General features: G+C 51.3%; 2 protein-coding genes across 10 annotated transcripts in view; one reads left to right on the top strand and one right to left on the bottom strand.

The window, feature by feature from the left end:
• Mecr (mitochondrial trans-2-enoyl-CoA reductase) overlaps positions 1–28,301 on the bottom strand; it is a 28,459-nt gene extending 158 nt beyond the window's left edge. Inside the window, exons 1-10 of one of the 3 annotated variants that reach the window (XM_006975568.4) lie at positions 28,078–28,301; positions 14,965–15,062; positions 14,057–14,188; positions 11,476–11,619; positions 8,031–8,133; positions 6,944–7,046; positions 5,839–5,912; positions 2,796–2,856; positions 2,582–2,654; positions 1–175 (exon numbers count right to left, since the gene is read on the bottom strand). The exon at positions 1–175 is cut by the window's left edge and continues 158 nt beyond it. In XM_006975568.4, coding sequence (XP_006975630.1) covers positions 18–175; positions 2,582–2,654; positions 2,796–2,856; positions 5,839–5,912; positions 6,944–7,046; positions 8,031–8,133; positions 11,476–11,619; positions 14,057–14,188; positions 14,965–15,062; positions 28,078–28,253 — 1,122 coding nt within the window. In that variant the 5' untranslated portion in view covers positions 28,254–28,301 and the 3' untranslated portion in view covers positions 1–17. Of the gene's footprint in view, positions 176–2,581; positions 2,655–2,795; positions 2,857–5,838; positions 5,913–6,943; positions 7,047–8,030; positions 8,134–11,475; positions 11,620–14,056; positions 14,189–14,964; positions 15,063–27,885 lie in introns of all 3 variants that reach the window. The other 2 variants (XM_006975569.4, XM_042271977.2) reach the window with 2 other exon arrangements.
• A 5,521-nt stretch (positions 28,302–33,822) lies between these two features.
• Positions 33,823–110,063, top strand: Ptpru (protein tyrosine phosphatase receptor type U). Of its 7 annotated transcripts, none has more exons than XM_015994444.3 (32): positions 33,823–34,020; positions 49,582–49,713; positions 52,601–52,872; positions 53,341–53,422; positions 53,527–53,642; positions 53,912–54,086; positions 54,539–54,832; positions 65,846–66,154; positions 70,060–70,169; positions 70,430–70,631; positions 70,929–71,031; positions 72,352–72,625; positions 73,236–73,272; positions 74,055–74,193; positions 77,070–77,099; positions 78,400–78,557; positions 89,877–90,067; positions 90,847–90,922; positions 91,380–91,456; positions 92,953–92,970; positions 98,139–98,175; positions 98,819–98,907; positions 99,005–99,121; positions 99,772–99,926; positions 101,147–101,282; positions 101,719–101,868; positions 103,981–104,154; positions 105,690–105,830; positions 106,875–107,000; positions 107,127–107,284; positions 108,682–108,817; positions 109,000–110,063. In XM_015994444.3, exons 1-32 carry the CDS (start codon positions 33,948–33,950, stop codon positions 109,060–109,062), a joined length of 4,350 nt encoding a protein of 1,449 aa, XP_015849930.2. In that variant the 5' UTR covers positions 33,823–33,947; the 3' UTR covers positions 109,063–110,063. The 7 variants fall into 7 exon arrangements, with proteins under 7 accessions (XP_015849930.2, XP_015849929.2, XP_015849931.2 ...); XM_015994443.3 differs by having other exon boundaries at positions 98,819–98,916; XM_015994445.3 differs by lacking the exon at positions 77,070–77,099 and having other exon boundaries at positions 98,819–98,916.
• The last annotated feature ends 30,663 nt before the right edge of the window (positions 110,064–140,726 follow it).

The raw sequence follows: 140,726 nt of genomic DNA, 5'->3' as shown, positions 1-140,726 counted from the left end.
CTGGTCCTCTGGGATAATCACATGGTGAGAATCTGCTTGGAAGACACAAAGGGCTTCATGGAGGCTTCCAAGGCCTTCTGGTAGTCTTGCAGTGGAACCTCAGAACAGGTCGGGGCCGTGAGCTGGCCTTGGTGGATGAGGTTACAGAGAGTGAGAATCAGCTCCTTGAACTCATCTGCCGGAGGTGGAGAAAAGTCAGACAAGACACAACAGGTGGGTTTCAGTGAGATGGCCCTGAGCCAATGAAGCCTCAGAGCCCTGGCTTGTCCCACCACCGTCTGCCGTTGTGAGGACCAACATGAGACAGGAAAACAGGAAGAGAGGGCCTAGGAACTGTAGGGTGGGCTTGACTGCCCTTCAGAGACGGCTGAGGTGGCTCAGGTCCACAGGACAGGACAGGTGAAGCTGTTCCTGAATGGTGGGCAGGGCAGCAGGACTGAACTGGGGAAGCCAGAGAGGCCAGAACGGCAGTGTACCAGGCACTGCTTGATGGCAACAGGCCAGATGAGGAGCAGCCCCCCAGACAGCCCTGGGCCTCCACTGGACTCCTCAGCTGAGGCAACCGCTATCCCTTCCTGCGCCTGCCTCCTACTGAGGGCCAGACACAGTGCGGGAAGCAAAGTGAAAGCTTTGGCTGAGAAGTGCTTTTCATAGACAGAAATGAACTCAGTCTTCAAATCTAATCCTACTTCTGATTAAAACACTACTCTGGGGGTCATCGTCGTGTCTCACGCATTTAATCCCAGCTCTTGGGAGGCAGAGGCAGGTGGAGCTCTGAGTTCCAGGCTAGCCTGGTCTACATAGTGAGTTCCAGGATAGCTAGAGCTACATAGACCTCGTCTTGAAAAAACAAAACAGAACAAAACAAAAACCACTATGTTGGCTTCCCAATTATCAAGGCAGGAGAATGAACTTTAAAAAAAGCTTAAGCCTTGTGGTGGCGCACGCTGGTAGGATTTGCTGAAGGAGGCAGAGGCAGGAGGATCACGAGTTCAAGGCCAGTCTGGGCTACATATTAAAAAAAAAAAAAAAAAGCTTAAGCCTTTCCTTATCTGGTCAAAACCTGCCTTCCAACTTCTCAGTCCAAAACAAGACCTAATAATGCTCCAGGTGTCAGAACCTGCCCTGTGTGGTGTGTTCTCCCTCTTCTTAAATTTTACATTGGGAGCTGGGTGGTGGTGGTGGTGGTGGTGGTGGTGGTGGTGGTGGTGGTGGTGGTGGTGGTGGTGGTGGTGGTGGTGGTGGTGGTGACGCACACCTTTAATCCCAGTGCTCGGGAGACAGAGGCAGGAGGATCTCTGTGAGTTTGAGGTCTACAGAGTAAGTTCCAGGACAGCCAAGGCTACACAGAGAAGCCCTGTATCCAAAAACAAAAAACAAACAAACAAAAAGGTTGACATTGGGTGTAGTGTTACGTACTTCTGAGTGTGTGTGTGTGTCGGTAAGACATACCAGATATTGAGGTGTCTTCCCCAATAACGTTCCTTATTAACAGACAAGGTCTCACTGTGTAGTCCTGACTGGTCTGGAACTCTCTATGTAGACCATGGAGATCTGCCCACATCGGCCTGTCAAGTGCTGGGATTAAAGTTGTGCACTATCATTCCCAGGACACTTTTATTTTTGGAGACAGTCTCTGACTGAACCTCAAGCTCTTTTAGCTAGACTGCCTGGCCAATGAGCTCCAGGGATCCACTTGTCTCCACCTCTTTCACCCCTCCCTGTAATCCTGGGGTACAGGCTTTTGACATGGATGCTGGGAATCTGAACTCAGGTTCTAAACTTGCTTGGCAAGCACTTTGCCAACTCAGTTAGCTCCCAGCCCTTCCACTCACTCTCGATGAGCTTTTGCGCACACCATTTTTCTACTCAAAACACCTATGCATGCCACCACTCCCCCGCTTGGGTCAACTCCATGTCCCTCTTCATTCTCAGCCTTGGCTGAGAATCTGGGGAGCTAGGCCTAGCAGTCAGAGGGCCCATCTGCTCACCCTGGCAGCCCCATTCCTGGGATGGGATAGCTTAGGGTAATTGACTTCGTGGCTATGAACCTCAGTTTTCTCCTCTGTCAAATGGCTCAAAAGAGTTTATACCCACAATGCTTAAACAAAGGCAGAGAGAGATTCATTGACTTACCCAGTTAGGCCAGGACGACCTAGATCTGGTGATGCTGGAAGTACCATGTGAATGGTTTGTTTGATTGATTGATTTTGTTCTTCCTTCCTTTTTTGAAACCGCATCTATCTGTGTAGCCAAGGATGGCCCTGACCTCACAACCCTCCCACCCAAGCCCCGAGAACTGGGATTACATGAGTATTCCATTGCACCCAGCCACCTCTCTTTACTTGGCAGTCTTCCCCAGCACCCCAACCAGCTCCTCAGAACAAGGGCTGTCCATCTTTCTGGACTCTGGCCAGTCTAGAAGTGATTTGCTGACTGTGACTGAGGTAAACACTGTCCTTTATCCTGATGTGAGGCTGGAGACTCAGTCACTCTGCAGGGTTTAGAGGAGCTGGTCACTTTGTAGCCATACTAGGCTCTACTGTCCTGTGACCCTTGGTATTAGGCTATCGCCACTCACCTGGACTGTGGTTCTTCTTCCACTGGGACAACCAGAAGCCCCGAAGTTTGAGGTCCTTAAAAATGAGCAGGCTCTGTGGACACAGGGGGGTTTGCTGGGGCACCGAGAGCTAGAACTTAAAGCATTGCTTCGGGTGTAGATCCCGTGAGTTTCGACAGCTGCAGCACAAGGAAAGAGGCATCCCAGCCCTGGTCTGCAGGTATCCCCAGCTTACCACAGAGGCTGTTACAGGCTGCTTGGCCATTCCCCCATAGGTCACCATGGTTCCTCCAGGCCTGCAGAGTCCAGAGAGAAGAGTGGGTGTAGGCAGAGACAGAACCTACCATAAAGGAACCTGCAAGGCATTTATAGGAAACAACTCTGGTCTCAGAATCCCTGGGGAGGTTAAAAAAAAATACGGCTTCCCAGTTTAAATTTCTGACTTAAAGAATTAGGAGGCAGGGACTTATATTAAAAATAACACACATGTTGGGCATGGTGACACAGGCCTTTAATCCCAGCCCCCAAGAGGCAGAAGCAGACTAATCTGTGAATTTGAGACAAGCCTGGTCCACACACCAAGTTCCAGGCCTTCCAGGGTTCCAGTGAGACTGTCATAAACAAAGCAAGCAAGCAAACATAACTAGGTACAGAGGTACAAGCCAAAAGTCTCAGCAGTTGGGAGGCAGAAGCAGGAGGATTAAATTAACTTCAAGGCCAGCTTTAGCTACAAAGACACACCCTGTCTCAAAACCAAATACAGGGACACACATATTCTCATGCTCCCGACAATCAAGATGAGGATCCAGGGCTGGGAAACACTTCTTCACCCCACCCAGGGGGGCTGTGGTTCTGTGCTGCCGCTGAATCATCTAGACAAAAGAGGTCAAGGCCAGGTTCAGTCTGGGCTCCACTTGCTACAGAAGTGTGATCTTGAGTGTTGTAACGAAGAGGGTTCAGGCCTTGTCTCTTCATCTGTAAATGCTCACCCTAGAGAGCTGTGCCACGTGGCTCTCCAGCGGAGGAGTGACGTGGACAGTGAAGGGACAATGATGAGTGGCCCCTCTGGAAGAGGCTTTGTTGGAACCTGCAGTCTGACCGCCATCTCAACAGTTAAACAGGCGTGACACAAATGCAGTCTTTTGTTTTTGAGGCAGGGTCAGGCAGCCCAAGCTGCTATCTAACTTGTAATCCTCCTGCCTCAGCTGAGATTCCAGGCAGGTGCCAGTACGCCCAGGTCTAATGGAATTTCTTACAATGAGTAGGTGAGGGATCACACGCTAGACTGAACCTCTGCTGCCTTCCCTGCTCCTTGAATCTTTTACGAGCTGGTTGACCAGATGACCCCAGGCACATTTTGGAGCATCCGAGGAAAACTGGCAAGGACATAATGGAAATAAGTGCTGTATCCACCTACCCACCTGTCAGTCACAGTGCTGGGGTGGTGCCTCAGTCTTCACAGGTTAAGCACATGCTCTAAGCCATCCTCAGGCTCCTAACTTGTTCTCTCTGTGCTGCTGTCTCCCTCTGTGTATGTGTAAGTGTGTTTGACTGTGTCTACGTAGCCTATGGTACGTTGCCTCAAACTTGGCACATAGCTCAGTCTGGCTTTGAACTCATGGCAGTTCTTTTCCTTAGTCTCCCAGGTGCTAAGATTACAGGGGTACCCCACAAGCCTGGCTTAACTTGGCCTTAAAGTTCTCCTCAAATGGTTCTCATTCAAGAAAGAAGCTTCTAGGACAGCGGTTCTCAACTGGGTCATGACCCATTTGGGTCTTTCACAGGGGTCACCTAAGACCATCAGAAAACAGATAGTTGCATTATAATTCATAATTAGCAAAATGACAGTTATGAAGTAGCAATGAGATAACTTTATGGTTGGGGTCACCACAACATGAGGAACTATATTAAAGGGTCCCGGCGTTAGGAAGGTTGAGAAGCCCTGGTCTAGGGGAAGCAAGCTCTCTCCTGTTCCAAGCACAGCTCTAAGCATGTTATCTGCACTGTCTCCACGAATTATCAGAGTAACATCAGGGGACACCGGTGTCTGTTCTGTAGGAGAGAGCCGAAGCCCATCTTTCTACATCACCTCAGTGTCTCACACTAGCCGCAGAGGCAGGCCCTATCTCTTGCTCCTGTTAGAGATGAGGAGACTGAGGCTTGGTCTCTTTTATGGTTTGCCTAACTTTTCACAGGTTCACAACTAGTAAGTAGCAGAACTGGAGTTTGAATGCGGTCCTTCTAATGTTAGTGTCCGTACTTGTGACTACTGCTTCCTTTGACAATCACATGGAGGATGCAGTCAGCCTCACAAGACTGCTCACGGGCTGAACAGTGGTGTCCTGTAGTTATGAAAACTTGGGCTCAAGCCTTGCTCTCTTGCCAACTACACCTTGAATGAGATGATCACCTTCTCTGGGCTTCCTTTCTTAAAGTACAGAATGGAAATGGTGGCCAGGGACACAGCCCCTTGATGGAACACGTGCTTAGCATGCCTGAGGCCCTGGTTCAACCTCCAGCACCAAAAGGAAAGCCAAACAGGAATTTGGAATAGCAGCGCCTGCCTAGGGCTGCAGGACAGCGCAAGTCACCGCAGAGGCTGACTCTCTGCCCAGCCGTGTGGCTCCCCTTCCCAGGCTATGCCCTGTCACCTCCACAGCTGGTAGGTCACAGTGGAGGGCCCAGCTCCAGCTGGGAAGTGTTTCCCAGGTGTCCTCCAGATGGAGATGAGACCACAGTGAATGGAGCTTCTCCCAGTGGGTGGAGCTGACGGAGTGCCCACCTCTCCTTTCCCCTCACTACTTTATATGCTTTCAAAGTGTTTTATAGTAGGTGTAATGCTTCCTTCACATTCATTCTAGTTTTAAAGACAATAAGGCCATTTCAAAGAGTGACTGTTTTTGAGACATGATTTCTCTGTGTAGCCCCGGCTATCCTGGAACTGGCTCTGTAGACCAGGCTGGCCTCAAACACAGACATCCACCTGCCTCTGCCTCCTGTATTGTGCTGCCTCCCGAGTGCTGGGACTAAAGGTGTGCACCACCGCCTGGTAAGACTGAGTCACTTTTTAAGAGGCTTCTAGGTGATGACTCCTGCGTCCTGTGGTGGGGGAAGCTGGCCAGGCTTCTCATCCACAGAGGACGAGGAGGCTCGGGAGTGCAGGCCAGAGAGAGCAAAATGTCCTGCTGTGCTGCTCCTCAGCGTCCTGCTGCTCTGGCCTTGGGTCACACTCCCACCAGACAGCCCTCCCGACAGAGACCCGTGGCTGAGGGACTTACGCTAGGTGCCGCAGCAGCTCTGTGGAACTCTTCCCACCAACACAGTTGAGAGCCAGGCGGGGCAGGGGCAGGTCCTAGAAAGTAAGGAGCCTTCAGTGAGGACGCAACCTGCTGCACGTGGGGTCTGAAGGTGTTCCAAGCAGCAAATGCTGTGCCGGGGAGAGAGGGAAGGAAATGGGGTGTGGATGACTTTTAGACATGTTATCTGTTGGGAAGGGTTTTAGAAGCTTCATCCTGTTGCCCATCCCAGGACTCTGGGAGGTACTGACAAGGAGCATCTCTGTTCAGTGTCAAGGAACAGAGAAGTCTACCCGTGATGTACGACCTCCACTTCAGCAGTGTGTTCTCCAGGGCAAACGTTCTCAACAGCAGCTACTTGGTCCTTCCACGTGGCTTAGTGCAAAAGGACTCAGGCCGGGCCCGCTCGCTTACTGGGTCTGCTGGGGTGGATACCCCGGAAAGGTATGGACTTTGAGTTCAAAGCAACGGGGACCAGCCTCACCACTTGGTGATGATATGGTTCTCCTCATTTATGCAGAATCTACCTTTTCTGGAGATGGCCAAGTAAATGTGAGGCGGAGGCTCAGGAACTTTCTCTCCATGCCTTCACCCAGCTCTGGCTCACGGCTGCCATGGGGCTGATGGAGCACCCCACACATGTTTACAACCCCAGCTTTCCTAAAGTCTGTCTGTTCCTTCCCAGTGTCTGGGCACCTACAGCTGAGAGCAGGGCAGTTTTGTCCTTTCCAGAAGAGAAGGTGGTTTTCAGAGCACAGCAAGGAGCCCGCCCCAGACTTCCCAATTACAGGGGATGGCATGGGGCACAGGGGCAGTGTTCTTTAGCTGGGGACCTTGTTTTTATCTTTAAATTTTTAAAGACATTTTCTTTTGTGCGTGTGGATGTGAATGTTTTACCTGCATGCTTGTCTGTGTGCCATGTGTGTGCCTGGTGCCCGTGGAGATCAGAAGAAGACAAGGGGCATCTGATCCCTTGGAACTAGAGTTATAGATGGTTGTGAGCTAGCATGTGGGTGCTGGGACTCGAACCCGGATTCGAACAGTGCTCTTAACTGCTCAAGCACCTCCCCAGCCCTTGGCTGGGTACCTTGAAGATGGTTTTTGTCTCGGGCAACCTTAGCTCCTCCTCTGTGAGGACATAGTCAGCTCCCAGATTCTTCAGTCTGTCAGTTAGCTTCTGGATATCCGGTCTGGAAACCAAACACAGTTGGGGGGGCCTTGGTCACACTGGATTACTTCCCTCCCTCAAGCTCCGGGGGCCCTTCTGCCTCAGCCTCGAGAACACGTGTTTTTGTTTTGAGACCTGGGACTGAGGTTAAGCCAGACCTCAAGCAGGGCCAGCCACATAATTTACTCAGGCTCCCTCAGCTCTTACCTCGTTTCCCCACTGGCCCTCCACCTCGCACAGAGCCAGGCTGGGAGGAAATCTGAAAACCCTGTCGGTGCTCACATGCTAGAACGGCCTGTGCCCAGGCCGGAGCCGCTCTACTTCCTAGTGCTAGCCCGACACCACTGTCTCCCCTCCTGTTCTCCAAGGCACTTCAGGGCATCGTGCAAACGCGCACTCCAGTGCAGAGTGGCCCGGGACTCTGGCCCAGGCACACAGAATCTCTTTAGCATTAGCGCCGCAGAGCCAGGGGCTGAAGTAAGTACCAGTAGTCAGAATGGACTCCACAAGTGACTCGGCCACACTGGAGCACAGGGGAGTGTAAAGGGACCCGAGGGGACAATGGAGAGTAGGGAGGTCTGTTACGGACTTGCTGTGTCTTCCTGAGCAAGCGGCTTTCTCGGAAGCTTCAGCTCCCTCATCTGTGAAAGAGATCACAAGCCTGCCCCACCTCCTTCACGGCTCTGTTTAGTGCACAGATCCAAGTGGATGGGGACCATGGGCCAGAGCGTTCACAGAACAGTACACCTCAAGACCTTCCCAAACGGGAACTGTGGTTTTGGAAGTCAGGGCTATCCTAAGCCAACTCTTCACCACTCTTGACTGTTGGGTAGGGACCAGCTCTACCTCCTCCTGACGTCTGCCTCAGACTTTCTCAAGGGCTTCTCTGCCCCGTGAATACACGTGCTTCCCTGCAGCAGACACTCCGCTTACGCAAGCGCGCCATCTGGTGGAAATGTGGGGACTCACGGGGCCGTGAGGTGGAAAGGCCCACTTTCCCACACACCTGTCTCGGACCACATTGATGGTCTTTAGGCCGAGGGCTGAGGCGATCTGGATGACGGCTTGTCCTACTCCACTGTTGGACGCATTCTGGATGACAGAATCCCCTGTGGAAGAGATCCAGGTCAAGCCCTGCCAACTGGAACAGGTGGAGGGCTCTCAGCCTGGGACCCTAGGGCAGATCTAGGACTGGGCAGTGTTGAGGGCTCTCAGCCTGGGACCCTAGGGCAGATCTAGGACTGGGCAGTGTTGAGGGCTCTCAGCCTGGGACCCTAGGGCAGATCTAGGACTGGGCAGTGGAGCCTCCTCAGACCTTGAACTATCACTTCCTGTTATCTCCACACTTCCCACATTCCACCACACCCAAAATGCTTCTCAAGACTTGGCCACTCTGTCCATGTTTCAGACCCTGCTGCGTGACTGACTTTGATCATCTTCCCAGGGATTTTGTTTTGCTTTTTGGTTGTTGTTTTTTTTTCTCTGTGTAGCCCTGGCTGTGCTGGAGCTCACTCTGTAGCCCAGGCTGGCCTTGAACTCAGAGGCCCACCTGCCTCTGCCTCCCAAGTGCTGGGATTAAAGGTGTGTGCCCCCACCGCCTGGCCTCTTCCTAATTTTTGTCCTGTTCTCTGCTTGGGCCATTTATTTTTAAGTTGCATTTCTTTGCATGTGCATGCACATGCGCATGTGTAGGTCGGAGGACAGCTTGCAGGTGCACAGGTGGTTTTCTACATGTTGGTTCAGGGGGCAAACTCAAGTTGTCAGTCTCAGTGGCAAGCATCTTTGCTGCGTCACCTCACGGGCCCATGCTGAGGTCATGTCTCTGGTTTGCAATGGTTTTCTGGTTCTTTTTAAGTTCAGCTCGACTGTGGCTTCCTTCATGAAGCCCTCCCGGCTTCCTTCTAGTATGCTCCTAAAGGATTTTTTGGTATCTCGTCAATGCTGGGGCTGTAACTGTGTTCTATATACAGCTGTACCTAGGTCCATATCTATCAATCACCTGCAGTCCTGGGGGGGGCCTATACCTTATTTCCCTCTGTATTATTTAGTAAAGGTGCACTTGAAATGGATGAGAGCCATCTTAGAGAAATGGGAAGCTCCAGGGCCCTACAGAATATTTGCTTTTGCTTTGTGTTGCTAGGGATGGAATCTATGGCCTTGAGCATGCCGGGCAAGTACTCTACCACTGAGCTGTACCCTCACTGTACAGAATGACTGTGGTCAAAGCCCAGGCTTAGTTTTGCAGTTCACCAGTGGGAGAGGCAGTGTGGTGCCCTAGGGAAGTACGGGCTCTGTAACACAATGGAGTTGGGTGTGCATCCTGCTTCAAGGAATGAATGTAACTTTAATGACTGTAACTAAACGAGACAGGCCATATCATGTCCTCTTCAAACTTCAGTTTGTCTTCCCTAGAAAACAGGAGGCCTGAGAGCGCCTATCAGAGCATCTGTGATTGAAGCCAAATGAGCAGGAAGATGCTCTGCCGACTGGGAGACGCTATCTGGCTTTGAGAGTCAGCAAGAGTCAGTGTAGAATGGCTACAGCTAGTGGCAGCCGCCTGGGTCGAGGGGTGCATCCTCAAGCAGCTGTGCAGGCTGCCGGCGGCGCTGATTTGTTTCAGTCGGAGCTGAGGGGCACGGGAGCAGAGAACAAAGGCAGCGAAGGCGAGTGCTGGGCGGCCAAGCTCTGCTCTCCGTCATCTGCGGTCATTTATGCCCATGTTCTAGTCACCAGTGTGGCATTTAGTCTTACTGTGGGTCAGGTCATGAATTTGTTTGGCTTCATCAGCCCTGAGGCAGCAAAATGGAGATGTGGGCTGCAGGCACTTACAGTGGGTGGCATCAGAATGCCTGGCTCTGTCCAGCACAGGGCTGCCCTAATCAGGGGTGACCTCGGCCACGGCATGAGCTAAGGCACCCAGTGTCGGCTTTACTAGGACTCTAAAGGCTCTCATCACACCTGGCTTTCTCCACTAAAGACCCCACCCCCACCCCAATCATATCTAATAGCCCAACAGCTCTTGGCCTCAGTTTCCTTCCTGGTATGAGAGACGAAGGGTAGGTGATTTCCGCAGCCCTGCTGGGCTCACAGCTATGCAGTACGCAGAGACAGAGATCCCTTACCCAGTGGGGAAGGACACAGTTGAGTGGCAGAGTGGTTGCATGGCATGTTCCAGGCCCCAGATTCTAGTCTAGGACTGGAAACAACCCCCCCCCCCCCCCGAAAGCAACAAAACCAAACTGGCCCGTCTTCTGTCTTCTGGGGGTTAATCCTGCGGTGTGTCTTATGAGGATCCATAGGGGACTACGGGATCACGGCAGTAACCGGCCGTGACTGGCCTGCCTCTGTCCTGTCCAACTGTCCCATTTCCCGTAATCCTGCTTCTCGGGACGACTTCCCAGATCAGCTGTCTGCCCCAGCCCCTGCCTGGTTTCTGCTTTCAGAGGAACTCAGTGACAATTCTGGCTGTTTACTGGCTGAGTGACTTCAGATAACAGCTCACCTCTCCGATCATCATTCCCTCAGTGATAAAGGAAGACTAAACATCACACTATAGTGACCCACGAGTCTCTGGAACCCTTTACTCTCTGTCTTATGGGTGAGCAGTGATGTGAGTGGTGAGCTCATACAGCTGGTGGAGGGGACGCCTGGGTTCGGACGCTGGTTGTCTGCCTGGGGTGGAGGGGATGCCTGGGTTCGGACCCTGGTTGTCTGCCTGGGGTGGAGGGGACGCCTGGGTTCAGACCCTGGTTGTCTGCCTGGTGGAGGGGGCGCCTGGGTTCTCGGACCCTGGTTGTCTGCCTGGGGTGGAGGGGACGCCTGGGTTCAGACCCTGGTTGTCTGCCTGCGGTGGAGGGGACACCTGGGGTCAGACCCTGGTTGTCTGCCTGGGGTGGAGGGGACACCTGGGGTCAGACCCTGGTTGTCTGCCTGGGGTGGAGGGGACGCCTGGGTTCGGACGCTGGTTGTCTGCCTGGGGCTCGAGTTCCTAGTCCCTTCACAGGAAGCCTTAGCTCTGCTCTGCAGCTGAGATGCACCCCACAGGGTGGTGCCTGCAGAGGCGCTCATGCGCGTGGAAGTGCTAGGAAGTGCTGAGCAGAATGAGGAACACCAAGTTCAGCACTTTACTGAAAACAGTCACACTGTCTGCCTCCCTTGGCTTTGTGTCCCCAAAGCCTACCACAGCTCAACACATTTTTGCTGGGTGACAGCATTCCAGCCCCAGCTCTGTGACCAGCACTTCTCACAGTGTGTCCTCTGAGTGTTTTCTAGGAACCCATCGAACGTCTTTTTACTTAAAGCAGTAAGACTTGGTCAGGTTAGAGCTTGTCACTGCCCCTAGGGTCTCTCCCTCCGCCACGTGGGCCAGCGAGTTCCCCGGTCCTTTGGGCCAGGATTTAGGTTGCATCCCAGTGGGGAGACCCGGGCTTGCTTCAACTTGTAGGTCATACCTGGCTGTAGCTGTTCGAAGTCCAGCAGCATCCTGTAGGCTGTGCAGGGGTTGACACTGAGGGTGGCAGCACTCTGGAGTGGGATGTCCTTAGGGATGCCGATCAGCTCTTCCTCACTGAACACGGCCTCAGTCCGCCAGGTTCCTGTAGCAGGATGAGGCAGGACTGTGAGGGAGGAGCCCTTGCACACACCGCCCAGGCCACCCTCCGGGGTACAAGGGCATTGAGGGTAGAATATTCTGAGTAACATGAAAAGCTGCTGGTGTTCGAGTGGAAGTTACCTGCACAGCGATGTAAAATAATAAAGCAAGTTTAAGTTAGGCTTCGTAAGTCACAGCCCAAAGAGACCTGATAGAGGGTGTGGGAGACACGGGAGACCAGACTCCACTGGGCTCTCCTCCCTTTGTGTTCAGGTCTGAGCAAATCTCGCTTCCCAAGCTTCAGCTCGGCTGGGGGATGGTCTGTATGTCAAATTGCTCTGATTGGTCAATAAATAAAACACTGATTGGCCAGTGGCTAGGCAGGAAGTATAGGCGGGACTAACAGAGAGGAGAAAAGAAAGAACAGGATGGCGGAAGGAGTCACTGCCAGTCGCCACCATGACAAGTATCATGTGAAGATGCCGGTAAGCCACGAGCCACGTGGCAAGGTGTAGATTTATGGAAATGGATTAATTTAAGCTATAAGAACAGTTAGCAAGAAGCCTGCCATGGCCATACAGTTTGTAAACAATATAAGTCTCTGTGTTTACTTGGTTGGGGCTGAACGGCTGTGGGACTGGCGGGTGACAAAGATTTGTCCTGACTGTGGGCCAGGCAGGAAAACTCTAGCTACACAGCTCCTCATACGCTGGTCTGGGTAGATATTGTCTGCCATCCTACTGGGTAAGGCCTTAGGGAATTGGGGGAAGTAAACTGAAAAAAAAAAGGTCAACCCAAGATTCAAACACTAAATTTCCATATGTAATCCTCAAATGCATGTCATTACTTTGAAAAATGAACAAACAAAGCAGATTGGGGCCTCCAGCTGGTTCCAAAACTGAAGGGTAAATAATGATAGTGAGTGTAGTTAGGTGTCCATTCCTGGCCAAAAGTTAGAGGAGGGGGAAGCTCAGTGGTAAACCTGAGGTAGTCAATTCAGTTAGCTATCTGCTCTCTCCAACACCTCACAGACCAGCCTTTCACCGCCAACAGAGACAAGGGCTAGAGAGATGGCTCCTTGGCTGAAAGCACTGGCTGTTCTTCAAGATGACCTGGGTTCAATTCCCAGCACACACCGGATGGCTCACAACTCCAGTTCCAGGAATCAGATGCCCTCTTCTGGCCTCCAAGGGCATTGCATGCTTTTGGCACACATAAAATACCCACACATATTAAATAAAACTTTAAAAAAATATTTTAAAAGGCATGGTGTGGTGGCACACACCTTTAATCTCAGCACTTGGGAGCTAGAGGCAGGTGGATTCAATCTGAAGCTAGCTTGGTCTACTCTGTCTCAGAAAAAAAAAAAGCCAACAGAAACAAAATGTGGGTTAATTATTTCTTCAGCTTGCCCGAGAAAACAGAGCTGTTTTCACGCCCCAAGCTCATGTCATCCTGGGCAGAACGCACTTCTCCCATGGACCTTACTAAAGGGCTTGGCACCCAAAGCCGATTGGTGCCGATTCTGTTTTCTCTGGTGTGCTGTGCCCACTCTCCTCTACCTCCACTTTACTAAAGCTCGCTTGTCCTTTCCTCCGGTCTCTATTTCATTCTCTGGGGGAGGTGTCCCTAACCTTAGGCCACCTCACCCGACTCGGGGAACACGACCCTCTTGTGGCTCCCCTGAAGATCCTTTAGGATAATGGCCGTGCCTTGAAAACGTAAGGACTGAAAAGCAGAACACTCTAATGGCACTTTCCTGTACATAAATGAAATGCCATCCTCCGCTTGGCTCTTCAGGGCCTTCCCCACTGTGGCCCCGCTCCACCTCTGGATCCGCCTTCTCATTATGTAACCTCTCCCACAGGCAAGTCCTTGGCTGGGGCTACACTGGATTTTCCATTTCCCAAACTCACTCTGATGTCTGCTGAGTTTACTTCTTCCACAGGAAATGCCTTTCGGCTCATCTCTGCTCAACAACTTCTTCCACCCCTAACCTGTTCTAACAGCCTTTCTTCCACAGTCTTGCTTGAATTTTCCTCACACACATGCACGCAGAGCAGCCTTCTGCTTCCCGTTGCCTTGGGGTACTCCCTTTATTGAGGTACTGCCTTCCGGTCACTTTAGTCAGATCTGAGCCTTCTGGAAGGCAGGGCCAGCCATATCTGTAATCTACATCACACCTTACAGCACAGACTCAAGGATGTAAGGAGTCAGATACTCACAGCTCCAACCAACATGGAGCCAAGGAGACGTGCACACAGGTATGTCTCTCCAGAGCACAGCAGACAGGAGTCTGCTCCCCTGGCTCAACTCCATGCTCCTGGAGGCAGGCCTATGAACTTAACGATGGATCCTGCACTGCCTAGTTACACCGAGCCAGTGGGTGTGCGTCTCCAGAGAAGAGGAATCCGGATGATCTGACACCTGGGGACACTCACCTAAGCCAGGATTGGCTGGGATCACCCAGTCTCCCGGCTTCAGTCCAGATACACTGCTGCCCACCGCCACCACCTGTCCAACGCCTTCGTTCCCTCCAACAGCAGGCAGCTTGGGAAGGAGGCCATAGTTCCCTGGGAGAGAAGAATCCAGAGGGTAAATGTGGTTTGAACAAAAGCGTCACCCACAGACTCATATATTTGGACACTTGGTCCTGGGCTGGTGGCACCACTGTGGGGAGGTCTGGTTTTGCCGAGGAAGTACGTCACCGAGGGTGGGGTCAATCTTCAAAGCCATGTGCCAAACCTAGTGCTTGCTTTATGTTTTGGGTTCAAGATGTGAGTCCTCAGCTGCCTGTTCCCGCCACCGTGCCTGCTGCCTGTGCCCTGCTGTTACAGACTCTCACCCTCCAGAACCGTATGCCCAAACAAACTTGCTTCTGTAAGGTGCCTGCCTCGGTTATGGTGTTTTATCATGGTAATACAGTCACGCTGCCAGGTTAGGCTGAGACTCTGGGGGGCCGAGACTCTGGGGTCAGTCACATCCGAGCCCACCAGGGCCCTGCACTCGCCAGCTGTGCACCTAGCCACGCTCTGGCCTTCTGCTTCCTTGTCTTTGCAGGGAGCGAATACTCTCTAGGTACACAGTTATCACAAGGGTAAGCTCAAGTAAGAAAGGAATCCAGAATGTCACAGGCTCTTCAGAGGGGTGGGTCTACCACAACGGCAAGCCTCCCAACTCACAGAGCCTCATGCTCAGAGGTTAGCCAGAGAGAGCCGATACTGTGTGCAGACAGCTCCTGTAAAGGACAGCCACTGCTAATCCTGAGACTTTCAAACCCTACCTGAGGAGCAGTGGAAAGGAGGCAGCTGCTGAGTCAATTAACATAAGCTCCAGAGACCAAGGTTACCTTGGATCATATTTATGTCAGCTGGATTGATAGGGGCTGCCAGCATCCTCACGTGGACGTCAGATCCTTCCACGGCAGTGAGCTCCAGGTTCTTCAGTCTAAGCACAAAGCCACAGAAAAACATTGTCAAACATTGTCACCAGCCAAGACTAAGTGTCTGCTGTTCAAACTGCCTCCCCAAAGTAGGTCGGCAACACATCGCAATTGCCATGTGTGCCCAGGAATCTGGTTCTGATGGAAAAGAGGTGCTTCGAGGATCAGCACAGAGTGTGGGCCCACATTACCTGCAGTGGATCATTCTTGGTGGCCTCTTAGCGCCACTGCTCAGATGGGGACAGAAACATTAATGAGCCTCTGCTGGCCTGGTCTTAGGTTCCCCTGAGCCTGCTTGGTTCCAAGAATCATGCAGCGCACTCGCTGTTAATACAGCCACTGCTGAGGCGTGAACCAGCATCACCTGGTGAGGTACCCCAAGTTGTTCTTCCGAACAGGCACATCTGGGAAACTCTGGGTCAGACCTGTCCTCTACCCATGTGTTGTTTTGTTGGCTCCAACACACATAGGCAGAGGTGACATTTCCTTTAGTGCAGAAAGTGAGGCGATGGAGAGAGCATCCCTGTATCTGTGAAGTCTCTGCTGCCGTGACTCACACCCCAGGGAGATGGCCCTTCTGGGCTGGGATCCTAGAAAGGATGCTGGGGTGGAGACCATGGTGTCAAGCTCTGCCACAAGGTGACTGGGCACCACAAGCAAATTTCTTATCTGTGCTAGGCTTTGTGATGAAGGTTTGAAATATATATATATATATATATATATATATATATATATATATATATATCCCCTCTCACAGCTTTCAAGGTTTTCTGCTCAAGCATGAGGACCTGATTTCAGCTCTCACAGAAGAGGCAGGCACGGTAGCCTTGGAGGCAAAGCAGAGAAAGGCAGACCCTGGGGCTGCTCGCCATCAGTTGTTAGTCTAGTGAAAATGTGAGCGCCAAGTTCAGTGAGGGGCCTCGTCTCAAAGATGAAGAAACAACCGAGGAAGACGCCCCAATGTCAACCACTGGCTTCTACACATGCCTGCCTGGGTTAGCTCACCCACACACATGGAGACCCCATACACACCAGAGGGCTTGGAGGGAGCTTTTGTTATAAAGTTTTCTGGATGGGTATTCCAGCACTTGGGAGGCTGAGGCAAGAGAAGGTGAGTTCAAGGCCAGCATGGACTACATAGTGAGACCTTGTCTCAAAAAAAATTAAAGTGGTTTTTATTCTAAAATTTTGTTCTGTTTCTCTATGTAGCCCTGGCTGTCCTGGAACTCACTCTGTATATCTGCCCACCTCTGCCTCCCAAGTGCTGGGGTTAAAGGCATGCACCACTACCACCTGGCCTTATTCTAAAATTTTTAATGTGTATGTATGTGCAGCACATGTGTGCCTGCCCATGGAGCCAGAAGAGGGTGCTGGTTCCCCTCAAACTAGTTACAGACTTGCAAGTCACCCTGTGGTCTTCGGCAAGAGCAAGCAGCGCTCCGCCTGCTGAGTCAGATCGCCGGCCCCAAGCTGAATGTTCCTTATTGTTTTCTTCTTAAAACTGTGTGTATGTTTGTCTGCGCACCTCCGCACAGGTGACTGCAGAAGCCCGAGGTGTTAGACCCCCTGGAGCTCGAGTTACAGACAGGTGCACGCTGCTGGACGCAAACCCGGGTCCTGTGAGAGTGCAGTCTGTACTCTCAGCTGCAGAGCCATCACCAAGGTGCAGAGGCCACGAGGAGTGCTCCCTGGCTTGCTCAGCTTTCTTTTTTAAATCCTATTTAAGATTTATTATTATTTTTTAATGTGCATTGGGCATCTCTCCTGCCCGTGTGTCTGTGTGAGGGCAATCAGATCCCCTAGAACTGGAGTTACAGACAGCTGTGAGCGCCATGTGGGTGCTGGGAACAGAACCCAGGTCCTTTGGAAGAGCAGCCAGTGCTCTTAACCACTGAGCCATCTCTCCAGCCCATCAGCTTGCTTTCTTATAGCACCCAGAACCACCTGCCCATGGGTGGCACCACCCATAATGTGCTGGGCCCTCCCACATCGATCACTAATTAAGAAAATGTCCTACAGGCCTGCCTGTCTATAGCTTGAGCTTCTGGAAGCAATTTCTCAACTGAGGTTATGGTCTCTTAGACGACTATAATATGTGTCAACTTGACCCATAACTAGCCAGTACAGCTGACTAGACAGCACTGATCACTGCATTATACCAGTGGATCCCCGTGACTTTCCAATGGCTGCCAACACCTTTGCTTTCCCGAAACTTAATGCTTCAGGCAATACTTCTCGGCCCAAACAGGCAGACAAAGGCTAATTTTCCTCAGTTTTACTTAGTAGAATCGTATATAACTGCCAGTCAGAGGCTCCCAGCATGGTGCCCCACTTACCCCTTCTCTCTCTCTCTCTCTCTCTCTCTCTCTCTCTCTCTCTCTCTCTCTCTCTCTCTCACACACACACACACACACACACACACACCCCAAGCTGAAGTAATCCACCCACTTCCTACAGAAATCTTATTTTCTTAATTAGATCCGGCATGATTTTGGGCTAAAAGTATGATTTTTCAAGTAAAGTTTTATACTAATAGTAACAACAGAGGCAGGTTCTCCTGAGCTCTTTCTTCTCTCTACCAGGCTCTGTGCTGACAGGTTTAAGATGTAACGCTTCTGTGAGGAATGGATAAACAGTCCATGTCCAGTAGGAGCACAGCTTCTTGAGATTATGAAGTGTAAAGTGACTAGTTTAAGCTGACACTGATGTACACAGCTGTACACCAACACCCAAAACTGAGTTTGGTGATCCTGACAACCTACAAGAACCTCTGAGAATCTGGGGAACACAAGCAAGCTACAAACCCCTGGATTGTTATGATCCCATAAAGGAAAACCAGGTCTCACCATGATTAAGAACCATCTGGGGATGGCGGCACATACCTTTAATCCTAGCATTTGGGAGACATAGCCAGGAGGATCTCTGAGTTCAAGGCCAGCCTGGTATACAGAGTGAGTTCCACGACAGCCAGGACTGTTACACAGAGAAACCCTGTCTTGAAAACCACAACAAAAAGAATCAGCTAAGAAACTAAACTAATAAACTTTCCACAGAAAATGGTTAACTAGGAAGAATGGGAGACCAGGGATAGGGACAGAAGAAAAGGCTTTGAAAAAGGAAGGTAGGACCAAGGAGTGTGTGTGTGTGTGTAGCTGGAGGAGGGAGGGGTCCTCCCTACAATAACAACTGCTACTTACAGAGTGCTCACCAGCAGCAGGCTCCCTGCCAAGTGCATTAGAGGCCGGCTTCCACCCTAGTCAATAGCCTGCAGACTATTGTTCTGCCTTTATGGCCAGGAACAAAGGCACAGGAGAGGTAAATAACTTGCTCAGGGCTGCTGACAGTGGTCGATGGTTGATCTGATCTGAACCTGGCAGGCAGATGTTAACAGAAGCCACCTGGTAAGCGCTGGACTGCAAGCCAAGCAGCAGGGAGTGAAATGAGCCCTGGCCTGACCTGGCCCTTGAGAGGCTGACTCTGCTGCTCCAGTCTGAGGGGAAGGAAAGGAGGCAGTGCCACAGCCTCCCCTAGACCTCTCAGGGAGGCCATCTGTGGTGTTTCTCTGGGACTGTGTACTAGGTCTGCATCCCAAAGAAAATGCCAGCCCTGAGCAAGTCGGTTTTTGGACTAGCTGCCGATTTGTGTTATCCTCTGCTTCTCCTGCTTTCTGACAGACAATCAGACCTTTCCTGTAAGAAGACAAAGCTCAGGAGCTCGGGCTGCCCAGCCACAGCTTTTCTCTTTTTCTGCACACTCCTCCTTCAGCCAAGAATTCCATTTCCACAGCTTCTCTGTGAAATAAAAATTCAACTCAGCCTTCAAGACCCAGCTCAAATTTTACCTCCCCTAAAATGTCTGCTGACCCTCTTCCTGGAACTGGCAGTGGTCACTTTCTCAGCTCTCTGTTCCACAGCAGAGCTGACCACGCCACTTCAGATCATCTTATGGGAGGTTAATGTGTCTTAGCTTATGAAGTCTTCCCATGAGTGGTTTTTAATCGATCAAGACATAGGTTCTGATCTCTTCTGGAGTTCTTGGGGTCTGATGTCCTCCAGAGTTCAGAATCATGAGTTATCTGCACCCCCAGGGGCTGGGCAGCCCCTTGTGGCCAGATGCTCCTACAGCAAGAGGTGTGGGTATTCACACCAGATGAATAGACAGTGGCAAGCTGGTCTCCCTCCAAATGGTCAGTTTTCAGAGCTTCCTGCAACCGTGGAAAGGAGTTTGGGTCTGGATCCTTCAGACCTGAAGCCCAGAACCCTTTTTACTTATCACATGGAGGGAGGAAAGGAGAGGAGAGGAGAGAAGAGAAGAGAAGAGAAGAGAAGAGAAGAGAAGAGAAGAGAAGAGAAGAGAAGAGAAGAGAAGAGGGGGGAGAGGGAGGGAGGGAGGGAGGGGGAGAGAGAGAGAGAGAGAGAGAGAGAGAGAGAGAGAGAGAGAGAGAGAGAAAGGGAGGGAGGAAGGGGGAGAGAGAGAGAGAGAGAGGTTTCTACCTGGTGATTAACAGGTATCATGGACCAAACTGCCATCTCCAGTGAGAGAATATGGCATAAAAGTGCCAGTCACCTGGGCTGGAGAGATGGCTCAGCAGTTATGAGCATTGGATGTTCTTCTAGAGGACCCAGGTTCAATTCCCAGCACCCACATGGCAGCTGACAACTGTCTGTAACTCCAGATCCAGGGGGATCTGATACCCTCATGCCAATGCACATAAATATAATAATTTTTAAAAAAAGAGTGCCAGCCACTTAGGAAGTCAAGGGAAGGAAAAGCCTGTGATGATTCCCAGACTGAGTTTGGATTCCTGGCTAGGCAAATGGAGAGGAAGGGTGAGGGAGCTCACAGTGGGCACAAAGGTGTGGTATTTGAAGTCTGACGCAGGCAACTTGCAGGATGGACAGCAGATGTTGCTCTGGCTAGACATAAAGAGCTGCCAGCCCAGTGTGTGTGGAGGAGTCTGTGGATTAAAACTGAACTCTGGCCACCAGGCTGGACAACAAAAGGACAGCCGAGTCTTCCAAGCTCATCACTCCGCATCTACAGGTTGCTTGGTCTTCCCAATGCTTATGCTTCCGGCATCATCATGCTGATTTAAAAAAGGGAGAAAGCTGAGAAACTAAGTTAACTGGCTTTAAAAAAGAAAAAAAGAAAAAGAAAAAGAAACAAAGTAGCAAGTCTGTTCTTAAGCCAGACTCCAAACTCAGGCTGAGCGCTGCCTACATCTGGTCTCATGTTGGAGGGATTCTCCTAGGAGCCATTAGCCTTCCCTGGGATTCAGTGCATCTCAGAAACACTGCCTGCCAATCCCCTAAGAGTCCGCATGTTGGCACCATAAAGGCTCTGAGAGGTCCTGCGGTAGAGGAGCCCAGGTGACTTGGTCCAGCTACCCTGCCTGGAGCACGACTTTCACAGACCAGCCCACCTCCAGAGAGCAGGCAGGGCATTGGCTACAAACTGTTCCCCGGTCCATTTGGCTCCTGGGAAGTCCAGCTGAGATTCACAGAGGAGGGCAGAACGGTGGGGAGGGGCAGGCCGAGCAGAAATTAGAGTCTGGGAAGTGGAAACTGCACACACCAGTGGGTGGTGGTGGAGGCAGGCCTGATACTTGCTACCCGCCTGGGGTGAGCCGTGTTGGTCCAGCTGCATCTCATCAGGGAGACCAGCCCCAGCCTGCCCCCACGGAATGCCATCAATACCACAGACACGGCTGGTCCTGCAGACAGCTCTAACAGCGTCGTCAAGGATACCGCTGCTGAGACAAGAAGGGATAGAGGGCTGGGCCCGAATTCCAGGAGCTGGCCCTCCAGTGCAATGATAGCAATTCCTGTCCTGTTTCTGGCTTTTTAAGGGCACCAAAGGGAACGATGGCTGTGTTGCAGACCTCAAATGAGGAGGCACCCAAACACAACCTGGCTAAACTGCAAGTCACTGCCCCAGTACCGTTCATATCTTTCCCCTGTGAGTCTGACGATGGCGCCAGGCAACTCCGAGGGCTGCCACTGTCTCAACTGACAGATCCCAGGCTGGATAAGGTCACAATGGCTCCTTTGAGGCCGAGGCTGTACACCTGTGATACCATATGAAGTCCAAGGGAAACAAAAGCAGGCGGAAGAAAGAGCCTTTTGAGACAGGGGAAAGAGCGCAGTCCCCTGGGGCTGGCTCAGTTCTGTCTGCGGGGTAAGGTAGACACCAGCCAGCAGCGCTGAACACTCCTTCCTGCCTTCCATGTTTAATTAGCCACCGTTTGTCCTTATCTTTCATCTTTCACTCCATCACTGCAAATAATTTCAGGCAGACCCGACCGAGAGAGTATGTCACTAGCCAGCGACTTCCCCATTGCTCAGCACGTGAGCCAGGAATGTGTACCCTCATACAGCGCCGGGCAAAGGGAACTAACACCTCATGTGGCTTTCCTCGGGTCTGTATGTGGTCCTCATGATCAACACACTGCCTTCTGTGACTCGGTGAAGTGCCCGGGGTGCTGGGGTTTTACTAATTAACAAGCAGGACACGTCCCAAGTGGGAAGGAGATGGTTCCTCAGCTCCTGGCTTGTGACCCCTAGCAGGGACTATGAGTGGCCTCAGCTGGTGGAGATCTAAAGGAGTCCTGGACTCTTAGGGACCAGAGCTCTCTATCACTCGTCAGCCTTGTTGGGCCTCTTCTGGCTTTCCCGCCTCAAGGTGATCCTGCCCACCTTCCACTTGGGACTCATCTTTTGGTCCGCCTAAGCACAATTTCCACCACTCAGACCTTCTTTGTGTGTGTAGGTCTCACTATACTGCCCAGCCTAACCTTTAACTCCTGGGCTCAAGCAAGTCTCCTGCCTCCGCATCCCAAGTAGCTGGAGCATGTAGTCCAGAGGCTGCTTGATTTCCATAGAATGTCAGAGGATGACTAGAAAAATGAAGCTAGTCCTCAGCTTCAATGGCTGCAGTGCTGTGCCGAGAGGGATCTGCTATAGTTCAGCCCCTAAACATTTCTGTGTTAAAGGTTTGGTGGCCAGGGCATTGTGGGTAAGAGATGGAACCCAGGGGTAGGTCTTCGGGTCATTGGGGTACCTAGTCTTTTCCTCTCTGGCTCATGCGAAGGTGCATGGTTTTGGTGCATGCCCCATCTAGAAACAAGGCACGACTCGTAGACTCCAATCTCCAAATGTAGTCTCAGCATTTTCTAAGCAGTCTCATGCATGTGTAGTGACAGAAAGCTACTTAACACGAGGTCTCATCCTGCCTCGGTGGGAAAGAGTGTTGTTTGGGGAGAATGGGCTCAAAGGCCTGTAGACTGAGGTACACACAAGAGGGCGCTGTGAACACTGTTAGTGACCCAGGAGCTGGGGGAGAGTATGGACGTCACCACTGCTGACTTGGCCACGTGATTTCTACACTTTAACGATCAGTGGCAGAGGAAGGATCCGAAGGTGGACCACTGCTCTTGTACTGATGCTGCCTGTGGTCCCAACAAAACCTCTCCAGCTAGTGTGATTTTGTCATCTTTTCGTCTGCTTCTAAAACGAGGGCCCCTCCGAACCCACCCTGAGTGGGGAAGGCCAGGGAGCATTTGATGGGACAGATAGGAATGTGACTTGGAGCTGCAGAGTGACAGCATCTCTCAGAGCCTCAGGACGGAGGGAAAACTTCTAACCGGTTGTGGGATTCAATGTGCCTGCCACATTTCACCTCTGAGGCAACTAGGAGGAAACCAGGACAGTGGGGCATGGCGTGAACTCCACAGTGTAGTGAGTGTGAATCCCACGACCTCAGCTTAATCTCCTCTGGGTCAGTTACTACACAGATCTCTCCCAGGCAGCATTAGGTATCCAGGCCCTCAGAGCTTCTGTGCCTGAAGCTTCTTGCTTAGGAAATTCCTCTCATATGGCATTACCCCATCTCCCATGGGGCTTAGACTTCTTGCTAGTCTGACTCCCCAAGGGCAAGAGAAAGGGATTAGGCACCCCTCTTCTGGGTACTTATACATTCTGAACATATCATAGCACCTGCCCCACTGGGCTATAGTGGCCCGACTCCTGGACTAGCCTGGGCTTTCCTGGGGAGCAAAGGTATAAATCACTGGTCTCGATGAACAATACTATGTCCGCTTCCTTCATCTTTGACTATGAAAAAGTCCTCAATAGAGCACCAAACCAAAATGTCAATAAAAAAAAATACTATAATTCCAGTTTAAAAACCAAGTTACATGGCCGGGCGGTGGTGGCGCACGCCTTTAATCCCAGCACTCGGGAGGCAGAGCCAGGTGGATCTCTGTGAGTTCGAGGCCAGCCTGGACTACCAAGTGAGTCCCAGGAAAGGCGCAAAGCTACACAGAGAAACCCTGTCTCGAAAAACCAAAAAAAAAAAAAAAAAAAACCAAGTTACAGCTGGGCAGTTGTGGCGCATGCCTTTAATCCCAGCACTCCAGAGGCAGAGGCAGGTGGATCTCTGTGAGTTCAAGGCCAGCCTGGTCTACAAAGCAAGTTCCAGGAAAGGCGCAAAACTACACAGAGAAACCCTGTCTCGAAAAAAACCCCAATAACAAAACAAAGCAAAACAAACAAACCAAGTTACCTGCAGAGTTTTAGTTTTAAACACTGACATCAAGTGTAGAAAGAACTCAGAATAAAAAGCCCCCTATAATGAGAATGTAGTACCAACATAACCCGGGCCCCTTATATTCCATCTGTCCTAAATCAGAAAGGGCATCATAACCAAAGGTGTCCCAGCGTGGGGTCATCCTGCAGCTGGCAGGTGAGAAGCCACTTAGGGTGCTGGGGGTTTCTTTTGGTGTTTTGAGACTGCATCTCATGTTGTCCAGGCTAGTTTCAAACTACGTAGCCAAGAATGGCTTCAAACTCTTGGTGCTCCTGCCTCTACTTCGAGTGCTGAGGTTACAGGTGTGGGCAATCACACAAGCTAGATGCAGGAACAGGAGAGAAGAGGGCAAAGACTGGTACCTGCCTCATCCCGGGGCAGAACAGAAAACTCGGCCACTGAATGACCTATAATTTCACTTCCTCTTCTAAACTATCATAATCCTAATTTTACACTCCATCTCATCCTGAAAAGTCCTTCCAGATGAATGTAACTGCTTCGTTCAGCCTTTGTCTCCATTGGGGACTCCCATCCCCATGAAGCACTTTTTTTGTTGTTGTTTATTTTTTGTTTTTTTGAGATGGGATTTCTCTGTGTAGCTTTGGTGCCTGTCCTGGATCTCGCTCTGTAGATCAGGCTGGCTTCGAACTCACAGAGATCTGCCTGCCTCTGCCTCCGGAGTGCTGGGATTAAAGGTGTACGCCACTGCCACCCGGCTTCATGAAGTTCTTTTAAGCAGGAACATTCTCGTTGTCTTTTGGGCATGAGCCTTTTGATCTTCTTGAGACTCAGTTTCCTTATCTGTTAAAGTGGGAAGAGTGAACCAAACTGGATGATGTTGATTTGTGATGCCTAGGACTGAACTCTGGGCCTTGTGCATGCGAGGCAACGACAGTATGCTGAGCTACAGTATGGGTCAGTCCCATTTGAATACCACAGTCTATGCAGAAAACTCAACTTGACGATTGTTACTTCATGGGTATACAATAAATGAGTTATTTCCACATCAGCAAAAATCTGAGGGGACACTCCCTAGAGTTGGGGAGGGGGAGGATAGCAGAGGAGGAAAGAAAAGGACACCACGGTTTCCAGAACCTCTGTGGTATAGAATGGTTATGGCCACCTCTGAAATTTCCAGACTACTGTAAAATTCTGCATTCTGACTTCATACCTTTTTCTAGTGTCTCCCCAGCTCTGAGAGCACTGGCCCACAATACAAAACACACCTGTTTGGGAACTCTTGTTTGGATTTTGGGTAGTTTCATGACCCTACTAGTCACCTGATTCAGAGATGCCCAGTCACTGGGATGTGAAAAGAACACTTGATTCTTCCATGGCTGTGGTCACATAAACCGCACACAGGACTACAAAGGGAATTTTGGTCACGGGCCTCAGCCTCCACACAAGGCTGCCTGAATCTGGGTCAGAAGGGAATGTCATTCCAGACCAGGGACAATTCCTACTGCCTGGCCATCTATCCACAGACATTGCTTCTCAACACTGGCTGGACAGCAGTCACCTGAAGGCCTGTGAAACTTACAAAAACAGACACCCCACTCCTACTAAGCACTTCAGAGGGGAGTCCAAAAATCATTTCCAAATGTAGCACAGGTGACTGACTGAGCTGTGAAGCCAAGGCTGAAGAGAATGCCGGGTACAAGTGTCGTGTCTGAGCTTAGGGGACAGGACAGAAGACAAAAGCAGCTGTCTTTTTTTTTTCCTGGTGGCATCTGCCGACAGACAGGTCTGTTCCAGCTCCCCTGGCTCTCGAACAGGAAACCGATCAGGAGGCCACAGCACGCAGCTGTTTAACCACCCAGGCCTTCCTCATCACCTTGGGAGAACTCAATAAAAGGTGCCCTTCTTAATGAAATGAGCTTCGGAGCTAACATGACAGGAGCAGCTGTTTCGTAGCAGGTTTGTGAGAGAGAGACACAGAGACAAATGATAAGCCTTGGGAGCGCTCCTTTTGGGTCCATTTCTGAAATGGAGTTCTGCTCAGAAAGGCTTTATCAGCTCACCGAAGCAAAAATCTTCAGGGAAATGTCTTCCCTGACATGGTTCATTGCCTCGGAGCAAAATGTAGCTTGGAGGCTGGTGTGATGGCTCAGCTGGCAGAGGCGCAAGTCACAAATATGATGACCTGGGTTCAATCACCAGATCCCCAAAGATGGCAGAAGAGAACTGACTCCCGAGAGCTGTTCTCTGATCTGCGCGCGCGCGCGCGCGCGCGCGCACACGCACACACACACACACACACACACACACACACACACACACACAAGCTTCTGAAATCAAATATAAGATGTTTGATCTTGGACAAGTTAGTCAACCTCAGCCCTCTCATAATTTTTGCATCTGGATTACCAACAGACGACCGACACACGCCTTGTCAGTCTAAGGAACGGTGAAGGCTGCCTGGGGCAGGGCGAAAGTGAAAGTACCAAGTGGGAACCAGGGGCCTTGGAGGCAGCTCTTTGCCCCAACTTGGCTGAGCTGTGTGTTTGGCAAGTTCACTTGGTTCTCTGGGCCACGTCACAAACACTGCACACAGGGCTAACCGGCTAAGAATGAGCTAATGCCCTCCACCAAAGAGCACCTGCAGACTCCCTGCGGTGCGTTTCTAACTCCTCCATTCACAGCAAACATACAATTGTCATGGTTTAAGTGCAGGCTAGGTGCTTTGGCAGGCAGAGAGGAGCTTTAGATAAACTCAGGGTCACGTACTCATCTGACCACACCCACCTCTAGAGCAATTTAAAAGAACATCAACCAGTAATTCCAACTCCTTGAGAAGCTGAGGCAAGAGGGCCACAAGTTCCAGGCCAGCCTGGGCAATTCGGGGACACCTTGTCTGAGGAGGGAGAGAAAGGAAGAGAAGCAGGAGTCGTGGAGAACACCCTTGTAATCCCAGCCCTTGGGAGTTAGAGGCCAGCCTCTCTTTTAAAATAATGGGGTGGGATCAGGCTTGGAGTTGCATACCTTTAACCCCAGCATTTGGGAGGCAGAGACAGGTTAGCCAGGGTTACAAAGATCGATCCTGTCTCAAAAAATAAACAAATCAACAACAAAAGGAGTGCACCTCCAGCCCCCCCCCCAAAAAAAAATTAGAAGCAGGCACCTTTGGTTCCAGTGCTGGGGGGTGGGGGTGGGCAGAGGAAGGAGGATCAGTATACATTTCCGGTCAGCCAAGTCTACTTGGCAAGTTCCAGGCTAGCCAGGAGTATACAGGGAAACTTTAAGAAGGGAAGAGAAAATAATAGGACACATGTTGGTAAACCCCAAATTTTTGTCATTTATTTATTTATTTATTTATTTATTTATTTGAGGCAGGGTTTCAGTATGTAGTCCAGACTGGCCTCAAATTCACAATCCTCCTGCCTCAGCAAGTGCTGGGTTACAGGTACACCATTATGTGCAGTCTCTAAATTTTTTTTTTTTTTTGCAGTCTCTAAATTGTATTTGGTTTTTTAAAATGTTTATGTATTTTACTCTCTGCATGTGTTTTGAGACCAAGGCTTGTTATGTAGCCCATGCTGGTCTCAAACTCACAACCCTCTCCCCTCAGCATGCTGGGATTATAAAAACAACGCTTTTTTGTTTGTTTTAAGACAGTGTCTCTCTATATATCCCTGGCTGTCCTGGACTCACTCTGTAGACCAGGCTGGCCTTGAACTCAAGAGATCCGCCTGCCTCTGCCTCTGGAGTGCTGGGATTCAAGGTGGGGCCACCAAGCCGAGTTTAAACAACTCTTAACTAGGCCAAGACGCATACATGGTGTAGCGGAAGGAAACTCACAGGAGAAAGGGGCCAGCGGTGAATTCAAGCCCCTGTTCCAATCACTAATTAGCTGTATCACTTCGGACACGTCCCTCCACCTCTGTGAAATGGAAACAGTAACCTACTACCTATTTAACTGAGAACTGAAGATCCAAATAGATGTAAACTATTCTGATAGCTTCCCCTGAAAAATGTAAACAAAGGAGTAGAACTTAGGTGGGCTGTCAGACCATATTTTCAAATTCCAATTCTCACTGGCTGGGTGACTTTGGGCAAGTAGGTTTAACTTTCTTATGCCTCAGTTTTCTCATCTGCCAAATGGGAACACATCCAAAAACTACCCTCCTCCCCGACGAACGGTGCCTTGACAAGCAATCGAAAGCATCCACTTAAGACAAAGGAGTGCCTGCCATCATCCTCGATCAATAATCGGTCGATCAACTTCGCCCTTCACTCTTGCACCTGTGCTTCGCGGGTCTCCCGCCGCCGGGAAGCACCAGAGTCGAGTTAGCAAGCGCGCCTTGGGCTTCGGCGTCTGTCGGACGGCGGCGTCCGCTTCCTCGGACCCTGTCCTCCTCTCCTCGCCGTCCGCCGCCCGCCTAAACACCCTCCAGGGACCCCAGCTCCTTGCCCGGCGTCGGCGCCGACTCTTACTGGATGACCTTGGCCGGATCCCCGTGGCTGCCATAGATCAGCGCCCGCACCTTGGACGGCTCCGAGGAAGCGGAGTAGGAGGAGGCGGTGTGGCCGCGGCGGCGCCAAGTCTCCAGGAGACCCGCATGCAGAGGCGCCGGGGCTCGCGCCCCTGTCAGCCGCCCGCACACCAACATGCCACCTCCAGCGCGGGCAGAAGCCGGCGCGCCGGGTCACGTCATCCGCCCGCGACCGCAAGCCTGCGCCCCGCCCCGCCCGCGGCCACGCCCCCGCCCTTTAAAGGAGGCGCCCCGCCCCTCTCCTCTCCTTTCCTCCTTTGTAGTGTTCAGCTCCCGCCAGCCGTGGGGGACTCGATTAGGGTGGCATAGGAAAAGCAGGGACCTGGAGAAGAAGTTGTAGAGTCAACCAAAGCAGCCTTCCCAACGAACAGAGTCTCGGACTGACCTAAAGCTGCGAATACTGCTTGTAGTGTGTTGTTTCTTTTGGGGGAAGTCATTTACATTCTGGCCTCAGTTTCCCCTTCCCACCCTCTATTGAACTATCACCGTGCTAGGCTCTTTAAGGTATCATTTTTTTTCATCTCCAATTCCCCAGAACAACACCGGACTTAATCATCATCATCACCATCACCACCATCACTATCATCATAATCATCATCGTTATTTTATTTATTTCTTTATTTCCTTATTTATTTATTTATTTATTTGAGATAGGATTTTTCTGTGTAGCCCTGGCTGTCCTGGAACTCTCCCTGTGAACCAGGCTGGCCTCGAACTCAGAGATCGGTCTGTCTCTGCCTCGTGAGTGCTAGGATTAAAGCTGACATGGAAGCGGGAATACCAGGCTCAAATCCTAGCCCTGCTCTTTCCTAGCTTTAGCAAGTGAGCACAATTCCGAGCTTGTTTCTCATCAGTGCCATGCAAATTATACACCTCATTTCAGATGGTTGTGAGGATTGGATGAAATGTTAGAAGAATGTTATGGTGGACAGGATTACACACTGTAAAAACGTCAAGTTGTTCAGATATGAGAGGAATCGTAAGGAGGAAGGCATCTTTTAAAATGCTCATATCATAGAGATTGAGTAGGAAAATGGAAATTCTTTCTAAAAGGGTATAGACCTGTAAAGATGCAGGGTCTTATTTTTGGTGGAGGGAGGACATAAGCATAAATAAACCTCCAGTTGAACCTTATTGTGCATGCGCGTGCACTATTGCGGTTTGAAGAAAAGGAGCACTCTGTGATAGAGGCAGGCTGGGCCTTTTGAGGGAGGTGCTATTGGAGCCAGCCCTTTGACTCCAAATCTGGGTGCGTGGAAGTCAGATGAGGTTGTTGTGGAACATTACTTTATGTGTTACATTTGTTTGTGCTGCATTTGTTTAACTATGTAAAGATGTGTTGCATGTGTTTCACCTTGCCTGCCTAAGGCACCTGATTGGTCTAAGAAAGAGCCAAACAGCCAATAGCTAGGCAGAGAAAAGATAGGCGGGGCTGGCAGGCAGAGAAAATAAGTAAGAGGCAGAATCTCAGATTCGGCTGAGGAGAGAAAAGAAAAGGAGAAGAGACTGAGGGAGAGAAAGACACAACTGGGACCAGGAGCTAGGTATGTTCTTAGACACTGGAGGAGGCAGGAAAGCAGACATACAGAGAGAAAGAAACATAAAAAAGCCCTGAGGCAAAAATGTAGATAAAGAGAAACAGGTTACATTAAGTTAAAAGAGCTAGCCAGAAATGAACCTAAGCTAGGCTGAGCATTCATAACTAATATTAAGTCTCCATGTCATGATTTGGGAGCTGGTTGGTGGCCTAAAAGAAAGCCTATTTTAGGCCTCCTGAGGTAGAATCTTGGGACAGGTACATGACCCAAAAGTGTATGTCTTTACAAGATTCCCAGAGTATGGTGATGAGGTAACCCAGAAGAGAAGTGTTAGAGAGTCAGGGCTTTGAAGGACAAAAATGACTGACCCAAAGCCTGCCATGGAATAAAAGCCTTTCCTCTGAGGAAGAGAGCCCAACAAAGGATGGAGATCAAGGCTTTGGGAAGTGGATTCAAGCAAATCTAGCTTTGAGTCCCGGACGTTTGATTTGGCTTCTCTGTGTCTCTGTTTCCCTCATGGTTAAAACTAAGGGACAGAACTAGGGGTGTAGCTCAGTGGTAGAGCACACACTTAGCATGGGTGAGGCCCTGGGTTTGATCTCTAACAAGGCAAAGAAACAACAACAACAACAAATTGAGAGGCCAATAGTCTCAAGGTTGTCTTGAAGATCGAAGGAGATAATGTCCCTCGAAGCACCTAGCAAATTGCCTGGCACATGGGAACATTCAAAAACTATTACAGGGTTATGTTTTGCAGATAAAGTGAGAACTATCACATATAAAGCACTAAGGCTTGGCTCAAGTACTTGCTCAATAACTGTCTGCACTTTATTAGGGAAAGCTCATGTCTCCCGGTGGGAGAATAGCCTGGTCCCACAGTTACGTCTGTGCACGTGTGCACACACGTGAACACAACACCCATTCCTGCTTACCCGTTTTCACAGTGACAGGTAGGTGTACTTCTGCCAGGAAGTTCATAAGCTTTCTCTGCCGTAGGACCCTCTAAGTGACGTTGAGCTGTTTTTATTACCCCGCCCCACCCCCAGTCCCCGGTCAGCCAACTAGAGAAGCCTGGAGAATCAGAAGCAAGTCTTCCTCCTTGAGGCTGGGCTTTATCTCCCTGGACATCCTTATAAACCTTCACTTTTGGTCTAGGCCCTCTGGGTTCACCCAGGGACACAGTTTGAGAACCCCTTATGAAGGGGTTCAAGCCTGTGCCCATAACTTTGCATTCAAGACAATATGTGCTTTGAGGCCCACCTATCATTCCTGCTTTATGTTCTTCTCTTAGATTGTACAAAGCCTGTGACCCGACTCCACAGGACCCCCATTTTGCCAGCTCTTCCTTGTCTTATACTTTTATTCAGGTTGCAACTGCCTGCCATGAATTTTCCTGTCTAAACTGCCAGGAGAATTCCAGGTTCAGATATTGTTTTATTTAGTTAACCCCAATGCCTTTGTCTTTTCTCTGGGCTAATGCTATGGCCTTTAGGATACTATCTCATAGTTACTTATATGCCCACTTCCCCCTCCACTAAGAGCAGGGCCTTGTTTGGTTCATCTCCATGACACAAGCACTCAACAGGTGACCTAGCACAGGATAGGCGTCATAAATATTCCATGAGTTGTAGGTAATTGAATTTCTTCTTGACCTGGCACAGACTGTGGTACCCTATCCTTCTCCTTAGATTTGGGGCAGTCACTCTAAGCCAGGGTCTTTCTTCATCTCTCAAGGATTTTTGAAGTTTGTGGCCCTTTTTTAAAGCAAAGGGGAATGTTCTCTTCATCTGCCCACCTGTTGCTAGCTCTGGCACTCTCTATTCACCATAGTTACTGATGCTGTTCCCTGACCAAGGAGCAAGTCTATCAAATTGGAGTTTGAGTCCTGACACCTTCATGGACTGACTGTGTGACCTTGGGCAAACACCTTGTGCTTTCTGAGTCTTAGTTTCCATACCTCAAAACTGGAGATTACAAAAAAAAAAAAAAAAAAAAAAAGAAAAGTTCTATTCCCCCTGCAGTCTGGTTGCCTGATCCCTCTTCTGTTTCAGCATGTATTTCTATCTTGCTTTCACTTTTCCCCTCCTGCCTCTGTCTCTCCATGACTCTCCATTTAATGCTCTGGTCCTCGCCAGCTTTGGGTCTTTGTCCCCTCCCCTGTCTCAGCCTGGAGTCCAGCAGCAGTTACAAGAGAGGAGTCCAGGAGCCCAAGAACACTCAGTTCTTCCCTTTCTAGCCTCAGGGCAGAGTCTCAGTGTGCCAGCTACAGTGTGAGCCAGCTGGGGGAAGAGGCAGGGAACAGGGAGGGTTTACACTCGTCAGGATGTGTACTTAAATACACCCATTCAGTGTCCCTGTCTTCAGTTGTTGGGGAAATAAAAATAATAAGAAATCAGAACTCAAGACTCTTCCACGTTTCACATCAGTGGTTTATCATTTTCCTAGGGTTTAACCTATAACTTCTTCCTTCTTCCCCTTCCTGTATGGTCTGCAGGCCCTGGCAACTTCTCCAGCTGCACCTGCCTCTGCCCCACCATTCCATTCCAGCCTCCCTAATCTCCGTCGACCCCCAGCCTGTCTTTGCCCAGGCTAGCTCCTCTGGCTGAAGTGTTCCTTCCCATTGGTCTGCTTGAGGTCTCAGATCCTGTGACATCAAGCCACTTCCTCAGCAAAGGCCCCTTGGATCAGGTTATCTAAAGCAGGACCCCCTTCCCCAGTGTCCCTTGCTGTAGAGCTCCATTTCCTCGAGGGTGCCTGTCTCAGATTGCAGTTACATCTATTTATATTTGCTGCACCACCCCCTGCTGGAACAGAAGTTTCATGAAGTCTTCATGAAAGCAAGGACCATGTCTAGAACCATTTGTCAGTTACCCACCCATTCATTGTTTATTGAGCATGCCAGATACCAGGCCCTGAGGGACAGGCTTCTCAAGATGGTGATAAATACCAAATCCATCAAATAGCAGGTGGTCTGTTTAGAACTGTAGCAACCCTCTTCCCCCACTGTTAGTTCACTTACCATCACCCCCACAACTCTCCTTCCTCTCTTCCTGATTCCTCCCTGAATGTAAGCTTCATGAGGGGGGAGGGCTTTTTAAAAATTTATGTTTTAATTTTAAATTATATGTGTGCCTATGTGCATGAGAGTGCAGTGCCCTACAAGGCCAAAAGTGATCAGATACCCTGGAGCTGCAGTTACAGGCAGCTGAACAACTGGACAAGGTGCTGGGAATCCATCTTGGGTCCTCTGCAAGAGCAGAATGTGCTCCTAACCACTGAACCATCTCTCCAGCTCCCAGATTTTTTTTTTTTTGGTCTGTTTTTTATATCTCCTCCATGACCTAGAACAATCATTGAACCAATGACTCTGTATCTGTTCAGTATTTGAGAAAGAATGGGTTTCCAGATGTGAGGCTGTCTCTTACACTGTTCAAGCCAGACAACTTTGATTCTGATCTTGGTGTTGCCTCATACTGATGCATAATCATGGAAAAGCCACTCTCTATAATCTCAATTTTCTCAACTGTGTAGCGGGATTACGGTGGTCTGTGTCTCCTAGGGCAATGGTGAAGATTAACAGAGTCCCAGCGGGAGAGGCACTTACATGGTGCCTGGTCTTACCTAGCCACTGACAACTAGCTTGCTGGTAGTTGTGTTGGGCAGAGTTCCAAATTTATTTACCCCGAGTAGCCAGAGGCTATTGAAGGAGACACGGGAGTTAATGGGAGAGGTGAATTTCGTGTTAGTGAAAGTAAAAGCCAGAATTCTAAAGGCCCAACAACGTTTTTTGGTAGGTTGAGGAGTGCTCTGTCACTGGAGGGAGATGGGAATGTGTATTCGGAAGGGCCAAGGTAGAAAGAAGTTAAACAATGGAGGGGACAGAGGAGCCAAGTGTCCCTGGATCACAGTCCCAGCCGAGGGCACCAAATGTGCTGTCTGAGAATGCTCATGTGAATTCTGGCACCGGCCGATGGGTCTTCTCGACGGGGTGCAGGAGTGGGGGAAGGGCGCGCCGGGGCCAGCGGGCCCAGGGACCCCGGCCGCAGCGCGCGCCACCGCCAGCAGGGGACGCCTCGAGACCGCGGAACTCGTGCCCGGGGGCCTGACGTCAGCGCCCCGCTCGCTCGGGCTCCCGCTCTGGACTCGGCGCCAGTCCCGCTCCGCGCGGCGCTGCTCCGCTACGGCTCCCGCTCGCCTTGGGCTCAGGCTCGGCTCCGGTGGCGTCGCCTTCCTAGCAGCGGGTCCCTAGGACCCAGGCGGCGGCGCCCCAGCCATGGCCCGTGCTCAGGCTCTGGTCCTGGCGCTCACCTTCCAGTTCTGCGCGCCGGAGACCGAGACTCCCGCAGGTAAGCGCGCGGGGTCCCTCCGAGCTCATCCCGCGAGCACCAGGGGCCGGGGATGGCTCGTCGCGCGTGTCGGAGTGCGGGATGCTCGGTCGTATGCTCCGAAGGTCTGTGACCGCGGTGTCCGTAGTTTGTGTGCAAGCTGAGGTTGCTTGTATACCGCGGCTGCGAGTGTGCTGGCGTGCGTGTTGCCTGCGTGGGGCACCGGGTGTGCTCTAGCTCGTGTCTGCCGGTGTCTGTCGGTGCTGCCAAGTGGGTTGTATATTTGAGTTTCCGTAGCTTGGCTGGAGTTGCGTCTGACACTGTGTTGCATTTGTTGGCTTTTTTGTATTCCCCAGGCGGGAGTGCTGTTGCTGGTGCGTTCGAGAACCCGCGTGTTTGTTTTATGCGTGTGCTGCAAGGGTTCTGTGGATCTTGCTCGATTGTGGGCCCCGGGAGTGCGTGTGTGGTGTGTGTATGTGTGCAGGCGTGGGAACGGATCTGAACCTGTGTGTCTGTGCGCTGTGTCCACGAGTGTCCCTGTGGGAGCGTTTGGGGTGTGCGGTGCTGTGTGGGTCCGGAGAATGCGTGTGGGGGAGCTTGTCTGGAGTAGATGTGAGTGTGTCGGTGCCCGTTGGCTGCGTGGCTAGGAATACTGCGAGCGTGGGGCGCTCCTGGGCCGTGGTCGAGTGTGGCCGGGAGCCGAGGGTGTGTGTGCATGTGTGAGTGTGTGTATGATCGCGCGCGCGCGCGTGCGTGGCGCACCCGGCCGGAACAAGTTGTCGCGGCAGCGTCCCTCGGAGGCTGGGGCGGCCCTGCGGCTGGCCAGGGAAGGAGGGGGTAGAGACGCGGCCGTGGCCTCCGACTCCGACATTTCGGGCCGTTTGTTGTTTCGCAAGTTCCGCGCGGCGCTGGCTGGCTGCTGATCCGAGGCGGCGCCAGGGCCGCGGGGCGCCCGGGTGGGGAGGACCGCGGGGCGCACCCGGGTGCGGGCGGGGCTGCGGCGTCGGGGCCCCCTCAGGGCCTGGCTGGAGGCCGCGGGACGGCCTCCCCATCGTGGCTCGCCAGAGGCGCCGGGAACGCCGCGGTCCCCGGGGACGCTGCCTACGTCTGCTTTGCAACTTTGTGCGGCCTCCCGGCCAGCCGGGTCCGCGCGTGCGGACGTGTGTGTGAATGTGTGCGTGGGGCTCCCGCTTGACCTGAGGTGTGATCGCACACTTGTGTGTGCTTTGGAGTCTGGCGTCCTTTGGAGGGTGTGTGTGTGTGTGTGGGCGCGCGCTCGTGTGTGTGTGTGTGTGTGTGTGTGTGTGTGTGTGTGTTTGTGTGCGCGCACGCGTGTGTGTGTGCTTTCGCCTGTCTGAATGTGTATGTCCAGCGCCCGTGTCTGTGCGTTCGCGAGCGCATCGCATCGTGTGCTGTGTGGAAGGTGTGTCGGTGTGCTTGTGTATGTGCGTGGCCCACAGTCCTTTCCTGAGGCCTGGACCCCAGGCCCCGGCCCCTCCAGCGGGCGTGCTTCTTCCAGGGCTTTCTCTTGCCATGGCTCCAGCCACCCGGCGTGGGGTAGCGGGGAGCCGCCTCGGGTGGAAGCAGGGCGGTCACTTGCGTTGCCGCCTCGGGCGGGGGGTCGGGGGGGACGACGACAGACTCCAGGCCGCCTGCCCCAGACAGCTGGCCTCCGGGGATCTAGATCACAGCCCCGCCCCCCACTCCGGGGGAGGGGTAGCTCCCCGAAGCTGTCCTGGCCTTGCCCTGCAGCTCTGGGACCTTGCTACTCAGCTTCAGTTTTGACCTCCTGGTACCTGAGAGGGGGATCCAGGCAACCTGCCTCTTAGACCATCCTCAAACCTTCTAACCTTCCCCCATTCTGAGATCTCCCACCCCACCCGCATCACCTTGATTTGAGAACACACCTGGGTCTCAATTGCCATGACAGTGGACTGTCAGGATTAAGGTTTGGGAGACCTACTGCAGGTTATTCTCATTCCTGTGCCTCAGTTTCCCCATCCGCTTCGTGGTGTTAATAATGATCGCATGTGATACTTGGTAGAATGTAAAGTCCTCTAGTTGGGAAGACCCGAAGATGGGTTGGAGGGGTGTGGCAAAGCCCGGGAGGCTAATTTGAAGTCAAGGGAACATGGGTTCAAATTTTGCCTCTGCTATTTGCTGTGTGTATGTGACCTTGGGTAAGTCACTTTACTTCTGAAGCTCCTGGCACCTTTGAAGCTTTTACTATTATAGAATGATCCAGAAGCCTGGGGAAGAAGGAGGGTGGCAGCCCCCTGTCTGCAGTCTAGACAGTGAATCTAGTCCCCTGCCTACCTCCCTAGTCACCAGGTGGGGGTCTGTGTAGAGTGTCTCAGCTGTGCGAACCTGGCCCAGTAATTTTTCCTGTGGCACTCTGGCTCAATATGTCTTTTTGGTCACTGGAGTTGTGGACGGCAGGAATGAGGGAGAAGTCTCCAGAGGGCTTGTCAGGACAGCCCAGATTTCTCTCTGGGGCTGAAAGGGGGGCTAGGCAGGAAGCCAGGAGGGTGGCCTGGATCCTACGCCACACCTCCGGGCTGCCTCCTGCCTGTATCTGGTGGCAGGGGAGGTCCATGGCCGTGCCCTGTTTTCTGGAGGCATGCTCTTATCTTCCATGCTGTCCCCAGCTGGGTGTGGAGGGTGGCCTCCTCACCCGGCTAGGTCAACCAGAGTGGCAGGAGGTGCTTGGGGGCTTCCCTTTGTGTCCTGAACTGTCCCATCCTATGCCTCTGCCACTTCTCCCTTCTCTCCCTCCTCAGCCATCTTCCGCCCGCAGGGAGGCTGCAGCCTCTTCCTTCCACTGTGCCAGAGTTCTTCCTAAAATGCACGGTTTACACCTCTCCTCAGATCCTCCTCAAAGCTCCTCCGTAGTTCCAGAGTTAAGTCTTTCCCTTGGCTCCGTCAGTGCTCTGGCCCCTGCCTACCTGGCCCACCCCATCTTGTGTTCTGGATAGCCTTATTTACCAGTAGTCCCTAAGTGCCCACCGGCCACCGTCTCGTCTCTGCACCTTGTACAAACCCTCCTTTCTCGCCAGGACTCTCTGATTGCACACCTTCCAATGTGAGTCTCCAGTTTGTCTCTCTGCTGAGGTATCACTTCCCCCTTGAAAGCCTTCCTTGGTTTTCCTCTGTTCTAGCCTAGGAAAGAGGAGGTAGGAGTTGATTGGGTTTTTATATGATATTGGAATTACCATCTCTTAGTCCTGTCACCCTTACGAGACCAGGAATTCTGTAAGGAAAGTCACTGTGGAGCTGAATACTTGGTGCCAGGCACGAGGCCTCAGCCTCCTCGTCTGAATAAATGGATGTGATATCCAAGAGTGTGAATGAAGCTGGGGGATATGGTTCAGTCCTGTAATCCAAGTACTGGGGACGCTGAGGCAGGAGGATGGATGGCAAGTTTTGAGGTCAGCCTGAGTTGCAACAGTGAGCTGCCCATGCTAGCTAGAGCAACCAACATTGTAGTTTAAAAAAAAAAAAAAAAAGGCAGAAAAGAATGAATGAAGTCAAGTGGGTCAAATTCAGAGCTGGAGATGCCCAGATGGGGGCGCAGTGGCTCCACTGAACGTAGACTTGAAGGCTGAGGTTTTTTTTTGCTCTGGTAAGACTCTGGAAAATTCTGCTGGTGGATGGTGTTACGTTGTGAAAAGGCCATGTCCAGAAAGTGTCATCTGGGAGCTGTGAGTTAAAGAGGTTGAGTCCCTGGCAGAGGCTGAAGGGAGAGAGCTCTTGAAGGAGGAGGGCCCCTCCCCCGGCCTCCTGGTGCCGCCTCCTCTCCCCTCCCCTCCCCTGGCTCCACCCCTAGCTGCTGGCTCAGCTTGTCCAGTCCAGGGAGTCCCAGGCTTTTGTGATCAGGACAACCGTTGGCGAGGCGTCCAGCGAGTCTCAACCGTCAATCTGAACATGGGGAGGAGGGAGGAGGGAGGAGAGCCCATGTGAGGCAGACATGCCTTCAGTCCGCAGTCACAGATGGACTGTGGCCTGGGTAGAGGAAGCCACAGTCTTCCTCCTGGATCCCGAGGGACTGTCTCTGAGCTGGAGAGAAGAGAGGCCAGCATTGTAGGGGTTGGGGGAAGGTAGACAGATGTATACAGGTGTGATCCCGTGGCTTGGGCAGCCAGAGTGGGGCATGTGTGTTTATGCATGTGTGTGTCATGGAGGGGCCAGGTGCACAAGGCACATGCATGGCCTGTCAGGGTGCCAGGCCTTCTGGTCACCTTGCTGTGGCTAGATCTGAGTTTGGAGTTGGGAAGAAACAGCCGTGACACCCCACCCGGGGATCCCCCAGTATCTCATTCCTGGAATGGTACAGAGTTTCTGGGTGCCTCAGAGTGGGTGCACCAATCTCAGGGTGTGAGAATATTGGGGTGTACAGAGGATTGTACAATGGCTCTGATCTGCAGGCTGGTGCCTCCAGGTTCTGTGGGCCCATGGGCATCGGTCCAGATTGCCGTATCCAGTAGAAGCTTCCATAGTGATGGCCAGGCTCTTTGCTTGCAGGGGTGGCTTCTTACTCACATGTGGCCCTTCAGTTTAAATTAGGTGCAATTAATTAAAATACTAATTTAGTTCATCAGTTGCACTAGCCAAGTCTCCAGCCCTCAGCTCTTACACACTGCTAGTAGTTATCAGCATATCGACAAGTAGAGGACCTCCCGGCACTTGTAGAATGTTCTGTGGACTGTGTTTGTCTGAAACAGTGGTTCTCAGCCTATGGGTTGAGACCCCTTTGGTTGTCGCAGATCAGATATCCTACATATCAGATATTGGCATTACAATTCGTAACAGTAGCAAAACTACAAATTATGAAGTAGCAACAAAGTAATTTTATGCTTGGAGGTCACCACAGCACGAGGAATTGTATTAAAGGGTTGTGGCATCAGGAAGGCTGAGAACCTCTGCTCTCAAAGGACAAGCCGGCAGAGCTTTAGTGTGGCCTGGGCTCTGCAGAGAGTGGAGCTGGTGTGGACGGAGAAACAGCCCCATACGCTCCCCCTCCCTGCCACGACCTCCATCACATCCTGCCTGTCACCGTAGCTTCTCCTCCGCCCTGTCACCAAAGGGCCCTTTGTGAGTGCTTGCTGCCACTCCTTTGCCTCCAGTCTCCTCAGCTCCCGGGGCTAAACCGCAACCCTAACATGGCAGGCCAGGCCAGGCCTGACCAGCTCTTTCTATAGGAAAGAGCCTCCTCTGTGTCCCTTGCCCTGAACTCTGCTCCTAGCCATCTGCTTAGTAATCCAGACCCCTAGCGTCCACCGCGCCCTTTGACAGGTCTCTACCTTTGCCCATTCTGTGCCTTTTGCTAAGACTCTTCTCCCTCCATTCTAGCTCCATTGGTTGTCCCTGTCACAGTAAAGCTGCCCTGCCCCCACCGGACAGTTGGGGTGGACTTGTAAGGCTTGCTTGATCATAGGCTGCCCTTCTTCAGCTGGGAGCCCTCTGAGGGCGGAGCGGGGTGTTTGCCATCTCTGGTTCCCTTAGTGGTGTACGGTGGGTGCTCATGGAGTGTTTGCATGGGTTTGAACCCTCCGATGTTACAGGGAAGGTTTAGCGGGGGGTGGGGGTGGTGAAGGGAGGTCCTGGGGTGTGGAGGGCTGATAAGCTCCCTTAAGTGGCCTGCAGCATGGTAAATGGTGGGGCACCCCTGTGGTGCCAAGTCTGAAGAAGCTGTGCCTGTGTGGCTCTGGGGGTGGGGTGGGGTGGGTCTTGAATAGATTCCCACCACACAAAGCCCAGGACTTAGAATTGGACCCAAAGGGGACAAGAGAAAGGCAGTTGAGGTGGGGGCGGGTTGGGGCACTGTTGCCAAGAGTTGAAGGCAGAAGCTAGAGAAAGAATTGAGATGGAATAGTGGGACACAGCCTTGGGGGTACTACAGGTAGGACCTCAGTCAAGGCTAGAGGGACAGGTCTGGGGCTGAGAGTGCAGCTGGGGGGAGGTAGCTGGTGATGGCGATATATGTGAGAATGGGACAGCTGGCAGCGAGGCAGGTGGTGGTGGAGGAATGACTAGGTTGAGGGGTGGCTGGGGGATGCAGATAGGCAGATGAGGGACAGCTGCGGGATATGTGGTGACAACTGAGAGGTGACAGAAGCCTATCTGGAGATGGGCGAGTGTCAACTGAGAGAATGGGATGCATGTTGTTTAGCATGAGCATGTGTGCATGTTTATGCCAGTGTGTAGCGAGTCTTTGTCCCACCAGCCAGCTCTTAAATCACGACACGGAGAGTTATCATTAATTATGAAAGCTTGGCCGATAGCTTAGGCTTGTTTCTGACTGGTTTAAATTAGTTTAAATGAACCCATCTCTTTTAATCTATGTTCTTTTATGTAGCTCAGTTACCTTTACTTTGTAATGCCCCTGCTGCTTGCTCTGCAGCACCTTGGAGATGTCTCCTGGCATCTCCACCTTTCTTCTTCCCAGCATCCTCTGCACCTGGAAATCCTGCCTAGCCATTGGCCATTCAGCCTTTTATTAAACCAATTGGAGTGATACATCTTATACATCTTATACAAATATAAAAAGATTATTTCACAACACGAGTGTGTATCCTTCTTGTCATGTTGTGCATGTGTACAAATGTGTGTTTGCGCCTAGAATGTCATGGATGGGAACATGGGCTCTGAGACCACACCATCTGAATTCTCATTCTATTTTCCACTGTTTCTCACTGTGTGACATCTGGGTGGTAATGATCTCTCTGGTCCTTTGAGTGATTCCACTTGGGAGATGTTATATAGTGCCCAGGATGATGATGTGATGTCTTTTATATTTGGACATGTTTAGTCTAGAACACATCCTGATACATAGTGAGCACCCTGTAAGTGTGAATTATTCTCAAGTGTGTGTGTGTGTATGTGTGTGTGTGTGTTTGCAGGCCTTCCACGTGCTCAGAAAAGTTTGTCCTTGGCTCCTGGTGAAGTCCAGGCCTGGGGAGAGGCGATGTTGGTGGTGGATGGGGGAGGAGTGAGGATCCAGGCTTGTTGGGGCAGGCTCTTCTCCCCCCTCTGCCTCCTGTTCATCCCACATCCCATGCCAGGCTCCTCCCTCTGTCTCTCCTGTCCTGCCCTACCCTGGGCCGGGGGCCAGAGGATGCACTATAATCGTCCAAAAGGTTTTCAGTAGAATCCAAACCCATTGTTTGCCTGCCAGTACTCCAAGGTCCTGGTCAGACAGAATACCTGGATAGTGGCTGAGTTTGGCAGTGCCTGCCCTATGGGTGCCAGTGCCTTCATCCTGTGCCCTTGCAGAGTCACTGGGAGATGCTGGAGGGCGAGAGTGATGGTGGGCAGAAGCCCACAGAGCAATGGAGGCAGGCTCAGCCTCCATCTGACAGCAGTCCAGCCTGGCAGAACTGGAGGTACTGGGTTTTCCGGGAGGCTCAGTGACTCCCCACCAGGGTAGCCTCAAGAGACTTCTACAGTGCTCCCCACAGCACCTTCACGATGAACCTATGCCTGCCTCGCAGTAGACAGAGGCACTGTATCTCAGCCCTGGTCTTCTCATAGGAGTGCAGTCTGGGTTTCCGGACCTGGTGTCCTGTACTGCCCTATGACTCAGCCTGTGCTGTTCTACTGCACGAATGCTGGGCTACGGCGATGTGGGGCTTTTCCAGAGTCTCTGTGTCCTCCATTTTTGCAGCGCCCTGATCACAGCCTCCATCCTACAGCTGTCCTGCCCTGCACTTTCTTGTGGCTCTCTTCCACGGTGTGGCACTTGCTACTCTGCTGGATACCAGGGTTACACTGGGAGGGTGGCTCTTTCTGGGTGTCTGGGTGGAGAACCGTCACACAGCATGACACCCGAGATGGGCGCACGGCTTTCTATAGCCACTCTGCATGTTTACGCTGTACAGCAGTCTGTTGCATCAGATGTGACAACACAACCTGGTCTTTGGGCTCACCAGCTCACGTGGCTGCTCACTGCCAACACACGGCCTACTGCCATTACACTGGATGTTGGCATGTGGTGCACTGCATTTTTGCAGTGGGCATCTGCACTGCCCTGGTCATGTGGACCTTGCTGTTTCGAAGGACAGCTCCTCTGCGCACGGGCATCACGTTTCAGGAACACAGTCTACATCGCCTCATTGTCCCACCTTCTCCACTGTACCTCTCTGGCTATGTCTAGCAGCCCAGCCTCCCCACTGCCCTCACCACAGCTGCCCAGAAGCTGCCTCTGTGGCCTCTCAGCATTTCCCTGAGTGAATTACAGTGGAGGTGTCGGGGTATCCGGCTGTGGATAGCTTTCTGTGGTGAGCGGTGGGAGGGGTCACATCTCTGTGCATCCTCAGTGTAGTGCCTCTCTGCATCATCTTGCACATAACTCGGGCGCTTTTTGCTGGACTTGGGGGCAGCTTGAGTTTTGCATCACCTCTGAGCCGCACAGGACTGCCACCCAGAGAGTCAACCTTGTTATGCATCTGTTCTCTGTAGGGTTGTGTTGCGTGACTTTTCCTGGGGAGATGCAAACAAACGCGTATTCACGCCACAGACCAAAGAAACAATTCCACCCATGTCTAGCTTGGTGCATCGAGGAGTTTAATGGGGTTCCTTGCAGAAACACCGGTACCTCGAAAGGCAGCTGCATTGAGGAAAAGCCCACCCCAGCATGAGGAATTTCTCCTGAAAGCCTCATCCCTGGCAGCTTGCAGAGAGTCTTCTCTCTCCAGGAGCTGTTACTGCTTATATAACCTCAGAGCAGGTCTCGGGAATCCTGTAACTTCCCAAGCTTCTGGAGCCTGTTAAGTTGCGTGACTGTCTCCTCTCTTCTCCCTCCAAAAGGAGGTGTTTCCATTGAGAGGAAATGGCTTCCTGCCAGGTTGTGCGCGCTCCGCTGAGCTTCCAGACCCAGAACCCTTGGAACCAAATCCATCGTTCCACGGGGCATCATCATGGTGCTTCAGTTTTGTGCCACCTCACACCCATCCCTGGAGTCTGCACATACCCTACTCCTGAGGACCACATTCAGTTTCTGTTCAGGGTTAGGTTGCCATCCCTGGTGCTTAGTTCTGTACGGTGTTCCTTCCTTTCCTTCCTGCATCATCCTCTGTGACATCCCTTATGCCTGGGCTGGGCAGACTGTGGTGATGTTTTGGGTATGATCTAACAAATAAAGCTTGCTTGAAGATCAGAGGGCAAAGCCAGCCACTAGGGGCCAGGCAGTGGTGCCACACACCTTTAATAACTCGGCATCTCATGCCTTTGCTCCCAGTACTTGGGAGACACACACACCTTTAATTCCAACACTAGAGAGTTGAGACAGGAAGTGATATGGCTGGGCAGAGAAAAGGAAAATAAGGCAGGAGGAGACAGGAGCTCAGTCCTTTAAGGCTGAGGAGTTGGTGAGGTGAGAGGTGGCTGTGGCTTGCTCTTTTGTCTCTCTGATTTTCAACTGTTACCCCTGATATCCGGCTCTGGGTTTTTATTAAGACTAATTAGGATTCATGCTACAGCAGACCCTTTCTGCGAGGAGGCTCGTGTTCTGTACCAGGTCCTATGCTGGTGTCTGGAGCAGAAGGAAGGCTGGAGCCTCCCACCTTCCCCTCTGCCACACCCCCCATCTGGTGTATATATATACCCAAGATGTGGTATATATATACCACGTATACGCAAGATGATTGTGGTTCCCCGCTGCACAGCCCTGACCGGCTCTTCCATGCCTAGTGGATGTCAGTGCTGTGTGCTTTGCAGCCTTGCCCAGGATTGTGGGAGTCTGTCCATTGTGCTATGTCTTCAGCACACCCCATCACGGCAGCACACGGCCCTCCCTCTCCCTGGAGCCTGTGCACACCTGCGCTGTTCTAGCCTGCACTGTCTTTATGTGGCTGTGGTGCAGGGCATGTGCCCTGCCGAGGATCTGTGTTCTGCCCGCTGTACTTCCACACAGTGAGACCCTGCTTCATAGTCTTTTTTTTTTTTTTTTTAACGGATATATGGTATTCAGCCCCGGAGTGCCAATAGAGCAGCCCTCTCGTCGACTCTAGAATTCATAGTCAGTGTTGGCCTTAGAGATGGGAAAGGGTCTGCTGTGAGTTCCTCAGCTGCAGCTGGCTTCCTCTCATACTCGGGGGAGATGGCAGGATGTTGGCATTGCTAGGCTCTCTGTTGCCTCCTTAGGTGGTTCCAGCTTTCTCAGCCTGTGGCCAGCCCTGGGTGGTCTCCCTGGTTGCTGAACTCTGTGTGGTTAGATGGGTATTCTACTGCCAGCCCTACTGTGCTTCTTATCAGTTACTCAGGGCTCTGGTGGTCAGGTCTGGGATTCCTGACCTCAGCTTGGATATGTTAGCCTAGGGCTAGGCCGTAGTCACATCATTGGCTTAGTGCAGCTAAGGTCGAGGTTAGACCAGCTAGGATCTTGGTGTTAATAAGTCTGGGCACAGTTGACCATCTGCTATATACAAGGCTTGGGGATGGGGTTCAAAGGCATCAGAGCTAGCCCCTGACTTCAGGAAGGGAGGAGGTGAGAGCTAAGCAGGCCTGAGTAGGGCTAGAGTGTCCAGGGTTGAGTTCAGTAGCTTAGAAGAGGGAGGGTCGGTGACCAGGCTGGCGTTGTTGCTGGGGCTGTCTATGGAGTCCCTAGGCTATGGTTGGGTTGGGCCTGGCAGGGTGAGGTTCCAGACTGAATTTGCCATCTGTCTAGAGAAGTTTTGTTTCTTCTGGGGCTACCCTTGGGAACTGGACGTTTTGTTGACAAAACAGAGAGAAAGAGAATCTCATTGCAAACAAGCTCTGTTTACGCAGGGTCTTCGGAAAACACAGGGCTGCAGGTGCAGTAAGCCCAGAGCACAGGCCTTGTCTGTCCTGGCTAGAGGAGGACAGGCTTGTGCATCACACACACACACACACACACACACACGCACGCACGCACGCACGCACGCACGCACGCACGCACGCACGCACACCCCTCTTCCTGCCCTGTACAAAGATCCACCTCCCCTAAGCTCATGCCCACTGCAGAATGCGCCTGTGTGTTTCTGCTCATAGGCATGTTCCATGAACCAACTTCACAGTATTTCCGAGAGCCCCACGCTGTTCCATGAACCAACTTCACAGTATTTCTGAGAGCCCCACGCTGGTAGACACTGGTGCCCTCCTATGCACACCTTCCCCTGAGGACACCTACAGTTATTGTTCTTATTGTTATTACTATTACTATTGGTTTATTTGAGATAGGGTCTCATGTAGCCCAGGCTGGCCCAGAAACTCATTTATGTACCCGAGGATGACCCCAAACTCCCAATCCTCATGCCTATTCTTCCATCTCTCAAGTACTGGCATCGGAGGAGTGAGCGACCACACTTGGCCTTTGTAAACTCACACAAATGAAATCAGGGTCGTAACCCCTGCTTCCATTTCACAGTTGAGGAGCTGAACTGGGCCTGGCCTAGAGACCCAGGGCTGGGGCTGGCCCGAGATCAGTGAGAGGGGGTCATGCTGTCTAAGAGGTCACCCTGGTTGGCATAGTTAGTTTGAGAGGTCCTCCTGACTGTAGTCAGAGAAGGCAAGTCACATGCCCCAAGTCATGAAGGGACCCCGCCACACAGCTGGACTAAGATGCAGATTCCCTCTTCTGTAGTTGAGTGTTTTTGTACCAGTGGTCCTGTCAGGCCCACAGCTAGGTAAACACACACACACACACACACACACACACACACACACACACACACACACACACACACGGGGTAGAGAGAGAGGCAGGGAGAGGGAGACCCCTGGGGGGACCCCTCCCAGGCCCCTTCAGAGGTTGCTGGTCCCTGACATCATTAGGCCCAGAGCATGCCTGCCGGATGTGGATAAGCCATCCCCCTTCTTCCCAAATTGTGGTTGACGGTTGCTCAGGCAACCGCCCGGCCAGATTGGGGAGATTAGCAAAGGAATGTTGCTGGGCCAGTTGGAGCTGAGGCTGGGGGAGCACTGGGGTCCTGCATTGATTCAACCCATCCTCTCTGAGAGCTCTCTACGGAGATGAGGTACCCAAAGAAGGATCTCGTCTTCGCTCACTGTCCCCAGCCTAACTTTTAGAATTGGGGAAAGAGAATGTGTGTGTGTGTGTGTGTGTGTGTGTGTTTGTGCCCGTGCCCATGCACATGCATGTACACACTCTCTTGACTGGAGTGTGTGCTGTTTGTATCTAGGATGAGACTTCTGGTCTCCTTTCTTGCCAATCTGACACCAGGCTCCAGACCATTTGGTAGCCTGGTCTCTAGTCCCTGCCTGACCCTGTTGCATTCTGGAAAAGACACCTGCTTGGACCATCAGAATCCAGGCATTCTCTGCTCCAACACCTCCTATGGCTCCCCAGATAAAAATAATGAGGTTCCACTCCTTACCCTGGCATCCAAGGCTTTTTAAGAACTGGCCTCAGCCTCCAGCTTCCCATCATGTCAGCCAGCCTGGGCTCCTCCCTGTGCAGGGGACAAACCCAGGTACCGTCCTTCCTCCCTTCCCGCCTGTGGGTCTAGGCTCAGCTCAGATGTAGCTTCCATGTGCCGACACCCCTTTTCTTTTCTTTATGGGCCCTTTCCCCACCTCATAACCTTGGCCCTTCTTAGCTTTTATTTCTTTACCTTTGCTCAGGTGGGAAGCCTCCCCTCCCTAGAGCAAGAAAGAATTCCTTTTCCTTCCCAGCCCCCCTCCCCATGTTGGGGATCAATCCCAGGGCCTCACACATGCTAGGCAAAGCTCCTCTATCAATGAAGTCTGCCCCGTGCCCTTAATCATTCTTATGTCTCTCATAGTGGCCATCACTGGTCATCCTGCACTGCATTGTCTTGGGAGACATGCCTTGTGTGTGAAACCAGATGGGGTCTCATTTTGTCTGTGTCTACTCTCCTTGGATAGAGACGGGAGGTTTAATTTGTGTCTTCTGCACATTGCTTCTGTGTGGCCCCTGCTCGTCTCTGAGCATCACACACTAGCCATCTGTAAGATAAGAATAACAAACGCTACTTTCTAAATGCGAGTTCCTCGTGCACGTTGGTCATGGTGGTAACTGGCGCCCCCTTGTGGTGGTGCTGTAGCCCTAGCCGGAGGAACTAACTGGCTGTTCCTATCTTTGGGAAAGCAGGGGAGGAGGTGAGACCTGTTCTCTGAGAGATGGGAGTTGAACGGGCCCTGGTTTAGAGATCCAGGGCTGGGCTGACTAGAGATTTGTGTGACTGGTCACACCTGGCTAAGAGGTCACCCCGGATGGGGTCAGTCATCCTGACTGTGGTTCCATAGAGAGGGCAGGAGTCAGCGAACCTGGTGGCTATTTGATTGACATTTTAAAGGGAGTGTCATATGGATAAGACTGGGGCCACTCTGGCCAGGCACAGTCAACAGGCTAAGGTGTGGGCCTGGGAGGGTCAGTCACCTGGCAGAATCATGTAATTGTGGTCTGAGTAGAGACCCCAGTCTGACTGGTAGTCTGAGGTCAGTAAGCTCTGGGTGGGTGGGGTGGGAGCGCTGTCTGGTCATGTGCCTGGCTCAGGACTGATGGAAAGAAACCGCAGGGCTGGCTACCTCAGGCCTGCCAGGGCACTGGCGGAGATGCCTGGGGCAGACACTTTGCCTTTGTATAGGAATCAGAAGGGCCTGACTCCAGTCTAGGGTCTAAGTCATGCTTTTTCCTACAGTGCCCCAGTGGTTGGCTGGGACCCTCAAGGACAGGAAGTAAGTGCTCCCCTCCTCCAGGAAGAACACTCACTGGCCACCATTTCTTTTTGTTGTGCATGCACGGTGGGCCTTTTTCAAGGGGGAAGCTGGGGCCCTTCCGACACAGATGACATTAAAACTCACTTACCTCATGCCTCAGGGCACAGCGCTGACTGGAGTTTTTCTTTTTTTTTTTTTTTTTTTTTTTTTTTTTTTTTGTGATATATATTTTTTATTTTACAATACCATTCAGTTCTACATATCAGCCATGGGTTCCCCTATTCTCCCCCCTCCCACCCCCTCCCCTTACCCCCAGCCCACCCTCCATTCCCATCTCCTCCAGGACAAGTCCTCCCCCGAGGACTGTGATCGACTTGGTAGACTCAGTCCAGGGAGGTCCCTGACTGGAGTTTTTCAAACAAAGCCACAGAAAAGCACCATGAGTTGTTTCCTGCACAGATTTCCCCGCACCGATCTGCTTGGTGCAGACTCTCACACATCTCATTCTTTCTCATTCTCTGGTGGGGTTCAAGGAATGAGAGACCCCCAAACTGACAAGCCCAGTCATGCCTGGCTCTGCCTGTGTGTTTTTGTGTGCCGATTTACAGGGCCGGTGGAAACATGCAAATGGGTGAGACACAGAGGGAGGCCAGTCATTGCCTGCCCTGTAAATGCCACTCACCTGCTGGCTTCTTGTCTGTCCTGTCCTCCTTTCTTGAGACCTAGAGGAAACTCATTCTGCCCCTCCTCATATGTCTGGGGAGTGTGGGCTTTGGATGGGCATGGATTCAAATCCGGTTTCTTTTCCTCGTACAGGAACCAATGGCATGCCTAAGCTGGGGTTTCCTGAGTGCTCACATGCGTTGATTTTTGTAAATTTTCAACAATCCCATGTGTGGGTGGGGAAACTGAGGCTCAAAAAGAGGAAGCAACTTGCCCAAAGTTGCTAGGGATGGCAAATGGCAAAGTCAAGATACAATCCCAAGTCTGTCCCAAGTCTCCAGCGTCCACCACTGAGCTACTGTGCTGTACCATGGGCAAATACCTTTGTTTCTCAGAGCCTTGGTCACCTCATCTGTCAAATGGGTCTGACAGGCAAACAGGACAGGCCTGGCCTGATTTCCTGCCAGTTCTGTCAACACTGTTCAGTTTGCTGGGGCTGCAGATCCTATCTATGGCTGGGGAGTGGGTGCAAGGCCCAGCTCAAATCCCTTCCTGAACCAGGCGGCTTGGGTTTATTTGGTACCAACTCCAGGCGCTGATGAACCAGCTGAGGTACAATGGACCTCACTACCAACTGAGGGGTTCACACGCCTCTCAGGTCCCTCCTTCACTTCTCTGTCATCCAGATTATTAATCTTGGTCTCTGGTCACCAGAATTAATACAGTCACATATGTGTTCAGTCCACACAGGACCACATGCTGTCATATTCCCGGGGACAGAGATCTAAGTTGATTGACTTTGGGCAGTGGCCGAATCCCCTTGGTGTCTCTCAGGTTATCACCTGACATAGGAGATGGCATTCTGCATTTGGTGCTTAGCATCTTGCTATGCTGGGCTCCATTTCCCAGCCAGTAAACAGGATGAATCTAGTGCTGATCTTGTAGGTTGATTTCTACAATGATAATGACGGCTGGTTTTATTAAGGAGGGTCTTGTTGGATGATCGAGCTGTTGGGGATCCTGGGATGAGGTGGGGGAATGGGCAGTGGAAAGTCTTGGTGTTGGTAAGGGACGGTGAGGGGAGGGTGTTGGGGTGGAGGAGGGGAAGAACTTTGTTAGTTGGAGGGAGCCATGAGAAGGAGGGGAGAGCGTGGCCTGCACGGGAGGAGGGGACAGTGGGGGGAACCTGAAGGGCTCCATTGGAGTCCTCCTGGTCAGTGGCCTTGCCTGGGCTCAGCTAATCAGGCCCTGCCCTCACAGCTGGCTGCACCTTCGAGGAGCCGAGTGACCCAGTCGTGCCCTGTGAGTACAGCCAGGCTCAGTACGATGACTTCCAGTGGGAACAAGTGCGGATCCACCCTGGCACCCGGGCCCCTGCGGACCTGCCCCACGGTGAGCCTGCCCTCCATCACCATTATTTTTCTCCTCCCAGGCCTTCCCTAGTTTCCCCTCAGGGTCTCCTGCTCTTTCTGGGACTTGAAGACACTGAGGAGAAGTGAAATGGGGTCTCTGCCCTCTTCTTGGGAGTCCTGGGCCCTTCCCAAATTCAGCCTTACTCTGTCCCTACTTCCACACCAGGCATTCTGGGTAACTTGATTACTAGACTGGGTATCAGGAGGCTAGATGTAGATTCTGGTATTGGTCTCCTAATCAGACGATAGCCTTGAGAACATTCATTCCAGAATCATATAGACATGGGTTCAAATCCCGGGCCCATCATCCAGCCAGCTCTGAGCCGTTGTTGTCTTGACCGTGACGTGGGAGGCCAGTAGCCCATATCACAGGGCACAGAGGTGGCACCCAGCGGGTCAGTTGTATAATTGGTACTGTTGAGGCTATTGGAGGGCCTGGCAATTAGCAGCCATCCTCACTGGGTGCAGAATCAACTGAGAATTAAGAGTAAACGCGAAGCTAGGGCAGGAGGGTCAGAAGTTTGAGGTCAGCCTGGGCTCCTCGGTGAGATACTGCCCTCAAAATAAAACTGGAAGGAAAGAAAAAAGAACAGGGAATTCAAGAGGGAGCTCAGAGGTGAAGAGCACTGACTGCTCTTTCAGAGGACCCGAGTTCAATTCCCAGCACCACATGGCAGCTCACCACCAGCTCCAGTTCCAGGGGATCCAATGCCTTCTGATGACCTCTTCAGGAAATTGCACATAATGTGGTACACGGACATGTAGGCAAACACCCAGACACATAAAATTTAAAAAAAAATCTTTTTAGCTGGGCATAGTGGCACACTCTTTAATCCCAGCATTTGGGAGGCAGAGGCAGGTAAATCTTTTTAAAAGGAAAAAAGAGAAGGGTTAGAGAGACAGAGGCCAAATGAGCCACTTCGTTACTGATGGGCCTGTGTGGCAGGACAGATTGTGAGGGAACCTCAGGACAGCCAGCCAGACTCTCCCTCCCCTGTGTCCTGTTATAGAGGTGGCCCAGGGCCTTGGCTATTTAGCTCACAGCATGACCAAGATGGCGTCTGCTGGCAAGAGCAGGTCAGGGAAGTGGCAGCTTAGAGGTGGGCCTTAGGTGAGAGGTCTCTCAGGGCCTGGCTGGTTGGTTGGCTGGGCTCTGGAAGTGGACTCTGCTTCTGTCATGGCCCTCTCGCCCAGTCTGGTCATTGCCCGTCTGTGTCATTCTGGGCATGCTCAGTCTGTCTCTTCAGGGTCTTTGGTCCTTGTCTATGTCTGCTCTAGAGGTATCACTGTTTAGCTTGTTTGAGAGACATATATAAAGGTACCCACCCTGCAGGGGCTCTGCATGACCTCTGTGCAACCTCTGTGCACCCTAGACCCAGCTGTTCAACCCAGGTTTTAATAGGTACTCAGGTATAAGTAGATATAAAAGTTTTAACTTAAGGGTGGCGCACGCCTTTAATCCCAGCACTCAGGAGGCAGAGGCAGGCGGATCTCTGAGTTCGAGGCCAACTTGGTCTACAAAGCAAATTCCAGGACAGCCATAGCGGTTACACAGAGAAACCCTGTCTTTAAATCACCCCTCTTGCCCTCTCTGCCCCCCCAAAAAAGAGTTCTGGCTTAGATTCATGTTTTCCGGACCTGCCCACTTTGTGTCTCGCTCTTCCTTGGTGATCTAGGTCTGGGAGGAGGGGTGAGCTTGGTATACAGTCAGCCTAGGGGAAGTACAGGTGGATGGAGACGAAACAAGGGAAATTATTCCTAGAGGAGAGCAGGAGGGAGAAAAGAGAGCCATGGGGATGGAGGAGTGCATGATGGGGGGGGGGTGAGGAGTGGGGGGTGGAGGGAGTGGTGGCTGGGAACAGAGGAAGAGGAGGCAAGAAGGGGTCACATTAGACGAGGAAGCCACCTTAGAGGAGAGGAGACTCCACAGGAGCTGGCTAGGAAGTGTCTGGCTAGGATGTGCCCCTTCTAGGGTTCCAGTGGCGATAGGGACCCGGAAGTTCATTCCCTACCCCTGCAGGACCTAGGTAGGCAGCAGCCGCCTTCACAGGGCTCCAGGCTCACGGAGATGAATGAGGTCCCTCGAGCTGAGTTCCCCAGGAGCACTCCTGAGCAGGCTCAGAATGTGCTGTCAACCAAGCCTGGGAGGAGGAGGCAGAGCTGTGCGAGGGTGGCTTTGGGTCTCTCCTTGGCAGCTGCACCCTCCTCCCAGTACCCCAAGGGAAGCCACAGCCCCCAGCCAGGTCCTGAGGCGTTCCCCACCACCTCCATAACAGGTCGAGGATCTTCAGGTTGGGCCCTGGGGTGTTTGTGTTGGAATCTGGTGAGGGCGGGAAAGGAAGTTAATCCTTCCATCAGTCTGCCCTGCATAGTCATCAAGCTTGGGCTCAGAGCCTGTCTGAGGACACAGCCAAGGCCCGAGGCACGGCAGGCTGGTAGCAAGATTGTCTCAGACTTTATGAATTGATCAGAGCCAGAGGGAAGTACCCAGCACAGGGAAGTGTCTGAGGCTTTGGAAGCGTTGACCTCAAGGGACCCGCCCTCTGCCAGGCTCCCAGGAGAAGCATGACCTAATCCTTATCTCCCAGGACAGCACCGAGCTGGGGGCACTGGTGACCCGTGGATGGTGAGGGGCCATAGGGGCTTTGACAAGGTTGAGGTTGTATTTTCTACTGTCTTAGCCCTCTCCTTTGGGAAGCAGACTCTGGGGAGGGAAGAGATCTACCCCGTGTGACCAGAGCTCCGATCAGAATTCAAAACTCCGATCCCGAACCCTCGATTCCTGGTGGGTCCTTCATTTCTGTCCCTTCTCAGTGTGATCTTGGTCTCCTCTAAGGTCTCCTTGCCTCTTCCTTTTCTCTCTCCAGGTGCCTACTTGATGGTCAATGCTTCCCAGCATGCTCCAGGCCAGAGGGCTCACATCGTGTTCCAGACCCTGAGTGAGAATGACACCCACTGTGTGCAGTTCAGCTACTTCCTGTACAGCCGGGATGGGCACAGCCCGGGCACCCTGGGCGTCTATGTGCGTGTGAATGGGGGCCCCCTGGGCAGCGCTGTGTGGAACATGACTGGATCCCACGGCCGGCAGTGGCACCAGGCCGAGCTGGCTGTCAGCACCTTCTGGCCCAATGAGTATCAGGTGGGCTGGATTTTTAGTCAATGGTCAGTTTGGGTTTGGACGTAAGTGCAGGGGCAGGTCATCCTGAGGTCAGACTAGGTCGGAATGAATACCCGACGAGCATCAGTTACCTGACCAACATCAGCAACCAGGGTTCTATGTTTGGAGTTAGTCTGGGGTCAGTGTGGGTAGAGTTTCAGGGGTCATTGTTAATAGGGGGGCCGGCATTGCAGGTGAGTTGGAGCAGTACCCAACTGGAGATTCTGACCAGAAGGATTCTACTGCTTTGCGGGATTGTCTGGGTTGGAATGATCTTCTAGCCTTGACCTTGCCTTTGCTATCTCTGCCCACACCCCTGCACCAGCTGGCTTGGTGGTGAGGGTCTGTGTCAGCCGGGTTGGCATCTGTTGAGGTAGAGGAGGGTGGGGTTGGGGCCCGGGCTGGGCTGGAGGTCTGTCACTCTGACAGTTGGCTTCCCACTTCCCCCAGGTGCTGTTTGAGGCCCTCATCTCCCCAGACCACAAGGGCTACATAGGCTTAGATGACATCTTGCTCTTCAGCTACCCCTGTGGTGAGTCCCAGTCCGCTCGGACACAAGGATGAGGGTAGCCTTGGCTCCTGCCTGCAGGGCATGCAGGCCCAGCTCATGCTGGGGCTCTGCCTGTTTTCCCACAGCGAAGGCCCCTCACTTCTCCCGCCTCGGAGATGTGGAGGTCAATGCGGGCCAGAATGCATCCTTCCAATGCATGGCAGCAGGCAGAGCCGCAGAGGCAGAGCGCTTCCTTCTCCAGGTGAGGGCGTCCCGGGTAGACTTGGCCCAGGAAGGTGGCAGAGGGCAGGGCATTTCTCCTAGGCTTGGTTCCCCTTTGGGGTTCTGAGTCACGCCCCAACATCTATACACTGTGTCTTGCCAGGCTGCGCTTCTGCCCTGTTTGGATTCCCCTTCACCCCAGGGTGGAGGGCAGTTCCTGCATCCTCAAAAGCCCCCGGGTCAGTAGGGACTCACGTATGCTGCCAGGCTGGAAGGCTCCCTGACTCTCCCATCCCTCTTTCTCTTCAGCGGCAGAGTGGGGTGTTGGTGCCTGCGGCCGGGGTGCGGCATATCAGCCACCGCCGCTTCCTGGCCACTTTCCCGCTGGCCTCCGTAGGCCGAGCAGAGCAGGATCTGTACCGCTGTGTGTCTCAGGCCCCACGCGGGGCTGGTGTCTCCAACTTCGCAGAGCTCATCGTCAAAGGTCAGCGGAATGGCCTTGAAGAAGGCTGTGGCCGCGGGGGTAGGACAGGGTGAAATCCGCAGGGCTGTGCCTGAAAGTAGCTCCTTAGAGGTGGGGGTCCCAGAACAGGTTTAGTTGAGGGTTTGGTAGCAGTTTGAGTGGCCTGGGAGGACAGGGAGGGTCTCGTGATGGGAGCAGAATGGGGTGTAGAGTTAGACTCTGGCTGTGACTTGAACTGATGGACCTGTGAAGGGAACAGCGTCACTGAGGGAGGGGCTGGTCTTGTCGGAGGAGGGCACAAGGAATGAGGCTCTGTCTAGTTGCGCTTTTCAGGTACTAACCCAGCGAGTGTGCTGGGGTCCCCCAGGTCTGGGCTTGGGAGTTCGGAGTCGAGTCAGTGTGGCTGAGCTATGGGAGTTCTGGGGCCAGGTGGTGGCATCAGTAGGCTCCTCCTCTTCTGCATGTCCTCGCAGAGCCTCCCACCCCCATCGCGCCCCCACAGCTGCTGCGTGCAGGCCCCACCTACCTCATCATCCAGCTCAACACGAACTCCATCATTGGCGACGGGCCGATCGTGCGCAAGGAGATCGAGTACCGCATGGCACGGGGCCCGTGGGCCGAGGTGCACGCGGTCAACCTGCAGACCTACAAGCTGTGGCATCTTGACCCAGACACCGAGTATGAGATCAGTGTGCTGCTCACGCGCCCGGGGGACGGAGGCACGGGTCGCCCGGGACCACCGCTGCTCAGCCGGACCAAGTGTGCAGGTGGGTTGTTCCCCGTTCCACGGAGGCAGCAAAGTCTCCTGATACACATGCATTTGTCAGGAACTCTGGAGGCTAGTCTTTCAGCCTGGAGGCAACTTCTCCATCGCTTGTTTCCAAACACGAAATAAAACCAACAAAGGAGACAAAGAAAAACCGAAACGAAACCAAAACAAAAAGGCAAACCAAGGAAACAAATCAGAAAGCTTAGCAAACAGAGGTGCTGTTGTCATACTCATTTCACACATGAGGTGACTGAGGCAGAGATGTTAGGTGACGGGGCAAAGAACACACAGCTAGTCAGTGGCAGAGATGGGGGCCAGAATTCCTATTCTGTCTTTTTTTTTTTTTTTTTTTTGGTTTTTCGAGACAGGATTTCTCTGTATAGCTTTGTTGCACCTTTCCTGGAACTCACTCTGTAACCCAGGCTGGCCTCAAACTCACGGAGTTCCACCTGCCTCTGCCTCCCAAGTGCTGGGATTAAAGATGTGGGCTACCACTGCCTGGCTCTATTCTGTCTTCTTAAACAGTGTCAATTAAAAATTGTGTGTGGTGGATTAGTGTCTGGATTCCCTGGGCCTGGCATTAAGCCTGGAGTCAGCTCTTCTTGTTTAGGAGGGTGAAGTAGTAGTTGCTAAGGACCCAAGATGCACCTGCAGTTGCAGCAGACTAATCAGAAGAGAGATGGATGGAGAGCGGGGTTCTCTGGGTTCTCTGTGATGTCAGGGTGCTGTTGATTTTGGAATTTTCTTAGTGACAAATGTAAATTGTCAATGTAGATCCATGTGCTCTGGTAAGAAAAGACAGGGTCCTCTATCACGTTTTTCTCAATAGTTACATTTTGTGCAGCTGTGGTTTTACAATAGAGGTTGACATCTGGGGCTGGCATATGATGGTTCAGTAGGTAAAGGTGCTTGCTGCCAAGCCTGGTGACCTGGAGATTCACATGATGGGAGGAGAGAACCTACTCTCATAAGATGTCCTCTGACCTCCGTAAGCGGGCCGTGGTCTGCTTGTGCCCCACCCACCATGTACACCTGCAAAATAAATAAATACAATGTAACAAAAATGTTTAACAAGCTGGGCAGTGATGGCACACGCCTTTAATCCCAGCACCTGGGAGGCAGAGCCAGGCAGATCTCTGTGAGTTCGAGGCCAGCCTGGTCTATAGAGCGAGATTCAGGACAGGCACCAAAGCTACACAGAGAAACCCTGTCTCGAAACCACCCCCCAAAAAAAATGTTTAATAAAAAAATTGATGTCCATAGAGTCCACAGATGTCATAACAGAGCCCCCCCCCCAGTTTCCTGTGTTTGTGTGCCTCTGTATGTGTGTTCAGTTCTGTGTAATTTAACACCTGTGTAGGTTTGTGTATTCAACCCTGAGCAGCCAGTATCCCTACAGACGATTCACATTGCTGTTTTATAACTGCATCCATTTCTCTCTTCCTCCATCCCCCCACTTAGTAACCAGAGATCTGTCTTTCATTTCTAGAATTTTGTAATCTCCAGAATGACATCATGTAGTATATAACCTTTTTGGAACTGCTTTTTTTGGATTTTTTTTCTGGTAACAGATTTATTGCAATATGATCTGCATTCATACATATACAGTTTAGAGGCTTTCAGTATCTCTGGAGTTGAACAGCTATTGATATGATTGATTTTGGAACGTGTCATCCCCCTAAGTGGGACCCTTACACCATTTCACAGTCACCCAATCCTAAAGCCCTAAGCAAACATGAATCTACTTTCCCTCTGTCTCGATTTACTCTGTAGATGTTTTCTATTATAGAACCATGGATGATGGTTTGTAGTCTTCTACGGTGACTTCTTTATTTGGCCTTATTCCTTCTGTAGCGAGTTGTGGTTACTGTATCCCCTTTCGTTGTGTTGTGTAACTCTGTTTCTTTTGTCCACTCACCAGGGGACAGATTCCTGGGTTGTTTATGGTTTTTTGACCATTAGGAACAATATTTCATACAAGTTTTAAGAATATTTATTTTGTTTTCAAGTGTGTGTGTGTGTGTGTGTGTGTGTGTGTGTGTGTGTGTGGTATGTGTACTTATGTGTGAAGGAGGCCAGGAGAGGGTGTCAGTTTCCCCTTGGAGCTGGAGTTACAGGGTTGTGAATCACAGGTTGCTGGGGACGGAACCCCAGGACCCCTACAAGAGCAGCAATTGCTCTTAGCAGCTGAGCCCTCCTTCCAGCCCCTCCCTCCCGTCATGGTCTTAATTTGCATTTCCTTAATGTCTAGTGTCGTTGAACATCTTTCCACACATGACCGCCACTGCCTGTGCTCTTCACTGGATTGCCTGTTCATATCATTGCTAATTTCTTAGTAGAATTACTTATTTTCCCCTGTTGAGTTTTGAGACTTCTTTTTGCATTCTAGATACTAGATGTATCTAGAACACATTATTAATGTATCAATGGATGTATAATCTGTAGGTATTTCTCCCAGTAGGGATCATTGTCTTTGTATAGATTGAGAGCCAATGTTTTAGATTTTGATGAAGTCCTATTTCTCAAATTGCCCAGTGCTTTTGGTATAAACAAAGTGCAACTTCCAAGTACCCCGCAGCTGCTTCCCAAATTACCACACAGAGGCTTATATTAATTATAAATGCTCGGCCAGTAGCTCAGGCTTATTACTAACTAGTTCTTACACTTAAATTAACCCACAATTCTTATTTATGTTTAGCCACGTGGCTTGGTACCTTTTCTCAGAATAGCATTCTCATCTTGCTTCCTCAGTGTCTGGCTGGCAACTCCTGATTCTGCCCTTCCTCTTCCCAGCATTCTAAATTTATTTACTTATGTATATTTACTTATGTGTATGTGTAGGCATGTGCTTGCCACAGTGTATGTGTGGAATTTGGAGGATAACTTATTGGGGTCTGTTCTCTCCTTCCACCATGTGGGTCCTGGGGATCAAACTCAGGTCCTCAGGTTTGACAGCAAGTGTGTTTTTTTTTTTTAACCTACTGAGCCATCTTGACAGCCTGCAATTCATATTCTTAAGTGTTATTAAAAGCTGATTTGTGGGCCATCTAAAATCTAGTTTAATACCAGACTTTGGGAGAGAGATACTTGGGTGGTGGGTCAGTGTCCCCATGGTGATTGCCTTCTAGCTGATGGTCTGGATTGGGTGATGTACCCACTGAGAGCTTCAGTCAGTCTTCTTGTTTTATAAGTGGAAACAATACTAATCTCTACTCTAGGGGGTAGCGTGAAGATTGAGGCAATGGATGTTTATTGAGTGTCTATTATGTGCCAGGTAATGCCACAGTTTCTAGGGATACATGGCTGCACCCCAGACAGAGGCCATCATTGTTTGAATCTTCTTAAGACTCTGCAGGGAGCTCATGTCCTGGCAGAAGGAGGCAGATGATAAATAAGTAAACAAGTGGAATATATAGTCTGTCAGATGGTGATAAGTGTGTGAGGAGGAATAAATCAGGGCGGGGGATGGGGAGGGGCGGAGGGTTGTTATTTATAAAAAGCTGAAGGACTGTCTTACTGAGATGGTGGCATTTGAGCAGAGTCATGCAGGAGGTGAGGGGGAGCTAGGTGGCGTGCTGTAGGGGAACAGCAAGGGAAGGAGCAGTCCAGTCAGGCAGACTATTGAGTGCAAAGGCCTGGAGGCAGGAACAGGGAGGAGACCTGTGAGAGGATGTCTAAGCAGAGCTGGGAATGTCAGATTCAGAGGCGAGTGAGCTGAGGGCTGGGGGAGTGGTGGCAGGGGCCTGGAGAGCAGGAGTGAGCATGGGCGACTGGTGTTCAGAAGGTCTGCTCTGGATATTTCGTGGAGAGGTGACTGTAGGAGGGGACGCTGGCTAGTTTTTATCAACTGGACACAAACATTGAGGAAGAGGGGTCCTCCGTGGAGGGAACGCCTATATCAGATTGTCCTGTGAGCATGACCGTGTGGCATCTTCTTGATTAATGATTGATATGGGAGGGCCCAGCCCACTGTGGGTGGCAGCCTTTAGGCAGGTGGTCTTAGGTTTTATCAGAAAGCAGACTGAGCAAGCCATGAGAGAGCACCAGCAAGCAGTGTTCCTCCATGGTCTCTGCTTCAGTTCCTGCCTTGAGCTCCTGCCCTGGCTTCCCCGAATGATGGACCATGATGTGGAAGTGTAAGCCAAATAAATGTTTTTCTTCCCCAAGCCGCTTTTGGTCTTGGCGTTTATCACAGCCAACAGAGAGCTGAACTCTGACAGAGGGCAAAGGTTCCTGAAGGAGCCCCATGGGGAGGCTCTCGAAGCTATTGCAGCCAGTGATGGTAGCCAGAAGCTGAGTAGAAGTGACCACGATGGCCGTGATGACAAGTTGCTCAGTCCGGTTGGTTCTGGAGTCAGTAGCATCTGCTGATAGATCTGCTAGGGGGGCGAGGAAGAAAGAAATAGAGAAACACCAGGATGCTCCAAGGTGTTTTGCTTGAGCAACTGGACGGATGGGGCTGTCATACTGCAAAGGAGCCCACAGCAGCAGAGTTGGGGGGGGGAGCTGACCTGGGGGGTGTCATTGATCAGGAGCTGTACATCAGACACAATGACTTTGAGACGCCATTAAACGTGCCGGTGGCACTCACCACCAGGAAGCTGGATGGATGAGCAAAGGACTGAGGGAAGGGTGCAGGCTGCTGGTATGAATCTGAAAGTTGCCCTTACGGAGATGGTGTCGGTGGCATTTGAAGCGATGTGGCAGGATCACATATGTCATGTTAGTGTTCTCAACAGGGGTTATTTCCTTTCCTAGGAGACAACTGGCTGCTGCTGGTGGGTGCTGCTGGCATTAAGAGGTAGAGGCCAGGGACAGCCAAACTCCTTGCAGTGCAGGGACAGTGTCCAGTGACAAGTAATTATCTCGTCCAAAATGTCAATAGTGTTGAGGGTGAAAACCCCGTTTAGGTTTTTGGGGAATGTAAATGAGGAGATGGACACGTGAAGCTGATCCTTGGGGTCCTGCAGTATTTGGGGTTAATCCGGGCAATTGTAGGGAGAGCATTCCATGCATGTAACGTACTGTGCCTGGCACACCACAGGCACTCCATAAGTGAGTGACAGCTGTCATCATTATGGTGTTCTTCAAGGCATTTTTGATTTGCCACTTAGAAGGAAAGAAATCAGAGCTTGAGGCACAGGGAAATCTCTACCGCGCTCTCCCGAGAGTGGAACCCAGACAGGGAAGGGATTCGCTTGGAATCAGACAGTGGGTCAAGAGCCCAGGTGGTGGGGCTGGGGAAACAGTCCAGTCAATAAAGTACATGATGTTAACTACAGAAAAGGGTGACTGCTTTATTGGATCAGCCAAGGGCCTTAACTTTTCTGTGGGATGAAGTTTGAGTCATTTAGAGGAGCTGGGGAGGGGACTGTGTGTGTGTGCGTGTGTGCGTGCGTGCGTGCGTGTGTGTGTGTGTGTGTGTGTGTGTGTGTGTGTATGTGTGTGTACATATACATATACATAGCTAGCTACCAGGAAGTTACAACTATTTTATGTGGTTTACTGGGAGCAGAGTGGGTTGTTTTTGATACTTGGGCATATAGTTTCTGCAGGTGGACCTGAATGGTCAGGCTGGGGTTAAGCCATTCTTCATGACTAGGAGCTATTGTCCCTTACAGCCTGACTCGATTCCTCATGATGTGAGGCTATTACCTAACAGTCATAACTTTTGATCATTCCCATTTTACAGGTGAATAAACTAAGGCTTAGAGATCCAGCCACTTGACCAAATCTGCGCTGTGAGTCACAGCAGAGCCAGAGCCAGAGCTGGTTTCTTAGTTACTTTCCTGTCTCTGTGATAAAATACCCCGAGACTTGAAGATGGGTTTACTTTGGCTTAAAGTCTGAGTGTACAGTCAGTCATGATGTAGAAGTGAAGACCACGGGAGCTTGAAGCAGCTGGTCACATTGTAGGCACAGCCAAGGAGAACAGAATCCCGGATGCGGGTCCCCCTTTGCTCCCTTTTTCTTCAGTCTGGGATCCAACTCTCGGGATAGTGCCACCCAGACACGTTAAGGTGGTTCTTCCCACCTCAATGAACCTCATCAGGAAAATCCCTCACAGGCACGGCCAGAGACTCACGTCCCAGGTGATCCTAGAACCTGTCAGATTGCGCATCAGCATTGACCACGGCAGCTGACGCGTCTTGATTTCCAGTGACTGATGATGACAGCAGCAGCTGTCATGGTCGCTGCCTCGGGCCCAGTGCCCGCTAGTGTCAGATACAGATAAACAGTTTTCCTTAGGCTAGCCAGGGTGGGGATGGGGCAGGGGCCAGGTGGGTAGACTCCACACAAAGACCTCCTCCCGCCCCTCCTAATCACAGGCTCCTCTTTGTTGATACCACAGCCCCAGAGCCTGGCCTGGGGTTGTTTAGCTCTTGGGCAGCTGTGTTGTCAGCCTCTGCAGGCCCACAATTCCCTCCACTCTATTATTTACTGTAAAAACAATAATATTGCACCAGAAAAAGGCTTAAAAAAAAAAAAAACAAAAAACCCAAAAGCCTCTGAATCACACCATCCCAGCTCAGCAGCTGCCTCAATTTTTCTGTCTTGTTCCAGTGTCTGCCCATATGTCTTCAGCGCACATTTTCACAGGCTTGTCATTGGGATGGGGCTGATGCTCAGGATCCTGCTTCGTTTGCTCGGTGCCGGTCCATGGGCGACACTGTTTTATAATTATGTTATTGCCTGCAGACATCTACCCCGGATTTCTGGGCTGTTTGTTTCTGCATCCTTCTTATTATAATGCTACATCGAAAAATTAAATGCTTGCAGTTCTTTTTATTCTCTTGAGTTGCGTTCTTTAGAGTGAAACTGTCAGGGGTGATCAGAGGGAGGGCTCTGACGTGTTATTGCTTTGCGGCAGCATGCTCGCACTAATCGCTGCAGAAAGTCTCACTTTGGTGCACACGTTTCTTTATTGATTCCTATTGGCTGGGCACTCTGGTGTACCACGTCCCATGTGACGTTATGTTTCCTTTCTTCTTGTTTGTTTTGAGGCATGATCTCATATAGCCCTAGCTCACCCCCAGCTCACTATGTAGCCGAGGATAACCTTGAAGTCTTGATCCTCCAGCTTCTACCTCCTGAGTGCTGGGATCACAGGCGTGTGTGCCTGGCTTATATTTGATCTTTAAAGGAGGTGGTTTTGTTGTTGTTTATTTGTTTTTAGGACAGAGTCTCATGTACCTCAGGCTGGCCTTGAACTAGCTTGGTAGTTGAAGATGACCTAGAACTTCAGATCCTCTGACCCCTACCCATCCAGGGCTGGGATAATTCACAGTTTTAGTAGGCATCATTTCCTCCATTGACATCAGTAATTCAGAAGGGTTAAGGAAATTTCTTGGAGTGGCAGAGCTACCGAGGAGTGGGTGCAGGGTATGAACTTAGATGCCCTTTGTCTAAAGCTCCTTCCATGAGCTAGAAGCAGTAGGCATTATAGTGCTTGTTGGCACTATTAAAATCAGCCCATTCTGGGTTAATTTAATAGAAGTTACATGTGCTCTCCTGCTTTCCTGTGTCCCCTATGCTCTGGTCTCTGTGGGATTCACCTGGCTAGGGTTTCATGGTCCCTGAGCTCTGTCTTGCCAGTGTGCTTTGGCAGCTGAAGGGAGCACCTTGGTGGCAGATGGCTCTTGGAGGCAGAGAGACTTGTGGATTCACACCCTTCAACCAGTGTGTGTTGGTCTTAGTAACATGGTGTTTGAACCCCTGGATCTGCCCAGGACAGAAGAGAAGAGGGAACTGAGCCTTTCATGGCCCCTCAGCCTGTGGAGGTGGACCTGGGTCACCCAGCTGCTAGAGAGGGAGATGCCCACCCAAGCTGGTGTTTACTCTCCATGGCCGGGGCTGCTGTCTTGAATCCTGAGAGGTGCTTTTGAGTAGCCTGAGTGGGTTGCTAGTGCTTGGGAATCTGGAGAGTTCATATAAAAATTCTGAATTTCTGGCTCTTTTGAAAGCTAGGAGAGCCTGGAAATTCTGAGCCTGGAGTCCTCCATAGGAAGACTGCTCATCAGGAGCCAGGCTTATGCAGCTGCTGGCCGTGGGACCTCTTCAGTCTTATTCACTCAAGTCTGAAGTTTCCATATAGCCAATTTACCTTGAACTTGCCCTGTCCTTGTCCAAATCTCTCGGGAGGGCAAGAAAGCAAGTGCCTGAAGAATGGGAAGGAAGGTGGGCTGGTATTCCAGGCCCAGGGTGGTGTGTGGGCAGAGCTGGTCTGAGAACCACTCTCACAAGGGAAAAGAAAGCGATGTCCTGTCTCCTGTAGACACCCTGGCTCAGTGCACACAGAACAGGCGGAGCTGGGGAACGGGAATTAAATCAGGCTTCTGAGCACGATGGCATGTGAGCAGACACAGTGTTATGTCCCACGCACACAAGAATGATGGGTCAAACCAAGCCCACCTGAACCCCTGGGGGCTTCTCTGTGGCCTAGCATGGTGAGAAGCTCCATGTGTGGCGACTGGCCCAGCAGCAGGCGTCCTTCTTGGGTGACAGTGAGTGGCGGCAGCACAGTCTGTCATGTCCATGGGAGGTGGGACTTGGGGAGAAGGGAGAGGGCAAGAGATAGACCTTGTTAGTAGGTGCTGAAATCTGAACTCTCTCTCTGAGGGCCCCATAAGGGACTGAAGACTTGCCTCTTGCCCGGCCTAGGAAAGAAATGAAAGCTGGGTGGGAACAGGAAGTTGCTGTGATCCGCCCTAGGCTGACAATTGTCACGCCTTCACTCCTGTGTTGGGAGAATGTGAACTGATATTTCCAGATGTATTTATGTATTTATTTATTTTTTTGGTTTTTCGAGACAGGGTTTCTCTGTGTAGCTTTGCGCCTTTCCTGGAACGCACTTGGTAGCCCAGGCTGGCCTCGAACTCACAAAGATCCACCTGCCTCTGCCTCCCGAGTGCTGGGATTAAAGCCGTGCGCCGCTGCCGCCGCCGCCGCCGCCCAGCTGTATTTTTTTTTTTTTTATTTTTATAAGGGGGCTGCTGAGTAAATTTGTCACGGACAATGACCACAGAGTCCTCCTTAATCTCATTAAGGGGCTAAATAGCAGTGTTTTCTCAGCCTCTAACAAAAGGGATGGGACATTTTGCAGGAAGGCACTTCCAGAACTTCCAAGGTGTGGATTCGATGTCCCAGAATCAGGGTGTGAGGGATAAAGGATCCTTGGAAGTATCTTGGCTCCCTCTTGGAGGCTTGATTAAGATCACAGACTGGTCAAGGCAGACACAGAGATGTGGGCTAAATCCTCTCTCTGGAAGTTGTGTGTGTGTGTGTGTGCACATGTACTATAGTACACGTATGGAGGTCTGCGTCCCAGGGACCATACTTAGGTCATTAGGCCCACCTTGCATTTCTGAGACAGGACCTTGCCCTGGCCTAAAACTCACTAGACAAACTTGGCTGCCTGGCCATTGGGTCCTGGGATCTGTCCACTTCTGCCTCCTAGGTGCTGGGATTACAAGCTCCCATTGCCACATCCATTTTTATGTGGACTCTGGGATTGAACTCAGGTTCCTCACCCTTGCAAAGCAAGCATTTTTACCTACCAGCTATCTCTCCAGGCCCCACTTTCTCTAGTTACAAAATGGGGCCATCCTTTGGGCCAATGGAGGCATTAAGAGACTGCAGCACAGCTCGCCTCTTCCTCCTGTTGGAGCAGCAGGGTCTCTCCAGTGCTTGTGAAAGTGAAGTCCTCCGGGGGACCAGGGCAGTGGCAGGTGAGAGCATGGTTCTGGTGCCAGCCTGACTGGGTTTAGATTCTAGCTTCATGTGACTTTGGACTCCTCACCTAACCTTTGGTTCCCCGCTTTCTCATTTGTACGGCAAGGTCAACGACAGCCTCTGACTTGTTGGGTTTCAACCAAGATTAAATGAGATAAAACATTCTAAAGCCTCCAGAAAGATGTTGGACACTTCCAGAATCCCCTAAATATTAACTGCCAGTGTTGTCACTGGACAATAGATGGCCATTTCCTGTGGCTTTGGCTGTCAGGGAACTCACAGTGAATCTGCACCTTACCTGTAGAGTCCTACCTCGGATGTAATGGCATGGAGCTCTGTCTCTGCTTTTCAAACATGCTCTGTCATATTGTACTATTTGCTGTCACAGCGCCCATCATCCTGATTTGCATACACCATGTGATTCTCTATATGTTGATATAAATGGTTTTGCAATAAGTTTAGAATTAGTAAACAAAGAAAATATAGCAACAGGTTGATTCTGAGTGGCCCAGTATTGTTCAGAACTAGGGAGTATATCGATCGAACTAATTATATAGCACACCTTTCTATTTTGAGACAGGGTCTCACTATGTAGCCCAGGCTGCCCTGAGTGCTGGGATTATAGGCACGGGCCACTATGCTGGCAAGAGCTAATGGTTTTTGTTTTACATTTACTTATTTGTTTGTAGTGTGTGTGTGTGTGTGTGTGTGTGTGTGTGTGTGTGTGTGTGTGTGTGTATGTGCATTGGCCACACTGTGAATGTGGAGGTGAAAGGGTAACCCCAGGGAGGTAATTCTTTTCTTCTACCCCGTGGGTCTCAGAAATTGAACTCAGGTCATTAGGCTCAGCCAAGTGTCTTTACCCACTGAACCATCTCACCGGCCCTGTAGTTAATGCTTCTGAAGGGTTATGGTGTGTTAGCCTTCGTCATGCCTGTTTCGTGTGTATTACCGTAACAGTCACAGTGTAGCCTAGCAATCCTCCGAGGAAGCCTCGCTTCTCTGTGGGTGCTGGGGATCCAAATTTCCTTTTGCAGTTCGGGAACCTAAGGCTGAGAGGGGTGGAATCACTCAGGCAACAATTGCTGGCTGCAGGTAGCAGGATTCAGATGTGTCTTATCCAGAGCATACAGTGTTATGACCGGTTCAGTTCTGAGGGCGCTCGGAGTTCAGAAAGGCCGAGGAGGAGTGGTTTCTAGCAGTTGATCGATTCTCTCTTCCTCCCCTTCTTTTTCTCTTCCCATTTCCTCACACTTCCCCCGGCTTCCTATGTCTCCAGAGCCCATGAGAGCCCCCAAAGGCCTGGCGTTTGCAGAGATCCAGGCTCGCCAGCTGACCCTGCAGTGGGAGCCCCTGGGCTACAATGTGACACGTTGCCACACCTATGCTGTGTCCCTCTGCTATCACTACACCCTGGGGGGCAGCCACAATCAGACCGTCCGGGAGTGCGTGAAGATGGAGCGGGGTGCCAGCCGCTACACCATCAAGAACCTGCTGCCCTTCAGGAATGTCCACGTGCGTTTGATCCTCACAAACCCCGAGGGACGCAAGGAGGGCAAGGAGGTCACCTTCCAGACAGATGAAGATGGTAAGCATACAGGCCGGATTCCCGGAGCCCTGATTGCCTCCCATACCCAGGGCCTTAGGCTCAGATTCATGTAGGGAACTCTGGCAAGGCAGTGGTGGCCATTACTCATTCCTGGGGAGACTGTGGGCTGTTAGGTTAGGGTAATTTCTTCCTTAAGGGTTTAGAAGAATTCAGTGGTGAATTTGGACCAGGATTTTTCCTCATGGCAAGGCTTTTAATAACAGTTTTCACTTGTGAAATAGATTTCAATGTATTCAGTCACTTTCCGCCTTGTTTTTTGAGACGGCCTCTCACTGAACCAGGACCTCACCCGCAGGCAGACTGGCTGGCCAGCAGGCTCCAGGTTTCCACCCATCTCTGTCCCCCGTTTCTCTGAACACTGGGGTTACACATGTGCGCTACCATGCCTCGCTTTTCCTCGGACGCTAGGGGTCCAAACTTAGACCCTCTCATTCACATAGCAAGCGTTTAGCCAACAGAGCCACCTCTCCAGTCCCGGTTTCAGCCGTTTGAGCCTTTATTCCACCCACTCTCCCTTTTTCTGATGCGGTCTTGCTTTGTAGCAGAGGCTGGCCTCGACTTGTGAGCCTCTCGCTCAGCCTCCCCAGTGCTGGGACTGTAGGTGTGTGCCACCATGCTCTAGTCTTGAGCCTAATTTCTAATGCGTGCTTTTAGAGCTGCATGCTTTTCTCTATACTCTCTTAGCTGCATCCCATAGTGTTTGCTGTTGTCATCCAGTGCTGGGACGTTACCTCAGACTTGCACAATGGGCAGGTGCTGTGCATCACTGAGCGCTGTCCTCAGTCCACCCATAAGTTTTGATATGTTCTGTTTCATTACTATTCAGTTTAAAATATTTTCTAATTGCTGTAATAATTTCCTCTTTAACTCAAAAGTTATTTAGAATAACTTGCTTCTTTTCCTTCCTTCCTTTCTTTTTTCTTTCTTTTTTTTTTCTGAGACAGGGTTTCTCTGTGTGGCCTTGACGGTCCTGGGACCAGGTTGGTCCGCCTGCCTCTGCCTCTCAAGTGCTGGTATTAAAGGGGTGTGCTACCATTGCCTGGCCACTTGCTTAATTTTTAAGTACTTAGAACGCAGTGTGTGTGTGTGTGTGTGTGTGTGTGTGTGTGTGTGTGTGTGTGTGTGTGTGTGTGTATGTGTTTATGTGTGTGTGTGTATGTGTGTATGTGTGTATGTGTGTGTGTGTACATACTGGGCATTGATATTGATGCCTGGGCCTTGTTTAAGCACTCTACCACTGAGACACAGCCCCAGTCCACCAACGAGGACTTCTAATTAATTATCTTCTTGTTATTGATTTTTGGCCTCTAAGCCACTGTGGTCAGAGCAGGAATTCTAAATTTACTCTTTTGAAACTTGACCCTTTGCTTCGTGGTCCAGCAAGTGGTTAAATTTTGGTAGCCATCCCCTGTATCACATCCCGCCACTGTTGTGTGCAGCGTTCTATGTGGGCCACACTGTCTGCACTTAGGCAATGCTCCACATCAGACACCAGCATGGATGGATTCGATGTATCCATGCACTCAGCCCCCATGACCACCCTGTGTGGCGGGCTGCTGTTTCTCGTCCTGTAATGACAGGTGACCTCACATAGCCAGTCTGTGGTTGGTAGAGCAGGGCTTTATAAAGCTGGCCCTAATGCTGGTTTTGTTGCTTGGTTTCGGGCTGGAGACGGAGCCCCCCGCCTTGCACGCACTGAGCCCCACTTCAGCACTGCGCTCACTCCCACCCTGAGTTACTTACTTTTGGTTTTGGTTTTGTGCGGTAGTCTCACCAGGAGTGCAGGCGGTCCTTGGATGTATGGCATGGCAGTTCTCCTGCTCCCATTTCCCACATGTTGGGCTTACAGGTCCACAACACCACACCTGCCAGACCTGCCGCACCTGCACCTGCCCTCTAATGCCAGCACACGCCCGTCGCCTTCCTTAAACTCCCACAGACTCCCAAGAACCTGTCAGCGGACTGGCTGGTGGGCTTTCTTGCTGTCCCGTGCAGTTTCTATTCCTAATAGTGGTAGCCCATATAAAAGTCAGTCCACCATATTGCTCTCTCCGCAGACACCAATCACCCTGAGCGTGTGCATAGGCTGCACTGAAGAGTGTCTCTGGGCAGGAACAAGCAATGGCTGGGATTGCCCCAAAGCTTTGCCCAGTCTATAGCTGAACACCAGACTACTCCACTATCCTGACCTCTGCATGCCATTTGGTCATATGGTCAGGCCACCTCATTCTGTCCAGGCCTCTCATCCTAAGTGGTCAGTCCAATAAATTCCCATAGACTGGACACTTCAGGGAGCTCACGTCCAAATGAAGAAATCACATCACCAACCCCCCAGGAGGCCACTAATGCTCCCTGTGTCCACTGCCTCCCAAGGGTAGCCATAATCCCTCCCGATAACACTGTATATTAATTTTTGCTTGGTTCTGGGCTATGTGTAAGCAGAATCACACAGTAGATGTTTGCTTTGTGCCTGCTTGTTTTGGTGAATATTATGCTCTCTAGAGACCAGACTGTGGCATGCATGGTCCTAGTGAATGAATGTAGTCTCACTGCTGTGTGGTTCACTCCAGGAATGAATCCGCCACATCTACTTTCTGTTAACTGTTGGTGAGTATCTGGGCAGATTCCGATTTTGGTTGCTTTGAACAATGCTTTGAAGAGAGTGTGTGTAGATTATTTTTGGTAGATATTCGTGTGTCATGTGGCTGTGTGTAGGAGAGGATGGCTAGGTTGCAAGGGTGTGTGTTCATCTTTAGTTGGTGGTGATTGTGCCAATTCATGCTCCACTAAGCAGTGAATGAAAACTTGGTTCTGTGATCTTAATGTCACTTGGAATTGTTGATTGTCGTGGGTTTTTTTTTTTTTTTCTGTTTAGGTGGGTGGAGAATGATTTTGGGAATTCTTGCTTTAACTGAATGCTTAGCTTTCATTGTATTATTTGTGAGTGTGTGTGTGTGTGTGTGTGTGTGTGTGTGTGTGTGTGTGTGTGTAGGCCAGAGGTTGATGTTTTCCTTTATTGCTTTCCAACTTATTTTTCGAGACAAGGTCTCACCGAGCCTGGATCTCCTTAGTTCAGCTCAGCTGGCCAGCTACGGCCAGTGAGCCCCAAGCAACCACCTGCCCCTGTCCCCAACCCCTGGGGCTGGGTTGCAGATGCCCACCGGAGTCCTGGCTTTGGCATGGCTGTTGGGGATCCAGACTCAGGTCCTCATGCTTGACCCGAGCCGACTCTTCCGCCCAGCTCTCACTGGCTCTTACCCTTCCGTCCACTGTCCCTGCCTGACGGCCTCTGCTTCCTCACAGAAGCTGATCAAAGTGTTTTCCCCTTCAGAAGCGGCCCGCTCCATGCTTATTAAGAGTGTGCAATGCAGCCCAAGCTAAACTGACCTACCTCACAGTGCACGTGTGGAAATTTTCATAGCACGTGTGTATGGTGTAATTGTCAGTTATATCAATTGTCAGTTAATTATCTTCAGTCTCATTGAGACCATTTATGTAATTATGATCTTTTTAGACAGGAAAACATCTCCACCCATGATCCCGACTCCCTGTTGCAATTGTTTTTCTTGCTCTGGTAAATATCTGTATTTCATGAACACTATCAGCTGGAGATAAACAGGAGCCTGAGTGGAACCTGCTGAAAGTGGAAGGAATGCCTTGGCCCCTATGGAATGGGCCACATGAGCTTTGAACTTTGCATACCTCACATTATTTACTTCTGGTGAGAGAGGGTCTTCGTCATGCCCATTTCGTAGATGCAGAAACTGAGGCTCAGGGAGAATGGCCCAAGCAGAACAGCTAGGAAGAGGCAAGGCTGACACATGAACTCTGGTATTTGGAGCCAAAGCCCACTTTCCTCTGCCTCCTCCACCCTTCCCTCCCAGTGCCTGGTGGGATTGCAGCCGAGTCCCTAACCTTCACTCCACTGGAGGACATGATCTTTCTCAAGTGGGAGGAGCCCCAGGAGCCCAATGGCCTCATCACTCAGTATGAGGTGAACAGGGGCCCAGGTGGGAGGTCAAAGTTCCTTCCTGTGCTGTGGCAGAGAGGGAGACCTGGGGGAGGACAGAAGTGGGCCTTAAAGCTACTTCCATGATGGCCAGAGTCTGTGCCCTGTGAGTTCTGAGTGTTGGGGGGGGGGGGCAGCCCAGTACATCTCTAGTTTCCATGGATTATAGTGGATGGTGGGTGGGGTTCCTGGCATATGGTAGCCATCCTTGTCCTGTTCCACCTACCTGCTTCTTCTGCCCCCAGATCAGCTACCAAAGCATCGAGTCCTCGGACCCAGCAGTGAACGTGCCTGGCCCGCGACGCACCATCTCCAAACTCCGAAATGAGACTTACCATGTCTTCTCCAACCTGCACCCCGGCACCACCTACCTCTTCTCTGTGCGTGCCCGCACCAGCAAGGGCTTCGGCCAGGCAGCTCTCACTGAGATTACTACCAACATCTCAGGTGAGCTTCCTTGGGAGGGAGCCTTTCGGCTCCAGGGCTCCAGGGATATTGAAGGGTGGAGCAGCCTAGTGTGGGTACAGAGGGCCTAGCTGAGATAAACGAACCATTTAAAGGTTTTAAGTCAGGAGTCAGGACTAAATAGCATGGGCAAGGCGACTATGGTGGGTGGAATCAGAGGGCTGAGGTCAGAGGTCAGTGCTTAAGACCGGGGTTCATGGAAGCTTAGATCAGGGGAACATGAGGATAAGGGGGTTGGAGGTGGCCAGGCACCATGCTTGTGTCCCTGTCTCTTCTCAGCTCCCAGCTTTGATTATGCTGACATGCCGTCACCTCTGGGTGAGTCTGAGAACACCATCACAGTGCTGCTGAGGCCGGCCCAGGGTCGCGGAGCACCCATCAGGTGGGAAAACCAGTACGGAGAGGGTAGGCAACAGGCCTCTCTGATCTGGCCAGCTCTCTGGTTATCCTATTTCCTGCCTGGGCCCAGGGTTGAGGAGGGTACATCATGATTCTGGGCAGTGGAAAGCCTGAAGCTACTCATTTCCATTCAGGACCACAGGTCTCTGCTGGTAACTCTCATGGGTTTCCTGGACAATGTCCAGTTTGGAGAAGGAGCTAGGCCTCCCCAGGGTGGTTCATTAGATGCTTAGGAGAAGTGAAACTCTTGGGGCCTTGTATTTTCTAACTAGCTCTGTTCCTGGAGATACAGGGATGGGCATTCTAGAAGGCTAGGGAACCAGCCAGTTAAGGCCATCTCCATGGGGATGGCCTAGCACATAGCTTTTCTGCTCCCTACTCTCTAGAGGACTCTGGGATTAATTACTGATGTCAGAACGGCTGCTTCTGCTGGCTGTGCGTGCGTGCGTGCGTGCGTGCGTGCGTGCGTGCGTGCGTGCATGTGTGTGTGTGTGTGTGTGTGTGTATGTGTGTGCTGGAGTAAAGATGGGGAGTGTGTGAGCAGGGTCATCTCAGGGTTGCTGTTGTGGTGTGTCTGGCATGGAGACGTGAGGGTAGGTGTGACTTTTGAAAGTCACAGAACCTCTCTGCCACTTGGGTCTCTTCCTTTAGTGGGGGCTGGGGGCTGTCCCACGAAGGTGGTTAGATTAGTCACATGTCCTAAGTAACCCTCCACCTTCTCATCCTGTCCTTGACCTTCTCTTCCTCACCTGCTGGGTCTCGTCCATATTTGCCTTGGGCTGACTCTGGGGCCCTGTAGGTATTACGTTCTTTGCTGAAGCCTCCATATCCTTGTGTGGCATCACCAGGGAGGACCTGGGAAACTTCTCCCTCCGTGTCCTCTTGAGGGATCCTGTGATCTGGACTGGTCAAGCTAGATGGGAATAAGGAGATGGGACATGGTGGACAGGATGACCCTCATCTCTCTGAGGCTCTGTTTCCTTAGACATCCTTTCAGCTTTGGGCTAATGTGAATTATTGTCACCTCCTGGGAGCATTTGGAGCTGGGGGAGGCTTGACCCTAGCATGGGGGGGGGCTGTTGAGAGGGATCTGGGCTGGTGTCTGCAGTAGTTTTGTGACAGGCAGTGAACTGACTCTCTGCATTGGAAACTGGAGGGAAGGCAGAGGCATTCTTAGGAAACAGGCTTGGGAGTTTCTGTGACTTGCTGGGCTAGAAAGAGGCAGAACGAAGGCCCCCGACCTTCACGACTGAAGGCTGTCTGGGCCCTCTGTGGTCACTTGCACCGTCTGTCCCCTGTCCAGCGTGTACCAGGTGGTTGTGGAGGAAGAGAGGCCACGGCGGCTGCGGCGGGAGCCGGGAGGTCAGGACTGCTTCTCCGTACCTCTGACCTTCGAGACAGCGCTGGCTCGCGGCCTGGTGCACTACTTCGGGGCTGAACTGGCTGCCAGCAGCCTGCTCGAGGCCATGCCCTTCACTGTGGGTGACAACCAGACCTATCGTGGCTTCTGGAACCCGCCGCTTGAACCCCGGAAGGCCTACCTCATCTACTTCCAGGCAGCAAGTCACCTGAAAGGGGTGAGGGGCCAGCCGGGTCCTGGTGGTGTAGACTGGGGTAGAGGGCTGTAGGGTGGGGAGCCTTTGGAGGGGACCTACCACTGGGGCCTGAGACCTGGTCCTGGACCCCCCTATACCCTAACCTCTCCTTGAGCCTCACCCTCCCGATCCCAGGCTTCTTCCCACAGATGGCCCAACACTCCTGTTGGCCAGGCTCCCTTATTTCCTGAGGCTCTGCCTTCTCTCAGATACCTCTTCCCAAGACGTCCGCCACTACAGTCCCAGACCCCATCTCCACCCCAGACTTTCCTTCCTCCCTGGGCTCTGCCCTCTTCTCTGGGCTTCTGGAACCTTAGTGTTCCAGCCCTGGCTTCTTCCATTTTCTTTTTAACAGACCCCAGATCTAGTTCCTGCCCCCATGTCTGAGGCTCCACCCCACTTTCTCATGCTGTTTTTGGGTCCTCTGATCTCACTGGTCTCAAGGCACAGCTCTATGGAGTGTCCTTAGTTAACAGTTTGTGTCTGGTATGTGAGTCTTGGCCGAGTACAAGCGATCCCAACCAGGGTTCCTGAGCTGTAAGAGTGTGCGTTTGGGTTTTGTATCTCTGAGCCCCTTCATCTGTACTTCCAGGAAACCCGGCTGAACTGCATCCGAATTGCCAGGAAAGGTGAGTTGGATGGGTGTCTTCAGCCTTGCCCAGGCATGGCCTCTCATCTGTACGTCTCCAGGGGACCCGGGGCAGGCAGGGCTATGAGAGCCTAGGCCTGTGGTTGGCAGGTTCCGGTCAGGAAGGTCTCAACCCCCTGGTGCCCACTTCAGGGGCTTCTTCTCTCAAGCTGGACAACAGGCAGTCTCTCCCACCCTTCACACTCCCCATAGTGACAGAAGGGCCCCTGACAGAGACAGGGTCCAGCCTGTGGAGAGAAAGCCAAGGTGCTTGTGTCTTGAGGGTGGTGGTCCCTGGTCCCCGGTTCTGGGTTCTGTGTATGTTCCTTTTCCTATGGTGGGAGAGACAGGTGGGGCCAGGCAGGGAGGCTGTGGTGTGAGGACCATCCCTCTTCTAGACATGGAATGTGGTTGGTTACATCCTGGGATGTCTCATCTGTGGCACAGGTACCTTTCCCCTTCCAAGGAGAGCCAGAGGGTAGGCCTGACGGCCCCAGGTGTCCCCAGTTCTCTGTCTGAAGTTCGGGGTGGGGGGCGCTCCAGGGGGGCTGAGAGGAGGCGAGCAGGCTGAGGGAGACTGACCTGGAACATGGAAGGCAGGCTCTTGGCTGAGAGGTGGGGGCGAGGAGACAGATCTCTGACTGAAAGGTGAGGCAGTGCCTAGAGGCAGCGCTGGGCCTTGGCGTGCGCGTGTTTGGGCAGCGTGCTCAGCCTCTCGGTGCTGGGATCCTGGCCTGTAGGGCCAGGTGGTCTCTGATTCTCTGTCCTGTTTCTTCTTCCCAGCTGCTTGCAAGGAGAGCAAGCGACCCCTCGAAGTGTCCCAGAGATCTGAGGAGATGGGGCTCATCCTGGGAATCTGTGCAGGTGGCCTCGCCGTCCTCATTCTCCTCCTGGGGGCTATCATTGTCATCATTCGCAAAGGGTGAGTAGGGGCTTCCCGCCCCTGGAGGGCCTGCTGGGCACGGAGGAGCCATGGCGGGGGTTGGTAGAGCAGACTCCGTCATGCACCCCCCCCCCCCCCCCCCCCGCCCCCACGCCACCGGTGGTAAAGTATGTGGAGGGTTGCCAGCCTGGGCATTGGGCCTGTGGATTAACACACACTGGGCAGCGGGAGTCAGACTCAGCAAAGGGCACTGTTGTGGCTGGAGCACAGGTCTGGCTGGTGCCAGGAGCCACTCTCCAGGAATGGGTACTCTGCCTGGTGCCAAGGAGCTGCGCTGGAAGCAGGCACTGCCCTCCTTTGCCCTACAGGGGCTGTTCCAATAGGACGGCACGGTAGCGACCTGACAGTGACTTGGCCCTCTGGCCAAGGTATCTGCCATGACGGATTGTGCAAGCTCAGAGCCCCAGAGTGCGAGCTGCCAGGGAGCTGAAGGACATCTGGTCTAGTGTTTAGAATGGTTTCAAAGCAATGGAGCCTGTCAAAGCTGATGATCCCCTCACTTTGCAGAGTGCTGGCCTAGCATACACGGAGCCCTAGGTTTGGTCCCCAGCCTGGTATAAGCCAGAGATGATGGCCCACATGTGTGATCCTAACATTCCAGAGATGGACGCAGGAGATCAAAAGTTCAAGGCCCATCTTTGTCATCTCTGCTGTCTACTGAGTTCAAGGCTTGCCTGGGCTACATGAGATCCCATTTCAAAAACAAGCTCAAAGCACTAAAACAAAAACAACCTCCTCACCTGCAGCCCAGTGATTTAAGCTGAGTTGGAGGCAGGGTGGGAACTCTTCAGACCCCTCTGCCTGCAGCCACACACTACCTCGTTCTCATCAGGCGTTTCCAGAACATGGTGGCTCAAGTACCATAATTGAGCCCTAGAGAGGGCAGTGGACCTGCCCAAGGTCACCCTAGGAGCCAGAGGCGGAGCCAGCCTCTTCCTTCCCCATCTGGACTCTGGCTTCTGTAGCCCCTGCCGCTGCCAGGCTGGGCACACACAGGCTGGTTGGCACTGGCTCTCTGGGCTGCCAGGAGCAGATAAGTAGGATCCAGGGAGGGGACAAAGAGCTGGCTAGGGCCACCAGCAATAGAGATAGGGTGTGCCAGTGGAATGGAGGTTGTGTGGGGGATGGCCTATCCTGGACTCAGGCTCAGACTTTTTTTTTTTCTTTTGAAGTCGAAGAACAGTGTCTCGAGACACACTATTTTTAATGATCACTTAATGAGGAATGACTGTGTGCCAGGAGCGTTAGCTACTGAGTACCCGGAATGTGCCAGGCAAGGTTCTGGCACTTGGGGTCTATCCGAGAACATTTCCTTCTTGGATCCTGACAAATAGCAGGCCTGGCTCCCTTTTCTCCGACGGAGAAGCTGTAATTAAAGTGAGTGGCCCGCGTCTCTAGATAAAGTGGTGGGGCTCGCTCTGAACTCAGGCTTCTGAACTTCACTGCAGATGTGAAGGCCTCATGGTAGGTTGCCCTGCCAATGGCGAGTCTCTGTGCCTGTGCCTGAGAGGGACCTCTAAGTAGAGCGTGGTATAGGAGGCTGTAAGTGGAACCGCTGGGGTATATTTGAGTTCCTAGAAATCTCCCCTGAGGAGAGAGAGTCAGCCATGTGGAATATCATCCCCACACCCTGCAAACAGAGCTTTGGCCAGGACAGGGTGGGTCATAGGTGTATAGTCAGGGTGTCACTAGGAGACTGCCCTCATTAAACAGTCACTAACTCATCTCAATACCTGTCCAGGCTATCTTGGGGACCTCTAAGACCATTCTCTCTCCCAGCACTGCATGTTGCTACTTCCTCTAAAAGTCACTCATTCCCACTGTGGCCATCACTGTGCCCCTGGTCCTGGCCTTGAGGAGCCAGTACACTCCTCAGGACTCCCCCAGTTTGCATTGTGGGGTCTGAACAGGTATCAGATCAGCCTGTGTTGCAAATATAATGGATTGAGTAGGAGGTACAGCATCCACCCCTGGGCCTGATGGGGCCTTGGGAGGGAGCACCAGAGTTCCTGGGCCAGAGTCCCAAGACAAGTATGCTGAGACCTGGGGGGCTCTGGCCTTTGCCATGACAACTTGTGACTTAGTTTCCTCATCTGTGAAATGGGATTTTTTTTTTCAGTGCTGAAGATTGAGCCCTGAGCCTTGAGCATGCAAGTGTTCTACTAATCAATAGCAGTCTTAGTTCAATGTGAGGCTTTTTCACACAAGCTTTGGGTATCCAGTGGATATTCCTTAATATTCCTCATTCCTTAATGAGGCCCATAGTCAGAGTCAGTCAAGGTGGGAAGAGTGGGCCCTAGGTTTGCCTAGGCATCCCGCTGGGGCCTCTCTACCCTGCTGGGGCTTCTCCACCCTACTGGGGCTTCTTCACCCTGCCTCTCCTTGACCCTAGCCACTCTCCTTCCTAGGCTGAGGTGTATGTGCTGGGCTGCTGCTCAGGGGCTGTGGAGGCCGCAGAGGAGAGCCTGAGGGTGGGGGCTGTCTGCAAAGGCCAGAGCAGGCGTGGATGGGGGAAGGCGCCTTTGAGGGTTTGAATACATGTGGATGTGTATGCCAGTGTGGATTTCTGTGTATGAGTGTATGCATACGTGAATCTGTTATGTGTGAGTGTGCATGTGTGTGTGTGTATTTGTCTCTGCACATGTATGTGTGACTGCAAAAACTGTGCAGCCCTCAGACTCTTCGCCTCCCTCAGCAGCACACTGAGGGAAGGTTCTGGAAGGGCTTTCAGTCTGCGTTCACAGTGACTGAATCTGGCCAGTCTTTAGACTAAGGATGGCCCCTTGACCTGTGTGGTCCCTTCCTTCTGGGAGGGAAGCCTGGTCACATTACTGTTTCTCTTTGCACGCTGCCAGGAGAGACCGCTATGCCTACTCCTACTACCCGTGAGTAATTCTGACCACCCCAGGCCCCCAGGGCCTGCCCTCCTGATCATTCTGTCTCTCTCCCTCCCTCTCCGGCTGCCAATGCCAGCCCATTCCACGGCCTCCCTCCCTCATGGCATCTTTACCCTTTGCCACAGCAATGCTTCTATAGTCAGCTGGTTCTGTCCTCCTTCCAGCCACCCCGCAGCTCACATCACCTTCCTGGGGCTCAGTGACCTCTCTCCACTGAGGTTCACCGCCTCCCCTGCCCCCATGCTTCCTGAACCTGTCCCTCACCCTGCTGGTTCCCAGCACCAGCCCCCACGTTTCCTCCCCTCACTCCAAGGAATTGCTGACATGGCTGCTTTTCCTCCCCATGAATTCATGTAGATAATTTTTGAACCTAAATTCGGAACTTTTGAGTGTGTACATTAAATTCCATCCACCTCCTCTTCACACTGGGATCAGCCAGAGGCTGGTGGAGTCAGGTGTCCTCCGTCAGCCCCCATGCTCTGTCTCCTGTGGACCTGATGGGTTTGTTTTTGTAGTTTTTCCAAGGAGGCTGAGATTCCCCTGGCCGGGAACAGAGCCTTGTGGTTTACCACTGGAGACTGCCTTCTAGGCCAGTATCCACTCACCGAAGGGTTCTATTGGGTCTCACTGTTCAGCCAGTTTGGCAGGGTCTTCTCAGCCTCCACATGGCCCCAGGTCATTTCTGTGTAGACATCCTGCCCTTTTAGCTGCAGAGCTGTGCTTCTGCTTCATATCCGAGAGCCTGGGAGTCACAGACTGAGGTCTCCACCCACGAAATGTCCCAAGCAGGGCGGCTCTCCTCCTTCTGCCATATTTATTTGCTGGCCAGGCAGGTGGGTGATAGGATTCGTGGAGCTGGTGCTCCCTGGGAGACGCCTGAGCTGGCAGAGCAGACCCTGGCCCACCCTCAGAAAGCCCTAGTTCTCCTGCAGGATGGAGGGAGCTCCCAGGCAGGGCCTTGCAGGAGGTGGGTGTTTGGGGCTATCTGGGTTAATCTCCTTCCGGTTTGTGGCTCTGCAGTAACACCTAATTAGGTCTAGAGTGAGCTGGCGCTCTGTCTCCTGAGACCTTGGGGCCAGAAGGCATAGGAAACAAGGTCCTAGCTATCAAGGCTGCTATTGGCTGGTGAGTGAAGAGGATAGGCCATGCCGCTTCTGTATCTGGAGAGACATTCGCAATGCTGCTGACTCCTGATCCCAAGGCTCTGAGAGCTGGACCTTCCCTCCCATCTCTGGGAGCTGTTGGCTCCACTCACAGTTCCAGTGTCTCCAACTGTCCCCTTCTGCAGGAAGCCAGTGAACATGACTAAGGCCACAGTCAACTACCGCCAGGAGAAGAGTCACATGATGGGTGCTGTGGACCGCAGCTTCACGGACCAGAGCACCCTGCAGGAGGATGAGCGGCTGGGCCTGTCCTTCATGGATGCTCCTGGCTACAGTCCTCGGGGTAAGTACTGGCCATCCCAACCCTCAGGCTCACAGGTCACAGGACGGAGTCCTGCCTTCTGTGTGCTAATGTTGGCCCAGAAATGCTTTAAAGAATACGTGGGGTTGGAGGGGCTTACAGGAACTCTGCCAGCACAGCAGGGAGGTGATGAGCACACCCTCACCTCTTATTGGGCATCTCCTGCTCACCACACTGGGGTCCAGTAGTTGGGGGTGTGGAGACAACCAGTCTGCAGTCACACAGCCCTGGGCTGGCCTCTGAGATCTCTTCTTTATAAGGCTGAGTGACCTAGGGCAAGTTGCTTAATTAAGCTCTCTAGACGTCTGTTTCTTCACATACAAAGTGGGAAGAAGGTCACCTCTGCTGGTAGACCAGTTCTCCACAGGGCTGCTGTGATGTCCAAATGTGATAGCATATGTGAATTACTTGGTGTTGTGTCCCAATTGCCAGAGCAGAGAGAGTCACCTGCTAGGTGCTGGGCCCTGACTTCTTTTGTTCGCCACCTTTTTACTTTGTTGTTGTTGTTGTTGTTGTTTTGGTATTTTGAGGCAGGGTTTCTCTCTTTCACTCCATAGACCAGCATAGCCTTGAACTAACAGGGATCCACCTGCCTCTGCCTCCTGAGGGCTGAGATTAAAGGCATGCACCATCACCACCTGGCTAGTGTTGATTTATACAAAAGAAAATAGAGAACACCACTGAGACACTGCTTGTGCCTAAAGCCATAATCATACCGAGTACCAGTGAACCACTGGCTGCTCAGAACTGTAGCAGAGTCCTGCTTCCCAGCTACCCCTGCTGCCCTCTCGGATAAATACTCCCTGAAACTTTTATTCACAATTATCTTGCCTTCGTCTTAAAAGATTTTTTAAAATTTTGTTTTATGTGTGTGTCTGCCTGTATGTCTGTCTGTATGTACACCACGTGCTTGCAGTACCAAAGGAGGACAGTAGAGGGCATTGGGTTCCCCTGGAGGTGGTGTGGGTACTGGGAATTGAACCCCGGTCCCTTGCAAAAGCAGTATGTTCTGGGAGGTGGTACAGTGGCAGATGCTCATGTAGCACATAGGAGGCCCTGGGTTCTAACCTCGGCACCCCTCACAAAAAGACATCTGAAAGCAAACAACAAAAGAGCAATGAGCCCTTAACATCTGCACCGTCTCCTCTCCAGTCTGTCTGCCCAACTATCTGGCCTTTTAAGGTCGGTTATTCCATGCGTACATATTCCCTAAAGAGCACACTGTAATTTTACTCATGTTCTAGCTTTGTAAGAAGGAACCCCCAGGCTGTTGTTCAAGCCAATGTCATGTTCTCACACTTGCCCATGTGGACATTCGGCTTTGCTGTCATTCATGAACTGTTCTCTGGTGTATGGTTATGCCACAGTTGCGCTCTTTGTGACTATTTATCACTTCTGGTTTCCTGTGGGCACAGTGGGGCTTCTGAGAACCTTTACGCAGGTCTTTAGACACTCCTGCCTGTGAGATCCTAGACTCACTGGATGATGAAGTACGTGCGCCTTCCACCTCCTGAGATGGGACGAGGATGTTTCCCAAAGCAGTTTCGCTTCGCCCCTTCTGGTGTGAGAGGCTTTGTTGCTGTACACCAGGATTAGGATTCACCAGCCTCCTTCCCTTTGCGGAGCTGGTTTGTATGGAAGGGTGATTTTCTATAGTCTTCATTTGCATTTCTCTGAGCGCTAATGAGGTTGAACACATTTTCCAGGCATGATTGGCATTCAGGCCTCTTCTTCCGTGAAACGCCTGCTCACATCTTTCACCTCACTTTCTGTTAGGTTTTTTTGGTTGCTTTCTTAGTGGTTTTTAGGAGTTCTTTATATATTCAGGATAATAATCATTTGCTGCCTATGAATTGCAAATATCTTTCCCCAGTTTGTAGCTCATCTTTCCGGGTTATTTATAGCATCTTTGGAGGAATGGGAAAGTCTTTATTTTAATGTCCTTACATTTGCCAGTTCTTTTCTCTGTGACTTCCTCTTTCTGTTGTTCTTTGATTTCTTCTCAGGGGCCAGGAAGATGACTCTGTGGGTAAAGCGCTTGCCGCACAAGTGTGAGGACCTGAGTTCAAGCCCCAGAACCAACCTTTCAAAGGCCAAGCAAGGGCTGGAGAGGTGGTTCAGCCTTTAAGGGCTAGGCACACGAGGTCCCCAGAGCTTACTGGTCAGCTAGTGGAGCCGAAGTGGTGAGCTCCAGGTCCAGGGAGAGACCGGTCCTGAAAAATGAGGTGGAGAGGGCACTCAGTGTCAGCCTCTGACTTCCACACGCATGGGCACCCACCCACAGCTACATCCACAGGAGTGTGCACTTGCACACATACACACATATCCCCGCTCCACATATACACACGCATACACACACACACACACCACACACACACACACCACACACATACACATATATACACATGTACACACATGCACACACACATACACATGCATACACATTCATACATACATACACACACGTCATTAAGCATTTTTAACCCTTAGTTCCCTCAAACTTCATATTTGCAATACATATTTAAATCTTTCTCTGAAATCTATTTTTGTGAGTGGCGTGAATTAAGGATTTTCTTTAATCCGCAGGAATAATGAGCAACTTCTGTATCATTTTCTCTCCTAAAAGCCTGCTTTGATTTATTTTCTGTGTATCTGACCTGGGGTGGGGAGGCTCGTGCCACTGCGGACATGCAGAGGCTGGAGGACAACTTTGTGAGTCTGTCTTCTTCCTCTGCATTTCGGTGGGTTTGGGGAATCAAAGTCGGGTCGCCAGGCTTGTGCGGCAGGCGCCTTTACCTGCTGAGCCCTCTCACTGTCCCCATCAGTCCGCCACAGTGCTGTGATGTGTGGACTGAGTTCTGGTTCTCTTCTATCGGGCCGGTTTTGTGGCCCCTGGGCTGAAGTCATGGGGTGCTCTTCGCTGTCTTGGTATCTGAGATGTACCCACCCCCTTTGCTCTTCATGTGTTTTGTGTCTTCAATCTCTTTGCCAACGAATTTTAGAACTATTTTCGAGTGACTTCATATCAGATCTATGGATCAATTTTAAGAGAACTGAGGTCTTACAAGACATCTTTCCTCTCATGGACGCTGTGCATGAACTTGACACGTCGCCTTGCTAACTTACTCTACATTTTTCTCCATAAACTCTTGTTACATCCTTTGGGAGCTATGTCAGGCTCTCTACTCTTTGGTGCTGAGGACTGAACCCAGGCTTGGTGCACTCTAAGGGCAGTGTCTTACACTAAGCTGTACCTTCTCCAGGTCGCCTACTCAGGAACTTAAAATTGTGTATGTGTGTGTGTGTGTGTAGGTCAGAGGACAATTTTTAGGAGTCAGTTCTTTTCTTCTACTTTGTGGGTCCCCTAGGATTTGAACTCAGATCATCAGGTTTAGTGGCAAGCCCCCTTTCCTGCTAAGCCATTTTACTAGTTCTTATTTTTTACTTCGATTGCAAGCAGTGCACTTAAAAACAGCTCCTTCCCTTGCTCTCTCCATCATTTCTTTTTTTTCTCTTTCTCTTTTGGAAACAGGATTTCACTGTAGCTCTGGCTGTCCTGGAACTTACTCTGTAGACCAGGCTGGCCTGAAACTCACAGAGATTCTCTTGCCTCTGCCTCCAGAGTGATTGGATTAATGGTGTGTGCTACCACACCCAGCTTGTAGTTGATTTTTGATACGTGGCTTGACCTTAAGTTCATACTCCTCCATAGACGTTCTTATATCTAATGTATCTGCAGAATCTTTCAGGTTTCCAGTGTCGCAAAGGATCTGCAGACACCAGCACTTCCATTTCTTCTAGGACAGGGGTTCTCAACCTTCCTAACGCCTCGACCCTTTAATACAGTTCCTCATGTTGTGGTGACCTCCAACCATCAAATTATTTTGTTGCTACTTCATAACCGTAATTGTGCTACTGTTATGAGTCACAATGTAAATATCTGATATGCAGGATATCTGATATGTGAACCCCCTCCAAGGGGTCTTGACCCACATTGTTGAGAAACACTGTTCTAGGCTTTTCTTTACATGGTTTTCTGAACTTCATTGTTGAGTACCTTGTGGGGGTCTGAAAGAAAATGGTCCCCAAGGGTAGTGGCACTATTAGGAGCTGTGGCTTTGTTGGAGGAAGTGTGTCACTGTGGAGGCGGGCCTTGAAATCTCATATATGCTCAAGCCATGCCCAGTGTCTCAGACCACTTCCTGTTGCCTACGGCTCAAGATGTAAAGTTCACAGCTCCTTCTCCAGCACCATGTCTGCCTGCATGCCACTGTGTCCCACCATGAAGATAATGGACTGACTTCTGAACTATAAGCCGCCCCATTAATTGTTTTCCTTTGTAAGAGTTGCTGTGGTCATGGTATTTGGTCTTAGCAATTGAAGCTCTAACTACATACCTGTAGTATTATAGTGAGTAGAAGTGTCACATCAGGTAGGCATCTTTGTCTTGAGTTATTGGCTTTAAGAAGATACTTCCAACATTTAAACATGGAGACTGGTTTGATGAGGGTTTAGCGGTTAATAATTCCCTTCAGTTTTCACTTTGCTAAGTGGGTTTTAGACTAAACAGTCATTAAACTTACCAGCCGCTTTTGCCTGTACTTACTGCAATAGCCATGGTTTCCCTTTCATTTGTTAATGAAGTGAGTGACACTTTTACATCTTCAAACTTACTGTAGCCATTGTTCAAGATCTTCAAGAGGTCTTTCTGGGTAGGCTCTTCTCCAACAAGGTTCTGCTTTGTACTTCTCCTGTCTGGTTTTGGTGTCAGAATTTTAAAAATGCACTGGGTTTCTGCTCTTTTTCCTTTATCATGGACAGTTAGACATTCACTTCTGGAAAGTTTGGTGGGATTCATCAAAAAACAATCTTTTCAGTTGTTGTTTTCTTTATGGAAAGATTTAAAATTTCTTTTAAAAATATTACATTTTGCTGGGCATGGTGATGCATGCCTTTAATTCCTGTACTCCAGAGGCAGGGGTAGGCAGATCTCTCTGAATTTGAGGCCAGCCTGCTGTTCTACATAGTGAGTTCCAGGATAGCCAGGGCTATGTAGTGAGACCCTATCTCAAAAAATACCAAAATAGCCAGGTGTTAGTGGTGCACACCTTTAATCCCAGCACTTGGGAGGCAGAGGCAGGCGGATCTCTGTGAGTTCGAGGCCAGCCTGGTCTACAAAGTGAGTTCCAGGACAGCCAGGGCTACACAGAGAAACCCTGTCTCAAAAAACAACAACAAAACAAAAAACAAACCCAAAGTAAACAAATAAGAACCCTTAAGGCTCTTAAAAAAAAAGGTGTTGAGTTGGGGTTGGCACAGGCCTTGCTACTGAGTGCCCTTGGAAAAGGCGGAATGGGGCGTGGGGGATGGGGGAAGAATGAGAGATGAATGAACTGTAGTTCCTCTCCTAGGGAACTCAAGGACTAATTGAGGAGTCCAGAGTGATCCTGGGAAATGAGACCAGGGCCACCACCTTTTAAGCGTTGGAGACAATTAGTGCTATTTATAATTTTTTTTAACATATTTTCTGTGCATATATGTGTGTGTCTGCAGGTATGTGAGTGCCACTGTGTGTGTGTGGGGGGGTGGTCAGCAGACAGCTAGTAAGAGTTCTCTCCTTTTACTGTGCGGGTCTTGAGGATTGAACTCAGGTCGGCAGAGTCGGTGACGGGTACCTCGACCCACTGAGCCATTGCCCCAGCCCAAGGTGTAAAATTTATCATCACCATCTTTAAATGAGCCAGGCCTTCAGACTTTCTGTTTTTGAGTGACTTTGGATTTTTTGATATGTCTATAAAAATATCACACATATATCAGAAAACGATGCAATTGGTGTTACATTTGTCCGGGAATTTGTCTGTTTCATGTACATTTTCAAGTTCGATGTGCACTTACTTCCTTTTTGCAGTTTTCCTTCTCGAATTCTCACAGTTTTACATTACTTGGTGGTAATCATCAACCTTCATTTTACCAAAAACAAAACAAAACAAAACAAAACAAACCTAAAAAACCAAACAGGAAAAAGGAGGGCTGGGGATGTGCCTCATGGGATGGCATGATTGCTTGATGTGAAGGAAGCCCTGGGTTAGATCACAAGCATTACATTCATAGGGTGTGGTGACTCATGCCTATAACCCCAGCATTTGGGTGGTGAAGGCGGGAGTTATCCTTGGTTACAATAAGGATGTTGAAGCCAGCCTGGGCTACCTGAGACCTATCTCAAAAGCAAATAAACGAGCAAACAATTGAGCAGAAAGAAAAGAGGAAAAAGAGGCTCAGAGAGGGGAAATCACTTGGCCAGGTCACATAGTCAGAAGTGGCAGAGCTGTGATTTGGGCACACGTCTTTCTGAATGGCCAACGCTTGTGTGTGCTGCATGGGGCTAGCTCTGAGGGCAAGAAGGATTTAGGAGTCGGAGGCAGGGAGGACAGGCATGTAGGATGGGAGGACAGGCATGTAGGATGAGGAGCAACAGATGCAAGTGCTTGGAGGTGAGCATAGGAGGGACCAGAGCCATTCCCACTGGGCTGGACACACGTGGTGGGCACTGGGAGAGTGGGTATTGAGGTAGGGTGATGTCTTAGTTAGGGTTTCTATGGCTGGGAAGAGACACTATGACCACAGCAGGAAAACATTTAGTTGGGGCTGGCTTACAGTTCAGAGGTTAGTCTATTGTTATGGAAGGGGAGCATGGCGGCCATGCAGGCAGACATGGTGCTGGAGAGGTAGCTGAGAATTCTACATCTGGATTGGCAGGCAGTAGGAAGAGGGAGTGAGCCACTGGGCCTGGCTTGAGCTTCTGAAGCCTCAAAGCTCACTGGGAGTGACACACTTCCTCCAACAAGGCCACATTGAATAGTGTGACTCCCTATGGGCCTATGGGGGCCATTTTCATTCAAACCACCACAGGAGGGCACAGGCCTTGCAGCTGAGTGCCATTGGAAAAGGGGTGATTTGGTTGGTGGTGGGATGGGGAGGGTGGACACAGTGAAGGCCAGCTTACAGTATCTGGAAAACGGTGTGTCTAGGAGACTGGAGCTGAGTCTTAGATCTCTCTCATGCTTTGTCTACTCATGACCGCTTGGCTCAACCTCCCCTTTCTTGTCTTTTCCAAATACCAGAGACCCAGTTTGGGTTTACAACAGAAAACCATATCGCATTCATTGGATCTTTTCAGTGCCCTGATACAAGTAGCTTCAGGAAGGAAGCTATTTTTATTATTATTTTATTATTACTAAAGCTATTATTTATTATTATTTTGGCTCACTGTTTCAATGGTTTTAGTCCCATAGTGTGAGAAGGGGGCAGCAGAGTAGAACTGCTCACACCAGGCCACCAGGAAGCAGAGGTGTTGACTGCCTGTCCTGGCTTCCCCCCTCTTCCCTGCCCACCAGGACCCCAGCCTGTCTCCACCCTGTCCCACTCCCGGCAGCGTTGGGGTTACAAGCATAGGCTGCTGTGCCTGATTTTTTTATGCGGGCAACTATGGATCATGCCTCCATGGCAAGCTCTTACCCATGGAGCCATCTGCCCAGCCCCTGGGAACAATCACCCTGCTAGTGGGTGAACAGTTGGTCCTCGGGGCAGAAATTGGGATGGGGTGGAAAGTGCTTCTCAGATCCCATAGCTAAGGAAATGGGGGCCTGGCTTCTCTGAGCCCAGGAAACCAGGTCATGGCATATGACTCCACCCTTCTCTGGTGGTCTCATCTGTAGAGTATCTTGCCTTGTTCTTCGGCTCAGCTGTAAGCTGCCTGGATTCAGCTTTGGCTTCACATCTGGTTTCAGTCTGGTTCTTGCTCATCAGAGACTGAATGTACCTCTGTGTCTGCTGGTCACGTGGGCTGATCGGGATCTGTGGGATAAGCGGTCAATTTCCTGTCACCCTCATTGGTTCTCTTTCTACCTGGTGTTCACTTTGTGAGCCATTGGCTCTGTGTTCACAGCAAACCCCTGAGCTGAGTTCTTTGATCCAGCAGAAATCTTTTGTGTATGCATGTGTGTATGTACATGTGTGTCTGTGTGTGCTTGTGTGTATACATGTATGTGTGTATTTGTGTGTGTGTGTGTGTGTGTGTGTGTGTGTGTATGCATTTGGATGCCAGAAGTTGACATCAGGTGTCTTCAGTTCCTTACCACCTGAGCAGGATCTCTCACTGACCCTGTAGTTCACACTAGGCTAGACTGTTTAGTCAGTGAGCTGCCAGGGATTTTTTGTTTGTTTGTTTATTGCCTCTGTCTTCCCAGCACTGGGGTTACCAGCCCAAGGCACGATGCCTGGATCTTTTTACATAAGTGCTGGGGATTGAACTCAGGTCAGATGGTTTGTGTAACACGTGCTCTGTCCTCTGAGCCATCTCCCCAGCCCTAGAAACTCTTCTTGAAGTCTTGCATTTCCTCACCTTGTGTAGTCCTGGCTGCTTCTTGGAACTGGCTTTTCAGGCTGGACCAGTGTCTTACAAGGGAAGGACCAGGCATTCAGTGGGTTAGCTGTCCTGGCTTTCAGGGACTTCCTCTCCTGGACACAGTGCCAGGGAGTGCCGTGGGGGGTGCTACCCGGGACCGGGCTCTCTGGGTGAATCTTACGCATTGTCTCATTATTTCACACTGATAGCGGCCTGTTGAGCAGCATCAGTTTTTACTTCATTTGACCTGTAAAAGCAGGAGTTTAGAGGGGCTCAGCAGCACCCCAAGGTCATGTGCAGAGCTGGGATTCAATCTCAGATCTGCCTGTTTCCAGAGGCTCCTGGCAGTCTCCACCCCACTGCATTGCAGCCCCTGAGGATGTCTTTATAAAACACAAAGAGCCCTTCATGGTGAGTTGTGAAGCCCCCTCCTTCCATTTGTCTCTTGGATATTTCAGATGCACACCAACATGCTGGAAGCCCCGAGAGGTCTTACTGGGAATAAACCTACTTATTTTTGTTTACATCAGAATTGTACAGACTCCTTTTTTTTTTTTATTAAGAGATTTTCTATTCATTTTACATACCAACCACAGATTCCCCTATCGTCCCTTCTCCTACCCTGTCCTTCCCAGTCCCCCCTCCAACCCACCCTCCATTCTCACCTCCTCCAAGGTCAGGTCTCCCATGGGGAGTCAGCAGAGCCTGATACATTCAGTTGAGGCAGGTCCAGTCCCCTCCTCCCTGCAGCAAGGCTGCTCACAGAGTGTCTCACCATAGGCACTAGGCTCCAAGAAGCCGGCTCATGCACTAGGGACAGGTCCCGAACCCAGTGCCTGGGGGCCTCCTAAACAGTTAAGCTAAACAACTGTCTCGCTTATCCAGAGGGCCTAGCCCAGTACCATGGCGGCTCCTCAGCTATTGGTCCACAGTTCATGCGTTTCTACTAGTCTGGCTTCTTATTTTTGTTTACATCAGAATTGCACAGATTCCTTTAAACACAGATCTCCTCCTCTTTTTATCTAATTTGTGTGTGTGTGTGTGTGTGTGTGTGTGTGTGTGTGTGTGTGTGTGTGTTTATGGGAGCCTGCACGTGTATATATAAGTGTTCACATGTACATGCATATGTGTGCAATTACTTGTATGTGCATACACATGTGTGTAAGTATGTGCACACGCGTATCCACATATTTGCAGTCTCGTGTGGAGTCCAGAGGTTTTTGGGATGTCTTCCTCAGTGGCTTCTTATCTTGTGAGACAGGGTTTCTCTGGATTCAGAACTGCCAGATCCAGCTAGACTGGCTGTCTAGCAAGCCCCCAGGACATATCTGCTTCTGCTTTTCATGTTGTTGGGGTTAAAGGTGTCTGCCACTGTGCCCAGCTTTTTACTTGGGTGCTGGGGATCTGAACTCAGGTCCTCAAGCTTGCACAGGGAACACTTTGCTTACTCAGCCATCTTGAACAATTACTGTACTTACCACGATGACTGAGTCCTCTTTTGTCTCTTTGAACCTCAGCTTCTCCAGCTGTGAGGTTAAGGGCATGGTGCATCTGACCACATGATAACCTAGTAACTGACCAATTCTCCAGCTGTGAAGTTAAGGGCATGGGGCATCTGACCACATGATAACCTAGTAACTGACCAGTTCTCCATCTGTGAGGTTAAGGGCATGAGGCATCTGACCACATGATAACCTAGTAACTGACTAGTTCTCCAGCTGTGAGCGACCAGAACTCAGAATCAAACACAGGAGGCAGTTCTCTGTTAATCTGGACGCTCTTTAGGACTGGGGCTGCTGAGAGAGTGGCAAAGTAGGAAGCTACACTGTGGCCTTGAGTTCCTACCCAGAGGCAGCTTCCAAACCTTGGCATGGGAAGCTGAAGGGGCAGTCTCTCTGATCTGCCTGGGGTCTGGGGAGGTGGCCTGGGTATCTTGCATTCATCTTCTCTGTGAGTCACATAAGGAGGAACATAGGCCAGCCCTGGAGAAGGCCTCTAGGGGATCCTTTTGGCTGAGACCTGGAGGCTAGGTATGAGTTCTCCAGGCATAAAGGATGGGGAGGAAAGGTATTGGGGCAGGGGGAACAGTATGTGGAAGGCCCAGGGAAGGGAAGACCAGGCACCCACCAGCGATCCCTTCACAGTCCCGGCCAGATCAGACCAGTGGAAATGTGAGGAACAGACCTCCAGTCAGTCATGCAGCCTTTCCTGAAAGCAGACAGGAGACAGATACTGAGTGAGGGCTCGGGTAGGAGAGACTGTGGCTGCTTTCCCCCGTCTCAGACCCGATCCCTGGAACCAGGGTGGGATTTCCAGGGGATGCTGATTCTAAGAACTGGAGAGGGGGTGTGTCTGTCTGGCAGGGTCTGGGGTCCGTGGGGCCCCCTCGTCTGGGCCACTGTACTGGCTCACAATGGAAATGCTGGCACAGGAGAAACTCTCTATTCAGGTGCCTGGCGTTGTCGGTGGAGGGGGCGGCTGCGCAAGCTAATTTTGCTCGGCTCGTCTTTGAATGGGGGTAATTGCTGGGAGTTGCCAACGTTCCAGATTGTTCCCTGGAAGAGGAGGGCATGTCCAGGGCTCTGCTAATGCTGCCTGTGCAGGTTGAGCAGTGAAACCTGGCAGGGTGGTGTGAAGGTGTCACGGGATCACGGGGCGATTGATACAGCCGTGAGGACCCTTCAGGGGTCACTTCAGATGACCTGCTTATTTTGTAGATGGGAAACCAGAGAGACAGAAGGGAAGGGCTTGCAGGAGCTCGGACGGGGGTAACCTCGCTAAGGTTGACTCCATGTGGGCTGTGCGCCCTGCCTCCACTCTGCCTGGGTCCATCTAGAGGATTCCAGGCTGGGCATGCATATATATATGAGAGTCCTTTCCCCTTCCTCTGGCTCCAGGAGACCAGCGAAGCAGCGGGGTCACCGAGGCCAGCAGCCTCCTGGGGGGCTCCCCTCGGCGCCCGTGTGGCCGGAAGGGATCCCCGTATCACACAGGACAGTTGCACCCCGCAGTACGGGTGGCCGACCTCCTGCAGCACATCAACCAGATGAAGACGGCGGAGGGCTATGGCTTCAAGCAGGAATATGAGGTGGGCCCGGCCCGGTCTCCGCACTGTGGAGCCTCACTTGGCGGCTCTCCGTCCACAGTCCTCCCACAGTCCTTCCTCCCACAGTCCCCAACTCAGCCTCACACTTTGACCTTGCCTCCGAGCATTCCTTCAAGCCCAGACAATCTGGTTTCTCGCTGTCCCGTCTCATCTCCACCCTGATCCTGAGTCTTCTCCTGTCTCTGGTTGGAGCCACATCATTGCTGACCTTGACCTAACTCTAGTCTGACATTGACCCCTGACCCTCATCTTAAGCTCCTTCTGATTGGATTCCAGCCACCCTCATCTGAACACCAGTACTACCCCCACTTATGCTTAATCTCACTCTTTTTTAAAAAAAAGTTTTTTTAATTTATTTTTTATTTTATGTGCATTGGTGTTTTGCCTGCATGTATGTCTGTGTGAGGGTGTCGGATCTTGGAGTTTCAGACAGTCGTGAGCTCCCATGTGGGTGCTGGGAATTGAACCCCGGGCCCTCTGGAAGAGCAGTCAGTGCTCTTAACTGCTGAGCCATCTCTCCAGCCCCACCCCACTCTTACTCTTTATCATTTAACCTCTCCTCTCTTCCCGGGTCGAACTCAGGGTTCCGTGAACTCTGACCTCCCTTTGACTCAGCTTTCCCTTCCAGTCACACTCACGTGTTTTGAACCTGTCCCTTACCTGCCCAGCCCCACCCGGCCTTTGTCATTCCCCGTGTGGGGAGGGGTCCTGAGAGTCTTGGGGTCTCTCTCCCCCACTGACTACCGTTTTCCCATTGGCAGAGTTTCTTTGAAGGCTGGGATGCCACCAAAAAGAGAGACAAGCTCAAGGGCAGCCGGCAGGAGACAGTGTCAGCCTGTGAGTCCAGGGAAGGGGTTGGGGCTCACAATGCCAGGAGGAAGCGAGGAAGGAGGAGAGTGGGCAGAGCATGCTCTGGGGAGTCTGGTCCTCGGACATGTAAGGGCTCTGGCCTCTGGATATGAGGGCACAGTGTCTCACCATTGCCTCTGTCACTGCCTGGTGACAGTGGAGGCAGGATACTCCTATCTTAGAGATGAGGAGACAGAGGTTTGCGGAGTTGAGACCTTGCCTCAAGGTCGCACAGCTAATTGCCGCTCATCTTCCTTAACTCCATACCCAGATTCAGACCCTTGGCCCAGCCTCGTGGTGCCAAAGCTTCCTGGTCAGCTCTGAGCCCTTGTAAAGGTCACCTGGTGGCCCTGCCTGGACACTTCCCCTAGCCTCCAGGAGACCTTCCCCACCTCCCAAGCCCCTGGCTCCCTGACACAGCCCTGCTCTGCCACTCTGTTCGCAGATGACCGTCACCGAGTGAAACTGCACCCAATGTTGGGAGACCCGGATGCCGACTACATCTCCGCCAACTACATAGACGTGAGTGCCTGGCCTGGCTCTTTCTGCTTACCTGTCCCTGTCCCGTCCAGGCTCACTGTCCATGCAGGGCAGAAACCTACCCGAGAATAAAGGGGGGTCTGAATGGTTGGGTTGCATTTGGTGCCCGGGAACTCAGAGATGGGGAGCTGAGAATAGGTGGAGGCCTTCAGGAAAGCATCCTGAGGGCCATGCTGGCCCATGGGGAGGTAGAACAAGGTCTGGGGGGCAGACAGGGAGGCTGAAGGAAGGAAGGAGCTGTCTCAGCAAGGGGCCAAGAGCTTGGAGGTGGGAGTCTCACGATTTCCAGAGTGAAGCTCAAGAGGTTATGCAGGGCTAGATGGTAAAGGCCTTGGTGGCAGGCTAAGGCCTTGCGTGGCAGGCTAAGGCCTTGGGCCGTCTCCCAGGACCGTCAGGAAGTTGATCAAGTGTTTTGACTTTGGTTACGGGTGCTTCACATAGAGGGAAGCAGGTTTACTGAGCACACACTGTGTGACAGGGGAGGAAGCTGGAGCTCAGAGAGGTGAAGCCACTGGTTCTAGGACACACAGCTAGAATGGGAAAGAAAGGACTCAGCGAGCGAGGCTGTCTCTGCAGCCTCTGATGCTGACCATTTGACTGTCCTAACAACTACTGGATCTGGCTGGACGGGAGGGAGGAAGGGAGGGGCCGAGAGAGGGTAGACTTCCCAGGTGTGGATGGGGGGTGGTGGTGATGGGAACTGGGCAAGGCCCAGGGACTTGACTACACTCCGTGCAGCAAGCTGAGATTGAAAGAGCAGCCTTTAATTGTGTAGGAAATGTATTTTGAGCACCTGAAACCAGAGATAGAGATGAGATCATGTGACCATTGCTTTTTCTTTTTTTATGATACAGAGATTCTAGTGGGGGGAAAGAGATTAACATCGAAGGAAATTCATTTCAGATTAGCTGGGAAAGCATAGGCGGGAAGAAAGGGGTCACAGAGTCAGTTAGTGGCAGAGCCAGGGCTGGCTGTGTAGACCGTGTGGAGGAAGCAGTGTGGCTGCGGAGGAAGGGGAGGGGCACGCAGATAGGGCAAGGTGAAGGAAAGGCCCAGGAGGAAGCCACAGTGTGCCTGGGCTGAGGTCATCAGGACCGCCACAGATGACTCTCCCCTCCCTCTTCCATCTTCCTCCTGGAGCTGAATGTGCCACCCTTGTTTCCCAGAACCCCTTGCCTTCTCCCTGCCTCCCATCCTGTTCCTTGCCTTGGGTAAGAGCCAAGCCTGGCCTCACAGGCTTGGGCAGCTTGGAGACAGTGGACCTTTCTCACTGGGTTCCACCTGGTTGGTTTCTCTTGGGCTCTGACAGGGACATGCCCATCCCTCTCTCCACCCAAGTCCTGGACTCCTGTCTCTGTTCTGCCTGCCAGCTCATGTCACCCTTTCTGGCCTCTCCTGTGCCCCGTCCACCTCCATCCACCTCTGGCCTAACATCTGTCTCTTTTGCTTTGTTCTGTTCCCTCACTGGAATCATTAAGATTCGGATAAACCGGCAAGTAAGTATCTCTTCCCTCTCCTCCTCCTTCTCCTCCTCCTCTTCCTCCTGTCTGATGGACTGGCTGTGTCTTGGGCTCTCTCACAGGCTCTGGCTGTCTGTCTCTCTCTTTCTCTCTCTCCCTCCTTCCCCTCTCCTGGCACTGAACACCAGCCACCCATTCCAGCAGCCTGCCAGGGGCTGCCACGGCTGAAGACTGTCTCCCCACTGGGAGACATTCCTTCCCACCTTCTGCTCTCTCCACAAGGACAGCTATGCTGGGGTGCTGGTCACTGCTGGCACCTCCGCACCCCCTGTCTAGCCATTTCCTGTGAGCTTCACCAGCTCTGCCCTTCTGAAGGGCTTCTGGTGTGTGTAGCGGGGGAGCTGCCCTGAGAAGCCTTGTCTCCACCACCAAGAGGCCAAGGACTCACAGGCCTGGGCCAGTCCTCCTTAATTCATCTCCTTGGTGTTCAAATTCCACTGTGGTCAGTTTGCTTAAAGTTCAACTCCCATCAGCTTGCCCCCCTCCCCCCATTTAGCCTCAATTCAAATGTGCTTTTTTTTTTTTTAAAATCAGTTTGAATATCAGTTTAAAAATCATAACATCGTTTGCTCTTTTGAGAATTAAAACAAGGGCCGAGAACAGCTCAGGTAGTGGAATGCTGGCCAAGCATGCAAGAAGCCCTGGGTTTGAGACCCGGCATCATGTGAAAACTGGGTGTGGTGGCCCTCGGGAGGCAGAGGCAGGTGGATCTCTGAGTTGGAGGCCAGCTTGGTCTACAGAGTGAGTTCCAGGACAGCCAGGGTTGTGTAGAAAGACCTGGTCTTAAAAACAGACAAGACAAAAAACAAAGAAATTCAAGGTCCTCCTCAGCTACATAGTAAGTTGGAGGCTAACTTGTCTCAAAATAAGTGAAAGAAAGAAAAAACAAAACAAAACAAAACAACCCAAACTAATGTAGCCATCCTTTCATTTGATTTTTAAAACATGTTATTTTCATAGTATTTATAATCATTATTATTATTTTGGCTTTTCGAGATGGGGTTCTCACTCTGTATCTAGGCTGGCTTGGAACTTACTATGTAGCTGAGGACAGACTCAAATTCACAGGAGTCTTTTGCCTCAGCCTCCTGAATGCGAGGATTGTATTTCATACTATTTAATGACTGGTATCCTTTGCTATTTTGTGGGTACATTTTCCATTTTATCTTCTTAAAAAAAGATATTTCATTTTTTTATTATCGTGGCTAGGATTCTGTTCATTATCAGCTTCCGGACAACATAGCGAGACTAACATAAGACGTGAGAGGTTCCCCCAGTCACATTTGGCAGAGACAGCCAATTATCCCAGCCGTGCCCCTTATTTTGAGAGCAGTCACACAGTTGGTTTGTAAAATTCTCAAATATAAAAGGCCCATTAGGCTCACAAAAGACAGCGGATGTGCTGAGTCCTAGCGCCCCCTGTGGGTTGTGATGAATATTGGTCCTTACTGGCCTTAGACTTGCTGGTTCCCTGTGGGTGACCCACTTGCCTTTGAATCTCACCCATTTGGTTCCCTTTTGTCAAGACTCTTAAGAAATACCCTTAGAAGCCTCACTAGGCTTAATGCCACCTCAAATGCCAGTGAACAATCATGTTGCTGACGGCACCTGCCAGGTACCAGACCTAGAATGCAAAGGATCATTGGACAGGTGAGAATGTTGAATCTGAGAAAGATGAAATGACTTGTGTAAGGCCAGAAGCCAGCGTTATCATCCCATTGTCCCCCGGCACCACCCGTTCGGACTCCAGCTAGGCGCAGATGTGTGATCTCAGCACCAGCTTGTGGCCTGAGATCCAGACCTCTCCAGAACCACTCCCTAAAGTGAAAGTGTGCAAGGCGATCTGCTCACCTTACTTCAAGATATGATCAGTTAAAACTTGTGTTTGTGGGGGTTTGGGCATGGCCGAGTCGGTAAATGCTTCCCTTGCGAGTGTGAGGACCCCAGTTCAACCCCCAGAACCCAGGTGGGGATTCACATTTGTGATCCCAGCCCTGGGGAAGGAGAGCCAGCTGGATCTTTTGGGCTGGCCGGCCAGCTTAGCCTAATTGCAAGGTACCAGGCCAAAGAGAGACCCTGTCTCCAAGGAAGTGGACAGCTCTTCTGAGAATGGTACTTGAGGTTGTTGTTGCCTAGCTTCTACACACATGCACACATGTACCCTCCTTTCATGCCACCCCCTCCCTGCACATGTGTACACTCATACATATGAATATGCATGCATACACACATAGGCATAGCAAAACCTCTTTGTGTTCTTTGTATAATATGATATATGTAACATAATATAATATAACATAATATAATAAATATAATATGTAACATGTCTTATTTAAGAAGTGAGGCCTGTGAAATGGCTCAGCAGGTAAAAGCCTGCCGCTCAGCCTGATGACCAGAGTTTAAGCCCTGGGGTCCCGTGTGGGAGAAGGAGAGAACTGACTCCTGTAGGTTGTGGTCTGGCCTCCAGGCATGTGCTGTGGCACTTGCCCATGTGCACTCTCCCCTATAATCACAGAATAAATAAAAATGTCATGGTGTTTTTAAAAAATGAACATGGAGAACTTTTGAGTTGTGTGCCTGTACACTTGCTTCAAATAGGGCTGCATGGACCTTGGAGAGATGCTCAGTGGTTAAGAGCACTGGCTGCTCTCCCAGAGGATCTGAGTTCAACTCCCAACAACCCACAGGCGGCTCACAACCAATTGTAATTCCAATTCTAGGGAATCTGATGCCCTCCTCTGGCCTCTGCTGTTCCTACACGCACATGGTGCACATAAATTCATGCAGGCACATATGCATAAATTATAAATAAATATTAAACCAGAACTAATAGGCCTGCATGACAAGGTAGGTTGGATGGCCCTGGGCCACACTTTCGCCAAAATGTCATTTTCCAACAATGAAAGAATAGGATCCTGGAAAGGGCTGGAAACAGTTGCAACAGGACTGAATTTTAGGTCATCTAATCACTGGGCAATCAATCAGGTTTCCTTCCTTTTTATGCTGGGGCTGGATCCCAGGGTCTCTCCCATGCCAGGCAAGCATTCAGTTGTATCCTCAAGCCCAATCAACCTGTTTAGTTGAGTCCAGGCCCTCTGTTATTTACTGACTAACACTTGAATGCTGGAATGGAGCTGGGCCCTGGAGTGGAGGGGTAGAGTTGACTGAATCTGATGATGAACCTGTGTTGGGGTGGAGCTTAGGCAAACTGGTTTTTCAGGTACAGAAGCACAAGCCTTTCAGGGTAGCCTGTTCCAAGCTTGACTACTTGCTAGGCGGAGTCAGCTAGGAACGGCCCTCCCCATCCTCCACCTCTGCTGTCCCACTGACCTGCCGCAGAGCCAAAGGCTTGGGTGTGGAGAGACTGCTGTGGCGAGGGCAGCGTACTCCGGAGGTTTTTCATAGTCACTTTGAAGAGGGGTCGGCTTTTCCCAGGGGAACTGTAGGCTGGCTGTCATCTTTCAGTTGCAGAGGACAACAGAGGCTTGGAAAGGTCCAGCCTTGCTGGCTACTCCACTGTCTGAGACTCTGAAGTGTGGGCACAGCCAAGGAACTGGTTGGAAATACATATTTCCAGATCCACCCCCATGCTCTGAGTCCAAGTTTGCCTTTGACGATATCCCAGGGTCTCTGTGCACCCAAAATGCCAAACTTCTGTTCTCTTGGTGAGGTGACAGAGATGAATTTTATAACATCCAATCATTGGGATCATTGTGGTAGTGTGTGTGTGTGTGTGTGTGCTGGGATAGAATCCAGAGTCTCCCACATGCTAGGCATATGCTCTACCCCTGAGCCTCATCCTCAGCCCAGTTGATCAGTTTTAATTGAGTTCCATTACTCCATTATTTATACTGACTAATAAGTGCTGGCACTTATTGGCAGCTGCCAGCAGGGACCCAGGTCCGTTGGACCCCAACGCTCTGGAGGTCACCTCTCATCCCAGCTGTACTTTTTCTCCCCTTTGCTTTTGCCTCCCGAGTGCTGGGATTGAAGGCACGTGCTACCACACCCAGCTGAGCAGCTCTAGAAGTCAACACGGTTTGGACCTCTGGAGACCTTTGAGACAGGGCTAATAATAACAGCTCCTGTTGGCCCTGCTTTGTGCTTGGCCCGGTGACAAACGCTTAACCTACATTATTGTTTGTGTTCCCCACATCCCTGGGAGGGAAGTCTTGTCATGATCTACTTTATAGACGTGAAGATGGAGGCCTAGAGGAGGAAAGGGTGTCTGCCACCTACCTGAAGGCAGCTGGCATTGACCTTGGCAGTGAACCACTAGAGCCCTTTGGGTTCCCGAAGTCTGGAGGTCCAGAGGAATTGCAAGGAGCCGTGGCGAGGGCCAGGGGCAGAGCTTGGTGGCTTTCTCGCTCTGGCCACCATTTTGCTTTGGAAATTTTACACAGACTTCCTGGCTGGCTCTTGTCCCACAAAGATGCAGCCTTGTGAGGGACCTTGGGGCCACTGCATCTTTTGAAACTCAGCTCTTTGCTACGTGGCCTGAGGTCCCTAGGGATGGAGGACGAGGGAGCTCTTGGTTTCTCTTTCATGGAAGATAGATGGTAGTGTTCAGACAGTGTGGGGACCATCACCATGACTCTGGAAAGTTCCACATCATCAGTAAAAACAGATTTTAAAATTGTATCTAAGGGTCCTTTGCTTTCAACTTGAAGCCCTCTTTAAGACTTTTCCCCCCAAGCTCTGGGTAGCTGAGGTCCTTGGGAAGGGTATTCTCCATTCTGAATGCTGTGACCGAAACTGGGGATTCTGTCAACCACAGGTTCTCCACATCTGGAGTCCAGGGTGGATGATGTTTCTGGGACTCTGGGAACAGGGCAGCATCATCCTGGGCTTCCTTTGTCTCCAAACTGCAGCCATGTTATTAAGAGATCACCCTCCTGCTTTGAGGATGGGGAGACTTGCTGGGCTCAGAGAGGAGCACCCTCCGTAGGGTTCCACAGCAAGACCTTGGTGGCTCAGCTTCCCTTGTCTCTGCTTTGGGACTGGGAGGACAAGGTCACCCTCATCCAGAAACATGAAGCTGGGAGTTTCTGGAGGGTGCTGCTCCTGGAAGGAGGGTGATGGGGGGCAGTGTGAGGGAACAGAGGTCGCCCCCTTGGCGTTCACCTCAGCCTCTTCTGTTGCAGGGATACCACAGGTCAAATCACTTCATAGCCACTCAAGGTACCTGGTCCCTCAGCCTGCGGTGCCCTCCCGTGATCTGGAATGCCTGCTGCCTGCCTGCCTCCCCTGCTGATCTGCTCAGCCCCCTGTCTGCCTCCCTGTCTGTCTGTCTCCCTGCCCCCACTACCTGCCTGGGGATCTCTTGCATCTAACCTCAATCCTTATCTGTCTGTCTGTGCCTCCTGATAGGATCTGTCCCTCCCCAGTAACCTGGCTGTGTGTGTCTCTGTGGTGACGCATGTGTAAGGGCTGGGGCTGTACTTACTGTCACGGAGCATGCATCTTGGTCCAACTGGCCACCTGGGTCCCCTCTAGTCTTCTTTCTTTTCTGCTGCCACCTCTCTGTCCACCTTTCTGGGAGGTTTGCCCCATGGACCGAGGGTCTACCATCCACATGGCTCAGTAGGTCTTACTCAGCACACCAAGCTCTCCAGCCTGGCTCTGCCTTGCTACTACTGCCCACCCCAGGGCCCTGCAGGCATGGAGCTGTGGTTGGTGAGGTATATTGGGGTGAGTGAAAAGTCCCCATTGGGGTTGGGTCCTGGGAGCCTCCCAGCAAGGGATGGTGTCACGGGGCATCATGGTGTGTTGGCCGTCGGGGGAGGAGACCTTGCTCAGGGACAGGCATCCTCTGTGCCCCCAGGGCCGAAGCCTGAGATGATCTACAATTTCTGGCGCATGGTGTGGCAGGAACAGTGTGCAAGCATCGTCATGATCACCAAGCTGGTAGAGGTGGGCAGGGTAAGCGGGACTGGGGGATGGGCTGGGGGCAGGGTGGGCCCCATGGGTGCTAAGAGCACACTGAAGCCTGTGTTATGGGGGGGCGCAGGTAAAGTGCTCTCGCTACTGGCCTGAAGACTCAGACATGTACGGGGACATCAAGATCACGCTGGTAAAGACAGAGACTCTGGCTGAGTATGTGGTGCGCACCTTTGCCCTGGAGCGGGTGAGTCTCCCCTACAGCTCTTCCATGTAGAGCCTACAATGCCCGAGCCTAGGAAGCCTGGGGGAAGAAGCCAGGGAGCCCTTCTAACTTGCTGGGAGCATGGCCGAGGGATGGGATGGTGGCTGTTCCCGCTAGACTCCAGCAGGCATCTGATATGAAGAGGATGTGATGACCGTTCTGTGTGGTTCCTTGCTGAGTGGGACCCTGTGCTGAGCCTCTTACACGCATTGCCTTAGCCCTAGGAGGATGAGAAAAGTGAGGGTCAGAGGGTTTCCTCATGCATCAGGGTCTAGGTTCCCACTTAGTTTTTCTGTAAAATCCTCAGAGGAGGCAAGATGTCAGGTAAAAGAGCTTGCCAGGCAAGCGTGACGACTCGTGAGTCACAGGGCTCTTCTGTTTACACGGCATCCCAGGGACAAGGTGGGTGCGGGACAGTAGCGCTTTAAGCACCGGGTGGACTCAGTCCAAACACAGAGTGTGTGCCTGTTCAGCCTCGGCAGAGGGGATTGTCCGCACCGGGCCTTATTTCCCCACCTGTACAATGGATGTGGATACTTACCTTACCCATGAGGAGTAGGCAGAGCTTGGCACACAGCAGATGCCCAGTGGGTGCTGCTGGCAACTGACTGTCGCCCCTGTGGTTTCCACAGAGAGGCTACTCAACCCGGCACGAGGTCCGCCAGTTCCACTTCACAGCGTGGCCCGAGCATGGCGTCCCTTACCATGCCACGGGGCTGCTGGCCTTCATCCGGCGTGTGAAGGCTTCCACTCCACCGGATGCTGGGCCCATTGTCATCCACTGCAGGTGGGAGCCCTGGAGATCCCAGGGAGAGGGGCCAAGGCTGGGGGAGAGCTGGGCCGGAGTGGGGCAGGTTCAAGGTCAGCCTGCCTGGAGACAGAGGATAGGAGAGAATGCCTCCCCAAGCACCCCACGGAGCCCCTTTACCAGAGCTGAGGAGTCCCGGAGCCTTCAAGCCTACAGCCCCTGTGGTTCATCCTGGCTCCTCCACCGGAATTCTTACCAACTCACCAAATGCCACATGGCTGATGTCCCTTGCCCTACAGCCCCCTGGCTCGTCTCGGTCTTTCTCTTTCTGTCTCTTTCTCTTCCTCTCTCTTCAGAGGTCATTAAGATAGCACCTTCTAAAATGAATTCCAACTGATAGAGAAAGTCTGTCAAGTATAATTTATATCGCGGACAGTGAGTGTACCCACACCTGACGGTTCACTAACGGACGGTTCACTAACTGAGCCATGGGTGCTATCTTCTCAGACTGAGGAACAGAGTGTGGGGGTGAGAGATGGCTGACTGAAGTGTTTGCTACGCATGCAAGCTGGAGGACCTGAGTTTGATCCCCAGCTCCTACGTAAAAATCTGGGTGTCGGGGCATGTGCTTGTAATCCCAGCCTTGGGGAGACCTGCCACCCAGGTCTTGTGTGATTTGAGCCGTACAGTCCTCGGTAATGCTTTGATCATGCTGTCTTCCAAGCTGGGGCATCCCTTCCTGCTCTCACTGGGCTCCAGGTAGAGTTAGGCAGCTGGCCACATAAATAGGGACCATGTAGCAAGTGTTTTAACAGAAGCTAGCCATATTGCTCTGAGAGTTTGGAAGAGAGCCGTGTGTCTGGAAGTGTTAGAAGCTCCACTGGGCATGTGGATGGGTATGAGTGTGTGGGGTTTTGAAGGCTATGCAGGAGCCTGCGATATCCAAGGGGAACATGTGTTCTTAGATTGAACCCCAAGCTTCACCTCCACCCCTCTCCCTGAGTCTTGGCTGCTAAGGTGGGCCAGCCTCACTTCCATGTTCTCTCATCCCTCTTTCTGTCCTTTCCTTCCCCAGGCCTTGCTCTATGCTCCCAACTGTGTCCTCTGCCAGGTCATATGGAACTCCAGCTCCACCTTCCTTGTTGGAGTGGCCCCAACCCCCAAGTTATATCGCTATAACCCCGGTCTCCCACTTCCTTTCTGCTCCCTGATCTCGAGTCCCGGCCCCTGATGTGGCGCTGGCTTTCTCTTACCCTCAGTGCAGGCACTGGCCGCACAGGCTGCTACATCGTCCTGGACGTGATGCTGGACATGGCGGAGTGTGAAGGCGTCGTGGACATTTACAACTGCGTGAAAACCCTCTGTTCCCGGCGGGTCAACATGATCCAGACTGAGGTTAGGACCAGCCTGTCCCCGACCTCTCCCCTCCATCTAGGTCTCAGGGTCTCTATCATGGAGCTTAGAACTGGAGTAACGTGTCTTCAGGGCATCCTAGGCCCTTCCTTCCCCAGGACCATCTCAAACATGGCAGTGGTGGTTGGGGGTGGGGAGTGGGGAGGGGGAGGGGGAGGGGGAGGGGGCTCGTAGTTCTTTCCAGACCTCTCACTTCACCGTGTTATGTCAGGTGAGTCGGATGGCAGCGAGCTCCAGAGTCACATGTACCAGGGTTAGTGTCCTCACTGGGATCTGGGACTGTCCCTCCTCACTCCGATGATCTGCTGGACTCAGCTGAGCACCCCTGCTTCAGCCATGGCCTTGGTTCTTCTTCATTCTCCGTAGAGGTCAGCTTCCAGTCCCCTCCTCATTCTTATGTTCTCATCTCTTGTTTCAGGAACAGTACATCTTCATCCATGATGCAATCCTGGAGGCCTGCCTGTGTGGGGAGACCACCATCCCTGTCAATGAGTTCAAGGCCACCTACAGGGAGATGATCCGAATTGACCCTCAGAGTAATTCTTCCCAGCTTCGGGAAGAATTCCAGGTAGGGGAATGTGTGTATAGATGTGGGGTGTGTGAGTGAATGCATAACGTGTGGTGTGTAGGGTGTATGTGTCAAGTTGGGTATGTGTATACAGGGCATGGATACATACATACATATACATATACATGTGAATGAGTGGGGTGAATGTGTATAGAAGAGTTAGGCATGTGTGTGTGTTTGGGTGTGTGTGGGGGTTGGTGCAGGGTGTGTGAATGTGTATATGTATAGATGTGTAATATGTGAGTATGTATGTGTGTTTGTGTATAGGTGTGGGGTGTATGAGTGTGTATATAGGAGTGGGGTATGTGTGTGTAGGAGTGGGGTGTGTGTGCATAGAAGTGGGGTGTATATAGGTGTGGGGTGAGTGTGTATATAGGAGTGGGGTGTGTGTGCGTAGGAGTAGGGTGTATATAGGTGTGGGGTATGTGAGTGTGTGTGTAGTGTGGTGTGTGTGAGTGTGCACCGGGAGGTCCTCAGGACTACAGCTCTCAAGGGCCAGTCAGGAAGGACTGACCTGAGACCCAGCTGAAGGGACAGAGTCGGGTGACTGGAAAGGACTCTGAGACAGTGAAGCATGCGTTAGAGCAGTTGTGACCCCAGGCTTTTGGGGTCAGATAAATGTGGGTTCAGATCCTGGCTTGCCTGGAGCAGCTGTGAGGAGCCTGGACAAGTCCGCTCGCCTCTCCAAGCTCTCGTTTTGGCAGCCAGGAAAGAAAGGAAGTCCCCATCGCCCTGCAGGTGTGCAGCCGTCAGGAGTCTCTTGGTGTCCTGAGGGAACTAGCGCAGGGGCTGCAGCCACTGCCAGGTGTGAAGGCGCCATCAGTTACAGCTGGATCCAGGGACGCAAATGATGATGCCACACTTGGTCTCTGCCCATTCTCGGTTCGGCTGTTTTTGTTGGCTGGTTTGTTTTGTTCCTGAGACAGTGTCTTATGTGACTCAGCCTGGTCTTGAACTTGTGGTGTAGACAGGGGTGACCTTGAGTTCCTGATACGTCTTCTGCCTTTGCTTCCCTGGTGCTGTAATTATAGGTATGCACCGAGGGGGCAGTGGCTGAGGACAAGTGCTGTTCCTCAGGTACTGTCTGCCTTCTTTTTTGTGACAAGGTCTTTCAAGGGTCTGTAACTTGCCAAGTAACCCAGGCTGGCCAGCCAGTGAGTCCTGGGGGTTCTGGGGGGCCTGCCTGTCTCCTTCTTCCCTTACTGGGATGACGTTTGGGCCACCATGTTTAGCTTTCTTTTTATATTTTTAAATGTGGTCTGGGATTGAACTGGGATCCTCATGCTAGACCCAGGCTCTGGTGGTCTGTTTTGGGCGGGGTGAGGTTCACCATGCTGCAGGCTGCTCTCTAGAGGAATCTGCTGATGTCTGGGTGCCAGAGACCCAGGGGTTCCCTCCACTCAGCGTTCCTATGTTCCCTTAGCCACGTGGCACCTGCCAGTTGGGGTGTTCTGGAGCCAGTGTAGGGTAACCTGGGAAATGTGGCTGGTGATTCCTGGAGAGGGGTATCAGCTTTGGGGATGACAGACTCAGGATCCTGGGAGGAATCCCCAAGAATAAGAAAGAAACCGAGACTCTGGTACATGAAGCCTGAAGGTGTAGAGATGTCATAGCCCTGGCGAGGACCTGTGCCAGGTGCTCAGGATTACATTCTGTCTAGACAGAGCTGTGACCAAGGCTTCTGCCTCATGTCTGGGGTCAGCTCTAGGGAAGAGGTAGGGTTCAGGCTTGACAAGCTAATGCTGATCCTCTCTGGGCTTGCTACACACCGAGCCCTGGGTCCATCAGGCTCTGCTCAGTGCCTGGCATGATCTCATTTTTGAGATCTCTTGATCTCCAGATGCTCTGTGAAAAAGGTGTATCACATTCCCAAAAATAAGTCACTTATCCAAGGCCACACTGGCTCAGGGTGACAGACAGTCGTCCCAAAGCTCAGTCTAGGCCCTCCGTGGCCTGGTGATAGGCAGCTTGGCTCCCTAACTTCTTTCTCTCTGGGCCTCAGTTTCTCCGTTCACAACACAGAGTTAATTATCTACCCTAAAGTCCTTTGCGGAGTTGTGAGGAGGCCCTGAGAGCCCTGGCTAGGCTCTGTCCTCACTTCCCTCTCTGCAGACGCTGAACTCGGTCACGCCGCCGCTGGACGTGGAGGAGTGCAGCATTGCTCTGCTGCCCAGGAACAGAGACAAGAACCGCAGCATGGATGTGCTGCCCCCGGACCGCTGCCTGCCCTTCCTTATCTCCACTGATGGAGACCCCAACAACTACATCAACGCGGCCCTGACCGACGTGAGAGCCTGAGCTCCCCGTCCTGGGAGGGCCAGGAGTCAATGGAGCAGAGTCTAGAGGGACATCCCCTCCTCAATGCCCATTCCATGAGGCAGGCCCATGGGAGACCCTCTTACCCCCTTCTGGTATTATAGTCATCTTTAGAGCGGATCTGCGTGGTGGAGTCAGGCAGGGTCGTCTCCAGGATCAGCCCCAGCGACGTCTGGGGTAGGGTGACTTGGACTGGGGATCCCTGAGGATTTGGGGTCAGGACTTGATAACCTGATATTTAGAGCTAGAGGAGTCTCTTCTGAGGTGATGGGTCTGTACCCAGCTCCAGGACCTGTCCTAGGGTAGTGATTTGACCCCTGGTCCTTATCTAATTGTGATCTGAGGGTATAGGAACCATTTAGCAGATTCACCCCTTGTCCCTGGTCCAAGGGACTTCACCCTCTTTACTGGGCATTGCAAACAGAACAGGACATGGGTGCTGTGGCTTGGGGGACTGAGGATGACACCCCCTGAGAAGAAGAGTCTAGGAGTATCACTCCTGTCCCTCTCCCCTCTTAAAGCCAGTTGAGAGAGAAGTACAGGAGACAGACAGATGAGAACAAATGTTTGAGAAAAGGGGGAGAACGTGGCTTTACCTCCATAGCCACATAAGCTGTGGGTGTCTTGGGCCCTCTGCCAGGCTGACTTGCCCTCCTAGACACATCAGGGACAGACCGTCATGGGGGACGAGGAGCAAGGCACTGAAAACAGGTATTGATAAGAGAAAGAGTCGAACACAGTGAATGATAGGGGAGGAAGATGTGAGAGGAGCCAGGCCAGGCCCAGCACAACTGAAGACCTCCACCTAGGGTGGAGAGAGGCCCCCCAAGTTGTTCTGAGGGAGGTAGGCTTTTTGTGGCCTGGTTCATGCTCTGAACCTCCACAGCAGGACAGACAGCACAAGGTGCGGTGGATCTTCTCCAGCGAGGGGGACTCCTGGTGGCGCCTGTGGGCTTCTTGGTGGGAGCTGAAGCCCTGTCCCTGCAGTGAGACACATGGGAGAGGCTCCCGGTCACCATCACTTAGCCCATCCATGTGTGTGCATGTACACGTGCCCACTGGCTCACTTAAGTGAGGTCTGCCGAAGGACCCCAGGGAGTGTCATAGTTTAGAAGGGAAGCTTAGGGTTTCATGACCTCCCTTCTATCCCCGACTTCACCTCGGTGTGCTGTCTACATCCTGGGGGCTGGAGAGACGGCTCTGGGGTGTCCAGTTAGGGAAGGTCCTGGGTGGGGATGGGCTGCTGGGGGAAGAAGCTGCAGGGCAGCCTTGGCCCCTCAGGCCTCGGATACCTGATTCCAGCCTTGTGTCGTGGGCCTGGCATCCAAGAGGACTGATTCTTAGATGCCGGTGGGTTTGTCTGCGGGAAGGGGTCGGCTGGAGTCTGTTTGGGGTGGTCCAGTCTGCAGGAAAGCCTCTGGTCACCCATGTCTAAGTGTTAGCTTTTTGGAGGTTCTGGTCAGAGCCATCAGAGGGGCCCGCTGAGTGCCGTTTCCCCCCTGCAGAGCTACACACGGAGTGCAGCCTTCATCGTGACCCTGCACCCCCTGCAGAGTACCACGCCGGACTTCTGGCGGCTGGTCTACGACTACGGGTGTACCTCCATTGTCATGCTCAATCAGCTCAACCAGTCCAACTCCGCCTGGGTGAGCCTGGCCAGGGCCTCAGGGCACTTACAGCCACTGTCCCCAAAGTCAAGAGCAGGAGTCCAGCTCTGATGTCAGTTTGTTCTGTGGTGTTAGAAGAGTCACATCCCCTGCCCCCCGCCACGACCTTGGTTTCCTAATCTATAAACAAGCCTTTCAGACGGAACCAACTCGCTCCTTTTTTTGTGAGCATCTGCTGTAAGCTAAGGACCGTTGTGCACACTTGGTCTCATTTACAGTTGACAGTGGCCTCTGGATAGAGAGAGGCTTCAGAGGGGGAAAAGAATTAAGACCCCCAGAGAGGAGGTGCTTTCTCCAAGGTTTGGGGTGGGTGGGGTTATCCCTGCTTCTTCTCAGAGGCAGGAAGGTGACATGATGCAGGAGTCCATGTGTATGGGATGTGGTTTGCATGTTAGAGTGGAGGTTTCCATCCACATAGCCGTGGGGATCATGGCACTCTGTGAAGTTTGCAGTGACCACTCTGAATGGGCCAATGTACTGGGCAGTTTCCTTGTGTTCTGATAGGTGAGTGGTGGGGAGATAGGTGTGCCGCTGGGGAATCTGGAGCCAGGCCCTGAGCCATGGTGGGATCCCCAGAGCTGGCATTGGGGTGGGGTGTAGCTGGAGAGTTTCTCTCCGGGTCCCACCAAGCCCCAGCAGTCCCGGAGCCCACTTATAAAATAAACACACAGACGCTTATATTATTTAAACTGTTTGGCCTAATGGCTCAGGCATCTAACTATCTAGTTCTTACATCTTAAATTAATCCATTTCTATAAATCTATACCTTGCCACATGGCTCATGGCTTACCAGTATCTTACATGTTGGTACTCATGGCGGCGGTAGCTGGCAGCGTCTCCCTGCCTCAGCCTTCCACTTCCCAGAATTCTCCTCTCTCCTTGTCCCGCCTATACTTCCTGCCTGGCTACTGGCCAATCAGTGTTTTATTTATTAACCAATCAGAGCAACACATTTAAGATACAGAACATCCCACAGCCGTGGGGGCTGGCTCTGCTCTACTCAGCTTTCTCTCTGTGCCCCAGCCCTGCCTGCAGTACTGGCCGGAGCCCGGCCGGCAGCAGTATGGCCTCATGGAGGTGGAGTTTGTGTCTGGCACAGCAAATGAGGATTTGGTGGCCCGAGTGTTCCGGGTGCAGAACACTTCTCGGGTGAGTGTCCTGAGGAACCCAAGGGTGAGAATCTGGGTGGTGGCCAGGGCTGCCTTGGGTGACCCTCTCAAGGTCATCAAGGGCTCGTTCACCTCACGTTTCTCTGCCTGGCTGCTGTGTCCCCAGCTGCAGGAGGGCCACCTGCTGGTGCGGCACTTCCAGTTCCTGCGCTGGTCTGCTTACCGGGACACGCCCGACTCCAGGAAGGCCTTCCTGCACCTGTTGGCTGAGGTGGACAAGTGGCAGTCGGAGAGTGGGGACGGGCGCACCGTGGTACACTGTCTGTGAGTGCTCCCTGGGAGGAGGGGGGGTGAGTCCCTCAAGGCGAGCACGGAGGAGTCCAGCCTCCAGGGGCTGTGGCCTGGTCTCTCCAACCAGCTGAGTTTGATGAGAATCTTGTCAGAATTCCTCACTCTGTGAGATTATAGCATACCTAAATTTGTTTTTCATTTGTATGTGCATGCGTGCGTGCGTGCGTGCGTGCGTGCGTGTGTGTGTGTGTGTGTGTGTGTGTGTGTGTGTGTGTGTGTATGCACACGGCACAGCCCATGTCTGGAGGTCAGAGGACAACTTTGTGGAGTTGGTTCTCAGTTTCTGCCTTTACTTGGGCTCTGGGACTCAAACCCACGTCACCAGGCTTTTGTGTCAAGTGCCTTTACCCCCTGAGGCATCTTGCTGGCTCCAGGTAGCATGCTTTAAAACCTTTAAAAAAAAATCACACTTATTTAATGTGTGTGTGCGTATGCACATGTGCTCAGGTATGTGTTTATGTGTGACAGTGTGCATGGAGGCCAGAGGACAACTTGCTGGAGTCTGCTCTTTTTCCTCCACCGTGCGGGCCCTGGGGACTGAACTCAGGTCATCGGTCTTGGTGGCAAGCACCCTTCCCCCTGAGCCACCTTGGCGGCTCCATGCAGCATGTGGGATTCTCGTCTGTGTTTCTGCATGCACACCTGCAGCACTCTCTTTCTGCAGTTTATATCCCACTCGTTCCTTCATTTATATGCACCTCTGCTCAGAAATGCATGTTTTCTCCCATGTCTGGGCACAGTCACCTCTTTTTCATGCTTCTCTCACTTTCGGAGCCTCCCAGAGCCAGCTCGGGAGTGTCCTCTGCGGACTTACTTACCTTTAGTTCTAGTGAGAGTCCTGCAGCTGGAGGCCCAGGGGTGGATAGTCTCCCATTTCCCAGGAGGCTCGTGTCGGGTCATGAGAACAGGGGCAAGAGGAGGGGAGGATCCCTGGTGGCCGCAGGCTGGGCTCGCTCGGTGCCTGTGTTGGCTTGGGTATCCGCATTGTTGGTCTGGGTGGTCTTCCCATCTTGCTCTGGGGCTTGCTTGCCTCTGTGGCCTCCCTTTTCGGTCACTTTCTCTTGAAGTGTGGCTGGATCTTTTCTCTAGTCTACAGGCCAATCTTTTTTGAGGATATCTTCTGACACGATGTGCGGCTTTGGATAGCATTCTCAACCCTGAACTGTCTTTTTACCTTCTGGTCCTAGGGCTCCCTTCTGGGTCCCACTTCTCACCCCACAGCTCCCTAGCCCACCCTCCGTGGCTCTTGAGTGTTTTCTTTACCTTTGACCTCTCCGACCTTGCCCCTGCCTTTTGATTGCCTTGCTCCCCCACCCCACCCTTCTTGGGTTCCCAGGTCCTGCCCCAAACCTTTCCTGTGTCTCCTTTAGAAATGGGGGTGGCCGTAGTGGCACCTTCTGCGCCTGTGCCACCGTCTTGGAGATGATCCGCTGTCACAGCCTGGTGGACGTTTTCTTTGCTGCCAAAACGCTTCGGAACTACAAGCCCAATATGGTGGAGACCATGGTGAGGAGACATGTCCCAAGCACAGCCACTTCGGCTCCCCCTCCAAGCCCCAGCGGGTTCCCACGCACTCCTGTCTGGTCCCTAACTTTGAGCCTCTGTTGTAGTCCTGGGTTGTTAGACTATCATCCTCATGTCCCTTTCTCCAGAGGGTGGTCAGAGTTCAAGGTGCCCTCTTTCCCCAGGATCAATACCACTTCTGCTACGACGTGGCCCTGGAGTACCTGGAGGCTCTCGAGTTGAGATAGCAGGCGCCTGGCTGGGGGCACCCACTGAGCACCCAGGGCGTGGCCCATCATCCCAGACTGGTGAGGAGGGCCTGTGCCCCCGACTTTGCTCAGCCATAATTCCACAGGGAGAACACTGGAGTGGGCGCTGCACTATCTTGGTGGCCCCCATGGGCAGGCTGCAGGCCAAGGAGGAGCTTTGCAAGACTGTAGTCAGCCTCACCTCCGGAGGGCCCTGCAGGCCTGTGCAGAGAAGCCTGGGACAGTGACACCGGCCAGAACAACCAGTACCGGGGGGACCTCAGGCCAGGCCCCTCCACTCCATTCCAGTCCTCGGCAAGAAATGAACGGGGGCCTGCAGAGGGGGTGTCCCAGGTTTGCACCCAGTGTGGCCCCTTCTGCTCAGGGTGGAGGCTCACTGGGGCTTGCCAGTGCGACACGCTGACCTTCCTGCAGCTCTGTTCTTCATCCCATCGCCCCTGCAGACTCGGGGGTGCTCTGCTCACCGTGCTCCCCACTCCTGCTTCTGAGATTCCTGCAACAGGACCTGTGCCTCCCTCCCGGGCTCCATCCCTGCCTGGCCCGGTATATGCAGAATATCACCTCGGCTCCCTCTTCCCTAGCCTTCGGGCCTCCGCGGCTCAGTCCTGCTCAGCTTGGGCCTGTGACAATCCACAAGGCTGAATCACAGCCCCCGGGGTTGAGGTCCCTGTGGCTCTTGGTGAGGCTGCCGCTGGGTCGAGGCAGGGTAGTGCAGGGCTGGTGACGGTTCCAGAGTTCAGAGGAAGAAGGGTGCTATGGGATGGAGGACCAGTACCTTTCCGTTGTTATTTCGTTCTTTTTTGATGGGAGGGTGGGAAGTTCTCTTTATAATGGGGTAGGCCACACCCCCATTTCGTGCCTCAATTTCCCCATCTGTAAACTGTAGATATGACTACTGACCTACCTCACAGGGGGCTGTGGGGAGGTGTAAGGTAATGTTTGTAAAGCGCTTTGTAAATAAACGTGCTCTCTGAATGCCAGTCAGTGGCTCTGTGTGTGACTTGCTCCCTTCCCAGCCTCCTGGTTGGTGCAGCGTGGCTTGGTTTTTCTGTCCACCAGACAGCAGAGATGTGGACCAGGGCATCACTCAGAGTCGCTCCACAGAGGTAGTTCCAGGGGACGTTGGTCCTGTTGCCTTCACCCAGTATTAGGTACTTACCTCATTCCTGCAACACAGTTTCTGTCAAAAGCCGCTCAAGGGAGGGAGGGGTCGTTCTGGGTTACAGTTCAAGGCTACGGTCCACTGTAGTGAGTGCTCTAATTTGGCTTCTGTTACTATGATAAACATCATGGCCAAAAGCGTTTATTTCGTCTTATAGGTTGCAGTCTATCATTGAAATAAGCCAAGTCAGGAACTCAGGGAAGAAACTTGAGGCAGAAACCGAGGAGGAACACTGTTCATTGGCTTGCTTCTGGACTCGTGTTCAGCTGTCTTTCTTACATAGCTCAGACCCACCTGCCTAGGGATGGCACTGCCCACAGTGGGCTGGGCCCTCCCACATCAACCATTAAGCAAAAACAGTTCCTCACAGGCGCGTGGCCAGGGTCCATGTGATGGAGGCGATTCTTCCATTGATGCTGCCTTTTCCCAGGTGTGTCAGGTTGACGACCAGGATTAGGTGTCACCGTGGGGAAGGGGCTCCACGCAGCTGGTTACATTGCATTTGCAGTCAAGAAGCGGCGGATGTGGGCTGAGGAAATGACTGAACGGGTCAGAGTGCCCAGCACCCGTACAGAAGTTGGGCGTGGCCGCCTATGTCTCTAACCCCAGCATTGGAGGGTAAGGACAAATGAACCTGGGAGTTCACTGGCCAGCCAGCCAAAATGGCGAGCTGCAGGTCAGTGGGGGAGAATAATGTGGTCAGCAACAGAGGAAGTCGCCAGATGTCCTCCTCTGGCCTCTGCACGTGCATGCACGGACATGTGTCCCACCCCCCCCACCCCCCAAATAAAGGAGCCGACAGTGATGGATACTGGCCCTCAGTTCCCTTTCTGCCTTTTGCTTGGTCCATGACTCCAGTTCTCAGAATAGTACCTCCCGCAGTTAAGGTGGGTCTTCCCTCCTCAGGGAACCCAATGGAGGGGTGCCTAGAGGTATGACCATATTAACCACCAGGCTTCTCAAGCTGCTCCTCAGGCAATGGGCTTCATCTTGAGGTCTCAAGCTGCTTGTTATCCCTGGGAGGTGGGGGTGGGGGGCCTAGGTCAAGGTCAGCTCTGTTGTACAATAAGAGAGTTTCTGCCTTTGGCACTGGGCAGACAGATCCCAGGTGAGTCGTCTGGGGCCCGATGTGGGTCAGCTGCCCTCTCCGGGCTGCAGTTTCTCATCTATCAATGAGAACTGCCTTGTTAGGATGTGATGAGATGGTGATGGAGGCCTTTTCAAAGGACTGAAAGGGCTCATTTGCTAAATGTATGGTAGATACGGGGCAGGGAGAGACATGCTGAACATGATTATTCAGCTGCCCTGGGCCAGCCCACTCCCAGCCTCAGGCTCCTTCATGGGGACCCAGGTCACCCCTGGCTCTGTCACAAGCTTGCTGTGTGTGTGCCTTGGACAAGACACTTCCTGCTCTACATCTCTCTCTTCACATGAAAACTGGTTTTATGATACATGGGTTCTATTCTCACACTGCCTGACCTACCGTGAGTCAACGTAGGGCCTCTTCTAATGACTCCCAATTCAGTTTCCTCTAGTCTGAGCTAAAAATTCATTAGGGAGTGGTGGAGAGATAGCTCAGCAGTTAAGGGCATACACTGCTCTCACAGAGAACCTGTCACTCCAGCTCAGGGGATCCAATACCTCTTGTCTCTGAGGGCACCTGCACTCATGTGCACAGACATATAGTCATACACATAAACAAAAAAATAATTGGGTAGTTAGGGTCACCCTGGCTTGCCTATACGGGTCCCTACCTTCTCATTCTGAGCTGACCTGTAAGCCTCACCTGCTGGACTCACATGTGCGTCAGAGAGACTGGTCAAGACTGGTCCCTGACTTGAATGTGGTGGAATATGGCAGTGTGGGGTTCAGATCCCAGACCTAGGAGTTCAGATCCTAGGCACTCATTTTTGCATTGTCTTGGAACTCTGCCCTGTAAGGAAGCCTGTGTTGCCTACTGGATGATTGAGAGCATCTGGAGGGGACACAGTGCATCCCCCCAACAGTCAGTTACTAGCTGCCAGGCCTGCTAATGAAGCCATCATTTACCCAGATGGTCTGTTGGGTAAATATGATTAATTAGAAGAGGCTGCCTGACTAATCTCTAGTACCTGGAGTGATTATAACATGTCTTTCTTTATAGGAAGTATGGGGATCTTTTGTTACGCACCAAAGGCTTACTGACACATGCGTGTTGTAGGTGTAGACATTGCTTTTTTCTTTGCCCCACACTGTTGAACTCCTTGACAGGGAATGTTTCTGTGTTTACCTTGCTGTATTTATTGTCTAGCAAAGGACTTGTCTTGAAGCTGGTGTTCCAGAATTCCGGGCATTTGGAGGGAAGGAAGTGAGCAAGTATGGATCTGCTCACCTGAGTTCACAAGCCTTTCAGAGGAGTTGGGGTCCAGCTAGGTATTGAGAGGAGTGCCTGCTGCAGAACCAAGAAGCCAAGCATGGGCCTCTTGGCCCCACAGTCCACCAGGAGGGACCGTGCACGGTCCCCTAAACACCCCACAATGAGTACAATGGTACCGGTACTTTTGCATGATTGGCTATGAGGCAAAATATTAAAAAAGACCGAGTGTACTTCACTCTCTATTGACACAATTGTCCTTTGATAAGGGACGTTTCATATCACAATATAGGCAGCTCCTGATTTACAACAGTTCAACTTAATGGTTTAAAGTAGTTCAGCTTAACAAGTGTGTGCGTGTGTGTGTGTGTGTGTGTGTGTGTGTGTGTGTGTGTGTGTGTCCTAGAATGTGTGTGGTGGTCAGAGGACAATTTGCAGGAGTCAGTTCTTCTCTACCACATGGATCCTAGGAATGGATCTCCAGTGGTCAGGCTTGGAAGCAAACATCCTCATCTGACGAGCTACCTCCCCAGCCTTAATATATTAGTGTGCACTCTCTAGCGATGCTGGATGGTGGTCATGTGACCAGAGGACAAGCTACTTATACTCTCTGGGTACTTCGTTGCTATGATGCTAGGTAGGTTAGGTGGGTTAAAGGCACTTTTGACTTAGGAGAGTTTCAATTTATGATGGGGTCTAACACAGTGGAAATCAGGAGGTCTGGAGCCGAGGCCCTGGTAAATAAAATAGTGACTACTACTTTCTTTTGAAAAAACAAAAAAACCTGTGTGTGTGTGTGTGAGTGTGCATGAATGCTTCAGGTCACATAAAAAAAAAAAATTAAGGAGGATTAGAACCCATGTCATATGACTTCAAGGCCATGGCTCTTGTAAGTGTTCTAGAAATTCCTGGGGATTTGGACCCAAACCACAGTCGTTGCTGGGCATTATCTCTCATGCAGGACCAGCCTTCTTGATACTCAGTGGAAGCCACAGATGCTGGGAGCAGGTTTAACCGAGGCTCACACCTAAAGATCGCGCTGGGCTCAGTGTTTGGTTCCCTGTAGACCTGTAGAAAATGTTGCTGAATGAATGATTGAAGGCCTCAGAATCTGCAGATGGCGGGGGCAGCCCTGACTCAGCAGGAGCCAAGGAACTGGGAGAGTCTTTTCAAGAAAACAAAATGCGTCTCAACTCACTTCCCACTTATCCCCAGGGGTGGGAAGAAGGAATCTGTCCAGGAATTTTATTTTCTGTTCATTTGAAAGTGGAACAATGTGGCTTTCTTGAGCTGTGTTTGGTATGTGACTGCATTTTCTTATTTTAAGCAAGATGGAGAAGGTGTTGGTTCCTTAGGGCCCCAGCCCAGGCAAGCCTCTCCTCCTAAAGGCTTAGGAACTCATTTCTCTGCCTCTTCCTTGATAACTGTTCCCCCACCCTCCATTCCCTGCCCCTCCCCCACCTCTTCCACACCTCCCCAACCCCATCTGCTTCTCTCCCTGTGCCATTTACTAATTTATCACCCCGAGCTCTGAAGACACCCTTCTTTGCCTTGTTTTGATATTGGAGCTGGTTCCTTGACAGTTTTGTGAGAGGGAGCAATGCTAGAATCAGTCAGTAGAGGCGCTAGACTAATACCAGGGTCATTCGCAGTGGGAAAGTCCTTCCCTTCCAGGGTCGGGCTCTCTTTCCTTCCTTTTTCTTTTTTTTCGAGACAGGGTTTCTCTGTGTAGCTTTGCGCCTTTCCTGGGACTCACTTGGTAGCCCAGGCTGGCCTCGAACTCACAGAGATCCACCTGGCTCTGCCTCCCGAGTGCTGGGATTAAAGGCGTGCGCCAGCGCCGCCGCCGCCGCCCGGCATCTTTCCTTCCTTTTTGTTTCCCTACTACAAAGGCAAAGACCCAGTTCCCATTTCCTCTGTGACCCATGTGGGACATCCCAGATGTCCTCCAGGCTAACCTGTCTGCACTTGGAAGTCATTTTTATAGACATCTCCTCAGTGACCCATGTGGGACAGCCCAGATGTCCCCCAGGCTAACCTGTCCGTACTTGGAAGTCATTTTTATAGACTGAATATACATGCTTGGATCCCACTCCGAGGGCCATTAGTATAGGCCAGGCTAGCCCACGTGGCCTGGCCAATTTCTCAGCCAAGGTAGGCTGCATGTTCTTGTGGTCATGTCTCCCTCATAGTAGAAGTCTGAATTGGCTGAATGAGGGAAGATAATCTCCTACAGCCTCCATCCTTTAAAATTCTGTAAACATTGCCAGGCGGTGGTGGTGCACACCTTTAATCCCAGCGCTTGGGAGGCAGAGGCAGGTGGATCTCTGAGTTCCAGGCCAGCCTGGTCTACAGAGTAAGTTCCAGGACAGTCAGGGCTATTACACAGAGAAACTCTATCTCTAAAAACCAAATAAATAAATAGATAGATAAATAGATAGATTAATAATATTCTTTAAAATTTATTACTTATTTATTCCTTTTCATCTATCTATCTATCTATCTATCTATCTATCTATCTATCTATCTATCTATCTATCTATCTATCTATCTATGTGTTGCCATGGCATGTGTGTGGACAATTGGCAATAGTCAATATAGTCAATTCTCTCCCTCTACCATATGGGTCTCAGGAATTGAACCAAGATTGTCAGGCTTGGCAGCAATCACCTTTATCTGCTAAGCCATCTCATCAGCCCCTCTGTCTGTTTCTTATTTACTTTGCCCCTGCAGAGACTTAACTGCTTTTCTCATTTGCTGCCTCTGGGTCTTTAGAGCATTCTTTGGCTGCTTTAGTGATTAACTGTCACTTGCTGGATTATTATTCTTGATATTAAAATCCTCAAGTTCATGTTTATATTATTATGGACATGAGCTGTGTTTCTTGATTGGGTCCTAATTGATACTGACCGGGGTGCAGGTGGTCCCAGGAGACAGGCTGATTGATTTCATTGTGCCCTTGGCCTTGAGCAAAGTGTTGAGCTCCTTGCCAACAGGAAACCGGAGACTCATAATCTACAACATGATAACACTGTAATTATGCCGTCATCTATGAGGGACTTTGATTCAACGCCAACTGAAGCACATGTCTTGGGTGCCCTGGTAACTTCTGCACTTGGTCCTTACCTCAGTCATGGTGACTGTGGGACACGTATGTGGTGGGGATGGATCCTTGAATGTACTGGAGCACACTCCCTAGAAAGCAAGTGACAAGGCCAGGTCATTTAATTCTCAGCTTAGATGATAGTTGGAGAGCCGTGGTGTTTCCGTGTCTTCTGCAAAGGAATCTTTGATTTTATGTAGCCACCGGGATGTGACTGATGAAAAATGAATCATAAAATTTGATTGTGTGGGTTGCATCATTAAGATTTACAACGTTGGCAAGTGCCTTATGGGGAAAGTTGGGGATGACTCATGGAAGACTTCAGTCCTCATGCTTGGAATAGGAGCATTTGATTGAATTCAGTGGAACGGAGACTCTTGGGTCTTGGAGTCACCCAGATGAGCCTCCCCTGCCAACAAAAATGACTTTTTGGTGTATTTTGTGTATCTGATTTTCCTTTGTTTGAAAACTCTGTGATGACCTTACAGGGGGCAGATGTCTTGAAAGGGAATGGCAGACCTTTTAAAGAGAAGTCACAAAGGCACTTCATGACCATTATATCCATAAACAAGGCCAAATCCCAATGTGCTTCAGCGAGTCAGGTGTACCCTGGGATGGGAGGGCAGACAGTTTACACAGCAACAGTGATGCAAAGGTTTGTTAATGGTGAGACTTGGCATGATCCCTGCATATGGCATGGATGTGGGAGGTGATCTGAAGGATGGAAGAGGTTACATTGCCATTCTGAACCCATGGAGGCGAGTCAGGGATTTAACGTGCTAATTGTAATGGCCGAAGTTGGCTCTGACAGCCTACTTGTTTGCTTGGCAGAAACTTGGCCTTGGAGGTGACTTGGATTTTATTAGTTGAGATGCTATAGTGTCCCATGACATAATGTGGAGGAAGGACTCCAAAAGCTCAAGGAGGAGTTTCAAACACTCAAGGAGGCAGGTATTGGAGGGACATTTAACAGGCTTGACATGCATAAACCCCCCAAACTAAAGTGCATAAAAATTCCCAGAAGATAGACACATAACTGAGGCATTGGGGAATATATAAAGGAGGGGGAGAACTCGTGTATCTTAGTCAGGGTTTCTATTGCTGTGAAGAGACACCATGACCACAGCAGCTCTTACAAAGGAAAACATTTAACTGAGGTGGAGGTTTCAAGTTTCAGACGTTCAGTCTATTATCATCATGGAAGGAAACATGGCAGTGTTCAGGCAGACATGGTTGGTGCTGGCTATATCTTGATCAGAAGGCAACAGGAAGTGGTCTGAGACACTGGGCGGTATCTTGAGCACTTACAAGACCTCAAAGCCCACCTCCACAGTGGCACACTTCCTCCAACAAGATAACACCTACTCCAACAACGTCATACTTCCTTGTATGTGCTACTTTCTTTGGGGGCCATTTTCTTCCAAACCACCACACCGTGTCCTAGTGAAATGCTGTGAATGTTCCCTTTGTGGTCCAGTAATACCCTAGCATGTTCTTGTTTGTATGAGCTTCCTGATTCACTGGAAGGACAGGGCCTTGTATCAGCAGAGGCTGAATGCTTTTTCTTAATAGTCAAAGGGCAGATGAAAGAGTTCCTATGAAAGGCAGCAAGGATATCCCAGAACTCAAAAGTGTTGGCTTACTGGGGTCTTTGGTGATGACTGATCATCATGTCCCAGGAAAGAAATAGATGGACCACCTACTGCGTTATTTCTCCATTTATATATAGAAAAAACAACCAATGTACTAGTAGTGCAGTGGCCAACACCTGACCTGTGGGTTATGGCCTGTCTCCCAGGTTCCAGACCTAAACCAGTTTACCAACCAGAGTCTCTTGGTTGGAGAGGATACCAGGGCCCTAGGGAAGCTTCCTGTAATGGTGCCATAAGTATACTCCATCTGTCTCATCTAACCCTCCTTCACAGGGTCCTGAAGTCCTTTACTAGGACGACTGTACTCAGGGAAAGATAGTACCTCTACCTTTGGAGGTTACTAGGCACTGATTCTGGAGCATGGGTGATAATTCCTAGGGTACAGAATGCTACTGTAGCGCCCCCACATCAAGGTGGTGATGTAGGTAGTTCTGTGCTAGATGCTCTGCTTAAGTGTGCAGTTAGTCGTTTCCTGTTTCTAAATAAATAATTGAAATGGATACACTTGGCCACTGGAAGAAACCCTAGTTTGGGCCTCTGACTAATGAAGTGAGGCCAATTATGGAAGGAAGAACCTAAGCAGAAGTTCTTGGATCTTTCTGTCATGCTAGTGAACTAGATCTCCCTGTCTATCTCTCTCAGAGACCCATAGAAATTAATGAAGGCTTGACATGCAGACGTGGTGACTTCTGACCCACTCACACAAACTTGCCTACTTGGCACCTGGGCAGGGTGGGGGGCATTTTGGAGAATGGACTGGATAACTGTACACTTCAAGTGGTGACTCCAGCTGTACCTGCTAGCTCAGATGTTCTTAAAAAAAACTTTTAAATTTTTAAAAACAAGCTCATATATGTACTGATGTACTTCCCATTCCTATTTCCCAGCTCACTGGCCCTAATCCTTCTCCTCTCTCCACAAAACTCTCTCACATTCATGTCTATTCATTTTGTTTTGGATCTATCAAGATTGCCCAGGGCCATATGGGTTCGGAGCTATCCACTGAGGTCTAGTGGGCTTCGTGGAGCATACATAGCTAAAGACGATGGTTTTCTAGAATCTACTGATAGTCAATAGTTCAGAGGTAGGGGGCGGGGCTCCATGAGCCCCCTCCCCTTCCCTGACTGACTGTTGATAGGGCTGGTCTTGTGGGGGCTCCAGAGCCGGTAAGTGCAATCGTGTGAGCTGATGACTACAATCATTGCCTTCAGTCTAAGGAAAGATGTTTCACAGCCCTTCACCCTAACTTCCAGCTCTTGCACAATTCCTGGCCCCCCCTTTTCTTGCAATGTTCCCTGAGCCTTAGCGGGGGTGGTATAAGTAATGTGTTTAGAGTTCAACTTACATCTGTCACTTTTAAAGCAAGATTTATTTATTTTTATAAATTGTGCCTGCATGTATGTCTGTGCACCATGTGCCCATCTGGTCCTGTGTAAGTCAGAAGAGGGCGTTAGACCTCCTGGAATTGCAGTTGAAGATGGTTGTTAGTTGCCATGCTGGGAACTGAACCCCAGGTTTTGTACATGTTAGGCAATCGCTCGACCATTGAGCTATATCCCCGGCCCGGTATTTGCTACTTGAGTTAGTGATCAAACCTCGATTAATTAGGCTTTGAGTTTTGAGGGGAGATCACAGCAAAGGCCTCTAGCCTAGCCCTCACCACCCTTTTAATGACTGAGGGGAGCCGCTGATGCCGCAGTGCCCACAGAAAGTAAGGATGCTGTGCGGCGTCCCCGGCAAGTCTCCAAAGGTGAATCCCAGGACAAGCCTCTAGGCTTTCAGAGTAAACGTCCTCCCTTGCTTAGAGCACAGTTTCCTCCATGTAGCTTCTAGCTTGCCACTTGACGTGGTAGAGACTAGAGGCCAAAGCCTGCGAAGGCCTGTGAATCCATTTAGGATTCTCTCTCTTTTAAAGATTAAAAAAAAAAAAAAAATGATGTGTGTGTGTGTCTACGTGGGGGTATGTATGCATGAGTGCAGGTGTCTGCAGAGACCGGAAGAGGGTGCTGGATTTCCTGGAGCTTGAGTTATAGGCTTTTGTTTTGTAAGCCACCTGATGTGGCTGCTGGAAATTGAACTCTGGTCCTTAGCAAGAGCAGCAATCACTCTTAACCACTCGGCCATGCCTCCAGCCCCTCATTTAGGATTCTCTTTAACCACTAGTTATAAGGTTAGCCCTGAGCAACAGCAATTTATCATCTTCTGAGAATGATATTGAACAGCCCTCACTCGGTGAGTCTTGAAGCTTACCTACCAGGTAGCGGCTCAGACTCCTTAGCATCCACTTCTGCCTCCTCTCCCCCATACTGCACCTTTGTGAGGAGTTCCTTCTGACTAGCTGACTGAAGAATGAAACTCCAAGTCTGGTTTACTTCTGTAAACCATCCAAAAGATAAGGTGGACTCTGATAACCCCATTGAGAGGACGCTAAGGTAGAGTGTGAAGAAGGAAATTCCCTTTGGTAGTAGAATTGAGGTAGAATGGGTGGAATGAGAGATGGCCAAGAAGCATAGATTTCTCCACTGATTTAAGAGCAGTTAATGGTATGATCTGGTTGGATGGTTAGGGACTTGGAGGCTGCAGGAGTGCATGGTCACTGACAAGGAATTCTGGAGAAGAGATACACAGATGGACTCCTCAGGACAGGGCTTAGAAGCAGCTTGTGGCCCAAGTGAATGTTCGAAAAAGGGCGTCTATGAAATGATAATAGGCTCAATATTTGTCAGTTAACTTCTTTACCCAGGTGTCCCTGTTCTTGGTAAGAACCCCTGTTCTTACTAGGGGTCCCATGAATCAAGGAACTCTCGTGGTTGGGGCGTATGATATGCATGGTCTTCGAACCACAAACCACCATTTATTTATCAAGGGCTGCCTTAGATAACGGCGATTGCTAGGTGCTCAGTCCCCCGACAGAAAAGATAAGGGAGTACCGAGTTTGACATAGTCCTGGGATGGACCAGCAGCGACCTGGCGTCAGGCTGATTTCATTGTGCTTGTTCCGTCACACAGGGACAAAGGTTCTTTCTCACTGGGGTGAAATAATTTTCTGGATATGGATTTGCTGTTCCTGACGGTGATGTTTATGTCCACACCACTATTCATGTACCCAGAATCCTCTCACAGCACTGCGGCAATCTGCACAAAGAACTGACTTCACAACAGAGAAAATTGAATAGTGGGTTTATCCGTGGAATTAACCAGTCGTACCGCACAGCTCATCACCTGCAAGTAGATGACCTAATTAAAAGGTGGAAGGCTTACCCAGGGCTCAGGGGTGGCGCCAGTTGGGGGATATGCTTTGAAGCAGACACTATTAGTGTGATGTTTCCCTCTCAGAATGCGCTGGTCCACAGTGAAGGAGAGACTCTGGGAGTGATCCCATGCCAATAAGAAGATAATAATAAATGCAGGAGACCAGTGAAGACGGAGCAGTTTTCAATATATGCCAGCACAGAGAAAAGGCAAAAGGAGCTGCATGCTGATTGGATGCAGGACAGTGGTTTTTGAAGTCTTTGGGAAATTCCTGTTCTCTATCGCCATTGGCCAGGATTTGCCCGCTTGTTGAATTCCCTATCCTTTTGGTTGAGAGTATAAAGCCTTATCTGATTTGGGGCTTGAGACCACCCTCTTTTCTGATCATGGGCTCAGCCACAAGCTGACTACCTGTGTTTTTCAAGCCCCAGAGTTCGGAGACAAGTAAGTTCCAGGCGCCAGTGAGGGGAAGGCCTGGTGCCTCGCACTCACCCATAGCGCTGATGAACTCTAAGCAACTTACACTGAAAATGGGCCAGAGCTATTTATTTCCTACACAGTCAATCCCAACGAGGAGACAGAAACATTGGTCAAAGGAGTGTTTTGAGAGTCCCCTCTTAGGGGAGATGCCAACAATGTCCGTTCCCTCCTCCTAAGGTCCCAGTGACAAATCAAACCAACGGTTCCACCACAGGTCACCCTGGGGAGCCGGGTTTATTAGGCTTACTTACAGAGGATGGGGGAAGGGCCACTGACAGGAGCCTGGGGGACCCCAAGTAGCCACACCAGAAAGCTTTCACACAGCACAGATGATGGCTTCCCTATAGAGCAGTGCTTCGCAACCTTCCTAACGCTGCAACCCTTTAATACAGTTCCTCGTGGTTTGGTGACCCCCCAACTATAAGATTATTTTTGTTCCTACTTTATAACCTTAATTTTGCCACTGTTACAAATCATAATGTAAATATTTTTGGAGATAGAGGTTTGCCAAATGGGTCGCACCCCTCAGATTGAGAACCACTGCTACAGAGGCACAAATGGAGCCCTCTTCAGTGACGCAATCTAAGCCTATGCACTTTGGCCCTTCCCGAGACCCAGAGGCCATGTGCAATGAGGGCAGAATTCTGTACAAATGGCTAAGAAGTGTGCCTAGCCTCTCAGGGGAGTCTGAGACCCCCTACTGCTTCCTTCTGTGATCTGATGAAGAGGATGGCTCTTTTGCTGTGTTCTACAGTAGGGGATAGAGAAAACTCTAAAGAGTGCCACTAAAATTAAGAGTATTTACGGCTAAGACTTGAAGGGAGGGACAGTCTTGCCCATGGAGGGGATCCAGACCACTGTAGCCCATTGGCTAGAGGTGAGCACAAGCTAGGGATGGCTCAATGGGCCAAGATCCATGAGCACAGTACTGTCTCCTGAGGGACCGGTGAAATTGTAAGCTGCCTGTGGGTCCAGTGGTTGAAACTCTAGGGAACCACTTGGGCTGCGGAGAAGGTTCTCAGTACATCGGGGTGGGAGGACAGGAAGCCATCAGAGTGAGGGCGGACGGAAGTGAGTTGAGGTTCCTGTTGATCTCGCCTTGGAAACAGGATGTAGGGGTGCTGCTGCTGTCTAAGGAGGTGCTCCATGGAGTGTCCTGCATGTCACCTGATGTTGCAGGAGCAGCAAGAAGCAGAGTGCTCCGGAATGAGGTGGAGTCGGTGATCGCGCCAATGCCCGGGCACAGTGTGTCCGGTGGTTTGAGGCCTGGGAGACCTGGGAAGCTGCCCAGCATCCAGCCCCGCGAGGACTTACATGGCCTGATGTCAGCAGCACCGAGGACAGAAAACCTCAGATTCACAAGCATGGAAACAGACGTCCTGAAAAAGAGGAAGCCACTTGCGGGACTTGCCTGGGTCATGGAGCTAGCTGAGGGTTCAGGCCTCAGACTCCTGGCAGTGGCCTTTTCAACCCTGTACAGGAAATGGGGACAGCACTCCTGAAGATGGTTGGCATTCTCTGACCATCTTGCTATTGTTTTTTTTTTTCTTTCTTTTCTGTTGCTGATGATATAATACACCACCACACAGGAAGCTGTAAAGGAAAGAGACTCATTTTGTCTCACAGTTTTGGAAAGTTCTAGAAGTCCCAAGTAGTGAGAGCTTTCTTGTTGGCTGAGGCCTTAGGCAGCCTAGATGTCTCAGTTACCTTCTCCTGTTACAGTGATAAAATATCCTGACACAAGCAACTTAAGGAGCTGGACATGTGGTGCATGCTTTTCACCCCAGCACTTGGAAGGCAGAGCTCTGTGAGTTCAAGGCCAGCCTGGTCTACATCATCAATTCCAGGGCCAGCCAGGGCTATATACAGTGAAGTCACATCTCAAAAAAAAAAAAAAAAAAAAAAAGCAAGTTAAGGAAGAAATTATTTATTTTGCATCACAGTTCAAGATTACAGCTCAAAGTCACCCTCTGAAGCTTTAGTCTTTCATGGTGGGGAAGTCACAGCTGCAGGAGCTGGAGACAGACGGCCACTGCAGCCATAGTCAGGAAGTTCAGAGCAGTGAATGCATGTGCGCGGTTCCCCTCCTCCTTTTAATACGGTTCAGGATCTCAGCCAAGGGAATGATACCACCCACAGCGGGTGGACCTTCCCACTTCAATGAACTCAGTCAAGATACTCCCCCACACCCCCACAAAGACATGCCCAGAGGTTTAATCTAGATAATCCCTCACAGGTGTGCCCAGAGGCCTGTCTCCTAGGTAACAACAGAGATTAACCAACATGAAAGGGCCTCATGTAGCAAGAGACAGGGAACTTGGGTGTCTACTTGTCTCCTCTCCTTCCTTTGCTTTTTCCTCCTCCTCCTCCTCCTCCTCCTCCTCCTCCTCCTCCTCCTCCACTGCCTCTTCAACTTCTTCCTTTTGCCATTTTTTTTGAGTCAGGGTCTCATGTAGTCCAGGCTGGCCTTGAACTAGCTGTATAATTGAGGATGACCTTTAACTCCTGATCCTCATGCTTCCATGAGGCAGGGGTCCCAGCCTGCTCTCCCCCTGCTTTACCCCGATGGCTGTGTTTAATCTCTGTCACCCTCCCCCAAAGTCCCATCACTAAACTCTAGAGTTGGATTATTTCCAGCCTCTTCACACCTTCCAATGGAGATTAAATTTCAGAGCATGAAGCCTTGGGGGGTACATGGTCATACCACATCCAAACCACAGTGTTTATTAAGTCCCAGCCATTTCCCACTGCAACCATCTGCTGCCCGACTTCTGTTCTGAGAAGCCATTGAGAGAACTGCACCGAGCTGGTACTGATGGCATCGCCCAGGGGCAGGAGCTAAGGCCAGCTGGCTCCAGCATCACCCTCCTTTCTTCCAACCCTCCTGCAGGCTGCTGGCTCCCCTCCCCTTCAAGGACCATTCAAAGTCCCACCCTTGGGAAGGTCCCGCTCCACCCCAGCCATCACCTGCCTACTGCTCTTGGGTACCCTGACTTCCCCCAGAGCATCCTCCTCTCCAGCACACAGAGCCAGCCTGGAAGCAGAGCGCTCAGCCACCACCAGTGATAATAGTTCTGCTTCCTTGGTGGAGACCCATTTGTCTCTATCCTTTGGATGAGTTTTTTTTGCTGCCTCTTCGGGAGTCTGTCCCTGTTATGTGCACCTTTTCTCTCTTCCACTCCCTTTTGCCTCCTTCCTCTCTCTCTCCCCAGCTTGTCAGCTCCCCCGTGCTTTATGCTTCCTGCATAAAGGTGGCCCAAGTCTCCCCCAAACTTAATTTTAATTTTAATTATTTTCTTCAAACCCTTTGAGCTATGGAGAACTTTCATCCCCATCTCTCCCCTCCACCCTGCCTTCTGATCACCTTTCTGGATTAGCACCCTGTCTGCTCAACTGAGCAGGGCTCCTCACACCACCTCCAGCTCAAACATCAGCTTTTGCAGATGCCCTGCTGTCCCATGTCCCAGCCTGTGTCCCCTCCTCCCTGTGAGCCCCGCAGTTAAGGACAGTGCCCCCCAGTGTTCGGGCCCTTCCCACCCCAAAGGCTTATATACTGGGGAACCTGCCTATTTGTGTAGCAGGTGCCAGTACAGGGGCAGGAAGAGGTAATGCCTCAAGTTGGTGGTTAAATGCACGCTAGGAGGGGTCCAGAAGGACTGGGAAAATCAGTGCTCCCCGTAGCCCACTCATTAATCCTTGTAGCGCTGGCTTGTCCTTCCGCTTCCCTGCTGTGCTCCTGTGCCTCCTCTCAGACGCACTGCTGGCTCCAGAGCTCTTGTCTCAGGGCCCTAAGATGCTCCTGCCCATCGTGGACACCTATGCTGGGTGTCTGGGCCTTGCAATCTGGTCCCCTCAGCTCTGCCTTTCCTTCTGCACCAGGAAGGCCCCATCACTGCTGCCCTGCCTGGCCCCGAGCCCCGATGCCCTTAATGTCTCTCTGTCCTTTGGGATGCTGCTTGCCCAGGATGTCTCCTGCCAGGAAACATCCCCAAACAGGGAAGTGGCCTCTGCAGGAGATTCCAATTTCGGCTAAATAAAGGTTATAGCATGGAATAAAATGTGTTATCAAGCAACGTAATGCACCATTGCCTTCTAGCAGATACTACTTTGGGGGAATAGATTTGTCCCCAATGGACTCTGGAACTTGCTCTGAAGTGCTCGGAACAGATCCCCGCTGCTCCTGATGTGAACAACCACAGGGAAGGATGATTTCTGCAGATGCACTCATTCAGCCCAGCACCTGGGCCCAGCAGCCGGTATGTCTTTCTGAGATGTGGAACAGCTGCTGCCAGGCCAAGCAGTCACATGGTCCATGTGTCACCTCTAACTTTGAGCCCTATGGGGCACAGGACGCTCTGGGCACATTTTGGCATCAAACTGAATACCTGAACTTCTGGAAGGTCTCTTACAGATGAAGGATTGGAGGCCAGAGGTGGCGAAGGAGTGGCCCTCCAACTTCATACACACTGGGTCAGAGGCAGCCCTGGGCTCAGAACCCTGAATCCAGTAGCTCTGCCTCTTCCCTAGTGTTCTGAGGAGCTGGAAGGCTGGAGCTCATGTGGAAATAAAAGCAAACAAACAAATGTAAAAATACAAGCCATGTGCAACGGTGCAGGCTTGCAATCCCAGCACTTGGGGCGGGGGAAGCTGCAGGATCGGGAGTGGGTGGCCAGCCTGGGCCACACAGGGAGTTCTAGGTCAGTCTTCGTCACGAAGAAAATCCCTTTGTAAAATAAAACAAAACAAAAATCCAAACCAAAACAAACAAATAGCAACAAACAACACCATGGATCTGGTCCCAGGCGGTACCCATTGGGTTCAAGATACTGGCTGGAGAATTAGGGATCCTGGGATCTGAGTCTAGCTCTGTACCTCACTTGTTTTTTGATCTTATTTTTCCCATTCAAAGTTCACAGTGAGCCCCAGTTCCTTAGGGGAGCCATGTGAGGTCTAGAGGAAGCCAGCTTCTGATCTCTTACAGTTCTGTGATGATAGGACACCAAGGACAGGGGCAGTCCCACATCAGCATTGCCAGAAGGAGGGAAGGAGAAACCATGTTGCCACTTTCCAGCCAAGCAGCTTGAGCTGTGGGTGGCACCTCTGTGGGGTCGCAAGTTGGGGAGCCCTGAGCTTTGTCTCTATAATGTGGGATGCTCTGAAGTCAGATTCCCTTCATGGCCCCAGTGAGTGACAGGGCATGCTGGATCCCAGGGTGCTTGCCCACATGATCTTGGCAGTGCTGGGCTGTGGACAAAGAGCTGGTGAAGGGAAAGAGAAAGGATAGGTTTTTCAGAGGATAGGGAGGAAGATGAGAAAAAGTAGGAGGAGGAGAAGGAGCAGGAGGGGGAGGAGGAAAAGAGGACAAAGGAACCTCTGCAGGAGGATTGTATCTAAATCTGCAGTGCCAAAGGCAACAGGAACAATGGGCTGCAGGATTAGAAGGGCCTGAGATGAATGCTGGGGCCCACTCATTATGGGCAGATGTTGCTGTCATCTAGACTTTCTCACATCTGCAAGCTTGGGGGGCCTCTTCCTTAGGGATGATCTTGTAAGGAGCTCATCACCATGTCTGGCCCAGGGCAGGTCCCCAGTATGGAGTTGCTTGAGTGGGGGTAGGAGAGCAGAAGCTGTCAGTCTTTAAGTTGGCGCGTTCTTCAGGGAAGAGCTGCGAATTCCACGCCGTTGGCTGGATGCAGGCAGACAAGAGGGCCAATCATGAGGGGAAGCAGGTGAATCTGCTCACACTGAGAAAGCCTGAAGGGCTACAGAGACCCAGATCACACACACTGGGGAAGGAGGCAGGTCGCACATCCTCACGTTTCTGATGGTATCAGGAATTCTTCTTTAATGAGCGCCAACTCTACTGATGAGGACAATGGTTCATGTGTGAACAGTGGCTGAACCCATCCACACATAAGAAGCTGAAGGCAAGTGGCACACCAGCAGACTAGTCAGGAAGGAACATGAATGGGGAATCTGAGCGAATGACTGTTCCTGTCATCCTTCATAAGGGGGATCACAGCAAGAGACCCATTGTGGAGCAGCTACCCTGGGGTGCTACTAGGCTCTGCATCCAAGAGCTCCCTAGGCATAGCAGGTTAAACAGCACCTCCAGTCCCAGAGTATGAGAGGGAGAGCTTGGACTCGGGCTATGTAGGTGACTTGGTGGGGAAAGTGCTTGCGCCACAAGTGTGAGGACCTGAGTTCGGAGCCTCAGCATCCACTTAAAAAGTTGGGTGTGGCAGTGTGCACCTGAACCCCAGCCAGGCTAGCCAGGTGGTCAGCAGATTCAGTGAGAGATCCTGCACCCTCCAATCAGTGAGAGATCCTGCACCCCCCCAAAAAAGGTGGAGCCTGGTGTGGTGGTACACATCTTTAATCTCAGCACTTGGGAAACAGAGGCAGGGGGAATCTCTGTGTGTTCAAGGCTAGCCTGGTCTCCATAGTGAGCTCCAGACTAGCCAAGGCTGCTAAGTGAGATCCTGTCTTACGAAGGAAAAAAAAAGGTGGAGATCAATAGAGAAGATGCTTGACGTTGACCTCTGGCTTCTACACATAGACATGTGCACACACATACAACAATGTGCAGCATGAATTGTTAGAAGGTCTTATTAAAAAAAAAAAACCTGGAGCCAGTTACTCAGGTGAACGCTGAAAGATCAGAGAGACAGAACAAGCCACAGCTTCTTCACCTCGCCAATTCCTCAGCTGATCCTGCTTCCTCAGTCTGGATGGCTCTCAGCTGAACTGTGCTGCTCAAAAGCCTAAAAACTTAACCAGCCTTAGTTCCTTGTCCTCACACCTTAAATACCTTTCTGCCTCCTGCCGTTACTTCCTGGGATTAAAGGCATGAGTCACCATGCTCGGCTATTTCCAGTGTGGTCTTGAATTCAGAGATCAAAGCAGATCTTTATTGTGGCTGTTGTGTTCTCTGATGCCAGATAAGTTTATTAGGGTGCACAATATTTTGGGGAACACAATATCACCACAACAATGTACAGATATACACATATACTATACACATATACACACATCATGCATATACACTATATTACACCCACCCACACCCATATATACATAGATTATGCTACATACACACACACATCATGTATGCATATACTGCATTGTATATACACACACACCCATACACACACACACACACACACACACACACACACACACACACACTACAACACACACACACCACCCAAAACAAAACAGAAAGATAGAATCTGGATTCTAGCCCAGCTCCACCTGTGGCTGAGCTCTGATCAAGCCTCACAGTTGACTCATCCCATGTCTGTGTCTGTGCCTAGGAGGTTTCCAGAACTCAGCAACCTGGTGACAGAGCAAACCAGTGCAAGTATAGACATTAGGGGTGAAGGGAGCTTCCCATTAGTCCTGATGGGCCAGATAGGAAATATAACCGAGGACCGTGACCATGGAAGGCTGATCATGGGTCTGTGGGCTCTCCATCTCCCTGGAATCTCAAAATCATCACAGCTTCCTCCAAGCTTGGCAGCATCCTCATCACATGGATACGAGTTTTCTGTTCTTAGCAGATGCTACCTGGGTGGTTGTGACCATGGGGCTGTGGGTAGAGATGAAACAACTCAGGATGTCTGCATTTTCCATGTGGGAAAAGATATGAGCTAAATATTTATCTTGGGTTTGAAAAATAGTGTTGATCCTGAGATGTCAAGTTGTTTTAGTATAAAATATAAATCATTTCACAGAGTTGGTCACACGCAAACAGCCATGCACAGACATTCGAGTAGAAGGAACTACACACAAACACACATGTGAACATTCATGCATGGCATGTACCCAAACAGGAGGTCCCTGGGGACTGTTTTCCTTTACATTAAAAATCATTTACTTGTTTGGAGTGTGGGGGGAAGGGTGTGTGCATGTGAGTCAGAAGACGGTATGTAGGAGTTGGTTCTCTTCCTTCTACTATGTGGGTCCCAGGATCAAACTCGGGTCCTCAGGCCTGGTGGCAAGTGCCTTTATCACCGAGCTGTCTCACTGGCCCTGTTTTTCTTTCTCAAGACTCTGAAAGGAAGCTAGTGAGGCGGCTCAGTGGACGACCTGAGCCCATATAAAAAGCCGTGTACAGTTGTTAGGATCAAAATACATTGTATACATGTATGCAATTCTTAAAGAATGGCTAAAAATATTTTTAAAAGCTGGATTGAGTGGTTTACATTTGAAAGCCCACCATCACAGTCACCACCATCACCATCACTGTCATCATTACCACTACCAACACCACCATCAGCAGCACTGCCATCACCATCTCCGTCACCACCGTCATCACCACCACCACCACCACCATCACCATCATCACCATCACCACAATCATCACAGTTATCATCATCACCATCATTACAATCACTACCACCATCACCATTGTCTTAGCTTTTGATGACTTTGAGAAAACACCCTGACCAAAGCAACCTGGTGGGGAAATGGTTTACTTGCACATTCCCATCATCCTCTGTCGTGGAGGGAATTCAGGGCAGCAACTCAAGGCAGGGACCTGGAGGCAGGGACTGAAGCAGAGACCATGGAGGAATGCTGTTTCCTGGCTTGCTCAGTCTGCTTTCTTATGTACCCAGGACTACCTGGCCAGGAATAGCACCATCTACATTGAACTGGGTCCTTCTATAGCAATCATTAATGAAGAAATTTCCCCACAGACTTGTCTACAGGTCGATCTGGTGGAAGCATCTTTTCAACTGAGATTCTCTCCTTCCAGATGACTCTAGCTTGTGTCAAGTTGATCAAAAACCAGCCGTTGTGTTCAGTATCATCTCCATCATCTTCCTCATTTCCATCTCTCTCTGTCTCTGTGTATCTTGCTATGTGGTCCAGACTAACTGGAACCCCAAGGTTTGAATGTTCCTCTCACCTTCAGGACTACAAGCGTGTACCACCCTGCCTGTCTCTTCTTGCTCCTCTCTGTCCTCAGCCACCAGCTGCCTTGATCCCTGAATGGCTACACCCTCAGTCTAAGTGAAGGAGAAGACAGCAAGTTCCTTCTAGAAACTTCCTTCAAAGAGGGGAGTAGTTCCTTTTTCTAAGAACCCCCAGTCTACCCCAACATCTCTTCACCTTTCATTGGTTTGAACAGAGTTGTATGCCTTTTCCTGAACCAATCACTGTATCCGGCAGAATGGGATAGACTGCTTACTCAAACAGAATCCACATTTGGAGCTAAGGGTGAGCCATCCAGTCTATATGATGAAGGTGGAAACAGAGAAGTCCTGAAAAGGAGGAAGAGGTGAATTGGAGGTGGGAAGGATACTGAACTGAATCAGACGATGTCACCTTGGGTCATTGAGAACTCCTTGCTGCTTGACCCATCTGCCTTATCTTGCCTTCCATCTAAACCTGCTAAGTGGCATGGGGATACCCCCCCCCCCCCCCAGTGTTCAGGCCTGCATTTGTTTGCCTTGCTGTATCCCCCACCTGAGGTCCTTAGATCAACCCTGACCTTTCACAACTACAAAATGAATGAATCTCTGCTGTGGTTTCCTGTTGCCTGGCCCCACAGCCAATCCTTCAGTACCATTGCAGCCAGGCTTCCCTACTGCACCCAGTGACCCATCATCACCCGTCCACACAGAACCTGCTGGTCCCTTGAGAGGCTGATCTCAATCAATCTCTCTGTTCCCAGAGTCCGGGCGTTGCCTGGCTTAAAGAAACGACTCAGTAAATATTTGTAAAATTAAAGAAACTAAGTCTGTCTTCAAGACACGACTTCTGGGAAGTTGTTTGCATTTTGACAAATGACGAAGCCTGGAGCCTAGGGAAGAAGCCTTGGCATTTCAGGCACCAGTAAGCCGGGGACAGGCGCTTCCTCTGTCCTTTGTGCCTGGGGGAGGAAGGCTGTCTTGGCAGGTGGAGTTTTCTGTTCTTGCCTCCTCCGTGCAGGAAAACAATTGCGCTGTCTCCTGCAAACCCAAGTGTGTCATGGAAACAAATGTGTTTTCATTTGGCTGTGGGGTGGGAGGAAACTGGGCTGATCGGCTTTCCTGGCCTGGTTCTGGTTGACAGAATGTTCCTTCTGACGTCTCTGTGAGTTATGATGGCCATGTCCCGGCTGACTCAACCCTGACCCCACAGCTTCTGCACCCCACTTGCCAGCCCAGCTCTGCCTGGCAGGGAGACTCAGACATTAGTAAGGCATTTGAGGGAGACATGTTCTAAGACACACATGTTCCCATGATGACCCACTGGCCTGGTTGCTTCTTCTCCTGACCTGGGGCCTGTCCTGACCCTCTGTACCCTCCATGGTCCTTGGCTGAGTGTCCTTCCTGCCCCAGGTCCACACACCACTGGCCTCGATGCCTTCAAGATTTCCTCTCCAATCTGCTCCAGAGTAATTATTAGAGGCACAGTGCCTCTGGGTCACCCCCAGCTGGAAACAACTTCCCAGGGCCTTGGGGGTCACAGCACACACAGTCACCATCATCTAGGTAGACGTCAGAGGCAGCGGCATCAGCCAGAACCTGCCCCCGATTTTGCCCTCACCCTTCCCTCCACCTGAATGCCCTTCCTTTCCTGCCAGTCTGGTGAACTCGCTCTTCTCAACATCTTGTCTCTGAAGCCACACTAGCCGCTCCTACGTCTGTGTGCACACAGCCGGAGCCCCTGGTCCCTCGGGTTCTTTCCCTCGGTGATCTGTGGGTATCGAGGTGAGAAAGCAGAGTGATTTTTCAGGGTTGCCAGCAGCTGGCATCAGAAGAGCTGTCAGCGTGCGTTGGTGGAGGGACCAGACTCGTGAATGGACTCCCCACTGTCAAGAGAACAGCACTACAGCCCTATCTGTTGATTTTGGAGCTGGGCAGTTTGGCCGTTTGTCTCCCACTGGCTCGAAAGCCCTCAGGAGTTGGCAAGGTGATCAGGACCACTTTACAGATGATGCACACTGGACTTCGAGAAGGGGAGAGCAGTCCAGGATCACACCGGCGGAGGGCGGAGGGAGCAGAACTCGGTACCACAAATGTTTGTCCCAGACTTCTTCATTTCTTGAGGACTTTCTATGGGAGAAGTGCTGACCTGGGGTCTGGGGATCCCCCAGGGAGCAGGTGGAGTGATTGTTGCAGTTCAGAGTCTAGTACATGTAGAAGAGGGGACAACGTGCAAATTCATACAGAGTCCATGTCAGGAGCCCAGCGCTGTATATAACATAAGGTGGTTGGGAGGTGCCTCGGGGTTCACACTGGCTGTCACAGACAAAGGCACTTGAACAGCAGAAAATGATTTTCTTGGGGTTGGCTGGGAGTCTAAAATCAAGGGCTGGCAGGTTTGGTTTCTTTGGGGTCTCTCCCGGGCCACCTGATACCCACCTTGCTTGCCGTTCCGGTTACCTGCTCCTGGAAGGATGTGGACATGTTCTGACCGTTGGCCTGACTCTCTGGCAGCTGGCTCCTCTCTCTGCCTCCCCCGGCCCCATCCCTCTGGGCCACTCTCCTCACTGAAGACAGGGAGCTGTGAACGCACCGGACTCAGCTGAAACCACACCACTCTCAGCCCTGCCCCAGCCCGTGTGGTCCTGCCTGACCAGGTCCTAAGGGCTGGGAGGTTCCAGGCACACGAGGGCCTCCATTGCCGGTTTGCCCAAGCTCCTTCCTGCCTCAGGGCCTTGGCACTGGCAGTTCTACAGAAAAGACCTTCCCCTTCCATTTTGCCTGACTGGCTCCTCTGACACTCTGGTCTCAGGCTAAACCAGAAAGCCTACCCACTTTTCCCAGACTGAGGTCTCTTTTTCTTTCTCTTGTGTTGTGCCATTTTCTCCTTTCCTGGTAAGCACCCTGGTTGTGAACTGTATTGGCTTGTTTATGACCTCTATTCCCTTGACTAAATGATTACTAAGGACAGGGATCACCCTGCCATGCTTACTCTAATGCAAAATAGGTATTCAATGGGCCTGAAGAGACAGGTATGAGGTGGGCTCAGGCCCAGAGAGATGGAGTCTGCGGAGTCCACGGAACCCAGGGTGCAGGTCCAGGACTCTGAGGAGTTGTATGGGCCTCAAGACAATTGGGAGCCAGCTGCTGTCAGAGCAGGGGAAGCAACTGGAGTCTGAGCGCCTGAACAAAGGTCTGAGCACCTGAACAAAGGTCTGGGAATTCACTGTCATGTCAAGTCCATGCACTCAACTCCATTGGTTTGAAAAACTACAGGAAGCCGCGCCCTCGTTTCCTGGTCCAGCCCCACTTGGCCCTTGCGCTTATATCTCCCCTTTACACCTCTGAATTCCACCTCTAATGCCAAAGATGCACAGGCTTCGGTATTTTCTGCTGCTCTCTGAGGAAGCAGCTGCCCTGTCACCTGTACTGTGGACCTAGAATGTTCCCAAAGCCCCGTGTATCGAGAGCTTGATCCCAAGTGGGGCAGTATTTGGAGGTAATAGAACCTTTATGAGGTGGGGCCTAGAAGGAGGTTTTAGGTCACTGGGGGTGTGCCTTCAGAGAGGATTATGGGAAACCAGTCTCTTCTCTCTGTTTCATTCCCTGGCTGCTATGAGGTGGACAGCTTTCCCAAGTATGGTGTCTTGCCACAGGCCCACGAAGCAGTAGGGTCCAGAGATACATCTTCAGAATTGTCAGGTCTAGTAAACATTCCTCTTTTAAGGTTGGTTATCTTGGGTAGTTTGTTCCAGTAACTGAAAGCTGAATAATGATCTCTGGAGTACACTTCTGTCCCCACAACCCTGGGCCTGTCACCTGTATCTGGTGAAATATCATGTACCATTGAAAGTCCATGTCAAGAGCAACTTACGCCTGACCCCTACCCGGGGGTCCCCAGGGTCGTGTACATCTGTGTCCTTTGCTCCAAGCAGTGAGTGGGAAGAGCATGAAGAGCACAGAATGAAAGCCAGCAGAGAGATTTGCCTGGCTGTGAAAATGAGGTCCATTTCATACCCTCTCTGAGTCCATTTCTGCGTCTCTGACCTCTCTGCCTTAGGCTGCCGGCCCAACTCTCAGTAAGGGCTCAATGGATCTGATCACCCCTCTTTGGACAGTCTTGTTACTCATGGCATTCAAACTCCCTGTGAAATGCGATCTTAGAGGTAAGGACTCGGCTTTGTTCTATGAGCTGAAGTTTCCAGAAAAGAGCCCATGCCTTTGTTAAGGATCCCGCACGGCCTATGGACTGATCAGAATGTCCCTGATTGTGAAGAGCTGGGATGGTGCAGGTCTGGAGCCAAATTATCTGGGACTATCTTTAGCCCCTTAATAGCTATTTATTGCTCACCTCTGCCTGACCTAACATCCTTGTAAAATCCTTTTTGGAATGTACAAATAGATCTCTAGCCTCCACCATCCCAAAGGCCAAGAGAGTGGTAGATAACATCTGAGGACTGGAGCGGAGGCTTCCCCCCTCTGCTGCACCCCAATGACCTGAGATCCCCACAAATGTATTTGAACAGTACCTTAATTTACAGCTGTCTTTGTTCTGTTACTATAAAAGCCCCTGGAACTGTTTCCACAGCGGAATGTGGTGTTTACAGTAACCCGAGTCTGTGTTCCTCGGCTACAGTCACTTGTATTTAGGTCCAGAATAAAATTTCTCTTATCCTTTTGGAGGTGCGATCTGGGTCTTGTGTTGATGGTTTCTTTGTCTTCATTTGTTGAGGAGTTACTAACCAAGAGTCTCCTCTGCACAGGTACTGGGCATGGGGATATGGCATACAACCCCATCCTGACTTTGAGGTATTCATGCATGTTGGGGTCACTGTGGGGTCTATGAGTCCCATTTCAACTCAGTATAGCCACGGAAGCAGCATCTTGTGTATCTGCTTCCAAAGGCAAACTATAGGGGTGTGGCTTATATCCCATAATGCATGCTAATGTTGTATTCCTCACCCTTAGAGAACTGCAGTGCACACCCCGATCTCCACAATCTCCCAGACGGAGTCTGCAGGGCCATTCTTCCTTTCTCCTGACTTCCTCCCCATCTTCATTTCACGGAAAGATCAGCTTTTTCCATCTGGTCTCTTCTCTGATTTTCTTTCTACTGCTGAATCTCCGGGTTCAGCATCAAGAGTATGCACACACACGTCAGAGACCAAAGATAATATTGCAAAGATAATATTCTCATTTAGAGGGCAGGGAAGGGGAGAAGCTGAGTGGAGAAAGATAAAGTTCTCTGTGTGAGTGAGTGAGTGAGTATGTGTGTGTATGGTTGCAAGTACACGCACGATCATAAATCCATTCCCGCCAGGCAGGTTATCAGTAAGTGCCTAGGAAAATCCCTGCAGCCCCGAGACGCTGAGAGTCTATGAATTTTAAGATGCCAGACCTCAGGGGGAAGGACTGGCGCTAAAAGCCATTATTCTACCAGTACCTCTCAGACTCGACCAAAGCTACAATCGTCTGACCATTGGAGAGCAGTCCCCAGCTTGTCGATGCTTTCTCGTGTTATATTAGAGAAAACGTAGGGGACCCAGCTTCATCAGGACTCTAGTCCTTCAGCCACTGGGCACCATCTTGTTTCCTGTGGCTCCCACAGGACTTGAGGAGGGTGACCAAGCCTGTCCCACAGACTCCCTTGAGGAGTTTGCAGCCACCAGACGAGCAAATTGCTGAGTACACAATGAATTTATCACAACTGAGGCAAGGCTGTGCAGACAGGGACTCCGACACTTTGACAACATAGTATCAAGTAGAGACAGAGTCTTAGAGAGACTAGATTTGCTCCAAGGAGGTTAGGAGGAGCCACACCTACTAAGGGTTGATCTAGAGATGGGGGCACATATAAAGGTTCTGTGGTAGGTGGAAGCAGGTGCATTGTGGGAGGCTGAGAGAAGAGCTTAAATGCTAGAGAAACAGTGTGGGGAAGCCAGTGCCTGAAGGGAGCATGGGGGGGGGGGCAGGAAGGGTCAGGCTGAGGGGTGCAGGGGGAGCCTCCCCACTCTGTTCCCATTGCTGTGTTATCCCAGCACCAGGGCCTTAGCGGATGTTTGCTCTGTGCTGGCTGCACCCTGTGCTGGCTGTTAAAGCTCCAGCAGATGGAAACGGGAGTGAAGCTCTCTCAGCTGACCCCGGCTCCCAGAAGCCCCTGGCTGCTGAGCTTGCCCTTGGCATCCACTCTCTGTGTTCTGATAACCCAAACAGGGTGCTGGTGTGAGCCTGAGACGGTGGAGGGGCACAGCTGGTTGTGTGGCCTGGGGCAGCTGCTCTTTCCTCGAAGTGGGAAGGGCAGTGTGAGGGGCAGAGGAGACCAGTGTGTGAGGATGGGCATGCCTGTGCCGAGGCCAGAGAAGGATGTCAGGCGTCCTCTCTCACTCTTCACCCTGGTCCCCTGAGACAGTCTCTCACTGAGCCTGGAGCTAGGTTGGCAGCCAGCAAGCTGCAGACGTCCTCGCGTCCCGACACAGGGCTGGAGTTACAGGCATGTGTGTGGCCATGCCTAGCTTTCTATATCATTGCTGGTGTCGAACTTAAGTCCTCATGGTCGGGCAGCAAGTGCATTTACACAGTGAGCCATCTCTGAAGCCCTGGAAGATTTGAGGACCCCTGTACTAGAGTCAATGTCCTGCTCGGTAGGTAAGGGCCATTCACTCTGAGAAGGGTAGAGTGAAAAACTGAGATGATGAAGGACATGTGACTTAGGCTCTTCGTCGTATCTAATGTCAAGATTTGTTTTGGAGACACTGCACTGACTTCCACAGTGGCTGGACTGGTGTCTCTTTCCACCTGTGCAGCGTCCTCCGCACCAGCATCTGTTGTTCCGTCTGACTGAGGTGACCTGGAATCGCACTGCCCTTTCTCCTGCCGGTGTCTGCTGGGAAACCAGAGAGGGGTGAACGGTTTGGCCTCTGTCTTCACAGTGTCTGTCCCTTGGCTGTCCTAACCTTTGAGTTAGATCACTCAGCTCTGCCTATAGACATGGACATTTTCTTTTATGTGCTCTGTGCTTTAATTTTTTTTTTTTTTGAGATAGATTCTCACTGTGTAGCCCTGGCTGGTATGGAACTCTACTACGTAGACCAGGCTGGCCTGGAACTCACCGAGATCCACCAGCTCTGCTTCCCGAGTGCTGGGATTAATGGCATGGCCACCGCCTTGGCCCTGTGGTGTTTCTGAAGTATTCGTATTCCAAGCACCTACTGCCCTTCAGCCTCTCCACCAGGCCCAGACTGAGCTTCAAGGCCAGAAAGTTTGCACAGAACAATGTTGCCCACGGTGAGAGTTCTGGGGACAAGTTGAGCTCGTATTAGCCACAGGCTACAGGGACACAAAAAGGAAAACATCATTTGAAAATATGCCCACAGCAGTGGACATTACCAGACCTTCAACTGCCCCGGAAGTCAACCCTTTCTCTCCGGAAGCAGACTGTTTTCCTCTCGGCCAGCGTCTCTCTTCGGCTGCTGAGCTGAAGTCCCCTTAAAGCCTTGCTTGGCCTGTGTGTGTACAGTTTTAGCTTGGTGTCCTTTCTATCGTGGCCATGCCAAAAGCTCCTGTCTTTAGTAACAGGAGGATGGTGAAGTGAAATGCAGCCCTGCTCCACTTTCCAGGCTGTGCACTCAGTTGTGCAGTGGGAAGGCCCCAAGAGGCAAAAAGACTAAGTTCTTAGAGAGAGCAGGACTCACGGACCAACACCAAGGCCAAGAACGAAGGTCCTGAGGCTGCACCTCAGGTTAGAGGGGGACTGGGCCCTCGAGAGCCATGCAGGTAAAAGGGCAGCTACCTGCCGGACCAGAGCTGAGCTGAGAGAGCTAACCAGACCTCCGCCATTTTCCTGAATGCTTAGAAGAAAGCAGCAGACATGGTACTAGTTAGGTAACTGCAGACAGTTGTAAGCGAACCAGTTTAACCTGGGGCTGGGGAAATGGCTCTGTCCGCAAAGTTATTGCCACACAATCATAAGGACCTGGGCTTGATCCCCCAGAACCCTTGTAGAAAAGCCAGCCCTGCTGACTGTAAGATTAGCTTTGGGGAAACTGAGACAGGGGGATTCCTGGAGCTTGCTGGCCAGCCAGTCTAGCCAGTGAGCTCCCATCTCCAAAAATAAAGTGGAGAATTACTGAGGAAGAGACCTGCTGTTAACTTCCAGCTTCTACACACATTTACACTCGTGCCTACACACACACACACACACACACACCACATACCAACCCAAATTAAAAAAAAATCCTTGTTCAACCCTCTCCCTAAAGGCCTAGTGTGCACACTCACATGCTCACACTCACATGCTCGCATTCACATGCTCTCACTCAGCCATAGTTGAAGCCATAACAGCCTCTTAAATGAATTGCACCTTTTTAGGAGGTCGAGGATTCTTCTCCCTGAACAGGTCTTTCCCGAGAATAAATGTCACAGCCCATTTGGCCATTAAAAGGCTGTTGTCTGATATAAGCCTTACATGGCCAAAAGTTATTTTCTCATAATTTTGGAGGCTTGACGTTCAAGACCATGACGCCAGCCAGCAAGGAAGGGACTTGCTGCTTCCCGGCCATGGGGCCCCCTCTCCAAACATGATTACCATGATGGCTAACCTTCCCTGTCAGCTTGACTGGACTTAGAACCGGCCAGGAGACAACCCCGGGGCACGCCTGTGAAGTCGTTCCTAGAGAGAGTTAACTGAGGAGAAAAGACCCACCTGAATGCAGGTGGCACCATCCCACGAGCTGGGGGGCCAAGGAGAGAGCGAGCTGAGCAGCAGCATTCGCCACCCTCTGCTTTCTGAGTGCAGACGGACGCAATGCACCCGGCTGCCTCCTTTGCTCCGGTTGCCCTGCCTCTTCCACGGCCATGATGAGCTGCATCCCTTAAACCCTTCTTAAGCCCAGATAGACCCTTCCCTCCCGAAGCTGCTTTTTGTCAGGCCCTTTGTCAAAAGCAACAAGAAAAGTAACTAATACAATTACCTAGGGAATTACAGCTCTGGCTGTAATATATCAATTTGGGGGGCTATAGCAACGAACGGGGCCGCTCTCATGGGAAAGGAGGGGAAAGGAGGAAACTTAGCAGGCAGCAGAGTGGAACCTGCTTTTAACACAATGTGGCTTAATGGCCGGGAGAGCACATTTCCCAAACAGCTCTTAATGAGCCTCTCAGGTATGCAGGCAGCCTGCTTGCTCAGAAGAGCCTAACAGTAGACTGCGGATGTATTTTTGCTTTCATCATTCATCCGATAGGAGATATGATCATTTTCTATGAGATTTTTATGGGGACAGAAAATCCATTTCCATCCAGAACCAGCCCAACCCTGTCAAAGCTGGATGGGGAGGGAGGGAGGGAGGAAGTGTTGGGGTAGGAGGGGGTGGCTGTGGACCCCATACAGTGTTCTGGAATGGACCCGGGGAACAAATGAGAGCTGTGAGAATAGAAAGCCATCCTGTGGGCCCTGGGTGCAGACCTGCTGCCTAGGGTGGAGGATGCCCCTTTGCGCCAGGCTCTGTGCTGGGCACTGTATGCGGAGCTCAGAGTCCTCAATGAAACTCAGAGGGAAGGGTTCTTACTGTTCCCCTTTCACAGATGAAGAAACGGAGGTTCAGAGATGCACAGTCCCCAGCCTACCCCCAGAGTCACACAGCCAAGTGAGCACAAATCTTCCATGTGTGACTATGAGACTCGTGCACAGCCCTGGGTTTATCCTGGCCAGTGGGAGTCGGGGAGGGGCCCTGCCTATCAGTTTATGGTACTCCCCCACTTCAGCATAGGAGAGGGGATGCTGGCCCTTGCTTGAGTGCTGAGGTAACTGGCCTGTGGTCACTATGATGTGTGTGGAGCAGGTTCAAGGCTCTCTGCTCACTGTACACCTCCGGAGCCCTTCGTTACGGGAGAGTGGTCCTCAGGTTGCAGCATCCACCGCACACCTGCTTCTCATCCTGGTGCCGCTGTTAACTTCCTCCTGGGCTCATGGTACTGCCCAGGCCCTGCTGGTCTTACCTGCCACCTCCACCACAGTGTTTCTGACTAGCTTGAGATGGAGCTGGGACCTGCACATCCCTTCTAGGCAGTGTGAGCTTCAACAAGGGCCTTCCAGGGACCATGCATCCTGCTAGAGTCTCTTAACAGAGGCCCTTAGGAGCTGGAGTTCAGTTGTAACATCCATAGATGTGAGCGGTGGTGGGTAGAGCTGGAGCCAGGAAAAGAGGTTTCTTTATTCTCTGTGGCTTGCCTGGGATTGAATCTAGCTTAGTTCAACTAGCATGGCTATAACAAAATACCCAAGGCTTGGGTAGTTTGTGAAGAAAAAGGTGTCTATTTAGCTCACAGTTCTGGAGGTTGGAGGGCGTGGCACTAGCATCCTCGAGGATGCTGGATGGCTTAACAGTGGTGGGGGGTGTGTTCTGAAGGAAGAGACCTCATGGCAAGACAGGAAGGCTAGTCTTTTATAAGAACATTTAAAAGAACAAACTGAGGCCTCAGGAGAACTACTTCAGTTCTTTTGGAGGGTAATGTGCCCAGTTATCTCAACTCCTCCCGGCAGGCCCCACCTCCTAAAGGTCCCACCACCTCTTACCATCACCACTGAGATCGCTAGTCTTGGATGTCATCTTGAGATCTGGAACCAACTGAAAGTCGGCTGCTGGGCACACCGGTGAGGAATTTTCTTCATCAGATTACTTGAAGTGGGAAGACCCCCAGTAAATATGGATGCCACCTTCCAGTGGTA

Source organism: Peromyscus maniculatus, chromosome 2 (assembly GCF_049852395.1).
Source record: "Peromyscus maniculatus bairdii isolate BWxNUB_F1_BW_parent chromosome 2, HU_Pman_BW_mat_3.1, whole genome shotgun sequence".
Lineage (NCBI taxonomy): Eukaryota > Metazoa > Chordata > Mammalia > Rodentia > Cricetidae > Peromyscus > Peromyscus maniculatus.
This window is presented reverse-complemented; position numbering and strand designations above follow the sequence as displayed.

What these genes read in the sequence shown, in the direction of transcription:
- Ptpru (XM_015994443.3), top strand. Translation starts at nt 33,948, where the DNA reads ATGGCCCGTGCTCAGGCTCTGGTCCTGGCGCTCACCTTCCAGTTCTGC. An exon ending in CGCAGAGCTCATCGTCAAAG is followed by an intron (nt 54,087 to 54,538) that starts GTCAGCGGAATG and finishes ATGTCCTCGCAG; the next exon opens with AGCCTCCCACCCCCATCGCG. An exon ending in GCTTCAAGCAGGAATATGAG is followed by an intron (nt 90,068 to 90,846) that starts GTGGGCCCGGCC and finishes TCCCATTGGCAG; the next exon opens with AGTTTCTTTGAAGGCTGGGA.